At 45.5% G+C, this 144179-nt stretch overlaps 5 protein-coding genes and 1 long non-coding RNA gene across 11 annotated transcripts; 1 reads left to right on the top strand and 5 right to left on the bottom strand.

The window, feature by feature from the left end:
- Positions 1 to 45852: 45852 nt before the first annotated feature.
- LOC109759699 (uncharacterized) lies at positions 45853 to 46551 on the bottom strand. The gene is made up of 2 exons (XM_020318531.4): positions 46317 to 46551; positions 45853 to 46208 (listed from the first exon to the last, which is right to left on the bottom strand). The coding sequence occupies exons 1-2, from the start codon at positions 46396 to 46398 to the stop codon at positions 46090 to 46092; spliced, it is 201 nt and encodes a 66-aa protein (XP_020174120.1). The 5' UTR covers positions 46399 to 46551; the 3' UTR covers positions 45853 to 46089.
- A 1269-nt stretch (positions 46552 to 47820) lies between these two features.
- Positions 47821 to 50820, bottom strand: LOC109759700 (ultraviolet-B receptor UVR8). Its single transcript, XM_020318532.4, has 4 exons — positions 50335 to 50820; positions 49498 to 49714; positions 49105 to 49417; positions 47821 to 48584 (listed from the first exon to the last, which is right to left on the bottom strand). The coding sequence occupies exons 1-4, from the start codon at positions 50652 to 50654 to the stop codon at positions 48100 to 48102; spliced, it is 1335 nt and encodes a 444-aa protein (XP_020174121.1). The 5' UTR covers positions 50655 to 50820; the 3' UTR covers positions 47821 to 48099.
- A 287-nt stretch (positions 50821 to 51107) lies between these two features.
- On the bottom strand, positions 51108 to 53095 carry LOC109759697 (chlorophyll a-b binding protein 8, chloroplastic). Its single transcript, XM_020318528.4, has 3 exons — positions 52168 to 53095; positions 52011 to 52072; positions 51108 to 51924 (listed from the first exon to the last, which is right to left on the bottom strand). The coding sequence occupies exons 1-3, from the start codon at positions 52294 to 52296 to the stop codon at positions 51306 to 51308; spliced, it is 810 nt and encodes a 269-aa protein (XP_020174117.1). The 5' UTR covers positions 52297 to 53095; the 3' UTR covers positions 51108 to 51305.
- Positions 52831 to 60105, bottom strand: LOC109759695 (uncharacterized). Of its 5 annotated transcripts, none has more exons than XM_020318526.4 (7): positions 59676 to 60105; positions 58933 to 59260; positions 55148 to 55215; positions 54835 to 55015; positions 54620 to 54716; positions 54342 to 54441; positions 52831 to 53095 (listed from the first exon to the last, which is right to left on the bottom strand). In XM_020318526.4, exons 2-7 carry the CDS (start codon positions 59237 to 59239, stop codon positions 53018 to 53020), a joined length of 831 nt encoding a protein of 276 aa, XP_020174115.1. In that variant the 5' UTR covers positions 59240 to 59260; positions 59676 to 60105; the 3' UTR covers positions 52831 to 53017. The 5 variants fall into 5 exon arrangements, with proteins under 5 accessions (XP_020174115.1, XP_073356660.1, XP_020174116.1 ...); XM_073500559.1 differs by having other exon boundaries at positions 54359 to 54441; XM_020318527.4 differs by having other exon boundaries at positions 54359 to 54441; positions 55148 to 55250; positions 58959 to 59260; positions 59676 to 60082.
- A 237-nt stretch (positions 60106 to 60342) lies between these two features.
- Positions 60343 to 65966, top strand: LOC120966321 (uncharacterized). The gene is made up of 5 exons (XR_012186752.1): positions 60343 to 60469; positions 61839 to 61945; positions 63049 to 63147; positions 63309 to 63850; positions 64619 to 65966. It is a non-coding gene; the product is annotated as an uncharacterized lncRNA (long non-coding RNA).
- Positions 65967 to 82112: 16146 nt separating this feature from the next.
- On the bottom strand, positions 82113 to 113636 carry LOC109759698 (bifunctional dethiobiotin synthetase/7,8-diamino-pelargonic acid aminotransferase, mitochondrial). Of its 2 annotated transcripts, XR_012186751.1 has the most exons (15): positions 112905 to 113636; positions 111858 to 112028; positions 111504 to 111765; positions 111328 to 111411; positions 111059 to 111179; positions 105183 to 105331; positions 95513 to 95607; positions 95176 to 95291; positions 94944 to 95090; positions 89283 to 89416; positions 89062 to 89193; positions 88798 to 88932; positions 84709 to 84821; positions 82436 to 83243; positions 82113 to 82291 (listed from the first exon to the last, which is right to left on the bottom strand). XR_012186751.1 is itself a non-coding variant. In XM_020318530.4 (14 exons), exons 1-14 carry the CDS (start codon positions 113537 to 113539, stop codon positions 83063 to 83065), a joined length of 2475 nt encoding a protein of 824 aa, XP_020174119.1. In that variant the 5' UTR covers positions 113540 to 113636; the 3' UTR covers positions 82113 to 83062. The 2 variants fall into 2 exon arrangements, 1 of the variants encoding a protein (XP_020174119.1); XM_020318530.4 differs by having other exon boundaries at positions 82113 to 83243.
- Between the last annotated feature and the right edge of the window lie 30543 nt (positions 113637 to 144179).

The following is a 144179-nucleotide window of genomic DNA, read 5'->3' as shown; positions in this document are numbered from 1 at the left end:
CTACCGAGTGGGCCCAGAGATACCTCTCTGTTTACACGGAGTGACAAATCCCAGTCTCGATTCGTGCCAACCCAACAAACACTTTTCGGAGATACCTGTAGTGCACCTTTATAGCCACCCAGTTACGTTGTGACGTTTGGTACACCCAAAGCATTCCTACGGTATCCGGGAGTTGCACAATCTCATGGTCTAAGGAAATGATACTTGACATTAGAAAAGCTCTTAGCAAACGAACTACACGATCTTGTGCTAGGCTTAGGATTGGGTCTTGTCCATCACATCATTCTCCTAATGATGTGATCCCGTTATCAACGACATCCAATGTCCATGGTCAGGAAACCGTAACCATCTATTGATCAACGAGCTAGTCAACTAGAGGCTTACTAGGGACATGGTGTTGTCTATGTATCCACACATGTATCTGAGTTTCCTATCTATACTATTCTAGCATGGATAATAAACGATTATCATGAACAAGGAAATATAATAATACCAATTTATTATTGCCTCTAGGGCATATTTCCAACAGTCTCCTACTTGCACTAGAGTTAATAATCTAGTTCACATCACCATGTGATTAACACTCACAGGTCACATCACCATGTAACCAACATCCAAAGAGTTTACTAGAGTCAACAATCTAGTTCAGATCACTATGTGATTACCACTCAATGAGTTCTGGTTTGATCATGTTATGCTTGTGAGAGAGGTTATTAGTCAACGGGTCTGAACCTTTCAGATACGTGTGCTTTACGAATATCTATGTCATCTTGTGGATGCTACCACGCGCTACTTGGAGCCATTTCAAATAACTGCTCTACTATACGAATCCGGTTTACTACTCAGAGTCATCCGGATTAGTGTCAAAGTTTGCATCGATGTAACCCTTTACGACGAACTCCTTTTCACTTCCATAATCGAGAAAATTCCTTAGTCCATTAGATACTAAGGATAAGTTCGACCGTTGTCATGTGATCCATTCCCGGATCACTATTGTACCCCTTGACCAACTCATGGCAAGGCACACTTCAAGTGCGGTACACAACATAGCATACTGTAGAGCCTACGTCTAAAGCATAGGGGACGACCTTCGTCCTTTTTCTCTCTTCTGCCGTGGTCAGGTCTTGAGTCTTACTCAATACTCACACCTTGTAACACAGCCAAGAACTCCTTCTTTGCTGATCTATTTTGAACTCTTTCAAAATCATGTCAAGGTGTGCGTTCTTTGAAAGTATCATCAGGCGTCTTGATCTATCTCTATAGATCTTGATTCCCAATATGTAAGCAGCTTTATCCAGGTCTTCCTTTGAAAAACTCCTTTCAAACAACCCTTTATGCTTTCCAGAAATTTTACATCATTTCGGATCAACAATATGTCATTCACATATACTTATCAGAAATTTTGTAGCGCTCCCACTCACTTTATTGTAAATACAAGTTTCTAACAAACTTTGTATAAACCCAAAAACTTTGATCACTCCATCAAAGCGTATATTCTGACTCCGAGATGCTTGCTCTAGTCCATGGAAGGATCGCTGGAGCTAGCATACCTTTTAGCATCCTTAGGATCGACAAAACCGTTCTGATTGTATCACATACAACCTTTCCTTATGAAAACTGGTAAGGAAACTTGTTTTGACATCCATCTGCCAGATTTCATAAATGCAGCTAATGCTAACATGATTCTGACGGACTTAAGCATCGCTACGGATGAGAAAATCTCATCGTAGTCAATTCCTTGAACTTGTGAAAATACTCTTTGCCACAAGTCGAGCTTCATAGACGGTAACATTACCGTCCATGTCCGTCTTCTTCTTAAAGATCCATTTATCTCAATGGCTTGCCGATCATCGGGCAAGTTCACCAAAGTCCATGCTTTGTTCTGATACATGGATCCTATCTCGGATTTCATGGCTTCTAACCATTTGTCAGAATATGGGCCCACCATCGCTTCTCCATAGCTCGTAGGTTCATTGTTGTCTAGCAACATGACTTCCAAGACAGGATCACGTACTACTCTGAAGTAGCACGCATCCTCGTCGTCCTACGAGGTTTGGTAGTGACTTGATCTGAAGTTTTATGATCACTATCATAAGCTTCCACTTCAATTGGTGTAGGTGCCATAGGAACAACTTCCTGTGCCTTGCTACACACTAGTTGAAGTGACAGTTCAGTAACCTCATCAAGTCTCTACCATCCTCCCACTCAATTCTTTCGAGAGAAACTTTTCCTCGAGAAAGGAACTGTTTCTAGAAGCAATTACTTTTGCTTCCAGATCTGAAATAGGAGGTATACCCAGCTGTTTTGGGTATTCTATGAAGATGCATTTATCCGCTTTGGGTTCGAGCTTATCAGCCTGAAACTATTTCACATAAGCGTCGCAGCCCCAAACTTTTAAGAAACGACAACTTAGGTTTCTCTAAACGGTGTCGTATCAACGGAATTGCGTGGTGCCCTATTTAAAGTGAATGCGGTTGTCTCTAATGCCTAACCCATAAACGATAGTGGTAATTCGATAAGAGACATCATGGTATGCACCATATCCAATAGGGTGCAGTTATGATGTTCGGACACACCATCACACTGTGGTGTTCCAGGCGGTATTAATTGTGAAACACTTTCCACAATGTCTTAATTGTGTGCCAAACTCGTAACTCAGATATCTCTATGATCATATCATAGATATTTTATCCTCTTGTCACGACGATCTTCAACTTCACTCTGAAATTACTTGAACCTTTCAATAATTCAGACTTGTGATTCATCAAGTAAATATTCTCAGCATCTACTCAAATCATCTGTGAAGTAAGAACATATCGATATCCACTGCATGCCTCAGCACTCATTGGACTGCATACATCAAATGTGTTACTTCCAACAAGTTTCTCTCTTGTTCCATCTTACTGAAAACGAGGCCTTTCAGTCATCTTGCCCATATGGTATGATTTGCATGTCTCAAGTGATTCAAATCAAGTGAGTCCAAACAATCCATCTGCATGGAGTTTCTTCATGCATATATACCAATAGACATGGTTCGCATGTCTCAATCTTTTCAAAAACGAGTGAGTCCAAAGATCCATCTACATGGAGCTTCTTCATGCGTTTTATCCCAATATGACTCGAATAGCAGTGCCACAAGTATGTGGTACTATCATTGCTTTTGGCATGAACATGTGTATCACTGCAATCGAGATTCATTTTAGGTGCAAGACCATTGAAGGTATTATTCAAATAAACAGAGTAACCATTATTCTCCTTAAATGAATAACCGTATTGCGATAAACATAATCCAATTATGTTTATGCTCAACGCAAACACCAAATAACAATTATTTAGGTTTAACACCAATCTCGATGGTAGAGGGAGCATGCGATGCTTGATCACATCAACCTTGGAAACACTTCCAACACATATCGTCATCTCACCTTTAGCTAGTCTCCGTTTATTCCGCAGCTTTTATTTCGAGTTACTAACACTTAGCAACCGAACCGGTATCTAATACCCTGGTGCTGCTAGGATTACTAGTAAAGTACACATTCATATAATGTATATCCAATATACTTCTGTCGAGCTTGCCAGCCTTCTCATCTACCAAGTATCTAGGGTAGTTCTGCTTCAGTGACCGTTTCCCTCATTACAGAAGCACTTAGTCTCGGGTTTGGGTTCATCCTTGGGATTCTTCACTAGAGCAGCAAATGATTTGTTGTTTCATGAAGTATCCCTTTTGCCCTTGCCCTTCTAGAAACTAGTGGTTTTACTAACCATCAACAATTGATGCTCCTTCTTGATTTCTACTTTCGCGGTGTCAAACATCGCGAGTTGCTCAAGGATCATCATGTCTATCCCTGATATGTTATAGTTCATCACGAAGCTCTAATAGCTTGGTGGCAGTGACTATGGAGAACTATCTCATCTGGAAGATTAACTCCCACTCGATTCAAGCGAGCGTGGTACTCAGACAATCTGAGCACATGCTCAACGATTGAGCTTTTCTCCCTTAGTTTGCAGGCTTAAGAAACTTGTCAGAGGTCTCATACCTCTTGACGTGGGCACTAGTCTGAAATCCCAATTTCAGTCTTCGGAACATCTCATATGTTCTGCGACGTTTCAAAACGTTTTTGGTGCCACAATTCTAAACCGTTAAACATTACGCACTGAACTATCACGTAGTCATCAAAACGTGTATGTCGGATGTTTCGTAACATCTACAGACGACGCTCGAGGTTCAGCACACCGAGCGGTGCATTAAGGACATAAGCCTTCTGTGCAGCAATGAGGACAATCCTCAGTTTACGGACCCAGTCCGCATAATTGCTACTATCAACTTTCAACTAAATTTTCTCTAGGAACATATCTTAGTAGAACTAAAGCATAAGCTATGACATAATTTGCAAAGGCCTTTTGACTATGTTCATGATAATTGAGTTCATCTGATTAATGAACTCCCACTCAGATAGACATCCCTCTAGTCATCTAAGTGATACATGATCCGAGTCAAACTAGGCCGTGTACGATCATCACGTGAGACGGACTAGTCATCATCGGTGAACATCTCCATGTTGATCGCATCTACTATACGACCCATGTTCGATCTTTCGATCTCTTGTGTTCCGAGGCCATGTCTGTACATGCTAGGCTCGTCAAGTCAACCTAAGTGTTTGGCATGTGTTCCGAGGCCATGTCTGTACATGCTAGGCTCGTCAACACCCGTTGTATTCGAACGTTAGAGTCTATCACACCCGATCATCACGTGGTGCTTCGAAACAACGAACCTTCGCAACGGTGCACAGTTAGGGGGAACACTTCTCTTGAAATTTTAGTGAGGGATCATCTTATTTATGCTACCGTTGTTCTAAGCAAATAAGATGTAAACATGACAAACATCACATGCAAATCATAAAGTGACATGATATGGACAATATCATCTTGCGCCTTTTGATCTCCATCTTCGAGGCGCGGCATGATCACCTTTGTCACCGGCATGACACCATGATCTCCATCATCATGATCTCCATCATCGTGTCTTCTTGAAGTTGTCTCGCCAACTATTACTTCTACTACTATGGCTAACGGTTAGCAATAAAGTAAAGTAATTACATGGCGTTTTCATTGACACGCAGGTCATACAATAAATTAAGACAACTCCTATGGCTCCTGCCGGTTGTCATACTCATCGACATGCAAGTCATGATTCCTATTACAAGAATATGATCAATCTCATACATCACATATATCATGCATCACATCTTCTGGCCATATCACATCACAAGGCACATGCTGCAAAAACAAGTTAGACGTCCTCTAATTGTTGTTGCAAGTTTTTACGTGGCTTGTATAGGTTTCTAGCAAGAACGTTTCTTACCTACGTAAGACCACAACGTGATATGCCAATTTCTAATTACCCTTCATAAGGACCCTTTTCATCGAATCCGTTCCGACTAAAGTGGGAGAGACAGACACCCGCTAGCCACCTTATGCAACTAGTGCATGTCAGTCGGTGGAACCTGTCTCACGTAAGCGTACGTGTAAGGTCGGTCCGGGCCGCTTCATCCCACAATACCGCCGAAACAAGATAAGACTAGTAGCGGCAAGAAGAATTGGCAACATCTACGCCCACAACTGCTTTGTGTTCTACTCGTGCATAGAAACTACGCATAAACATGGCTCATGATGCCACTGTTGGGTAACATAGCAGAAATACAAAATTTTCTACGCATCACCAAGATCAATCTATGGAGTTTACTAGCAACGAGAGGGAAGGAGTGCATCTACATACCCTTGTAGATCGCGAGCGGAAGCGTTCAAGAGAACGGGGTTGATGGAGTCGTACTCGTCGTGATCCAAATCACCGATGATCCTAGCGCCGAACGGACGGCACCTCCGCGTTCAACACACGTACGGAGCAGCGACGTCTCCTCCTTCTTGATCCAGCAAGGGGGAGGAGAGGTTGATGGAGATCCAGCAGCACGACGGCGTGGTGGTCGAAGTAGCGGGATCCCGGCAGGGCTTCGCCAAGCGCAAGCGGGGAGGAAGAGGTGTCACGGGAGGGAGAGGGAGGCGCCAGGGCTTAGGTATTGCTGCCCTCCCTCCCCCCCCCCACTATATATAGGGCCAAGGGAGAGGGGGGCGCAGCCTTGGCCCTTCCTCCAAGGAAGGGTGCGGCCAGGGAGGAGTCCTTCCTCCCCAAGGCACCTCGGAGGTGCCTTCCCCCTTTAGGACTCTCCCTTTTCCTTATCTCTTGGCGCATGGGCCTCTTGGGGCTGGTGCCCTTGGCCCATATAGGCCAAGGCGCAACCCCTACAGCCCATGTGGCCCCCCGGGGCTGGTGAACCCCCTTGGTGGACCCCCGGACCCCTTTGGACACTCCCGGTACAATACCAATAAAGTGCGAAACTTTTCCGGCAACCAAAATAAGACTTCCCATATATAAATCTTTACCTCCGGACCATTCCAGAACTCCTCGTGACGTCCGGGATCTCATCCGGGACTCCGAACAACTTTCGGGTTACCGCATACTAATATCTCTATAACCCTAGCGTCACCGAACCTTAAGTGTGTAGACCCTACGGGTTCGGGAGACATGCAGACATGACCGAGACGACTCTCCGGTCAATAACCAACAGCGGGATCTGGATACCCATGTTGGCTCCCACATGCTCCTCGATGATCTCCTCGGATGAACCACGATGTCGAGGATTCAATCAATCCCGTATACAATTCCCTTTGTCTATCGGTATGTTACTTGCCCGAGATTCGATCGTCGGTATCCCCATACCTTGTTCAATCTCGTTACCGGCAAGTCTCTTTACTCGTTCCGTAACACATCATCCCGTGATCAACTCCTTGGTCACATTGTGCACATTATGATGATGTCCTACCGAGTGGGCCCAGAGATACCTCTCCGTTTACACGGAGTGACAAATCCCAGTCTCGATTCGTGCCAACCCAACAGACACTTTTTGGAGATACCTGTAGTGCACCTTTATAGCCACCCAGTTACGTTGTGACGTTTGGTACACCCAAAGCAATTCCTACGGTATCTGGGAGTTGCACAATCTCATGGTCTAAGGAAATGATACTTGACATTAGAAAAGCTCTTAGCAAACGAACTACACGATCTTGTGCTAGGCTTAGGATTGGGTCTTGTCCATCACATCATTCTCCTAATGATGTGATCCCGTTATCAACGACATCCAATGTCCATGGTCAGGAAACCGTAACCATCTATTGATCAACGAGCTAGTCAACTAGAGGCTTACTAGGGACATGGTGTTGTCTATGTATCCACACATGTATCTGAGTTTCCTATCAATACAATTCTAGCATGGATAATAAACGATTATCATGAACAAGGAAATATAATAATACCAATTTATTATTGCCTCTAGGGCATATTTCCAACATAAGTACCTTATCTTTGTGATTCTTTGAGTGCTACTTCTCTTCCTGACGATGGCTCTTCAGGATCCCTTCGCCAGGGCCGCTGAATCTCCTAAGAAGCGGCCTCCTCTCGCCCCGCCTCCCCCGCTGGACTTGAGTGTTGCGAGCCCGCCAGCGGGGTGCCTTGATCTCATGCCTTCGTCGCCTCCTCTTGTCGGCCTTGCTTCACACGCGGCCAGTGTTCCAAGGGCCCCTCCCCTGGTCTTGGACGGCGGTTGGCTGGCTTCGATCCTGGGGTCCTCTTCAGGCGGCAGATCTTCGCTCGTCTGGGCCCCTCACGCGGCTGGGCCGTCAACCAGGCAGGCGCCAGCCCCCAGCCCCCTACTGCTAGGGGGCGTGCCGCTTCGAGCCCCGTCCGCGTCCCACGCGGCGGAGGACGGAGTCAGCGGCATGCTCAAGTCTGCGCAAGAGAAGATCGTCGTCCGCCACGAGCTCTTTCAGGAGGCGATGGGCGCGATGAACCGGCTTGGTGAAGAGCTCATCGAGGTGGACGCGCGCCTTGTGGCCGAGGGTCTTCGGCTGGCGGAGGAGCAGCATAAGCTGAAGGTGGCTATCAACCTCGAGCGCCACCAGCGCGAGCTTGATAACGCGAAGGCCGATGGCTCTCTCGTAGCCTCGCGTGAGGCCTGCTTCCGAGCTCAAGAAGAGGCCCGAGAAGCTGACCGTCGTCGCGAGGCCGCGGAGAAGCGCGCGTGGGAGCTCCAAGCATGGAGCACCTCCTTGGAGCGGCAGGTGGAGGAGCGCAGGGCCGCCCTTGCGTCGCTGAGGGGGACGCCCGCCGAAGAAGAAGAGATCCGGAAGCGCGAGGAGGCGCTGGCACTGGAAGCCGTGGAGCGTAGCCTCGAGCTCGAGCGATTGGAGACGAGGGAGCGTCAAGTTGCTTAAGCAGAAGACGCCGTTGGCGCGCGCGGGCCAGGGCTCAGGAGGAGGTCGATCGCCGGGTGGCCGAGGCTCGCACGGATCTTGGGGGTAGGCACGACCTGAAGTTGAAGCTTGCAGAAGTTGAGGTTGCGGGTAGGAATGCTGCCCTTAGGCCCAGGTTAGCTGAGGTGGAGCAGCGCGAGGAGGCCACCGCAGCCGCCCTGGTCTCGGCGCAGGCGGAACTGGCATCCGCCCGCGCCGAGCTGCTCTCTCTTCAGCAGCGGGTCGATGACGCCGAGTGCGTTGCACGGCAGAATAGGGAGGAAGTGCTTGAGCGGCGGACACTGGAGCGCGTGCATGCCCCCATGCTTGAGGGCCTCAGGAACAGGGCCAACTCGGCGCTGGGCCACATCTGCGATGAGAACGCCCCTCATCCCCGCACGACCGATTACGCCAGCCATCTCCGCTTCTTCACCGACGTGGTGACGCGCCTGGAGAATCATTCTGAGATGGCTCGCCAGCTTGTTGAAGAGAGGAGCCGCGGTTTCCTGAGGCGCGCGTTCTCCCGAGTCTTCAGCCATCTCCAAAACACCTACCCCAACTTTGATTTTGACGCTGCCATTGCCCCCGTTCCGGGGGCCATCCGGGACGACCTGGCGTGGTGGGTGGAGGACAATGTGGACGCATTCTTCAAGGCCTTCGCTTCCGAGGATGACGCGGTGGTGGTCACGGCGGACGATGGCGATCTGGTTGACGACGGTGACGGTGGTGCTGGTGAAGGTGATGGTGAGGCTAGCGATGATGACAGCGACGCCAGCAACGCGCCTGAGGGCGACCCAGGGGACGCGGCGAGCGATTTGTCAGACTGATCCCGTGTTCCCCTGTTGTTTATCCTGCACGCAAAGCTCGGGCGCGGCCCTAGAGGTTGTAAGAGCATTTTGGGAGGGGGCCCCTCATGTAAACAGATTACTATCCCTATTTTTGAGCCAAGCTGAACGTGTGCCTTCGTATGCTCACGAGTCCCGTGGCGAGTTGGTTGTTGTAATTTACCTTGACCTGGGTCGGTTCCGAACTGACTCACTAGGTTGTGAGTTCCGGAGAAGCTCCTGAGGCGCCTATCGACCCGCCCGAGAGGGCTTCGCAAGGAGCAAGCGCCAGCCGTGATAGGGCATGCGCGTGGCGCGCTCGTGCCATGCCCAGCCCCGCTTGCGAGGGGCTCACGAAGGGAATGCAATAAGCGCGAACTCCGAATTAAGGCAAGAACTAGATAACAAGAAATCGAGAAAAGGCACCCCTCCCCCCCCCTGCATGCATCAATGAAAATTCAACTCCAACTTAAATTCAAACCCAGAAGGTAGGGCTACAGAAAAGGAATCCAAAGCAAATGGCCGCGTCCGGCGCCTAGTCTAGTCTTCATGTCTTCAAGTCTTCTCACAAGCGCGGAGCTAAGTGCTGCCACTAGGACGTGGGAGGGAGCCCCCGAGGCCCAAGGGCGGCACTCCTGAGGCTCCGGGGCGTGTACAGCCCCACTCATTATTATGTGAGAGTGTCACGAGCAGAGACCTTCACAGTCGTGAGCCTTACTTCATATCGCCAGACGAGGGCCCCGCCTTGCGCCACCCTCTACCACCGTTGGGACGACCAGAAACCAGGACGGCACCAAAGGGGGTAGAGGGGACGCCAGCGGCGCCCTCGGCGACCACGGGTCCTCTGCCAGGGGAAGGCTCGCCGGCGCCTCCCCGGCAGAGGGCCTACCTCCGGGCGATGCCTTGCTCCGTGCGACACGGAGAGGGACCTTGCTCCTGGCCCCTCCCGCGCAGCCCCCAGTGGGTCTCTCCTAGTGAGGCGGATGTCGCCATGCCGGAACCATCGCCGGGTGTTGTGACCTGATTCACTTGTGACTCAAGGTTAGGGTAAGCTTGCCCCTGAGAGATTAGTGGTACCCTGTATCTATTGTCGACGGTGCGGTTGGTGGGGCTCTCTGGCGGCTCCTGGAAGGCCTCAGCTCCTAACGCCTCCTCCTCCCAACCTGGTCCGAGGAACGAGCCGGGGTCGTCCTCCGGCGTGTACTCCTGGTCCATCATGCGGGGCACGTAGGCCCCCGAGGCCGCTGCCCCGAAGACCTCACCGAAGTGCCACACGCTCCATGTCGCCCGACCCGTCACGCCGTCCTCAGGATGGTAGGGCGGTGCTCCGATGGGGCCGTGTGCGGCAACGCTCGTGCCCGCACCCATCTGGGGTGGTGCAGGCGCGACGGGGCGCCCTCCGCCGGGGATCGCATTGATGCCAACAAGGCCCCAGGGTGCACTCGGGAGCACGCGGGCGCGGCGAGGCCCGCCGTGGGATCCGGCCGCTGCCTGAGGCATGAGCTGGAAGCAGAAGGGCGGCGCTCCCGTGGCCGATGCGTCCAGTAGCTCGGCGACGTGTTCCAGCAGCGCATCCCGGCCGCTCTCCATCAGTTGGCACGGCAGCAGCTCCCGCGCCATCATGAGTGCAGCCCGCATGTTCGCCTGCTCCCGCCGGGTGTGTGGCACTGTTGCGGCGGCGTGGCTTGCGGCCCTTGCAGCGGCTCGTGCCTGTCGTGGAGTAAGAGTGGACGGCACCTGGCCGTGCCGCCCGCGCCCAGAAGTGTTGGGTGGCGCTCGTGCCTCCTGGAGCGCGGGATTGAGGTTTTCTTGGGCAGGCGGCGCCGCCCGGGCTGGCCAAGCTGCCTAGCGGTCGGCGTCGGTCCTTGGGTCGCCGGACATCGGAACCGCGGAGCGTTGGTGGATCAACTGGCGGGGAAGAGGCTCCGGCGCACCCCTACCTGGCGCGCCAAATGTCGGATCTCGGGTTCCGGCAAAACACTTAAGGTTCGAACTCTGGGGTGCGCGCGAAGATCTCTCCCCCGCAGATCACGCCCTCATACGCTTCGAGATCTCTAGGCTAACTCGACGAACTCGCAACACAAGGGACACAAGATTTATACTGGTTCGGGCCATCGTTATGGTGTAATACCCTACTCCTATGTGGTGGTGGTGGATTGCCTCTTGGGCTGAGGATGAACAGTACAAAGGGAAGAACAGCCTCCCGAGGAGAGGTGTTCTTGTTCTTGGTGAACTCGAGGGTGTGTGAGGATTGCTCCAAATGGGGGATCCCCTCCTACTGTGGTGGTTAGTCCTATTTATAGAGGCCCCGGTCCTCTTCCCAAATATTGAGCGGGACGGGATCCCACAACGGCCAATTTGAAAGGGGACAGCTAGTACAGCTTATCCTGACAAAAGTAGTCTTCGCCTGCCAAAGGCTCTAGTGGTGATGCTGTCTTGGGCTCCATGGTGACCTCCTTCTTGCCGTCCTGCTGGTCTTGGTCTCGTTGCACTGATGGGGAAACCTCTGCTTGACGCCTCGGTACTCCTCGCCTGCGCTTACCCCCTTAGCACCAAAGGGGAAACAAGGACACTGTGCGCGCTGGCACCCGCCTGGCCTTGGTCATCATGGCTCACGTCACGAGAACCTCGCGAGGTTTGCCTTGCCTTGATCTCTCCGCCCCTCGCGAGCCAGCCTGGTGAGGCCGCTCCCGAGGAGGTCTTGTGTCGTCCTCCTCGCGAGGGTCTTGAAAGCTTGTTGGTGAAGATGGGTCGTACGGGCCCGCTCGCAGAGCCACGCCGTGGGCCATAGGCAGGCAAGTCTGGGGACCCCCGTTCCCAGAACACCGACACACGTGTGCTGAACTAGTGTTTTCCTATAGCATTGTTGTCAGGCGTGTTCTCGAGGTTGTACTTGACCACAACAATTTCCTTGTTGTGCCTTCGATTACGAAGGGTGTGGTTCTTGTAAACCTTCCCGACAAATCTGATGCGGCCTGTCTTCATCGTCATGTTTATGAGTGGAAAGACCACTCCGTTAGGTTCTCCAAGGTTGACGAGATGGTGATGGTGCCGGTAGACATCTCTCACGAAGTCCATGGCCTAGTCAGTTATGCGGGGTTCATCCCGTAGGTTGGTGGCAGGAAATAGTCTACAGAGTTTAATTAGTGCAACTTTGCTTGTCTGTAGTAAGTACTATTGTTCAGTACTTGATTTGTGTTTGTGAACCCTGTATTGTTTAGTACTGTCGCTTTTGCTGTGTGGTGAGTCCTGAGAATAGTCTATGTTAATGTCTGTCCACTCAATTCAGTCTGTATATTTTGAAGTATCCAGATCATCTTTTTTGTGAGGACGGTTTATCAATTATGGTTACACTCCAATATCAGTATGCATTGCAGGGTTTATCGCACCCACCAGGATTTCCAGTCCCATGGATGTTCGGTCCATACGATTTGTCACGACCTTTGGACTGTCCTGCTTGTGGGAGTAGGTGGGGGCCCTGCATGCCACGCGTAGTTGGACGATCAATCTTCCGTTTAGTACTTCAACATAGTGATTTCCTGGTAAGGATTCACTCGTGTCACATCAAGTAAATCTTATTGATTTACTGTCTAAATCTTATTGATTTAGTGTCATGTTTTCTTTATGTTGCTGCAATTTTACGATGCAGGTTTTGCCATGTGACATTCATCACAGAATAAACCGTTTGGTTTGCTCTATGATGGATATTTTTGCAGGTTTCACTTCTTATGTCGTGTCAGTAACGAAGGCACTGTCCATCACATATATTACTGGAAAAAATTGGATCAGTCTGTTGTCTGGGTACAAGCTGAATCCCTATGATGAACTGCAGTTTGGTTTAACAAACACGCCACAATTAGTCCTTCTCGCGTTTAAAAGAAATGAAGAAAAAGACTGGATCACGATCACGAAGCCTACTCAAGTTAGAAAGCTGATCATAGCAAACCAGACACGATCGCCGCTGTCTCGCACATCGGTACCACCTTCAGCAATGGATCAAGCACCGGCAGTTGCTCTAGCACTGACAGCGGCAGCAGCTCAGTCTGATCTAGCTGAGGATTGGGCACCGACCGTGTCAGCGGATCAGTCTGATCTACCAAAGGATCGGGCATCGACACTAGCACCTACTCCGACACCGGCACCAGCTCTACAAGGATCACCATCTCTGGCAGCAGCAGCGGCACTACCAGTCGCACCGGCACGGGCACCAGCAATGGCTTCAGCACCTGCACCAACACTTGCACTTGCATCTGCTCCGGCCCGTGCAGCGGCAACGGAACCAGCAGTTGCACCGGCAACAGACTGGGCTGCAGTTCGCACTTCATATACCAATGTCCTTACAAAAACCGACATGTCCACCTTCTTGGTAAGCATTGGCCGCCCAAGTGCTTCGTTCTTTTTTCTTTCCATGTTGTTTCACATGATTCACTGTGTTGATCTAACTGTTTGTGTATGTCTTCTTGTTTGCAAACAGAGAATTCCTAGAGCAACGAGGGAGTCGTTCAACAATCCGGGCGACCGTGGCCAAGTTTCTCTTACCATGCGCAGCCTTGGTGTGAATGAACCTGCTCAATATACCGTAAGTACAAAGGATGGTCGCATGATGATAGATGCTAAAGGATGGTCAAGGTTTAAATCTAAATCATATCTTGCGGTAGTGGATGATGTCAAAATCGAACTTTCTCGGCAAGGAGAGCTGGTCCAAATCAACTTTGAAATTCTTCAGTACCAGCACGCAACTGCCGAACTGATCTATCCTCCGAGAGATTTTGATGTAATAATCTGGCATGGTGAAACAAGTGTCCTGTGTGTATAAGTAGTACGACAGTATTATTTATCACATGGTATATCGTTGATAGAATTGCAACTCTGATTGCTGGTTAGGAACTGTCGTTCGATTTCATTCTAACAGCTGTCGTGCTTTACTCAATTTTGTGTATTCGCCTTGCGACCGCATCTAAAACTAGCGTCGTACCGATCGCTTGCAATATGAAAAGCGCTGAGGTAGAACACATGGACCCCCAAACATACAGGCCCACCGGCCTGTGGCCCAAAGTCCAGAACCGTGAGCATGTCTGAGTATTATATTCTCAGCTGAACCCCCATAATGCCCGTGCGTTGCACGTAACATCAAGATGCATTTGTATGAGTATTTTATCTTGTGAGAGAAAAGGATGAACGAGGGAAGGCCTTATTTGGAAGTGTGGAGAGGTGTGTGGGTACCTTTTTGCAAAATTGCCATAGTTTCCTTCCTATCCGTCAGATATAAATCGGACGGCCTATATTGCAGGATGGCAGGCACACCATCATCACCAACTCATCTATACTGTGTTAAAAAAAACTCTGTTTTTTATAATTATATATGTTATATATATTCCCCTTGATTTTTCTTATGTATAAAGTTGTGATATAAAAGATTTTTATATTTCTTTACAGAGGGAGTATCTCTCTGTCAAAAATATATTTATGTGTAACTACTTACTCCTGTCTTTCTACTTCCTTTCGCTGGTATGTGGGGCATCCGGCAACGGGGTCCACGTGCCATATGCACCAAATTAGAGTGCACAACTGCACGGTAGACACACCCCGGTCGTAGCGCCGCAGTAATGCCCAATGAGTCGTCAAATCACAAAAAACCCCACCTTTCCAGCTTTAGCAGTAAGCTGGACGGACGAAGCGGCAATATTTCACTAGGCTTGAATCCCCTTCTCCCTCGTCTGCTTGTTCAGAGAAAACCCGTGCTCGGCAATTGCATAGGGTTTTCTCATGGAGAACCTGGTACGAATTCTTCATCCATCCTCGATAAATCCAAGTCCCTTGGTCGCGGGTAATCCTAGGATGGCAGCCGCCGTTGATGCATTTTTCTTCCTACTGAATCTAGTGTGTTTCATTTGAAGTGCCCAAAGTGCGAGGACCCTACAGGTTTCTGCGCCCTCGGCGAGACGCCACACTTGTTCCTTCTCATCCTAACACAGGATTTTAAAACGCGCACAGTATGTTGTTAGAATCCTCTTTTCTATCTGGGAGGGTGGGGTTTTTTGAACATGTTGTCGACTAATTTGGAAATTTGGATTGCTATATTGGGATAAAAGGTACTAGTACCATGGTCAACACTGACGTGAAGGAGGAAAATATTTCTATATTTGGATAGGGAATACATTGTGTTCTCATATTATTTTTCCTGCAGTGCATTCCTTGCTCTGCTAGAACAGATGCATGTACTCAAGATGCTTGGCCTTGCCATAACTGAATACACCAGTTTAATGGTCACAGTGAAGACAAGCCATGGATATAAGTTCCGAGTTGGGTTCATGAACCAAGAAGACCACTGCTTTTTTTATGGCCGAACTTGGATAAACTTTCTCAAGTGTTACGGACTGAAAGTTGGCACACGAATCTTGATGGAAATAGCATAACCTGGTCTCATCTTCACTGCGATCTTCCACCCCGACGTCGTTCCAATTGTTCATCCATGTTAGTTTTGTATCTGGTTCTTGCTTGTTGCCTCGATTACTTCTTAATCCACCTATTCTGTCTAACTAATCACAATTTAACTTTAGAAGTAGCAACGAATCTCTCACAAAGATGCTACTGCTAACTAATATTTTCTTATAATTGGTGGCACGTGTAGGTTTTTTCAGAGTTAAGCAGGCTACTCGTTTGTTATTCTATAAGAACTCGGCTGTTACTGATGGCACTGAAGTTGACTGGGACGACATCCACAAGTTCCTACACTTTATTGATCGTCTTGAGGTCCTTGTGGGGCGTTTCAATGGTGGAAGGCCACGTGGGATATGTGTGCCACTGCTGCACTCGTTGAACATGTCCAACTATGTCGAGAAACTTATGGTATGAGCTGTTTTCTGTTATATATGTTGTTCATAAACTCTTGCTTATACACATTTTTATAGTTGTGATCTTCTTAAAACAGAAACTGCCCAGTTCTATTGTTCCTATACAGATGCCTGACCATGGTCGGGTCAGACTTGCGCTTGGTCACAACATGATGTTTATGTCGACCTACTCCATTCCCCTTGGAGGTGAAAAGATACTTATTCATGGGTGGTCTCAAATAATGAAGGCCCGTCCATCTTGGAGAATAGGACAGAAGATTATGTTCCTGCTTTTCCATGGCTCTAAAGAGAATATACTATTTATTGACTACATTGCGAGATGAAGCCACTTTCAGAAGGTTGTGGATGCGCGGGGTGGTGCCTGGGCCTTGTCCTGGGGCTTGGCGGCCTCACCCTTGGTTAACTGTAGGCAAAGTAGCACTGTTCGAGGCGTGTATTGTACGGTTGAACCTGTATAAGTAGTCATACTGCTTTCAGCTATGGTTGTTAAGTGCCCCTGCTGGCTTCAGTTAAGGTTGTTAAGTACTCCTGCTGCTTTTACAGTCTGTCGTGTTTCTTCAGTCCTGTCTTCCTCCAGCCGCCAAAACCAAACCAGCGCCGGCGGGGCCGCCTGCTTCCGCCTCCCACGGCTGGTTGTGCCTCAGCGCACGCATCGCCGCCCCACCGTCTCCTAAATCATTAACGCCGACGTCCGAGGTCTCGCAGTCGTCCTCCGTGCGCTTTGGTGCACTCGCCGCGACGCCGCCCTCTTGCATTGTCAACATGGTCAACAAACAACAGAAATCGGCAGACAGTACGTGGAGAGGATGACAGTAGGGGCCCACCATGTCCATGGCCGGACGCAAGGAAGTTCCTCATTTTTTGTTATATATACTCCATTGTCAGTGTATGGAAAATAAAATGCTTCCTCCTAGTGGTTTCCTGACATCTAGGACCCACAACATTGTCAGCGTATATAGTCAATAGACAAGAGAACAGCACCACAAGATCGGCTGACACCTGGGACGTAGCTGCTCGAGCAGCATTTTTTTGTTATTGTTGAGACGGAGCAGGGTTTCAACTATGTTGTGGCCCGTCTAGCCCAGGCTTATATTTTATGTTCACCATATGACCAGCCCAGCTATTTTTTCTTTGTGAAAATGAGCCCAGTTTATTTTTTCTGAAGAATACCCAATCCAGGCCTACTTATTTTTCTACGCCCTGATGGGCTGCAACTCTTTCAAGACGCCTGCAAATCTTGAAAGTAATATGAAATGGGTTGTAAATATAAAAACAGATGACAAATTGGCAATTACTTTATAATTTCTGAATTTTTTCACATTTTCAGATTCCTATTTCACTGGGCTTTAACCTAATTTAAATATATCTTCAAAGTACTTTAAATCTGGCTCGACATTTCGGTATTAAAATAGTTTGGAACCCACAGAAATATGCGAAATTTCGTTTAAATTTTTAACCCTGGCCCTAGCCAACAAAAAAACGGACTGCAATAAATTGCATAAGAAGTTGCAATGAGCTATATATAAATTATTAAAAAATATGGAATTGTCTGACTTGTGGGCCTATTAAGTTGACGTGTATGCAAGATTCTTTTACTTATTATATACGTCAACAAACGATTCTAGCGGACGTAACCATTGGATGTCAATCCAACGGCCGTCGTGTTTCTTCAATCTCTGATCTTCCTGCTCCAGCCTCCAAATCCAGCGCCGGCGGGGCCGCCTGCTCCCGCCTCTCGTGGCCGGCTGTGTTGCTGCGCAGGCCTCACACCCCCCTACTACTCCCACCACTGGCCAGGCCATCCCTCTACTCACCCACATCCCTGCACTGTTGTGGCTTCACCGCCTCCGGGTCATTCCCTTCCTGGGTCTTGCCGTCGTCCATCACGTTGGTGTTCTCGGCACGGCGTGGTCAACGTTGTCAACAAATGACAACATCGGAAGAGGGATGTACATGGGGAGGCTGACAGTTGGGACCCACATGGTCCATGGCCGCAGGCAAGCAAGTACCTCCTTATTACGCCAAAAAGAATGAATACTCCCGCTGACAGCTCGGACCCACCAGCTATATCTTCGCACACAAGGAAGTGCCTCCTTATTACGCACAAAAAAATGAATACTCCCCCTGCTAGCTGGGTCCCACCATAGTGGGAGCCTGACTTGTGGGCCTACTAAGTTGAGGCGGACGGAGGGCTTTGTCAACTTAGTCAACAACGATTCTATCACCAGTGACCGTTGGATTGTTAACATCCAACAGTCGTCCTACTTCTTCAACCTCCGATTTTCTTGCTCCAGCCGTTCAAACCACCTCATGCTCTTGCCTCCCGTGGCCGGATGTGCTGCCGCGGAGGCCTCACCGCCCCTACTACTCCCGCCGCTGGCTAGGCCATCCCTCTACTCACCCTCACCCCCTGTTATTTTGCGGCGACGGCAGGCTCACACCGCAGCCGAACCAGTGAACCCTCATACTCCTGTCTGCGTGGGCTTCCACTGCCGCGTCTTCCCCGGCTCCGCGTCGTCCCCTTCCTAGGCCTTGCCGTCGTCCACCGCCTTGTTGCTCTTGGCGCCGCGTGGTCAATGTGGTCAACGACCGACTTCCATCGGAAGAGTACTGTACGTGGACAGGCTGACAGCTGGGTCCATGGCCGCAGCAAGGAAGTGCCTCCTTATTACGTGGAAAAAATGATTCCTCCACCTGACAGCAGGGACCCACCGGACGGGCCACCGTATTTCGTGAAAAAAACGTTTCCCCCTGACTGCTGGGACCCACCAGCTACATCTTCGCATGCAAGGAAGTGCCTGACAGTAGGAACCCACCTGGTCGAAGCGTACGTAGCATTGTCATTCTGGTGGCGAACGTGTACGTACATACTGGTCGATCGGTCTGTCTGCAGGCTGCAGTGATGAACCATGGCCGAGTAAGGAAGGGCACGTGTTGTAGTAGAGGCGCGCACGTAGCATGTACACGTACGTACAGTGGCCAGGGTGCAAGAAAGTAGATACAGCCACATACGTACATACGGGTGGGGTCTCGAACGCCTACTTGCGCATACGTACGACCAAGGCTCGCGTACATGGCTGGGTCGGAACGGAGAAACTATGTCGTCATCGTGTTCATGGGGAGGCAACGGAATGCGTCGTGTTCATCGGGAGGCAACGGAATGTGTGCTGTTCATCGGGAGCCAACCGGCTTGGATGGAACAGCCTATGAAAACGAGGCCTGGCGTACCGCAGAACGGAGGAAACGGCCTTGTGTTCGACCGGACATGGTCGAAATGAGATCCTGTTCATCGGGAGGGGTCTAGCATACCGCAAAATGGAGGAAACGGACCTCCTATGGTCGAAACGGGGTCCTGTTGATCGGGAGGGGTGTGACGTACCGCAAAACGGAGGAAGCGGACTTGTGTTGGAGCGCTACGGTCGAAACGGGGGTCCTATTCATCGGGAGGGGTGTGGTGTACCACGAAACGGGACTCCACAGGATATTGTTCATCTCCACCATCGACCTCCTCCAGCCTCCACGGGCTACTGTTCATCCACCGTCGACCTCCTCCAGCCTCCACCTGCGACTGTTCATCCACGGGCTCTTGTTCATCCAGCCTCCACCGCGTGCTCCTCCACCGGCTACTGTTCAACCAGCAGTCCTCTCCACGGGGTCCTGTTCAACCACCCCTCCACGGGCTACTGTTCATCCAGCCCTCCACCGGCTACTGTTCATCCAGCCCTCCACGGGGTCGTCCTGTTCATCCAGCCCTCCACGGGGTCCTGTTCATCCAGCCCTCCACGGGGTCCTGTTCATCCACCGGCTCGATCGATCGGGGTACTGTTCATCCAGCGGCAACGGCCTCTACTACCACGGGGTCCTGTTCATCCAACCCCCCACCGGGAACTGTTCATTCAAACACCCCCCCCCCCCCAACGCTCACTAGTCATCCAGAGGCAGCATCGATCAGCTTCAGTTAGTAGTAGTAGCGAATGAATCACTCGGGTTTAGTTAACAACAAGGGATCGATCGCTCGGGTTCAGTAACGTAGCTAGTGCAATCGCTCGGGTTCAGTTAGAGCCCAACGCCTCGCTCGGGTTTAGTTAGAGCCCAACACCTCGCACACACGCGCGTACGTACGAGAGAAACGCGGATTGCTTGGCCCCCGACCACCCACCGTAACAGGGAACTCCCCAATATTTTCCTCGCCCTTGCTTCTACCATGGTTTTTTCCGTCATGGACGGCCCAAAGAATGTCATGCAGTTGCGTCTCCGGCCCGCCCAGGATGAAAAGCCCATTTTCTGTCATGATTTTTTGTCATAGAAGTAGGACCCCACCACATCTATGATGATACTGGGTTTTGTCACAATTATCGTCATAGAAGTGTCATAAGTATGACAGGAAAAAAAATTGTTCGGCCCAAAATGTCACGGATGTGTATTTTTTTTGTAGTGAGAGTTTGCCCTCGTCACTCGTTTTAAGTCCACGCAATCTACACAATGTTGGACTCTTGTCAATGTGTATGGTCCGTGTCAAGGAGAGCAACGTGATAACTTTGTTAATTGGCTTCTGCATCTCCACATTCCTAATGATGAAGATTGGCTTCTCCTTGGTGATTTTAACTTTATCCGTGCCCCCGAAAATCATAATAAACCGGGAGGGAACATCTCAGATATGATAACTTTCAATGATCTCATTCGTTCACTGAGTCTAATTGAATTGCCCATCAAAGGTAGATTGTATACTTGGAGTAATATGCAAACGGATCCACTCCTTGAACAGATTGGCTGGTTTTTTACTAGCACCAATTGGACCACAACATACCCGAAGACAGCTGTTAAACCCCTGGGCAAACCTGTCTCTGACCATACCCCGTGTGTGGTCAACATAGAGACGACTATTCCAAGATCAAAACTATTCCGCTTTGAATCATTTTGGGTTCAACACCCAGGGTTCCAAGAGGTGGTGAGAACCTCATGGTCTAAACAGGTCAACTCTAGAAATACTGCCACAATGCTATGTCGCAAGTTCAAGAACTTAAGAAGAGACCTTAAATATTGGAGCAAAGGAATATCTAAACTTTTTGTGGCAATTGAGAATTTCAATAAAACCCTTAATTAAATTGATGAGCTAGAGAACAAAAGGCACTTGCCTGTCCCTGAGACAAACTTTCGCAAAATTTTGAAAGCTCATATTCTATGTCTACTGTCCTATCAAAGACAATACTAGAAGAAAAAATGCACAATGAGATGGGTTAAATTCGGTGATGAAAACTCAAAGTAAATTCAAGTGATGGCTTCTGAAAGATACAGGAAAAATAACATTGCCTCCTTGACAACCGCTGATGGCACATGTGTAGAAGATCATGCTGGCAAGGAATCTATCATATTTCATACATATAAGGAAAGATTGGGTTCCTCCTCCACACATACCATGAAATTTGATCTCCCTGGGATAATCAAAAGATGTGTGGACTTGGATCAACTCACTGTCCCCTTCTCTAAGGACGAGATCGACATTGTCATAAGGAATATGCCTGCAGATAGAGCACCCGGTCCAGATGGGTTCACAGGGGTTTTCCTAAAAGCATGCTGGCCAATCATCAAGGATGATTTTTACAACTTGTGCAATCAACTTTTTGAGGGAGATTTGAACTTGGAAAGCATCAATGATGGATTCATAACTCTAATCCCCAAAATCAACTCTCCAGCCACGATAAATGACTTTCGGCCCATCACACTTCTGAACTGTTGTTTGAAGGTAATCGCCAAAATCCTTGCAAACATATTACAGCGAGTCATTCTAAAGATTGTTCATCGCAGCCAATATGGTTTTATCAAAGGTGTTCTATTCAAGATTGTCTCGCTTGGGCATTTGAGTATCTTCACCAATGTCAGACCTCCAATGAAGAAATTGTTCTATTGAAACTTGACTTTACAAAGGCATTCGATACTATTCAGCATGATACCATGATCGAAATAATGAGAAATATGGGCTTTAATGACAAGTGGCTTAATTGGATCAGATGCATCTTTACCTTTGGCAAGTCATCAGTACTCCTAAATGGCACTCCTGGACAGCAATTTCTTTGTAAGTGTGGGGTGAGGCAGGGAGATCCGCTCTCCCCACTGATTTTTGTACTAGCGGCTGACCTCCTTCAAGCGTCCATCAATGATGCTTTTGCCAGACCTAATTAAGCTCCCATTCCCTCATCCTCAACAAAGGGATTACCCTGTGATCCAGTATGCTGACGATACAATCTTGATCCTACATGCATGCCCTGACCAAGCATCTATCATCAAAAAATCTTGACTGATTTTGCATACTCAATTGGCCTGAAAATCAACTTTCACAAGTCAGCAATTGTGCCTATCAACTGTGAAATAGAGAAGTGTGAATGGCTTGCCAAAATCTTTGGTTGCGTCATCGGTAAAATGTCGTTTACTTATCTGGGTCTCCCGCTCAGCACCACCAGACCGACAATACAAGACGTGATGCCTCTAGTTTGCAGTGTTGAATGACGACTATCTGCCACACTCAACATGATATCTTATGGTGGAAAATTATCCTTACTCAACTCGATTATTACCTCACTCACTATCTTTTCTTTATGAACCCTGCGATTACCAGCAAAGATTATTGAGCTATTGGACAAGATTCGGAGGAAATGCCTATGGACTAAGAAAACAGACCAAGGAGACAAATGCAATTCTCTAGCTTCTTGGGACCTGGTCTGTAGACCCAAGGAGAGTGGTGGTTTGGGATTTCTTAATCTAAGAACACATGGAGACGCACTACTTCTAAAATATTTGCACAAGTTTTGCAACCACGGCGATCTACCCTGGGTTCATCTGATCTAGTCTACCTATTACACATCGAAAACCCCACATGCAGCTGACCCCTGTGGCTCCTTCTGGTGGTGGGATGTCATGAAGCTCATGCCAATTTTCAAAGGGATTGCCTATGCACAGGTCTCTAATGGGGAGGATGTACTAATTTGGAAGGACTCGTGGAGGAATAACATCCTAGCAGAATCTTACCCAAGAGCTTTCTCGTATGTTCTAAATGAAGATCTGTCGGTACAAAACTTTTTGACTGCCACGTCGCTCAATATGACGTTCCACCTTCCCCTCTCGGACCAGGCGCATGCTGAAGTGAGAGAACTGCAAAATGAAATGACAAACATCTCTCTCTCTCTCTCTGAATCCCATGACTGTTGGACATATGTGTGGGGATCTGTAGAATTCAGTGCACACAAATACTACACCTTCTACTTCCGAGATGTGCATGCACATGAGGCTTCCAAGTGGATTGGAAGTCCAAGGCTACCATGCATATAAAGGTTTTTGGATGGCTATTACTCTCGGATCGACTAAACACTCGGAATATGCTCAAAAGAAGACACTACAACATAGATGATGATCACAACTGTATCCTTTGTGGCCTCAAAATTGAAGAGACGTTGGAACACCTGTTCTTTGAATGCCAGTTCAGTTATGAATGCTGGAGTAGTCTTAATATAAACTGGATCCAAGGAACTACACGACTGCAAAATGTGTTGGCAGCTAGACAAAATTGGGATTGGCCTCTCTTTATGGAAACTTTTCTCCTGGCGGCTTGGAGTATCTGGAAAGAGTGCAATAACAAACACTTCAGAAAGATCATCCCCTCAAAGGAATCCTGGCTTCATAGATTCAAGGAAGATTTCTCTCTCCTTACTTATAGGGTAAAGGAGAAACATAAATATTTCATTCCCTCCTTCATTGCTTCCTGTGATGCCCCTGATTCAATCGTACACTAATCATACACGCAAACGTGTACGATCAAGATCAGGGACTCACGGGAAGATATCACAACACAACTCTAAAAACAAATAAGTCATACAAGCATCATATTACAAGCCAGGGGCCTTGAGGGCTCGAATACAAGTGCTCGATCATAAACGAGTCAGCGGAAGCAACAATATCTGAGTACATACATAAGTTAAACAAGGTGCCATAAGATGGCTAGCACAAACTGGGATACAGATCGAAAGAGACGCAGGCCTCCTGCCTGGGATCCTCGTAACTACTCCTAGTCGTCGATGGTCTGCACGTAGTAGTAGGCACCCTCGGTGCAGGAGTCGTTGTCAAGGGTGGCATCTGGCTCCTGGGCTCCAACATATGGTTGCGACATCCGAGAAGAATGGAAATGGGGGGAGAGGGAGCAAAGCAACCGTGAGTACTCATCCAAAGTACTCGCAAGCAAGGATCTACACTACATATGCATTAGTATCAATGAAATGGGTAGTATCTATGGACTGAACTGCAGAATGCCAAAATAAGAGGGGGATAGCTAGTCCTATCGGCGACTACGCTTTTGGCAGCCTCCATCTTGAAGCATGTAGAAGAGAGTAGCAAGTGTAGCATCAAGTAACAACGCATAGCATAATCCTACCCGGCGATCTCCCCTCGTCGCCCTGTGGGAAAGCGATCACCGGGTTGTATATGGAACTTGTAAGAGGTGTGTTTTATTAAGTATCCGATTCTAGTTGTCATAAGGTCGAAGTACAACTCTGGGTCGTCCTTTTACCGAGGGACGCGGCTATTCGAATAGATAAACTTCCCTGTAGGGGTGCACCACATTACCCAACATGCTCGATCCCTCTGGCCGGATACACTTTCCTGGGTCATGCCCGGCCTCAGAAGATCAACACGTCACAGCCCTACCTAGGCACAACAGAGAGGTCAGCACGCCGGTCTAAATCCTATGCGCACATGGGTCTGGGCCCATTGCCCGTTGCACACCTGCACGTTGCGAATGCGGCCGGAAGCAGACCTAGCCTCCCTAATACAAGAGCAGGCGTTCCAGTCCAATCCGGCGCGCACCGCTCAGTCGCTGACGTCAAGAAGGCTTCGGCTGATACCACGACGTCGAGTGCCCGTAACTGTTCCCGCGTAGTTGGTTAGTGCGTATAGGCTCGTAGCCAGACTCAGACCAAATGCCAAGATCTCATTAGGCGTGTTATTTTGAAGTAATCGCGGACGCCGACCAGGGACCAGGCCCACCTGTCTCCTAGGTGGTCGCAACCTGCCATGTCGCTCTGCCACAAAGTAACCATCAGGGGGCTGCCGGGAACCCAGGCCCACCACTACCTGGGTGGAACCACCTACCCCTTCAGCTCCCATCTCCGAATCATCAACATAAGTATGTAACAGTATAGTATATACCCGTGATCACCTCCTGAGTGATCACGGCCCAGTAATATAGCATGGCAGACGGTCAAGAGTGTAGGGCCATGGATGTAATACTAGCAACCTATTCTAAGCATTAGGATAGCAGGTAAAGGTATCGACAATTGTAGCAACAATGGCATGCTATGCAACAGAATAGGAGCTATCGAATCAACAACAGTAGCAAACCTAATGCAAGAATAAGAGAGAAGAGAGTGGGCGATATCTGGTTGATCAAAGGGGGTTGGCTTGCCTGGAAGCTCTGTTGTACAGGAAGAAGGGTCGTCGGTGATGTAGTCATACTCAGTGGCATCAGCGCCGGTCTCGGGGTCTATCGGAGAGAAGAGGGGGGGAAGAAACAGTAAATACGGAGCAAACAAAGCATCAGAAAACATAACGAGGCAATACGCGATGCTAGGTATGCCCTAACACGGTACTAGGCAATACTGGCGAAGGGGGAAAACATCCGGGAAAGTATTCCCGGTGTTTGGCATTTTTGGACATATGAACCAGGGGTGGATTGTTGCATGTTTGCTATGCTAGGGACGTGTGGCGGACGAACGGAATGCGTATTCGGATTCGTCTCATCGTTCTGAGCAACTTTCATGTACAAAGTTTCTTCATCCGAGTTACGGTTTATTTTATATTAATTTATAAGGATTTAATCATTTTCTTGGATTATTATTATTCAAAATTATATATTGCGTTAGCATGATGTCAGCGGTCAAAGTTGACCTTTGACCAGTCAACTGACGGGTGGGTCCCGTTGTCATCGACACAGACTAACTAAATTAGAGTTAATTAGATTAACTAAGTGATTAGGTTAATTCATTTTAATTAGATTGGTTAAACAAGATTAATTAACTTAATTAACTAATTAATTAATTACTGATTTATTTATTTTAAAAAATTCCTTTTTTCTTTGAATCGTTCTGGGGCAGGGGGCCCACTTGTCATAGGCCAGGGCCTTACCGGGTGTGGGGTTTACGGGCGTCGGGCGTAGCGCAGCCCGAATGGGTGCTACGGGCGTGACCGGCAGGGGGGCACCCGACTGGGCGCCAGCGACCACGACAGGGCGCTGGAGCAGAGGGAGGTCAGTGGCCTGGGCCGGCCTGGATGGGCGCGGGCCGGCGGTGAGGGGCGCCGCAGCGGGAGGCGCGGCTGGATGGGCGACCGCACGCGCAGCGGAATGCAGGGGGACGGCGCGGCGCGTGAGGAGACGCGGCGAGCGAGGCACGCGCACGGCAGAGCGATGCGGTGGGGATGCGTGGGCAGGGGCGCCGCGAGCTGGACGAGGGCGAGCGGGCGCTGGCAGGGACCAGGGTCACGGCGTCGCGCGCACACGGACGACGAGGGCAAGCGTGGGCGTGCGGCGTGCAGGCAGGAGCAGCGGCGCGGGGCAGGCGAGGGAGGGCGCCGGAATGAGGGGGACACGGTGACCGGGCGAATCGGGCACGGTATATAAGGAGAGACAGGGGAGGGTGAGGCCCTCATCGACAATGTAGAGACCAGGGGGGCGAGGCTTGGAGGCGACCCGTGGGGAGGAGATGAGGAGGCAATGGCGACAGCGGTGGGCGACGGGGACCGCGAGGTCGAGGCGTCAGGCGCGGCGATGAGGTGGCCGTTGATGGAGAGGGCGAGGAGGCGGCGCCGGCGGGGACCTCGGGCGACGGTGGACGGCGAAGGACGGGCGCAGGGCGTCGCGGGCGACGGGTTCGGGGTCGATCGCGATCCAGATCGGGGGAAGGGAGAGAGCGAGTGGGGGGAGTGGGGTGTCGGTGGTTAGGGTTTGGGTCGCCTCAGGGGATAAGGGAGTGGGGATGGGCTGCCCGGGCCAGTGGGTTGGCCGGCTGGGCCATTTGGCCCAGTTGGCCAGAGGGGTCCTTTTGAGTTTTTATCTGTTTTGTTTTATTTCCACTTTTCTTTTCTATTTTTTATTTCATGTTGATTCATTATAGTTTTATAAAACCTAAAAGCAAGTCCCAATTTAGCAATAATAAGTATGCTACTACCCCATTAATTTTGGGCAACTAAATAAGATAGTTTAATATTTTATAAAATAGAAAGGCATTTATTTAACTATTTTACCTACTACTTTAATTACCTAAGTGCATTTAAACCTTTTATAAAAATTTGGTTTCTCCAACATGATTACCTATGCATTATTTGGCATGACCCGAACATTATATTTTTAACATTTGAAAACTTTCATCGTTTGACTTTAATTCAAATTTGAATTTGGATTGGTTTTAAACTAACGCGAGTTTATCGACGGTAACCGAGGTGATGTGGCATCATTAGCAGAGGTTCACTGTAGCTTAATTATCTGGGCGTCACACTTCCATAGTGTAAAACCTCCCCTTCTCCCCTACCCCATTGAATGATGGGGTTGTAAATATCCTATGTAACATGCTACTATTCTTTAATTAATTTTGTTCTTGAGGACATGGGAGAAGTCTTGTTATAAGTAATCATGTGAAGTTGGTATTCGTTCAATATTTTGATGATATGTATGTTGTTGCTTCCGTTAGTGTTGTCATGTGAATGTCGATCAATAAGTAGATGATGGGTGGCTAGAGTGACGGAAGCTTAAACCCTAGTTTATGCGTTATTCTGTAAGGGGCTGATTTGGATCCATATGTTTCATGATATGGTTAGATTTATCTTAATTCTTCTCTCGTAGTTGCGGATGCTTGCGAGAGGGGGTAATAATAGGTGGGTTGCTTGTTCAAGTAAGAACAGCACCCAAGCACGGATCCACCCACATATCAAATTATCAAAATAACGAACGTAAATCAAGTAAACATGATGAACGTGACTAGATGGCAATTCCCATGTGTCCTCAAGAGCACTTTGCTTTATATAAGAGAACTTTCTGGCTTGTCCTTTGCTCCTTTGCTATAAAAAGGATTGGGCCACCCTGCTGCAACTTTGTTACTATTGCTACTTGCTACTTGTTATGAATTATCTTACTACAAAACTATCTATCACTACTACTTTCAGTACTTGCAGAGAATACCTTGCTGAAAACTACTTATCGTTTCCTTCTGCTCCTCGTTGGGTTCAACACTCTTACTTATCGAAAGGACTACAATTGATTCCTATACTTGTGGGTCATCATTGACCACCACCACCACCAACATTTCAAAAATAAAAATAAAAAGTCAGTTTTCCAGATGCTCAAAGGTTTCTTTTGGTTTAATTTGAGTCATAGTAAAACCACACTATTAAGATGGATTGAGGTGATTGCATAAGTTTGGGGATCATGCATGCCCTATATTCATTTCATCCCCAGTCAATCTTATCTGAAATTGGGTCAAACTCCCTTACATATCTTGTTGTGTCAACCACCTTGGGCCTCCATGGATCAAGCCCCAGGCCTCCAGTGTCCCATGGTTTTGAGAAAGGGATAATTAGATTTATGCCCCTAGTCGTGTCCCACTCGGCTGTTTTACCCCTAATTTCCAAAAGTCACCAGTTTTGTCCAAGTCACTTTGCTCCTCTTATGCTTTTGCCCTTTGATCGTTTGACTGTCAGTTTGAAAACTTCATAACTAATTCATACTAAATCAGAAAAATGCAAATAAGACTCCAAAATGTTCGGAAAAACATCACCTATATGTCAGTGTCATTTCCATTCATGACAAAAGTGTTGGAAAGTGCCCATCCGAGTTTTAGCTCTTATGATACTAATGTCTACTACGCAACTTTATTCTTATAGACACGTGCTGGGCCTCCAAGCGCAGAGTTTTGTAGAACAGTAGCAATTTTCCCTCAAGTGGATGACCTAAGGTTTATCAATCCGTGGGAGGTGTAGGATGAAGATGGTCTCTCTCAAACGACCCTCCAACCAAATACAAGAAATCTCTTGTATCCCCAACACACCTAATACAATGGCAAATTGTATAGGTGCACTAGTTCGGCGAAGAGATGGCGATAAAAGTGTAATATTGATGGTAGAAATATAATTTTATAATCTGAATAAATAAAAACAGCAAGGTAGCAAATAGTAAACGGGCACAGAAACGGTATTGCAATGCTTGAAACAAGGCCTAGGGTCCGTACTTTCACTAGTGCAATCTCTCAATAGTGCTAACATAGTTGGATCATATGATTATCCCTCAAAGTGCAATAAAGAATCACTCCCGAGTTCCTAATAGCGGAGAACAAAAGATAGAAAATGTTTGTAGGGTACGAAACCACCTCAAAGCTATTCTTTCCGTTCAATCTATTCAAGAGTTCGTACTAAAATAACACAAAGCTATTTTTTCCGTTCGATCTATCCTAGAGTTCGTACTAAAATAACACCAAAGAAAATTCATATTCATAATACTCAATCCAAGCAAAGAACTACGAAGAGACCCCAAAGTTTCTATCGGAGAAAAGATAATAAAAACGTGCATCAACCCCTATGCATAGATTACCCCAATATCACCTCGGGAATCCGCAAATTGAGTGCCATAACATACATCAAGTGAATTAATACGATACCTCATTGTCACCTCAAGTATTCATACCGCAAGACATACATCATGTGTTCTCATATCTGAATATTCAATTCGACAAGACAAAACTTCAAAGGGTAAAGATTAAATTCATCACAACAAGAGTATAGAGGGGAGAAACATCATATGATCCATCTATATTAGCAAAGCCCATGATATAGATCACGAGAGAGAGAGAGAGAGAGAGAGAGAGAGATTAAGCACATAGCTGCTGGTACAAACCCTCAGCCCCAAGGTGGACTACTCCCTCCTCATCGTGGTGGCCGTCGGGATGATGAAGATGGCCACCGGAGATGATTCCCCCCTCCGGTAGGGTGCTGGAATGGGTCTAGATTGGTTTCTCATGGATACAGAGCCTTGCGGCGGCATAACTTCTGATCTAGGTTAACCCCAATGGGTTTCGGAATATTTGGGAATTTGTAGTGCAAAGAGGGGGTGCGGGAGGCCACCGAGGTGGGCACAACCTACCTGGGCGCGCCAGGGGCTCCTGGCACGCCCTGGTGGGTTGTGCCCCCCTCGGGGCACCCCCCAGGTGCTTCTTTGGCCCACTATTGGTCTTCTGGCCCATAAAAAATCTCCGTGAAGTTTCGTTGCATTTGGACTCCGTTTGGTATTGATTTCCTGCGATGTAAAAACCAAGCAAAAAAAGAGCAACTGGCACTGGGCACTGGGTCAATAGGTTAGTCCCAAAAAATTATATAAAGTTGCTATAAAATGATAGTAAAACATCCAAGAATGATAAAATAACAGCATGAATACTTCATAAATTATAGATACGTTGGAGACGTATCAGCATCCCCAAGCTTAATTCCTACTCGTCCTCGAGTAGGTAAATGATAAAAGAAATAATTTATGAAGTGTGAATGCTAGCAAAGTGCACAAGTTTGATCAATGACAATTTCAATCACTTTTCCTAGCATCATAACATCAATTCTTTTTTATAAAACTTCTCATGTTATAGTGGCAACCAATTCACATGTTAAGGTTCAAACAATGAACTCTCTTGAAACTCAACAACCTATGTTCTTAGTCACCAAGCAATTGCAATTCAACTTATTCAGCAGAGTTTAAGTAAGAGCTCCACATACTCAACCATCATATAGTCTTCTATGATTGCTAACACTCACCGCATACACATGAGCAAAACGTTTCAACCAGACACATAGAAAGATAGGGGCTTATTGTTTTGCCACCCAACGTATTCACCTCAAGGGTGATGTCAACAATAATAACTCATGCTACCCATATTCAACTGGACATATGTGCCTAGATCTTTCCTCACCACATGATGCTTGCCAAAAGAGAAAAATAAAAAGGAATAGAGAGAAAAACTTTGACTCTTTGCATAAAAGTAAATACATAAAAGTAAAGGATAGGCCCTTCGCAGAGGGAAGCAGAGGTTGCAATGTGCTTATTTGTTTGTATGCCCAATCCCTTAGTGCAAAAGAACGTCAAGTTGTATTGCCCCTTAAGGTGACAACCTTTATTATGTAGTCTGTCGCTTTTATTCTTTGCCATCCAAGTTCGTACAACGCTCAATTTTCTCTTACACTAAATGATCTCACACTTTTAGAAGCAATTTTTATTGCCTTATTGCACCGATGACAACTTACTTGAAGAATCTTATTCAATCCTTAGGTAGGTATGGTGGAATCTTGAAAATAAGATTTGGGTTTAATGGTTTTTGGATGCACAAGTAGTATCTCTACTTAGTGCAGAATTTTTGGCTAGCAAAGATGGGGGGCAAGCACCGCATGTTGAAGGATCTATGACAATATAACTTCTATGTGAATATGAGCAAACACAAATCATTACGTTGTCTTCCTTGTCCAACGTCAACAATTTTGGCATATAATATTTAGATGGGGACTCACAATCACAAAAGATTTCCATGATAGTCTATTTGCATGTGAAAGTTCTCTTCCTTATACTAATTATTCGTGAATTGCTTGTATGACCAATATTGTGATTGTCAAGCCTCAAAAGATTTCACTTTCTAAACCTAATGTGAAGCTACCACTAGGCATGATATAACTTCAACTTCATGATATTCAATTCATTCAAAAATTTACTCATAGGATATAAGTGAAGCACAAGAGTAAATGACAAGCTACTCCAAAAAGATATAAGTGAAGCACTAGAGCAATTCCATAGAAAAGAGTTTCGTTGACGGGATGTGAATGCTGCTTACTTAGCCTCCTTGGCAACTATTTGAGAACTCTATTTTATTTAAAAACTTTCAGATCTAAGTACTTTATTAAAACAAAAAGCAAAACAAAATAAAATGACACTCCAAGGATAGCATATATATGTGAAGAAGCAAAAACTTAGGCTCAACCGATACTAACCGATAATTGTTGAAGAAGAAAGGTGGGATGCCTACCGGGGCATCCCCAAGCTTAGATGCTTGAGACTTCTTGAAATATTATCTTGGGATGCCTTGGGAATCCCCAAGCTTGAGCTCTTGTGTCTCCTTAATTCTTCTCATATCACAGTTTTCCCAAATCTCAAAAGCTTCATCCACACAAAACTCAACAAGAACTCATGAGATAAGTTCGTATAAAACAATGCAAAAACCTTATCATTCTCCACTGTAGAAAATCACTAACATTATTATTCAACATTGCATACTAAATGCCTCTGCATATTTAATGCTCCTATCCTCAAATAGAATCACTAAACAAGCAAACATATGCAAACAATGCAAACATAACAGCAATCTGCCAAAACAGTACAGTCTGTAAAGAATGCAAGAGTATCAATACTTCTCTAACTCCAAACATTATGAAATTTTACCACACTGTAGAAAATTTATCAGAGTTTATTATGCAAAAATATTCAACATTTTATCACATTCTGACTTTTCTAGGGAATTTTTGCAACAGCGGTAAACTTTCTGTTTTCAAACAGCAACATGTAGACTTGTAAAATAAGCATAGTAAAGGCTATCAATGCCACTTTTATTGAAATAAAAGATGCAAAACATTATTCTAAATAATAGCAAGCAAATCCTAATAAAATAAATTGAAGCTCCAAGCAAAACACATATCATGTGACGAATGAAAACATAGCTCCAAGTCAGGTTACCGATAATGTTGGAGACGAAAGAGGGGATGCCTTCCGGGGCAATCCCAAGCTTAGTTGCTTGGATATTCCTTGAATATTAACTTGGGGTACCTTGGGAATCCCCAAGCTTAGGGTCTTGTCACTCCTTATTCTCTTCATATCGACACCTCACCCAAAACTTGAAAACTTCAATCACACAAAACTTAACAGAACTTTGTGAGATAGGTTAGTATGATAAAGAGCAAACCATTTCCTTTGGTACTGTCAAAGACAAGATTCATAATTGTTTCCACACAATGTATATTGTAGCATATCATTTCCACAATTTATATTGAGCAATATAAGCCATAGTAACTAGAAAACAAGTAAACGATGCATTGAAAACAGAATCTGTCAAAAACAGAACAGTCTGTAGTAATCTGTACTCAAACCATACTTATGCTACTAAAAAAATTATGAAAAAATTAGGACCACGTGAGAAATTTGTATATTAAACTTCTTTAAAAATAATCAACTCAAAAGCACTCTTCTGTTAAAAATTACACTTATTTTCGTGAGCGCATAAGTTTCTGGTTTTCAGCAGGGTCAAATCAACTATCACCCAACATGATCCCAAAGGCTTTACTTGGCACTTTATTGAAACAAAAGCAATAAAACATGATAAATACAGTAGCATAATCATGTGAACATGCAAAAATAGTAAGTAAAAGTGTTGGGTTGTCTCCCAACAAGCGCTTTTCTTTAATGCCTTTTAGCTAGGCATGATGATTTCAATGATGCTCGCATAAAAGATAAGAATTGAAACATAAACAGAGCATCATGAGTCATAAGTTCCTCTCTCATAATAATTTTTCAGTAGCATCATGAATAGATTCATCAATATAACCATTACATAAAGCATTCTTTTCATGATCCACAAGCATAGAAAATTTATTACTCTCCACATAAGCAATTTTATTCTCATTCATAATAGTGGGAGTATCATAGGAAACTCGAATACTATAAATTGTTCCCACATTAAAAGAGTAATGTTCAGTAAAAGGATATTCAAAATTATGACAATAATTATCACTACTTTTTATAACATAAGTATCATCACAATAATCATCATAAGTAGCAACTTTGTTCTCATCATAGATAGGAGGCATGCAACCATCATAGAAAGTTTGATCATTCAAAGTAGGGGGGCTAAAAAGATCATCTTCATTAAACATAGCATCCCCAAGCTTGGGACAAACATTAGTTGCAGCAAATAAATTCTCAAACATGTCATTCTCATCAAGCATGGCATCCCCAAGCTTGTGGCTTGGCATATCATAAGCATAATCACTCTCATCATTAATAGTATGAATAGCACCAACAGTATAACAATTGTTATCATCATAATTTCTCAAGTTGGTGCCAAAAAGATTTCCAAGATTATAAGAAGTATCATTATCTTCCCAATCATAATCATCACAACAAGCAATAGGCATAACAAAATCATCATCAAGTGCATCATCTTCCACAATTATTTTTGATTCATTTTCATGAGGCACAACAATAAGAGGAGCAACATTATTTGGGAGAGATACTTTTTTACCTCTATTCTTTCTTCTTTTCTTCTTCTTCACCACATCATGTGTGGGTTTAATTAATCATTTCAAGCTTCTTATTGATGAGATTGGTTGGATAGGAAGCTCCTCCTCGTTACCTGATTCATCATAATAAACACTAGGAGGGTATCGGGAAATATTTTCCCTTTCATTAGTAATCTCTTCATATTCTATTTGTTTTCTTGTCTTTAGGTAGTTGGCAATATAAGGATTCTCAATGCAATTTACCGCACAAAACATATAAATTTCTTCTAGATCAAAATCAAGAAATCTCTCGGGATTTGGAAAACCATTAGTTATACGTTTCATTTCTTCATACCCCAAAAGAAGACTAAGCTCTTTATGATGCTCAAGGGTAATCAAGTTATCACAATTTTTGGACACAATTTGATCATGAAATAATTTGCATTGGAGATTTAAATGACCACGTTCATTGCAAAGTTCACAAGGATGGCGAAAAAAATTACATCTTTTAGCACAATCATCTAGCCTCTCTTGCAACTTTTTTGTTTCTAAATATTTATGCTTCTTACAAAATCTAGCTTCCCTTTTTGGTGTGAAAATGCACTCCCAATTCACTCCGCAAAAAGTGACATGTTTATAAGAAACATTTTTGTCATGACTTGTGCAATCATCATTAGCATTTTGGATATTCAAGGAATTCATACTAACAACATTGCAATCATGCTCATCATTCACATATTTTCTGCCAAACATTTTATTGACTTCTTCTTCTAACAATTGAGTACAATTTTTCGATCCATCATTTTCAAGAAAGATATTATAAAGATGATCAATAATATGATGCAACCTCAATTCCATTTTTTTATGTAGTTTTGTTTTATAAACTAAACTAGTGATAAAACACGAAACTAAAAGATTCAATTGCAAGATCTAAAGATATACCTTCAAGCACTCACCTCCCCGGCAACGGCACAAGAAAAGAGCTTGATGTCTACTACACAACTTTATTCTTGTAGACACGTGTTGGGCCTCCAAGCGCAGAGTTTGTAGGACAGTAGCAATTTTCCCTCAAGTGGATGACCTAAGGTTTATCAGTCAGTGGGAGGTGTAGGATGAAGATGGTCTCTCTCAAACAACCCTGCAACCAAATACAAGAAATCTCTTGTGTCCCCAACACACCTAATACAATGGCAAATTATATAGGTGCACTAGTTCGGCGAAGAGATGGCGATAAAAGCGTAATATTGATGGTAGAAATATATTTTTATAATCTGAATAAATAAAAACAGCAAGGTAGCAAATAGTAAACGGGCACAAAAACGGTATTGCAATGCTTGAAAACAAGGCCTAGGGTCCGTACTTTCGCTAGTGCAATCTCTCAACAGTGCTAACATAGTTGGATCATATGATTATCCCTCAAAGTGCAATAAAGAATCACTCCCGAGTTCCTAATAGCGGAGAACAAAAGATAGAAAATGTTTGTAGGGTACGAAACCACCTCAAAGCTATTCTTTCCGTTCGATCTATTCAAGAGTTCGTACTAAAATAACACAAAGCTATTTTTTTCCGTTCGATCTATCCTAGAGTTCGTACTAAAATAACACCAAAGCAAATTCATATTCATAATACTCAATCCACACAAAGAACTACGAAGAGACCCCAAAGTTTCTATCGGAGAAAAGATAATAAAAATGTGCATCAACCCCTATGCATAGATTACCCCAATATCACCTCAGGAATCCGCAAGTTGAGTGCCATAACATACATCAAGTGAATTAGTACGATACCTCATTGTCACCTCAAGTATTCATACCGCAAGACATACATCATGTGTTCTCATATCTGAATATTCGATCCGAAAACACAAAACTTCAAAGGGTAAAGATTCAATTCATCACAACAAGAGTATAGAGGGGAGAAACACCATATGATCCATCTATATTAACAAAACCCATGATATAGATCACGAGAGAGAGAGAGAGAGAGATTAAGCACATAGCTACTGGTACAAACCCTCAGCCCCGAGGGTGGACTACTCCCTCCTCATCGTGGTGGCCGCCAGGATGATGAAGATGGCAACCGGAGATGATTCCCCCCTCCGGCAGGGTGCCGGAACGGGTCTAGATTGGTTTCTCGTGGATACAGAGCCTTGTGGCGGCAGAACTTCTGATCTAGGTTAACCCCGATGGGTTTCGGAATATTTGGGAATTTATAGTGCAAAGAGGGTGTGCAGGAGGCCACCGAGGTGGGCACAACCCACCTGGGTGCGCCAGGGGGTCCTGGCGCGCCCTAGTGGGTTGTGCCCCCCTCTGGGAACCCCCCAGGTGCTTCTTTGCCCCACTGTTGGTCTTCTGGCCCATAAAATATCTCCGTGAAGTTTCGTTGCATTTGGACTCCGTTTGGTATTGATTTCTTGTGATGTAAAAAACAAGCAAAAAACAACAACTGGCACTGGGCACTGGGTCAATAGGTTAGTCCCAAAAAATGATATAAATTGCTATAAAATGATTGTAAAACATCCAAGAATGATAAAATAACAGCATGAATACTTCATAAATTATAGATACGTTGGAGACGTATCAGATACCACCATGAATAGTAAAATCAAAAAAAATCAAAAAATTGTAAAAAAATTGGTGGCAAAGAATGACAAATGTTTTAAGTGCTTGCCAAGTTTCATCAGGGAATCACGTTCGTTGATGTCGTGGCAAAAAAAACAATCAGCACTCCAAAATAGATTGTTTTTTGCCACGACTTCCACGAATGTCATTCCCTGATGAAACTTGGAAAGCACTTAAAACATTTGTCATTCTTTGCCACCAAATTTTTTTTAGAATTTTTAGAATTTTTTTATATTTTACTATCCATGGTGGTATCATAAGAGCTAAAACTCGGATGGGCACTTTCCAACACTTTTGTCATGAATACAAATGACACTGACATATAGGTGATGTTTTTCCGAACATTTGGGTATCTTGTTTGCATTTTTCTTATTTAGTATGAATTAGTTATGAAGTTTTCGAACTGACGGTCAAACGGTCAAAGGGCAAAAGCATAAGAACCGGTCACTTTTGGAAACTAGGGGTAAAACAGCCGAGTGGGACACAACTAGGGGCATAAATCTAATTATCCCTTTGAAAAAAGTATACTTTTCGTCCCTCAATTTTACGAGAGTCTAGATTTGGTCCCTTAACTCTAAAACTGGACAACTTGCACCCTTAACTTCTAAAACTGGACAAGATTCATCCCTGATCACGGTTTTGGCCGAATTTGGTGTTGTCCCACCCCAGTTTTGACCATGCTGACTTAAATTCACATACTTTTTTCAAGTCCGCATAATGTTTTCAAATTCTGGTACTTTTTCAATTGCGTTAAATTTTTTAAATTTTTATACTTTTTTCAAATCCATGTACTTTTTTGGAATGAGTTCATGAATTTGAAAAATTTATGCAAACTTGAGAGAAGTACGCGGATTTGGATATTTTTTACGCAACAATATGTAGATTTTAAAAAATCATGTCAACTTGAGACAAGTACGTGAATTTCAAACAAAGTTCCTGGATTGGAAAAGGAACACAGATTTGAGAAAAAATACGTGAACTTTAAAAAGTATCCGGATTTGAAACAAGTACGCGAATTTCAAAAACAGTTCATGGATTTGGAAAACATACTTGGATTTGATAAAATTACACAAACTTGGGAAAAATACGCGGATTTGAAAAAGGTATGCAAATTTGAAAACAAGTACGGAAATTTCAAAATAGTTCACTTATTTGAAAAAAGTATGTTTGTTTTTGAAAAAAATACATGACCTTGAAAAAACTACGCGGATTTGAAGAGTGTGTGTGTGAATTTCAAAAAAGTTCATGGATATTAAAAAATTCCGCGAATTTGAGTGAGCACCAGTCAAAACCGGGGTGACTCGGCACCAAAAAGGGTCAAAACTGAGACCAGGGATGAACCTTGTCCGGTTTCGATAGTTGGGGGTGCAAGTTGTCCGGTTTTGGAGTTGAGGGACCAAATCTAGACTCCACTAAGAGTTGAGGGGCGAAAAATATACTTTTCTCCATGGTTTTTCCTCTGGTTACCTCAGGCCTCTGGGGTCTCTAACCCCTGGAGCTCCTGGGTACCTCTAGCATGGGTCTCGGGACACCCTGAGCCTCCGGGGTGGAGGTGGTTTCCTCTCTGGATCCCTCGAGCCTCTAGGGTCTTTGACTCCTGGAACTCCGTGGTGTTGTAGGTGTCGCCTCTGTTGGGGCCCAGTCTCCAGGCCCTTTAGCCCGGGCCTTGGAGATATCCGGGGTTGCGACGATCAGGTTTCTGAGGTGAGTATAAATACTTTCCTTTCTTCCACCTCTAGCCCTAATCCTCCATTTTGAGCTTCACCATCATCGTCCAACCCTAAATGCTTACTCTTCACCCCTTTGCTCAAACTCCAACAAAGTTTTAGGATTAAAAGAGAATTACCCGCTCTACACTTTCACCAAACCAATTTGTGATCCCCATACTTGTTTATCACCAAACTTGTTACTCTTGAAGATTTAGGACTCCTAGGCGGTAGGAGTCAAGCCTGGAAGCTTCCTTGCGTGTGGTCTGCTCTGGGAAGTTTGTAAAGGTCCGGTGGTCACCTTCAAGACCAACCATGAGTGATTTGAGGCTCATTCGTTGGGGTGACTTAAAGGGAGACAAGGCGAACTTCGGGATGCATTCGCATCTTGGACTTGTGTGGTTTATCCATTCCCGCACCTTTACTTGTGTTTGCTTGCTAGCTAGCTTGTTACTCTTGCTTACCTAGTATACTAGCTTGTTTGCCATATAGGTTGTTCGCACCGTAGATTGCATATCTAGAGAACTTATTTTATCTGCACATCCCCTAAAATTGTAAGTAAAGCTAAAATTTTGTAGTATCCAATTCAATGCCCCGTCCCCCCTTCGCTAGTCGACCTCTTTGATCCTTTTAGACTTTTGGCTCAAGTATATTGACGACCTGAGAGAGTGATCTCCCTCAAGTCAAGATTGAACATAAAAGACCAACGAGCATCAAAGTTTGCATTATTCTTCTCGTCCTGTCTACAGGTAATGTTAAATTCAACCCCCACCCACACACACACACAACCAACATGGGTAAATTCTCGTCTCCACATATATGAACCAGTTCATCTAGGAAATCAACCAGGGCCCAATCAAAACGATCAAGTTTCGACCGCACGTGAAACTTGAGAGCATAGTCACTCACTTGCATTTTTCAAGCATCAAGCGAAGACTTATTCACACCAAGAATGATACCACCCGATCTCCCCTGAGGAGGTAGATAGTACCATGCATACACCATACCACCAGAAATATTATCTAAAAACTACGATCTGAAGTTGGGTCTACCGTTCTCCATGAGAGCTATAAAATCCGACTTATGCTCCCTCGCAATCTCCGGCAGAAATATACGCTTCACCAAGTCTAAAAGACTTTTGTTGTTAACTAAAATGACAACTCAAGAGGGTACAATACCAAATTACTATGGATCTGACGAATCAACCAGAAGCTGTGTAATTGAAGGTGAAGGGACAAACCTACACAATTGAATCTCCAGTCTACATTTAACAGACATTAGATATAAAATTCTCCCATGTGCAAGTCATGTCAAATCTGTAAACACAGTACTCTCTCTATTCTATATACAAGACCACAAACTCATATTTTTTATTTTGCGAGTGACCACAAACTCATATTACAGGTACGAAGGTAAAATTTAATGTCTGTTTTGCAAACCAATTTTTCTTTTCGTTACTGGAAAAATGAATACGCCTCATGCACGCAAGGAAGGAATAGGAAAATGAGTGGATGTTGAGCAAGGAAATAACTAAATGTCATTTTATATATATATATATATATATATATATATATATATATATATATATATATATATATACACACACACACATGTATATGTATGTATGTAAAATGTATATTTCATAGTGACCTTGTATAATGAAATGAGGGTAGTATTACAGAGAGCCCATGCATTTTGGTGGTACAATGTGGCCAGGTAGAGATGGCAACGATTCGATTGTTTGCCTCAACGTGTTGCAATTAGTGCATGTTTTTCCATGCGTATCTATGCCCATGTTCTTTCTCCTACCCTCCCTTCTCCCCATTTTTTGTTCTGTCACTGTGTGTAGGCCAGCTTTAGTCTTACCCTTGCTATTATTCAAATGTCACGAAATGAAAGCAAATCCAATGTACAATGGCTCATCCAATTTCGTTATGGAAACTCCCTCACAGATATAAATAAATTGATGAAAACATATACTCTGTAGTATTTATTAAGTATAATAAAAGGCCGTCAATGACCAAACGTACTCGTGTCAAGAGTAAAACCTGAAGACATTTATGGATGTGATTCATGTAACGTGAAAAAAACTTTGAAGGTTTCGAGTTCAGGTTTAAAAGGGCAAGAACGTAAAAATGGAAGAAAACTATGACGCCAAACATACATGTAAGGACCAAGGATGCGAAAGCGCTCTTTTGATCCCGAGCTCATATGCTCTCGCATGAACAGTAAAATCAAAAAATAGTAAGCACATTCAAAAAAATCTGAATTTTTTTATGACGAACATTGATGAATTTTCTAACTGCGTGCAAAATTTCAGATTGAAATGACATTTGTGGAGGTCTGGACAAAAATAACAAAATCAATGCTCCAAAATGCTTCCAACAATAGTCTTTTTGGAGCATCGATTTTATTCTTTTTGCTCAGACCTCCACGAATGTCATTTCAGCCTGAAAATTTTGCACGCAATTGGAAATTTTGTCAGACTATTTTTTTGATTCTACTGTTCATGCGGGAGCATGTGAGCTCGGGATAGGATGCGTCTCCTGACATTGGCATCCGTAACTTTCACCTCAGACATATAGAAAGAGCACAGAAAATATGCCACCGCCGCCTGAGACATCTAAACGATTTTGCAAAGACAGATTAGTGAACCAGCTTTTGCATTTTTTAACAGGGCTTCAGGAAGAAGCTAAGGAAACAAACTATTGTTCTCTCAACTAGATAAATATATAAATAAATACCCCATCAACAGTTATTTTCTCCTGAACTTGTCGGCCTGTTTTCCGCAAGACAGTCTGGATAGTTCTGAGATTATAACACTTGGCCACTCATGCATTTTCAATCATTCTCCAAAAGAGAGTACAGTTTTCCAACAAGAGGCTCCAACGCAGAGGGACGTCATAGTTATATATTCTCTCTTTGATCACAAGATGTGCCCCTTTTGAACACAAAGGAGAAGCAGCAGCTCAGCAAACCCTTCCAGAAAGGAACGATGTAAGATGAAGCTAGAGAACATTGCAAAATACTAGTACTACTAAATAGACACCTACAGAAATCAGCAGTGCAAATCAGGAAAAGATTTAAGATGCTGACAGAAGAAACGAACAATACAAATAACAGTAAGAGTGAGATAAGCAATTCGTCATTTCATAAAATAGCCCAGAAAACACATTATTTTATTAGGGGAAAAAAGGTTAAGATACCTCATGCCTCGAACAAAATTCCACTGGCTTTTTTTTGAGCTGGAAATTCCACTGGCTTTTGGACCAACAGTCAGCTATGCTGAGTTGCCAGATATTATACATTAAGGCTTAGGTGGAGCACCAAGGAACAACACAGTTGTGCAAGATTAGATTACAACCTTGACCACTAACTTGCGGCACCTACAGTAATCAACAAAATATGCTACTACATGGCTAAGGTCTGGCCATCCATCAACCTTAAAGGTGCAAGTTGGAATTTATGCAATAAATAAATGAGCTGGTAGACTACTAAAGCATCTCCCTACCAGTAGGCTTCATCTATCTAAACAGATATAGAAAATGTAAATTATCATAAATTACACTATCTACTTCGAATGGTCCCAGGAAAAAGAAGACCTATCTATGGCTACGAACTCAATCAAGCTACAGAATCTATCCTTTCCTGGAGCCCACGGGCAAAGGGCTGGATACACCGAATTCCCTGAAAAAGCACTAGGCTTTACACCTTCAATTTGTTATTTTCAAACCACTAAGCACATAAGTTATCACCCCCTACATGCTACAAGTGACCAAAGCAGAAACCCTAATAGATGCTAACTAGAAACCGGTTAGAACGTTGATAAGTTCCATAGATTATTCCCTTATCCCCCCTAACTTTTTTCTTAATTAGTTAAACTTTCCAGTCCTCGTCATAAACGTAACAATCATTCTTGCCCCTTTTTATTTATTATTTTCCTTGCCTGGTCTTGACATGTTCACCTTAGGTATAATTTACAGAAAAAGTTAAAAGTTTAAACGGGGTTTATTTGGTGGACCAATGCAAGGAAGATCATGCCAAAGATGCTCTGCATCAAGCTGATTGTGACATTAAAATTTGTGGGGTCAGTAGTGAGGAAGGGGGCAAAAGGAAAGGCCGGAAAGAACAGCACTAACTGCATCTGGAAGGCTGGAGTGCTCGTAACCACCATATCATCATGGATTTTATTACAAGGCATCTTGTGATTATGTGACCTGCGAGAGTGCACAATAAAAGCGGAATCAACTAAGGTGAACTGGGTCTAACACATGCTGAACTCCATTGCTCAGTCAAAAGTATGTTTCTTCAGTAAACTAATAGATTTTCATGTTAGGTATAAGAGTAAATAAACACGAAAAATAAATATAAGGCATAAGAAATGGTATTATCAAACTAATACTTTGGATTAGAAAATATATGTGTGTGTGTGTGTGTGTGTGTGTGTGATAGTCAACGAAACTTTGGACACTGATACAGGGTAGAATAATCTGAATAAACCAGCATCTTGTGAAAAAGTACTTTTCAAGATTATATGGATGAGAAGAGAAGAATGATGCGTTATTGCATCACAATCCTGCAACCCCCATTCATTAGTGGCCTCTGTGCATGGAAGATTCCTCACATTTTCGGGCTTTCATACCTACAAGAAGTGGGCACCTAAGTTGATCATTAGATCTATAATATAGCATATATTTAAATTAACACTTGCCATTAAGAAAATGGAAAAACTGAGGCATCACAGAAAGGGCCCATAAAGTAAAAGGCAATAAGAGTTCCAAGTCTTAGCACAGGGGCTAATAAAGGAAAAGTGCTATGTGACATTCCTATGCATTTTGCAGATAGATCAAACTGAACTACTATGGAATAAATAAATTAATTAAAGAAGCAGGTAATGTTAGTAACAGAGAAATCTCTGTCTAATCATGCCACTTCGTAATCACCTAACTTCATTCCTTTGTTTTGTACTTAGTGTGACTCCTGTATAGTAAAGAGATAGCTACAAATCTAGCTTTTGCAGATTACACAAATCATACTTTGCCTTGTCCCCAGCCATCTACAGGCCTTCTCGTTACTCAATGATGTACAGCCATAAAATCCTTCAAGATGTTGTTCAGTTTCAGCACAATCCAAACTCAGTCACTAACGCAAGAGTTGTGTGTGTATAATATTCTAAGAAAATTCGCAGGGAAAAGCAAAGATGTTAGAGCAATAAACTTTCAGGGTAGAGGTGCGATTAGATTTGTTCAATAGAAACAACGATCTGCTAACAAATACATATTTGAGTGCAAGACAAAATGAATCTGCTTTTGAGTCCTGCCGATGGTACAAAGCACTGCAACTTGATGGTGTGAGCTTTCATGTGAAAATCTGATGAAATAAAATGTATACACGAATCTCCGCGTAAGATCAATGATATAGGATTTAGATGTGCAATACTTGTGGCACATCTAGATGTGCTTTAGCAAAACTGATAATAGAAATCATTAAACAGACAAATGTTGACGGATATTCATTATTACGCATATTAATATATCTGAATAGGGGATTTCATTATGATGAGATTCAATCATCTATGTGCTCAGATATATTGAAATTATGAAATATGAGCATCAGTAATCAAGAATATACTGGAAAAAACGCCTTGGCAATAAGATAATGATCCTCTGCATTATCATTGGATTTAGTTCTGTTATGGTCAGAAAGAAACAAACAAACTGATATCATGATTGTTTCACTCCTTGTAGCTCTCATAATTATAGTCTTACTAGCTGAATATTCACGCATTGCTACGGAACTTATATAAATCTAATCATGTGGCCGTACAAATCCATGTCCAAAAAAACAACTTTCTACTTACATAAAGTAAGGCAACTTAGAAATAGCCACATGAAAAATCAATCATAATGCATATTTTGCAAACCCTAGAAAAAGAATGTGAAAATCATGGAGATGACACCACCAGTCACAGAGTTACTTTTGGTGGAGGGGAGGTGGATGGCAGACGGATTATCACAGCATGTTAAAAAAATTGCAGTCAAAGGTCAGGTAGTGTTTAATTGCCTTATGAACTGCCAAGTCTTTCACTATACAGCATGTACAAGAGACAAAACTATTAAACCAACTATCTGCTAAAATGAGCCTCATTTTCAGGCTCATGTTCAGATATATTGTTCTGTCAAAAGAATAAATAGCAGAAATCTCACTTAAAATATCCATTTCCAGTTAGTGATGCATTGAGGCTGTAGATGCCATTATTCTCTAAATTGGTAGGATGTAGAGGTGTCAACAATTATATAGAATTACTGCACCATGCACATACAATAAATCAGTAGATACCATGATGCACTAGCCAAATTATGACTGTCAGGAACTTATTCTTAAAGTAGTCGGTGGGCCTGCCTTGACTACAATGGACAGGAATTGGGGTCAATTTTTTCACTTAAACAAACATTTATGGCTGCTTTCTGCTTATCTTCTACTGGGCAAAAAAGTTACCAAACTTAAAAATCAAGAATCCAATCAGCACTATGTTGATTACCAACTATAGATAAATAAGAGACAATCTAATACAATCTAATACACTGGCACTGGATTATTCCATTTTACCCCTGCTAGAACTCTACAATGCAGACAGAAAAGGATTCAAGCATGCAAACCCTACTTGCAGTAGTTTATCATTCAGTAAGGGTAAAAGAGAAGCAGGGAAGAAGAAAAAACTGCCGGAAATCAACGTATGATGGGTTGGTGGACTATTCCATATTTGATAGACCTCATCAGTATTACTAGAGTCTGTGACCCAGTGCCCATTAGGATCAAAAGTAGTCAAGTAGCGAGGTGCAGCAAGTATTGGTACTGAGGCAGGAAAAGAATTTAGTGCTCACTGAGCAGCCATTATGTTCATTTTAAGTTGATCATCTCCTAGTTTACCTTTCGGTTTCCCAACCTAGGAATACACACACACAAATCCTAAAAGACAGTGGCTCATTTTAGATAAATGTAGAACAGAGTATCACAGTATGGAAAATACAGGAACTCAAGCCTATATCTATGAATTACCTAAACGAAAATTTCTCATTTGCTTATATACTCCATTGTTTTTCTTAGACTAAGTTCTAATTCTTAAGTTGCAACCCAACAAGCTCGATAAACTTACGAGCAACAGTCACGAAACGAAGCATAATCTGAATTTTCCAACTCATATTTCACACATAAAACCATCCAGGTCGTCAGATAACAATTCTTGCCCCCCAAGCATTGACATACCGCAACACAGGGGGCAATTAGCAGTACATTATTATTGCAACGATTCTGTGAATCTTGTGAACAAGCAGCAGATAAGAAAACTCTAACTTGTCTCAGGCTTCGAGCAGAAAGGCACATCTCTACACGCCCTTTCACCTCGGCGCCGCCAAAGTTACACGTCCTCCCCGCCACGGCTGCCGCCTCCGCCTGCGCCGTCCAGGCCCTTGAAGCCCTCGGACACCGCCCGCGCGCGGTTCTGCGCCTGCCTCTCCACCGCCACAAAGTACAGGCCTGCACAGCGGAAACCATCAGATCGGATCGCGGCACGGAACAACCAGGAGGACGCGGAGACGGAATGTAAGGGAGCGCCATAGTTTAGGGTTTGGTTCAGGCGCTTACTCACGGCGCTGCCGATGGCGCACATCCAGAGGACGCGCTGCGACCACCTGTCGCCAACCACACCTCGACCGCCCATCCCCATGCCGCCGCCGCCGCCGCCGGTGAGGAAGATGATGTGCTGCGCGCCCGCTCGGTTAGTCCTCGGTGCTCCGCTCGTGTCTACTGACCGACAAGCGGGTCCCACCTGGTGAGAACCAAAGTAGTGACTGGTTCTTTAGCTGGGTTGGGCCGGGCTGCGGAGTGTGTGTCTAAGTTAAGTTGACATATTCTTTCTTTCCTTTTTTATTTCTTCTCAACCTCAAGCGCTCAACAAAAATCTCTTCTCAACCTCTGCTAGAAAGAATAATCTCTTTTCAACCTTTGTTTTACTTCAGTTTTCAACCATGTGATTTTGGATCTTAAACGCCTTATTATTTTTTGCGGGAAAATCTCTTCTTATTATAAAAATGAAAAGGAGATAAGCTTTTTTTTGAGGGATTGAAAAGGAGATAAGTATTGTATCATTGGTGGTGATACTTACCTCCAACAACCAGCACACTTGGCAGGCAGTGGTGCCAACAGAAAGTTGGGGACGGCTGATGAGACTGCTTTGAAGTAGGGATCGCTACCCGGCTTGTTGGGCCTTATCGTTGCCAAGAACACCTATTTCCCTATGAGAAACTTAGGTTACTTTTTCCTCAAAAAAATAAACTTAGGTCACTTCTTTTTTAGAGCATACAGATTGCACTTTGTTTACTCCTTTGTTCAAAAGTACAAGCACATTTTCACTGGTCAAGTTTAAAGTTTGATCATGAATTTGTTTTTCAAATGCATTGCTAGTCGTCGCAAACAAGAAAAGTATACATTGCTAGCAGTTACAAATTGCAACTAGAAAAGAAAACACTATTGAAAACAAACGCAAATGTATTGATGTTTTGTCAAGTAGCATGCATATCATTTGCTTATTGTTTGTCAAAACTTAAGTTGGACAGTCAAAATTATGCAATATACTCCCTTTGTCTCAAAATGTAAGACATTTTTTGACACTACATTTTGAGACAGAGGAAGTATTTATTAATGGTGGGAGTACTATGCATGGCAAGTAGTAAATCTCCATGGTCTTTGAATTGAGCTAATGGCTATGCTCTCAAATTTTGATGGACATCACTAGCTATGGCAGTATGTTCAGAAATAATTACACAAACAACAACAATGTAAAAAAGATACCAAAGTTCAAAATTTATCACTATACAACACCACCTTGTAAAAAATGTTTTCTCATGGTAGGAAAGAGCTTATTACACAATTTTCTGGATATCAAAGAGTTTGCTTACTTAAAGCTTTTGAATGTAGAACAATTACATGATAAGATTTTTTTTTACAAACTAACGGTACTACTTTTACTAGTCCATTGGAGAGCCGAGATGTTAGCAATAGAACATTCGCAACAGGATTTAAAAGTATGTACATGTAAACAGACAAGCTACAGAATTGCACAGGAGGAAGCCTGGGAATGCACATGAACTATCTCAACATTTTTCCTTCAAGACCAAAAAAACCGTCAAACTCCAGTATCACCACCAGAGATGATGCCAACACAAATATTTACCATGATGGACGAGCATAAATACATGGGAAACATTACATGGAAGTGAAAGGTGACAGACACAATTCTGAAAGCGTGTGAGTAGTAGTTAGCATCATAAGTTCATAACTATGTTTGAAGATCGCATCCAGTTGATAGCAAAACTGTTCCAGTGACTACTGCAACAATCAATATCCTTCCCTAAAGAAGCAGCCCAGCCTATTCTTTAACCAATATGAGATTATGGTCCATGCCTGTGGCGACTTGTAAGACCTCTACTCCTTCCAAGGTATCGACGAGACAAGGCTCTGCCTCATCCATTGAACTGCCCAAACCTAGTCTGCCATTTCGTCCAGATCCCCAAGCCCAAACATCTCCGTTCGACATGAGAACAATGGAATGAACACGGCCAGCTGCAGCTGTTATTGGGTTCTCACCAACCAGATAGTTGACTAGTGCTGGGGCATCCTCTTGACCAGGTCGTCCAAGCTGGGAGCTGCAGTTCCATCCCCATGATAGGACACCAGTTTTAACATTGTCAGTGCCTTTGGTTGATATATGGCACAGAGCAAGTGAGTGGCCAGCACTCGCTGACACAGAGAATGGGATGTAGCTTATGTCGACGGGAAGCAATTTGGCCCAGCCTGACTTCCTACCAAGTTGTCCATAAGTGTTGTCTCCACCACTCAGTACAGTGCCATTAGCTGGTTAATACGTAAATCACATGAGAGGAATATAAATATAACGGAACTGAAAACTCCGACACCCCCCAAAAGGTACAGTTTTAGATGATTGTTGTTCATTTGTCCAAAGCTGTGCACTCCTAATATAATATCTCTGTTTTGGTGCTCATGCATTAAAAAAATCTCCGTCATACTACATGCACAAGACTTTATGCTTTCACAGCAGCCCAGCTCCTAGTTTTCTATGTTAACACAATGAACGAATCAAATAAGAATAGTCAGAAGGAATGCTGTTCCTTGAAAAACCTGATGCAAATTGGCAATATATATTTACTATTCATTTCTGAAAAATATAAATCTGCTATTTCCAAGTTTGAACTCATTATGAATACTAAAAAAACAAATATTGCAGATGCAACAATGCCCTACGTCTTATTAAACACTACTACCTTCAGAGAGAGATAAATAAGTACAGCAGAAACATTATGCATAGCAAGTGCGCATAAGAGCTTCAATTTTGTAGGTGAAAAGAAATACTCACAGCCGAGAATCAGGGAATGATCAAGCCCACAGGAAACATCAGACACGTCAAGATGAGTCACTTCATGAACAAGAGAAGGTTCCCAGATGATGGGCATATTGTCCTCGCTCCGAATTTTGTCCGCAACCATCTTTTCAACAGCCTCCAACATTGAACTTGAATAGTTATCCTTTGTTTTCCCAACGTATTCTTGTGGAGAAGGTGCTTCGGTACTTTGACCCATATCTCCTAACCTTCCATTTTCTGAAAAACCCCAACCGAACAGCCCTCCATCCTTTGTCAGTGCCATGGCATGCCCCCATCCAAATGATACCTACCATTTTCGCTTCATTAAAACATTGCCTCACTAGTAAGCAGCATCCAATTAGTTCATATCAGGGCAAAAGTTATCACCTTAACAACATCGTAACCAGCAAGGGCCTCCACTCTAGAAGGCATTGTGGCCTCCACAATGTCTTTGCCAAGCCCAAGTTGGCCACGCTTTGATCTCCCCCATACCCATAACGAGCCATCGCACCCAATTGCTGCAGAAACAACACCTGAAGCGGATACAGCTCGAACTTGAACATTCTCCAATCCTCTCACCTGTTCTGGATTGCTCCAAGTATTCCTGCCATTTAGCAGAATGGTAAAACATTGCACCTATACACTTGGTAAGTGTTAAATAACACCTATGAATAACACAAACAAACGGTTGAGGTTTTGAACTACAATTTTAACTCATGCCATTGGCTAGTATTTTATTTAAGGCTGGCATGGGCAAGAAAAATATGGGTGCATCATACCAGTTTGGTTGATGTATGCTTTCCATGTTAAGGTTTGAATTCTCTGGTCAGAATATACTCAATATGAAAACTGAAAGCAGTGCAAGGTGTGCGCGTGCGGCATACATCAGCAAGTGGCCACGTTATTATATTTCAATAAAGAAGTGACCACGTTATGTGAGCCATTCTTCAGCATCTTTGTTATGCTGGTAGTACTGAATAAGCACATCACTCTTGCTCATTATCTGGGCCAGAAAGAAATGATGCTGCATACTGGAATAAATAATTCATCGCTTTGGCATGAATTCATACTGGCATACATAACCCCTATCATGATACTCTGCAGACTTCAGTAAAATTGCAATGGGTAAAATTGATTTAGGTAAGTGAAACCGACTCATTTAGTTCAATTCATATACTGATTCGCCTCGAAGGGCAGAGGAAACGGGGAGGAGGGTTAGATCACCTCGGGGCCTGGAGCCCGCGGCCGAGCTGGCCCTCTTCGTTGCGCCCCCACGCCCAGACCTCCCCGGCAGAGGATACAGCGAGGGAGTGGTAGTGTCCGGCTGCGACCGCATCGACGGACGACGGGAGGGAGGGCACGGGCGTGGGGACGTAGACGTCCGCGGCCGGCGCAGGCTGGCCCACGGCCCCGTGGCTGTTGTCACCGAACCCGTACACTAGGCCGGACCGCGGCGGCGGAGGCGTCCCGCCCGCTGCAAGGGCGGAGAGGAAGCGGCAGCGGAGGCGGGAAGCGGAGGGGCGGAAGCGGAGGAGGGGAAGCATCTGGGCAAGGCATCCGTCGAAGAGAGACGAAAGAAGACGGCGACGGGTCGCCGCGGATGGATCTAACCGTGGACCGGTGAAAAGCTGGGCCTATTCCAACGCGTTTCTTGGCCCGGCCCGATTTAAGAACTTCGTCGCTGTAAGCATAGAAGAAACCGCAGCCGGATTCTCAAAAAAAAAAAACCACAGCCACTCAGATTTGCAGTTCTAAAAAAACACTCAGATTTGTTTGCATCCTGTGATAAACCTTTTCCCAAAATTCTGTGTTTTATACAGCAACAATTCACTTTATTTTGACAGAAAAATCACATGTAGCTTTAAAATTTCTCATTTGTAAATAACCATTTTATTCATGAGAATTATAAAGAAGATACGGCCACTATCGTCAAAACCTAGCCGCCTAATTGCACGTACGATAACCAGAAGAGGAGCGGGGAAAGAAAGACACAGATGTTGATGAAGATGACGAGAGATGCAATGCACTAATTTTCGTAGCACGATATAAATATTACAAGCATGCACGCAGCACGCGTACAAATTTACATTTTACACCCACCCTCGCATATATACCTCTCGCACGCTCACGTTTCCCACGACGACGGGTACCATGCACAGGACGACGATGCTCGGATCGGATCGGATCGATTTCGCCTAGTGGAACTTGAGGCTGGTGAGGATGTTGTTGTTGACGGGGTCTGAGAGGTGGTCGAGGAGGTTCTGGAAGGGCCCGACGCCGGTGAAGATGGCCTGCAGGGACATGCCGAGGAAGGCGAGCATGGCGAGGCGGCCGTTCTTGATCTCCTTGAGCTTGAGCTCCTTCATCTCCTTCTCGCTCTTGGTCCCGAACCCGAGCGGGTTGAAGATGGGCCCGCCGGGGTAGGCGGGGTCGCCGGAGCCGCCGAGGTACTTCTCAAGGCCCAGGAAGTACTGCTTCCCCATGGAGCCCGGGTTGTACCAGTCCTGGAGCCGCCGGTGCTCCGCGAAGCCGATGAGCGCCATCTCGAACACGAAGAGCGTGTATGGGTCGGCCCAGTACTGGTAGGTGCCCGCCGGCGGGATCGCGCCTGCCTGGAACCACGGGATCGCCGTCTCCGGGGGCACCAGGCCCACCTTGCCCAGGGCCTCCGGGGCGATCATGCCCACCACCCCCATCATCGCCGTCCGGCCGTTGAAGATCTCGCCGTAGGCCAGCCACCTGGGCTCGATGAACCCGCCGGTGCCCTCCGGGTCGGACAGCCCCAAGGGGTCGAAACCAAAGTCACCGGGCAGCCTGCAAAGCACAAAACCCAACACCTCCTAAATCAGATTCTCTTTGCCACACTGCCACCAGGTGTAATATGTTGCGCTGCGACTTACGTGCCGTCGAGGTAGGTGAGGGACTGCTTGGACGCGAACCACAGCTGCCTGTTGTCATTTTGCTGAAAGAGAAGAAGAAAAAGAAAGTTAGCAACAACTCCAGCTAGCTCTCATCAGATCAGAAGAAAACATGCGTCATGGCCAGAGTTGAACTGACCTTGGCAGGGGGGCTGGACGATGCCCTGACGACGAAGGGGGACTTCCGGGAGGAAGACGACCTGGAGATGGAGGACTGCAGAGGCCTCCCCAGCAGCTGCCTCCCAGAGAGAAGACCCTGGGCTGCCATTGTTCCTGCAAGCTCCTCCTCCTGCTCCGAGAGATGAGGCAGGCGTGGTGTGTGGTACAGACTGAGATGAAAGTGTTTGCTCCAAAACTCACCCACTGCTACAAAAGGAGAGAGGAACGTGCGCCTGAGGCTGGGCGGGGGTGGGACCAGGGAAATCTTATTCCGATGTGAGGTGGAGCCTCAGCGGATGAGGGCATCTGTGGACCCAGTAGAAGCCCGCCATGTGGCAGGTGCGCTGGGATAAGGGGGCTGCCACCTGGCCTCTCAGCAGCTGAGGCTGCTTAACTGCATTCCCTTGGCTCAGATTTTTCAGCAGCTTGTGGACAGCAGACAGTTGCAATTTTTGTGTCTGGCTAGAGAGTATGCATTCCGTGGGATATGAGATATCATGGTTGCCCATATGAGCCTATCATGTATCACCATCTGGATAAGGGGATCTTTCGGATTACTAAATCATCAAATTTCTTCAATATATTAATACAAATATATCTTTGGCGGTTACTATTGTGTGCGGTAACACGAGACCAAAGTAAATTTTCACAAGGTAAAGACAATTGGATCTTTAATTCTCCACAAAACAATCACTGTGCTGCCAGTCTGTTACATTCTGATGAAAAGATAAATATGTTGGATGAGGTTTGTACCTGTATGTTCTACAGGTAACCCATTTGATCCAAACAAAAAGGAAGCACAGTGTATCCGCCAAGACTATATATTGTAGTTAATAAACTTCAGCTCGCTCCAGAAGTACACATTTTACATAACAAAATGGGTGGCTTTCTTGTCTCCTCTCATTTACCTGATAGACAAAAGGTTATGGTTAGTTAAGGTGATGATACAATTTACTAAAAACGAACCAGATTCTGATACTTATGCATAGCACTGTTGTTTAATCAGATATGAAGACCACTAATACAAGAAATTCCCATGAAAAACTATGGCAGTGCAATGCCTCCAAAAAAAGAGATATCAGAACTTGGTATGGAGTGTCTTTGCAAATTAGAGGCACAAACACTTTGGTGTGTTTGCTTCATGCCTAAGGTTGCCCTGCCAAACATTGGCTGGCTAGCCAATTTTATTTTTATTTTGAGATTTTGCTTCCCCATGTGTTGGCCAACATTGGCTAAAAATTGAACTGGAATTGGCAAAGGAGCATTGGCATGCCAAAATGTTGGTAACTGTCCAAAAATAGATTTAAAAAAATCATGGGCAAACAATGTATACGGTACACTTTGGTCACAAAATCCAAACATTACCCTTTGGGACATGTAATCAACCATTCAGACTGTGACAGGTTGATGGATTTTGTTGGAAATTGGCGGCACGGGAGGATGTCAAGATCATTTGGTCTATCTGTAGTATGTACGGAGTTATGGAGGATGAGAAATTGTATGATTTTTTGGAGGAAGATTTTGTCGGATTTTATAACTCTAGTATATATAGGATTAAGTCAATGATGTGGTGATGGGAAAAATTACTGAAGAATACAAAGACAATGTTGGTGGCAGTGGTAAGCTAAAATACTAGTACAACCTGAATCATCTGAACAGACTTCATTGAGGCATGTTGCCTTGGAAGTGTGGATTTGCGGCTTGATATGTTCTAGTAGTTTTCCTTTTCTTGTCATCTTTGTTTCTGCCGAGGGGTTTCTTGATACAAACTATTTGGTTATTTTAGTCATCGAACTTGAGTTCTGCCTGATGTAGCTTCTAGTTTCTCCTGTTTAAGCTTGATGGCTAAGCTGATGTCCACAGTTTCTAATTACACTTGTGCGTTTGTGTATTTCCAAACCACTGGAAATGACACTAAACATTTCTATGTATATTTGTTTGACAGGGCTGGCAGAAATATAACAAAAAAAAGTATGGAGCATTGATCAATTTCGCCAGTTCCTATTATGTAAGCATCTTATGGAACATGTACAAAATGTTACAAACTGAATCTTGCTAACATGCCTGTACACTTCAAGTACAGAACATTTTGTGTAACCTACGGTAAAGGTAAAAACTAAAGAGTTTTGCTGCAGTACAGTCGAAATTGCCAACCTGAAATATGGGGTTACCATAATTTTGATATTTGTGTGAGAATCGATGCAAAGCTTTCACAATAGAACCGTATTTCATTGATTTCAGCGAGCCCATATGCCTGCACACACAATAAAAATAATATTTCAGTAGTAAAATAAAATAAGTAACTTCAGTAATGTACAATAAGCATAAACCAGTGAGCGCACATGATCCCCTCACCCTCAGGTGGAATGAATTTTGAATGTGATTTGAGCATGGAAACTAGTGAGAATTGTATAAATGGAAGAAAAACTTACATAATCTTTGTGAAACGTAATCTCCATGCAGGAAATCCTAAATGACATCTAACAGGACCATACACAAGAAGAAGATCAGGTTCTGGCCCACCACTACCTAACGAAAAGATTGGAACAGTAAGTGTTCTTCCAGAATTGCAATGTACAAATTCCTAATTGAGAAATGAATATGGTAAAATGCAATAACTGGGAGGAGATAATTTTTCCAAACTTACCTACTGCTCTCAGTGCACAAACCATGTCAGCTTCTGTAAATGCATTGTCACCTTTATTATGCCCATGAGTGTTGCGATTGCAGAAGTCTGAGCACAGTAAGTTTGCTGCTTTAGCAATGCCTTCCTTGCTATCAGAACCAGAAAGACACTCTATGGCCATCCCCCCATGTGCACTAAGATCCTACAGGCTCACATGAATGACATAATAGTTATAAGAGTGATAAATATACTAATCAAAGAACAGACAAAGATTACCATAGTCCATATCTTAGACAGCAAATGGGCCAACAGAATTCTGCATTAAGCAACTTACTAAATTAGTTCTTGAGTTCTCATCTCTTGGGGTTTCGATACCAGGTTTAAGCCATTCCTTCAGTACTCCTGTAGAGCATTGTCGAATGGTCAGACATACCTCTCTGCACCGTTGATTGTGCAATAGTCAGTGCGAGGAAACTGAGAAGTAACAGGAAACATGGCACTCATCTTGGCTTATTTAGTTATACCAAAAGGATCTGATATGTTTGGAGACATGTTCCCTTTCCTTTTTAGTTGGATGTTAAAAAGGTTCAGGTTTAGTTATTTTCTCCTTTCAGTATCTGATGCACAACTCAAATTGTCCAAAGTAGTTCATGCACAACAACAACAACAAAGCCTTTCAATTTCAAAAAAGTTGGGGTAGGCTAGAGTTGAAACCCATAAGATCTCGAAACCTAGTCATGGTTCTGGCACGTGGATAGCTAACTTTCACGCACCCCTGTCCATAACTAATTATTTGGTGATATTTCAGCCCTTCAAGTCTCTCTTAACGGACTCCTCCATGTCAAGTTTGGTCTACCCCAACCTCTCTTGACATTATCAGCATGCTTTATCCTTCCGCTATGTGGCGGTGCTTCTGGAGGCCTACGTTGTATATACCCAAACCATCTCATACGATGTTGGACAAGTTTCTCTTCGATTGGTGCTACCCCAACTCTATGACGTATATCAACATTCTGGACCCAATCCTTTCTTGTGTGGCCAAACATCCATCTCAGCATGCACATCTCTGCTACACCTAACTGTTGGTCATGCCGCCTTTTAGTTGGCCAACAGTTTGCGCCGTACAACACCACGGGTCGAATCGCCGTCCTATAGAACCTGCCTTTTAGTTTTTGTAGCACTCTCTTGTCACATAGGACGCCTGAAGCTTGGCGTCACTTCATCCATCCAGGTTTGATTCGATGGCTCACATCTTCATCAATATCACCATCCTTCTGTAGCATGGACCCCGATAATGGAAAGGTGTCCTTCTAACGTACCATGTGCCCATCAAGGCTAACCTCCTCCTCCTCGTGCCTAGTAGTACTGAAACTGCACCTCATGTACTCAGTTTTAGTTCTACTAAGCCTAATATTCAGTTCCAAAGCCTGTCTCTACAACTCTAACTGTCTATTAATCCTCGTCCCACTATCATCGACTAGCACCACATCATCCACAAAGAGCATACACCATGGGATATCTCCTTGTATATCCCTTGTGACCTCACCAAAGCAAAAAAGATACGGGCTCAAAGCTGACCCTTGGTGCAGTCATGTTTTAATTGGAAAGTCATCAGTGTCTCCATCACTTGTTCGAGCACTTGTCACAACATTATCGTACATGTCCTTGATGAGGAAAGTAATTTGTGTTTCTCCAAGGCCCACCAGATGGCATTCCGTGGTATCTTATCACAGGCCTTCTCCAAGTCAATGAACACCATATGAGGTCCTTCTTTTGCTACCTCTATCTCTCCATAAATTGTCGTACCAAGAAAATAACTTCCATGGTCAACCTCCCAGGCATGAAACAAAACTGATTTTTGGTCACGCTTGTTATTCTTCTTAAACGTTGCTCAATGACACTCTCTCCCATAGCTTCATTGTATGGCTCATTAGCTTAATTCCACAATAATTAGTACAACTTTGAACTTTTCTCTTATTCTTGAAGATTGGTACTAATGTACTCTTCATCATTCTTCGGCCATCTTGTTTGTCCGAAAATGAGGTTGAAAAGCTTAGTTAGTCATACTGTCACTATGTCTCCAAGGCATCTCCACACCTCAATTGGGCAATTAGGACCCGTTGCCTCACCTTACTTCTCCTTTTTAAAGCCTCCCTAACCTCAGACTCTTGCATTCATTGCACAAAATGTCTGTTGGTATGATCAAAGGAGTTGCCCAGCTCAATGACAAAGTTCTCATTCTCTCCATTGAACAATTTGTTAAAGTACTCTCATCATTTATTCTTGATCTCCTCGTCCTTCACCAGGAGTCAATTTGCTCCATCCTTGATGCATTTGACTTGGTTGACATCTCTCATCTTCCTCTCTGGCCATCTTATAGATTTCCCTTTCGCCTTCCCTCATGTTTAAACGCTGGTAGAGGTCCTCATACGCTCCACCCCTTGCTTCGCTCACAGCTTGCTTTGCAGTTTTCTTTGCCACCTTATACTTCTCTATGTTGTCTGGACTCCTATCCAGGTATAGGCGTCTGAAACAGTCTTTCTTCTCCTTGATAGCCTTCCGGAAATCATCGTTCCACCATCAAGTGTCTTTAGCTTCGCTTTGACTTCACATATTATTTGCATCATCTCCTTTCTCCCAAGAGCCCTCCTTAATAAACTTCTCCTTGAAAGCCTGAGCTGCCTCCCTCTTGAGCTTCCATCACTTCGTTCTAGCGATTTTGGCATGCTTATCTTGCTGGACACGTATCTGGAAGCGAAAGGCCGCTACCAGAAGTTTATGTTGAGGGCCTTACAATCTAGGCAAGCATGTTTGTCTTCTCTGCTCGAGAGGACAAAATCAATATGGCTAGTGTTAACCACTACTAAAAGTCAGTAGAAGGGATTCTCTCTTTTTAAAGAGGGTCTTGCTACGATCATGTCGTAGGCTAAAACAAAGTTTAAGACATTCTCTCCTTGATTCCTGCTACCATAACCAAAGCCCCCGTGCACCCCTTCAAAACCTGTGTTAGATGTACCCACATGGCCATTGAGGTCTCCTCATATTAAGAGCTTCTCGCCAATAGACCCACTCCTAACCATGTCCTCCAGGCCTTCCCAGAACTCCCTCTTGGTGCTCATTGCTCTGGGGCATACACTCTGATAACATTGAGAACTAAGTCCCCAACGACCAGCATGACCAAGATAACCCAGTCCCCTTGCCTCTTGACATCTACCACTCCAGACTTGAGGCCCTTGTTGTCATGTTGATCAAGATGCCTACTCCATACTTGTTTGTAGTTGTCCCCGTGTACCACAGCTTGAAGCCGATATCCTCCACCTCCTTCGTCTTATGTCCCTTCCATTCGGTTTCTTGGACAAAAAGGATAACAATGCCTCTCCCCACCGTTGTATCAACAAACTCCTGTAACTTACCGGTCAGAGGCCCTACGTTCCAGCGACCTAAGTGGATCCTAGTTGGCTCGGCTAGCTTTCTTACCCTTCACACTCGTTGAATCAAATGCGAAGACCCTTGCTCATTTTTCACTACACCCGAGCATCGATGTAGAGCGCCACTAGGGATGCAACAACCTGTCCTTGCTCACTTATCACAGTATCCAGATCAAGGTACGGCGCGCCACCAAGGGAGTGACGGCCTGGCCCTTACCCATTTAACACCACACCCGGGTCCCGATATGGCACGTCGCTAAGAGAGTTATGCCCCAAAGATGTTCTTTTGGGTTTCATCTCCATCAGAATGGTTGAGTTTTTATGTTGGCTCGCCAAGCCTATCACAACCCTCCTCCTTTACCTGGGCAACATAGGCGGAGTTTCAAAGTAGTTTCATGCAAAATACATAAAATTTGAAGGCTGTTTTTCCCACGGCACAGATTTATGGAAGATGACTTGAAGGGCAAACCGTTAAAATACAGCAGGACTCACAGTTATTAATACCGCATATTGCTAGTACTCTCGTTTTTTCTTGTTCTTTTCTCACCGTCAAAGGCAAGCACTCTGCCACATTATATTGAGAAAGAAAGAGTTCTATGCTCAGGTAAGGATAGGCCAAGAAGACTTGAAAAGAATAAGATCATGTGTACTCAAACAAGTAAGCATGTAAAGCAAATGTTCATAAGCACACCTTCAATATCATAGAGAACTACATACTTAACGCCGATAGTTGATAACCACCGTAAAAGTTGCTTGATCTTCAAAACATCATTTGCTTCTCTGCTATCTACTACAACGCCCACGTAATTAAGTCTCTCAAAATGAAGATCTCGGTACTTGGGCAGCAACTCAGACGAAATAAGATAGCATTCTAGATTATCACTCAGATGCGACCACAAATCAAAGAGGCTGACCAACAGGTGGACAAGGTGCCATAGCAGGCCCAAGATGAGCTCTACAATCGTGGATGGCCAAGATATCTGCATTTGGCCAACCATAAAAGTACCACACACACTTCCCTGAAAATTCAACACGAAATTACTGACATCAGTAGCTGCCTCCTGTAACTTTACCAGATGAAGGTTATGGAATAGCATGATATTAACATATCCGATGCATTCAATGCTAGAAAAAAAAAAACACATGGCTGATGCACTCAGAATGACAATGGACCTGCCATGTTCCAGAGAGAGCCAAGACTCCTTAACGGGAGCCACGCAAATTATGACGCCTAAGAATGGCATGGCAGCACAGCTACGATTAGACAAGTAAACAAGTTTTAAAGCTTATTATCATCCCCGTGCCCTTAAATGGTGCCACAATGCAATGGCGTGATGTGACAGGGGCAGATCTAGAGTGTGCGCCTGCACGCCCCCGAATTTGTGGAGGTCAATGGGGTTTAACTAAAATCACTGGATGAGAAAAGGCTCATACCTCAGCCAATATCCAAGATCACGGACCGGGTGAAGACAGCGGGGAATCGATGTAAGAGGCTTGGGGTGGTCAGGTACTCAGGGGTGCCCTAGATTGGGGTATCAGTCCCGGAAGGAGAGATTGGGAACACAGTGCTCACAGCGAAGAAAAGAAGTAGGGTCCGTAACCAGATCAATCCGAGCCCGGGGCCGGGCAAAGGCAAACCTCCACCCCAAGCCAGTCCTGTAGAGCGGATGAGAAGGAGGAGAACTGAGAGAGAAGGTGCCGTCAGAGCCTAGTTGCCGGCGGCGGCGCGAGGAGAGGTGGGAGAAAGAAAGAAAGAAAGAAAAGAGGGAAAGTCAGTTCAATTTCGCCTGCCTGAGTTCAGAGTTCAGACTCCGAGCTCGTTGATAGCTTGACAAAGCTCGATAATGACTACACGGTGTTAAAGAAACGGAAATCTTAACTGGCCTACGTCAGCCAGGAGCCAACAGCCAGCGAACACCCATCAAACCACAAGTTTCGTGCGCACGAATCTTCAAGCATAGGCAGGTGCCACATTAGACTGCCTGAGCTGTTCGCTCCAACATGGCCACGAGCGAACTAAAAAGTGCAGTTAACCCCTCACCCCCCCCCCCCAATTCACTCCATTAGTCAGTTTCATCCCACCCCCCACCCATCTTCTCCCTTCCTCATCGCCCCCTCTCACCGCAGCGATTTCCGGTGAACGGACGACGCTTTTCCCACCAAGCCCAGCCGCTCGTCGACGGCGAGGGCTTCATCCACCACGGGCGGCATTATTGGTAGCCATTGAGGTACGTGTTCTAGATCACTGGTCGTCGCGCGCGAGTGTTTCGTGCCCTATGGTTGTTTGCTTGAGGTAGTCGCGAGGAGGCGACTGGAGTAGTTAGAGCTGTCGATGGGCAATGGTGGGAAGGGATGGAGAAGGTGGTGTGGTGGGCTTGCTATCAGGGCTAGGGTTTGAGCACGCGCATCCCACGTGGTCTGCCGGGTTGCGCCAAACGTGTGTGGTGCGGCAGCAACGGCCGCAGTTGCCATTACTTCGACATCGGCGACGGACGGTGTTCTGTGGCGCCGTATTTGCCTTCGTTTTTTTGGGTGGCAGTTTTGGGTGATTTTTCGTCGTAGATCTGTTTTGGTTGACCAGTTTGGTGCCTTTTGTGTAGTTTAGTGTAGGGATTTGATGGTGGAAACTGCCATGTGTGTTAGTTGAGGATATGTGGGGGGTTGAAGGGGAAATGCCATATGATTATGTTTATAATTGGATTTTTATAGTTTGGTGAAAAATGTCATGTATGTCCTTTTTTTGTGTAGTTTAGTGTTGGGATTTGATGATGGAAACTTCCATATGTGTTAGTGGAGGATATGTGTGGGGTTGAGGGGAAAATGCCATGTGATTTTATAGTTTGGTGAAAAATGTCATGTACGTCCTTATAGTGGGTCTTTTTAAGGTGGTTAGGTGCATGTGTGTAGAGAGGTTTTTGTTGTTGGTGGGGAGGTGAGGGGGAACTGCCATGTGTGTGTTTTGTAGATGATGTTTTTTGGGATGAAAATTGTCATGTGGTTTACAAGAGGGATTGTTTGGGGGGGGGGGGGTCATCTGTGTTGTAGATGGTTGTTGGGTAGAGAGAAACTGTCATGTGTGCTTTTGTAGATGGTAGTTTTTTGTATTATAATTGCTTTGTGGTTGATTTGGGGTGTTGTTTTTGACGAGAAATGACATGCGTGTAATTAGAGTGTGTTTGTTTTTCGGGGGGTCATAGTTGTTTCTGATCTTTTTATGGGAACTGCCATTTTTGTTTCTAGATGGTGGCAATTTTGGATTAAAACTGCCATGTGGTTTATTTTGGGATTGTTCTTTTGGGGGAAAATGTCATGTGTGTCCTTAGAGTAGGTCTTTTAGGGGGGATATGCATGCATAGAGTTTTTCTATATTTGAGGGAAACTATCATGCGTGTGTAGATGGTGGTTCTTTTTGGATGCAAAGTGCCATGTGGTTAAGATTTTATTTGGGGGAATGCCATGTGTATCCTTAGATTGGTTCTTTTTAGGGGGGGGGGGGTAGGTGACATGTGCGTACCCATCTTGTTTAAATTATTTTTTCTGTATGCGTTCACCTGCCTGACGTGGTCATGTGTTGTTGTTGTCCATATTTTATTTCAGGTTTTCGATTTTGTAAGATGGCCAAAGAGGATTTGAACAATGGCGTTGATGATTTCATGAATATCTCAGGCAGGGGGTGTCATGGCGTCAATAATCCCCCAAACGAGGTATTCCTTATTTCCAAACAACGGTGATCATCAAATCTTTTGTCGTCCGTTAACACTATATTTCTCACTTTGTCGCCACTAAATGTCTTTTTTCTGTATGTGTTACATTTTGATGGCATTTATGCCCCTTCTTGAGTGGCATTTTTCACACCTTAATGGCATTGGTAGTTTTACATGGTTGTTTGCATGTTTTATGCTAGGATCATTTTTTATATTTTGATGGTAGTTTTTGGCTGTAGTTTGTATGGCATTTGAACCTTTTGTTGATGTGGCATCTGTAATGGTAGTTAAATGGCAGTGTATATGTTTTAATCATGTACTAGTTGGCATTTTCACATCATAGTGGCATATGTAGCTTTTTTTATGGCATTCTTAAAACGTTATTGCTACCATCACAATTCTTGACGGTGGTTTACGATTATACTCTGGATGGCATTTTTGCATTATAACTGCAATGCCAGTCTTTCTTGGCATTTTTGTAATACTCTCATGATCGTATCATAATTTTTTATGGCGGTTGTAGTTGCATGGTCTGACCAGACCATCAAAGCCGTTCTCATGACAGACAAGAAGTCAGATGGATCCTTTGGAAAGTTAGGTGTTACTTCATTTTTGGTTGTGCCATTTTTTCACTTACCGCCTTGGGGGCATTTTTCTGGCATACCCACCCTCTCCTGGATGGCATCTTTCATATTTGTTTGATGGCATTTTTTCATACCTTGAGTGGCATTTTTTATGTAGATTAAATGACATTTTTATTTTTGTCAGCATGACAAATATATATGTGTTTAGATGGCATTTTTGGTTTTCTTACACATGTTGGGTTGCTTTTTTCATTTTTTTGATGGATGGCTTTGTGTTCACACCTTGGATGGCATTTTTTGTTACACATTAGTTGGCATTTTTTTATTTTTGTCATCATGGCAATGTTTTCATGCTTAGATGGCATTTTCATATATGCTAGATGGCATTTTTTTTATATGTTGGATGGCATTTTTCATATATGTTGGGTGGCATTCTTTAATCTACATGGCATTTTTTCAATAGATGGCATTTCTGTTTATGCAATGTTTTGGTGTTAGTTACGTGTCATTTTGTTGCAGTTTGCCTCAAAGCATGCTATCAACCTCAGTCTTTTTGGCGGTGCAGCAAATTTCAACAAGTGGATGGATGTGAATGTGAGCCCATCTTGCCCTCCTCGGGTAAGTTTCTTAGTGTTTTTTCTATTGCCATGATTTTTTTCTATCGGTGTTGTCATGACCAGCATGTTTTTTCGACGTACGAAATTGTGAGCTATATGGAACTAGATGCGTCGTGCTATGCTGAGTGGCATCCTTCTTTTTTTCCTTGGTTGTTTTTGCAGACCAGGAGTAAAGTCAAAAATCTCATTGGTGAGTTTGCGTCTGGCATGACCAACATTCTTGGGAAACTAGTTCAGGGTTGGACAGGCTTGTCTGAGGGTGAAAGTGATGAGGTTGGCCGGCTTTTCCGTAATGTTGCTGCAGCTGGTGCGTCAATACCGATTGGTGTCCATGGCCGATTCGAGTACAATAGCTCACAGGCGACTAGCGACACCTAGGAGAATCTATTTGATGGCGACTCTGACTCGGGGCACGGTGAGGATCATGATGAGGCTGTTGAGGCCGGTGCTGGCGTAGATGTAGATATGGACAAGCCAAGTGAGGAAGATGGTGGTGGGCAGGATGGAACTGAAGTAGGCGCCGATGGGCAAGACACTGGAATTGACAAGGTAGGAGATAAGCATGAGGCAAAGGTCATTGGTGGTGCTGGTGGAAGCGGAGGCAGTGTTGTTGCTCTTTCGAAGAGGGCCATGGAGGGTGTTGGTGATGGCGTTGATGTCATGCTTAAGAAGGCGAGGGTTGATCCCATTGTAGCCAGGAGGAGGTGTGTGCTTTTTTTTCTTTATGAGTAAACCTTTTTTTTCATAACATCGTTATCTTCCGCCGTTCTGTACAAGTAGAGGTTGATGCTCAGCCATCTCTGTTTGTATGTTTTGTTATTGTGTGGTTGTTTCTGTCCTAGTGAGGCTACTGCTGTTAGTAAAGCCACCAAATCCAAGGTTGTGTCAACACCTACCCGCTCATCTCCCCAATTATTAAGTTTTCAACCTACTGAGTTGTTGCCTGCCCATGAGCCTATTGGTACCGCTACTCGTACTTCTCCTCATCTAGTAGAGTCAAAAAGGGGGACCCTGTTATTCTCCAAGATAGGAGGGGTGTTTTGAAGAGGTACGAAATTTAGTCATCCAGTCATGGCATTTTTATTTGCAGTGTCATGGCAGTTTTATCTATTCATACATGGCATTTTTATTCACAGTGTCATGGCATTTTTCATGTCATCGAGACTTTTTTCATCTATCCATACTTGACACTGCACTTTTTTGTAGTAGCTTTTGTCAGGGCTTTTTCTATAGTTCATGGTTTTGGCTCTTTTATTAATGCTTTATCCTAGCATTTTTAATATGCTTTGTCAGATTGACAGATTTAATAATCCCTACATGGAACTTTTAATAGGAAGGTCATGGCATTTAAAAATTATTATTGTCATGTTGGCATCTTTTTTAAGGTCTCATGGCAGTCCGTTGTTTTTTGCCAGGTCTTTTCTGTACCTTTTCTTTTATTAACTTTCTTTTTTGGTGTGTGTGTAACTCAGGCAATACAAGAAGACTGCGGGTAGGAAAAAGTGTCCACCCAAAGCCACAATGATCAAGATAAAGCCCAGGCCCGCATCATCGATGGAAGTTGTAGTTGTAGCCCTTGCACAAAATTCCAATACGGCAACCGTCAATACAGCTATTATGAGCAGTTCAGCTACGTCAGTCAGTTTCCTATCCTCGCCGACAAATGTGCTTTCTACAGATGAAGACATCCAAGACGCTCCTAGGGATGATCTCATATCACCTAGGATTGAAGAGGTTGTTCCAACACTATTATCTTTAAGAACATGCGGTGCCCCCATGTTTGGTTTTGGTAATTGATGACAATCTCTATGGACTAATGGTTGCCTTGAGTTATATTTGAAGGATTTGTCCATAGGCATTTCTTGAAGTCCATGTGTTGGTTTCAAGGAGTTTATGTGGTGACCAAGGTGTTATTAAGGAATTATCCAAAGATTGGTCATGTGAGAGTAGAGCTTATTGCAAGCATGTCTTGAAGAAGAAGATTGTGTGATCATTCATGTTTACCTTCAAGACATCATCCAAATGAAGAGAGTTGGAAAGAGTCAAGGTTGATCAAGACTAAGTCAAGAGTGAATCAAGTTGATCAACACACAAAGCGCACAAGACGTACCGAGAGGGATCAAGCGATCCCATGGTGTGGTAAGCATTGTCAATTACGCTTTGTGTACTAACCCATGATCTTCGTGAGAGTTCTTTGTGGGGTTAGGTTGCGGTGTGCAAGTTCAAGTGAAGCATCATGAAGAGATCAAATGCTTGAAGCTTGCCGTCCATTGTGGCGACAATGGACTTGTGAAGATGTTGCGGTGTGCAAGTTCAAGTGAAGCATCATGAAGAGATCAAATGCTTGAAGCTTGCCGTCCATTGTGGTGACAATGGACTTGTGAAGATGTGCGGAAGAGTGGCTCACCCATAGTGGAGTATGGGGGAGCAATCAACTAGTCTTCATCGAGCCAACACAACCAAGAAAGGTGGTCCAACTTGAGGGAGTCAAGATCGTCATCATCTAGCTCAAGTGGACCATGTGCAAGGCAAATGTTTGCTCTTGATAGGTTTTCTATTTTACCGGTCTCATGATGGTAGTTGGGAGACCGGGTTATAGGATCGATTGCCGTACTATCAAGGGGGGCTCTCGATGAGTAGCTTGATCGTATCATTCATAGAGAGCTCAAACCATTGCATCCTTGCATCATCTTTGTTGGTTCTTGTTTGGTTCTTCTCTTTGTGAGTTTTGGAGCTTATGGTCATCTTGATGACAAGCTCGAGTTCATCGAAAACGGAGTTCACTCGCATCTTCTATGATGTTTTCGATGTTGGAGGTTATGCCGGTTCTTCTCGGTTGGAGGTTTCACTCCTCTATTTGTTGGCATACCTCCCCTGCCTCTTCTTACTATAACCAGTCGTTGTTTTGATGCTACTCGTCGTCTTGTATCCAACAAGCTTGAGTTTGCTCAATTCGGAGCTCGTATGCAGAAGTTATGGCAGTTTTGGTTTCCTAGCGGTAGTACCGCGGGCCGGAGTGGTAGTACCGCTTGGGTGCTACAAGCGGTAGTACCGCTCTAGAGCGGTAGTACCGCTCCAGAGCGGTAGTACCGCTGGTGGCCCCAGCCGTAGTACCGCTACGGTCTCGTACTAGTACCGCCTCGATTCGAGGGGTCTTTTTCGTGTCGGGTTTTACGGTACTAGCCGCGGCAGTGGGGGCCGTAGTACCGCTCGTATGCGGTAGTACCGCCCTGCCACCGCGGTAGTACCGCTCTGGGCCCAGCGGCAGTACCGCGAGGGGGAGCGGTAGTACCGCTTATAGGGGCAAGTGGTAGTACCGCTGGCCAAGCGGTAGTACCGCTCTCTGCGGGGCTGAAGTGGGGGTAACGGTTGGATTGTTCCCCCCACTATATAAGGAGGTCTTCTTCCCCAACGAATCTAATATTTTGAGCTCGTGTTCTTCCCCCATTGTTGACCTTCTTCGAGCTTGCTAACTCTCAATCCCTCCATGGATTCTTGCTAGTTTTTGAGGGAAAAGAGAGAGGAGATCTAGATCCACATTTCCACCAATCACTTTCTCCTCTTTGTGAGGGGAACCCCTTGGATCTAGATCTTGGAGTTCTTGGTGTTCTCCTTCTTGTTCTTCCTCTCTTTTTCCTCCCTAGCATTAGTTGCTTCGGTGGGATTTGAGAGAGAAGGACTTGGGCACTCCGTGTGCCCTTGCCATTGCATTTGGTGCATCGGTTTGAGTTCTCCACGGTGATACGTGGAAGTTACAAGTTGAGAAGCTTATTACTCTTGGGTGCTTGGTGCCCTTGAGCTTGTTCCTCTTGGGTGCTTGGGCGCCCTAGACGGTTGGTGGTGTTCGGAGCTCAATCATTGTGGTGTAAAGCTCCGGGCAAGCGTCGGGGTCTCCAATTAGGTTGTGGAGATCGCCCCGAGCAATTTGACGGGTACCGGTGACCGCCCCCAAGGGTTGCCAAAGTGTACGGGTTCGGTGACCGCCCCCAAGGGTTGCCATTTGTACGGGTTCGGTGACCGCCCTCAAGGGTCCCTTAGTGGAATCACGACATCTTGCATTGTGCGAGGGCGTGAGGAGATTATGGTGGCCCTAGTGGCTTCTTGGGGAGCATTGTGCCTCCACACCGCTCCAAACGGAGATTAGCATCCGCAAGGGTGTGAACTTCGGGATACATCGTCGTCTCCGCGTGCCTCGGTTATCTCTTACCTGAACCCTTACTTATGCACTTTACTTTGTGATAGCCATATTGTTTCTTGTCATATATCTTGCTATCACTTAGTTGTTTATCTTGCTTAGCATAAGTTGTTGGTGCACATAGGTGAGCCTAGTTGTTGTAGGTTTTGTGCTTGTCAAATTAACCGCTAGGTTTATTTCGCATTTGTTCAAGCCTAAACCGTAATTATTTTAAAGCGCCTATTCACCCCCCCTCTAGGCGACATCCACGATCTTTCACTCTCAAAATAACATGGCCAAAGAAAGTTCATCCCTACAAAATCATATAGTTTAGTCATGCTCCATTTTCGTCACACAAGAATGCTCTCATCATGCACAACCCCGATGACAAGCCAAGCAATTGTTTCGTACTTTAGTAATCTCAAACTTTATAAACCTTCACGCAATACATGAGCGTGAGCCATGGATATAGCACTATGGATGGAATAGAATATGATGATGGGGGTTATGTGGAGAAGACAAAAAAGGAGAAAGTCTCACATCAACGAGGCTAATCAATGAGCTATGGAGATGCCCATCGATTGATGTTAATGCAAGGAGTAGGGATTGCCATGCAACGGATGCACTAGAGCTATAAATATATGAAAGCTCAACAAAAAAAACTAAGTGGGTGTGCATCCAACTTGCTTGCTCACGAAGACCTAGGGCACTTGAGGAGGCCCATTGTTGGAATATACAAGCCAAGTTCTATAATGAAAAATTCCCACTAGTATATGAAAGTGACAAAACAAGAGACTCTCTATCATGAAGATTATGGTGCTACTTTAAAGCGCAAGTGTGGTAAAAGGATAGTAACATTGTCCCTTCTCTCTTTTTCTCTCATTTTTTTGGGCCTTCTCTTTTTTATGGCCTTTCTCTTTTTTTTTATTCCTCACTTGGGACAATGCTCTAGAAAATGATGATCATCACACTTCTATTTATTTACAACTCAATGATTACAACTCGATACTAGAACAAAGTATGAATCTATATGAATGCCTCTGGCGGTGTACCGGGATATGCAATGAACCAAGAGTGACATGTATGAAAGAATTATGAACGGTGGCTTTGCCACAAATACTATGTCAACTACATGATCATGCTAAGCAATATTACAATGATGAACGTGTCATGAAAAATGGAATGGTGGAAAGTTGCATGGCAATATATCTCGGAATGGCTATGGAAATGCCATAATAGGTAGGTATGGTGGCTGTTTTGAGGAAGATATAAGGAGGTTTATGTGTGAAAGAGCGTATCATATCACGGGGTTTGGATGCACCGGCGAAGTTTGCACCAACTCTCAATGTGAGAAAGGGCAATGCACGGTACCTAAGAGGCTAGCAATGGTGGAAAGATGAGAGTCCGTATAATCCATGGACTCAACATTAGTCATAAAGAACTCACATACTTATTGCAAAAATCTACAAGTCATCAAAAACCAAGCACTACGCGCATGCTCCTAGGGGGATAGATTGGTAGGAAAATACCATCGCTCGTCCCCGACCGCCACTCATAAGGAGGACAATCAAAGAACACCTCATGTTTCAAATTTGTTACATAACGCTTACCATACGTGCATGCTACGGGACTTGCAAACTTTAACACAAGTATTTCTCAAATTCACAACTACTCAACTAGCACAACTTTAATATCACTACCTCCATATCTCAAAACAATTATCAAGCATCAAACTTCTCTTAGTATTCAACACACTCATAAGATTTTTTTACTAATCTTGAATACCTAGCATATTAGGATTAAGCAAATTACCATGCTGTTTAAGACTCTCAAAATAATCTAAGTGAAGCATGAGAGATCAATAGTTTCTTCAAAATAAAACCACCATTGTGCTCTAAAAGATATAACTGAAGCATTAGAGCAAACAACAAACTACTCTGAAAGATATAAGTGAAGATCAATGAGTAGTCGAATAATTATGCAACTATGTGAAGACTCTCTAACATTTAAGGATTTCAGATCTTGGTACTTTATTCAAACAGCAAGCAAAGCTAAAGAAAATAAAACGACGCTCCAAGCAAAACACATATCATGTGGTGAATAAAAATATAGCTCCAAGTAAAGTTACCGATGAATGAAGACGAAAGAGGGGATGCCTTCCGGGGCATCCCAAGCTTAGGCTATTGGTTGTCCTTGAATATTAACTTGGGGTGCCTTGGGCATCCCCAAGCTTAGGCTCTTGCCACTCCTTATTCCATAGTCCATCGAATCTTTACCCAAAACTTGAAAACTTCACAACACAAAACTTAACAGAAAATCTCGTGAGCTCCGTTAGCGAAAGAAAAGAAAACACCACTTCATGGTACTGTAATGAACTCATTCTTTATTTATATTGGTGTTAAACCTACTGTATTCCAACTTCTCTATGGTTTATAAACTATTTTACTAGCCATAGATTCATCAAAATAAGCGAGCAACACAATGAAAACAGAATATGTCAAAAACAGAACAGTCTGTAGTAATTTGTATCAAACGTATACTGTCTAGTTGGCACAAATAAAATGGTGGACCTGAGGAATATGTCTAGTAATCATCTGCAAAAATAATCAACTAAATATCACTCTCCAGTAAAAATTTGAAGCTAATCTCGTGAGCGCTAAAGTTTCTGTTTTTTACAGCATGATCATAAAGACTTCACCCAAGTCTTCCCAAAGGTTCTACTTGGCACAAACACTAATTAAAACATAAAATCATATCTAACCAGAAGCTAGATGGAATATTTATTACTAAACAGAACCAAAAAGCAAGAAACTAAAATAAAATTGGGTTGCCTCCCAACAAGCGCTATCGTTTAACGCCCCTAGCTAGGCATGATGATTTCAATGATGCTCACATAAAAGATAAGAATTGAAACATAAAGAGAGCATCATGAAGAATATGACTAGCACATTTAAGTCTAACCCACTTCCTATGCATAGGGATTTTGTGAGAAAACAACTTATGGGAACAATAATCAACTAGCATAGGAAGGCAAAACAAGCATAACTTCAAAACTTTAAGCACATAGAGAGGAAACTTGATATTATTGCCATTCCTACAAGCATATATTCCTCCCTCATAATAATTTTCAGTAGCATCATGAATAAATTTAACAATATAACCACCACCTAAAGTATTATTTTCATGATCTACTTGCATAGAAATTTTACTACTCTCCACGTAAGCAAATTTGTTCTCATCAATAGTAGTGGGAGCAAACTCAACAAAATAACTATCATGTGATTGCAAATTAAGATCAAGATGACAAGTTTCATGGTTATCATTATTCTTTATAGCATACGTGTCATCACAATAATCATCATAGATAGGAGGCATGCTTTCATCATAATAAATTTGCTCATCAAAACTTAGGGGACAAAAAATATCATCTTCATCAAACATAGCTTCCCCAAGCTTGTGGCTTTGCATATCATTAGCATCATGGATATTCAAGGAATTCATACTAACAACATTGCAATCATGCTCATTATTCAAAGATTTAGTGCCAAACATTTTATAGACTTCTTCTTCTAGCACTTGAGCACAATTTTCGTTTCCATCATTCTATTGAAAGATATTAAAAAGATGAAGCGTATGAGGCAAACTCAATTCCATTTTTGGTAGTTTTCTTTTACAAACTAAACTAGTGCTAAAACAAGAAACAAAAAGATTCGATTGCAAGATCTAAAGATATACCTTCAAGCACTCACCTCCCCGGCAACGGCGCCAGAAACTGCTTGATGTCTACTATGCAACCTTCTTCTTGTAGACGTTGTTGGGCCTCCAAGTGCAGAGGTTTGTAGGACAGTAACAAATTTCCCTCAAGTGGATGACCTAAGGTTTATCAATCCGTGGGAGGCGTAGGATGAAGATGGTCTCTCTCAAGCAACCCTGCAACCAAATAACAAAGAGTCTCTTGTGTCCCCAACACACCCAATACAATGGTAAATTGTATAGGTGCACTAGTTCGGCGAAGAGATGGTGATACAAGTTCAATATGGATGGTAGATATAGGTTTTTGTAATCTGAAAATATAAAAACAGCAAGGTAACTAATGATAAAAGTGAGCGTAAACGGTATTGCAATGCTAGGAAACAAGGCCTAGGGTTCATACTTTCACTAGTGCAAGTTCTCTCAACAATAATAACATAATTGGATCATATAACTATCCCTCAACATGCAACAAAGAGTCACTCCAAAGTCACTAATAGCGGAGAACAAACAAAGAGATTATGGTAGGGTACGAAACCACCTCAAAGTTATTCTTTCCAATCAATCCGTTGGGCTATTCCTATAAGTGTCACAAACAGCCCTAGAGTTCGTACTAGAATAACACCTTAAGACACAAATCAACCAAAACCCTAATGTCACCTAGATACTCCAATGTCACCTCAAGTATTCGTGGGTATGATTATACGATATGCATCACACAATCTCAACACATAGAACCTCAAAGAGTGCCCCAAAGTTTCTACCGGAGAATCATGACGAAAACATGTGCCAACCCCTATGCATAGGTTCATGGGCGGAACCCGCAAGTTGATCACCAAAACATACATCAAGTGGATCAATAGAATACCCCATTGTCACCACGGGTATCCCACGCAAGACATACATCAAGTGTTCTCAAATCATTAAAGACTCAATCCGATAAGATTACTTCAAAGGGAAAACTCAATCCATTACAAGAGAGTAGAGGGGGAGAAGCAACATAAGATCCAACTATAATAGCAAAGCTCGCGATACATCAAGATCATGCCAAATCAAGAACACGAGAGAGAGAGATCAAACACATAGCTACTGGTACATACCCTCAGCCCCGAGGGTGAACTACTACCTCCTCGTCATGGAGAGCGTCGGGATGATGAAGATGGCCACCGGTGAGGGATCCCCCCACCGGCAGGGTGTCGGAACGGGCTCGCGAGAGGTTTTTGGTGGCTACAGAGGCTTGCGACGGCGGAACTCCAGATCTATTCTGTTCCCTGATCGTTTTAGGGTATATGGATATATATAGGAGGAAGAAATATGTCAGGGGAGCCACGAGGGGCCCACGAGGGTGGAGGGCGCGCCCTGGGGGGGTGGGCGCGCGCCCCTGCCTCGTGGCTTCCTCGTTTCTTTCTTGACGTGGACTCCAAGTCTCCCGGGTTGCTTTCCTTCCAAAAATAACTTCTCCAGAAGGTTTCATTCCGTTTCGACTCCGTTTGATATTCCTTTTCTTCAAAACACTGAAACAAGGGAAAAAACAGAAACTGGCACTGGGCTCTGGGTTAATAGGTTAGTCCCAAAAGTAATATAAAAGTGCATAGTAAAGCCCAATAAACATCCAAGATGGATATATAATAGCATGGAACAATCAAAAATTATAGATACGTTGGAGACGTATCAATTGCCAGGCTTTGGAGGGATCCTGTTGGGGATCAATTACCATTTTGTGAACAATTCCCCAGATTGTTCTCTATATGTAACTATCCTGACTGTACTGTCAATGCCTGCCTAGCGGCTGACCCTTTGTCTTTCTTCCGAAGAAGACTAAATCACGGAATGGGGGAGCAGTGGCATCAGATGGTAGATACAGTTAGTAAGACTTGCACTTCTAGTGAGGGTGACAAAATCAAATGGGGGCTGGGTCCTAAAACCTACTTCACCACTCGCTCGGTTTATGCATTTCTGGAGAGTCAAATTGCGGGATGTAACTATAATTGGATTTGGAGAGCTAGTATACCTTTGAAGATCCAAATCTTTATGTGGCAATTGTCACAAAATGCAATCTTAACCAGAGATGTGATGAAGCACAGGGGGTGGGAAAAAGATCCTAAATGCTCCTTTTGTGCTACAAATGAAACATCTCAACATCTCTTTTTTACTTGCCCAGTGGCCAAGGTAACTTGGAGAGCGGTGGCGTGTATGTTTGGGACTGATTTATGTCCAAATAACATATCAAGCATATTCGTGGTGCTATTCGTTCTTCCCAAAAGGGGAAGTGTTCTACACAATGGGCATTGCTGCCATATGCTGGGCGATCTGGACGTGTCGCAACAGAGCTACTTTTGAGTTTATTCCTCTCAGAAACCCATTTGAATGCACTTTCTCTACTTGTGCTCTTCTTTGTTACTGGGCAGGGCTGATGAAACAACAAAAGGATGCGGAGGACCTGAGGACTGGAGCGAACATGCTGAAGAGCAATGCCTCAAGACTGATGCAGATCTGTGCCGTGGCGCACCAGGAGGATGGGACTTACTGAAGATCAACCAGGCCAGAACAAAAAATAAGAAAGCTAAAGGGTGAAGTTTGCTGCTATGCAGGAAGGGATGTTGTTCTGCTGGTTGTGTGTGGGTTGGGTGCTTAGGCCTTTTGTCCCTTGGCTAGTTAACTCGACTGTCTGTTGGTTTTGGCTGATATTGTGATGTAATGGTGTCGTCGGGTTTTCGCCCCACAGTAAGTAATCTCGATGGCGAGTGCTTACAGTGGGTTTCCCGACGATGCCTGAACTCGCTTTCCCCTTTCCCACCCCCTTTTTGGACATTTGATGTATTTCCGTTATCTCGCAGTAATGGAAAGGGGTAAGAGCAACTCCAATGGGGCGACCCATTTCGTCCGCTCGCGTCCGTTTGGGTCGGCGCGGGAAAGTGGCGGCCCAACGCGCCGACCCAAACGGACGCGCGTTCGTTTTTCGTCCGCGGGCGGCCCATTCCAGGCCCAATTTTGAGCCGGATTTGCGTCGGCGCAGACACGAGACGGACGCGCGCGCGCCTACTCCTCTCCCCGGGCCAGCCCAACTAGCCATGGAGGACGCCATCAACCTCGACCTCGACGCCGCCGCCGGCCTCGCCTCCCTCGCCTCGTTCGGTGCCGTCGCCCCCTCCGGGAAAGGCAAGCCTCGTGCCCCGCGCAAGACCACCGCGGCGACCAAGCCGAAGAAGGCGCTGACGCCCGAACATCGGGCAAGGGAGTCGGCCAAGAGGAAGGCCCGGAGGCACGCCGAGGACGCGAGGGATGAGGCCGCTGCGCAGGCCGCCGCCGTCGCCGCCTCGCAGCAGGAGTTCACCAACGCCCGCGTCGCCGCGGCAACGAGGGAGGCGCTCTACATGCTTGGGGTAAACCCTAGCCAGCACAGCCTCGTCCAAGCCGCCGTCGCCGCGGCCAGCACCGGCTCGTCGGCGTTTCCTCGGATGGTGATGCCCGACTCACCCCGCGCATCGGCTTGCAACCCGGTCCCCGGCTTCCACGTCTACCCGCAGGCCTCCCGCCTCTCCGGGGAGTGCTCACCCGACGTGAGCGTGGTCGCGCCTTCCACGCCCGCGCCCGCGCCCATCGACCTCAATTCCACCCCGGTGGTCGGTGGCTCGTCGTCCGACGGCACGAGGAAACGCGCGCGACAGACGCCGGCCGGCGGTCTCCCGGACGCCCGTAACCTGTTCGAGGAAATGACGTCCGCCGTCGACGAGGACTACATGCAACACCTCATCTTCGAGGGTGGTGCGCCGGGCGCTGGCTATGATCCCGAGGAAACGCAAAGCTAGGACGGCCGCGGGGCGTTCACGCCGGCCGCTGGCTATGATCCCGATCAGGCGGCCTTCATGCGTGATCAGGTCGGCATCGACCTGGACGGCTTCCCCCTCGAACACGAGTTCCCGGAGGACTGTAGGCTAGAGGAAGAGGACGAGTGCGACATCGAAGTGGAGCCTTTGTTCAAGGACGAGCTCGCCGACCAAACCGCCGGTCCTAAGCCGAAGCGCAAGAGCAAGCGCACGAAGGCGTACACAGCTGCCGAGGACAAGCTTCTTTGCGAGTGTTGGCGAGACATTGGATAAGACCCAAAGACGGGCGCCGAGCAAAAGCATTCGACCTTTTGGACTCGTGTGCACCGCGAGTTTCATGAGCGCAAGAAGTTTTCACCTTACCAATTTGTGAGCACGCGCGGGTGGGTCTTCATTTCCAAGCGGTGGAGGGTGATCGAACAAGAGTGCAACAAGTTTTGTGCCACCCTTGAAAGCGTCAAGGCCCGCCCCGTGAGCGGCATCGGCGTGCAAGACATGGTATGCTAGCAAGCCGCCCTCTTTTGTGCCATCAAGATCACTTGCTCATATGCTTGCATGGAAACATTTTGTAGGCATTTCATGCTTTGAAGGCATTCAAGGTTCAACACAATGACAAGTGCTTCAACCTCTCCCATTGCTATCGGGTCATCAAGGACGAAGAGAAGTTCAAGGCACAATATGCCGCGCTCAAGGCACGTGGGGGGAAGGGCGCCGTGGAGGATGTTGGGGAGGGCGAGCCGGCACGGCCGCGGGGGAAGACCAACTCCAAGAAGGAGGACAAGCGAGATGCGGCCACCAACGCCTTGATCGCAAGCGTGGACGGCATGATGAATAAGAAGGACTCAAGGGAGGAGGAGCGCCGGCGTTTCAAGGTGGAGCAAATGGATGCTTTCATGGAGATCCAAAGGAGGAGGTTTGATCTTGACGCCGAGAAGCAAGCCAAGATGTTCGAGCTCGAGGCGGAAAAGCAAGCCAAGATGCTAGAGATCGAGGCCACCAACGCCAAGACAAAGGCGAAAGAAGTGGCTCTTGCAAGCATGATGACCGAGGTGGAGATCATGAAGATGGATCTCAATGCCTTGTCGCCAAGGAAGAGGCCGTGGTTTGAGAAGATGCAGGCCGACATGCTCAAGTTCGACGACGAGTGATCTATGGCGTCGAGGGGCCATCTTTTTTTATGCCGGCATGACCATGGAAGCCGCGATGGCGTGGTCGAACTCAAGTCCCACCATTTTTGTATGCTGGCATGTGTGCAGGCCGGCTAGCGAGTGCGCCAGCATGAACTGTGGTGTTTTCTGAAGCCAGCATTGTATGCCGGTGCTGGCATGGTGCCGGCATGAGACATGGCCATTGGCATAATCGGCCTCGAGCCTTTTTTATTTAAAAGTTGAATGCGGACATGAAATGGGTCGGCGCGTTGGGTGCATTGCCGACCCAAATGCAAAACTGGGCGGACGGCGGGCGGGCGGCCGACCCAAACGAACAAAAAGCGGACAAATACGCCGTCCGTTTGGCATTGAAGTTGCTCTAATGCCCGGTTCAAAAAAAAGACGACGTTTTCCCCGTTGTAGGAGGGCGTCGCCTATCGTGGGCCGCATCGTGATCTCGTTTCCAGGAAAACAGATTTTCCCCTTTCCCGCGAACCAGCTTTCCCTTCTCCCGCGAACTCTGTTCTCGCGCGCGAACGAAATCAGATCGAGCGCGCCTTCTTCTCCACGATTTGTTCATCCTCCACTTCTCCTTCTCCACGACGCCCTCTCAATCGAACCAGGATGTGTTCAATCTCTCTCCTGGTGTAGCCTTTTTTCTGCTGTTGAGAGGATGGGGCGCCAATCCACGAGGGTCCCTACGCCGCCGCCGCCGCCGCCGGCACGGGAGCCTCACCAGGTCACCACCACCGAGCAAGCAGCCGCTGTTCCCCACTTCAGAGCGGCCTCTTCATCAACGCAAGCACCGCCGATGGACAAGCAGGCATGGAACGCTGCGGCCGCTGCCTCCGAGTTCTTCTCCCCAACATTACATTGGTACGATTCATTCTGTTCTTAAGTTCCCAGTTTAGACATCAACAAGATCTTGTGGGAAACCTGTGGGTGTCATCCCTGTTTCTAACTCTCTGCCTTTTCACAGTCATCATATATACCATCAAATCTCTCGTGCTCTGCAAGGAGCGAGCGCGGCCGTGGTTAATTAAACTAAGATGTTGAAAGATGTACTAACTTAGGTTTAGTGGTATTTCAACTCGTATAGTTTGTCCTTGTGTTGAAAGGTGTGAGCTTGTCTCTACTTCTTTCTGGTCAGATTGCGTAGGAAGTAGATCTATGAAAGTTGATTTTTTTAATGATCTGAGAACTATGTACATATAATTTCAGATTGTGTGCTTTCTGATAATGTTTTCTAACTGACTACACAACCTCATGATAGCTTTGTATGGTGTCAACCTTTTCAGTGTTGCTATAACATACCTTGTTATTTTTCAGGGGGGTGGATCCCCGTCCGCCGGGTGGTTTCGTAAGCTATTTGGGAAATCCATCAAGTTACCCGCTTCCACAACAGCCGCCTAATCAGCAGGCCATGTTGCAGCATCTCCATTACTCTGGTGGTCCTTCACACTATGTTCCATGTCCAGCACCACAACCATCACCCTCACTTCGCAAGTCAAGAACTCCAGTTACACCTTCTGGTTCACAACAAACCATCAATGTTGACGGTGAGGAGGATGGAGATAAGAGGACTGAGAAGCGACTTGCTTGGACATCACAGGAGGATGTAAGATTGGTAAGGTTTCTGTGTACACATATTTGATAATCTAAATTATTATGTCAGCAAGAACACTCATGTATTTTGTTCACATTGTAGATGAGCGCCTGGTTACGTTGCTCGACTGACCCAATTAATGGCAACAACAAGAAGAGTGATCAGTATTGGGGAGATGTCACTAACGTGTACAACAGCACCACTCCAAAAAATAGGACAAGACAAGTGAAGCAAGCAAAAGACCATTGGCATACTCTTAATAAGCTAGTCTTCCAGTTCCATTGCTGTTACGTGCATGCATCCATTTTCTTCTATGGCCGACTCAACTAAAACATGATCTAATTAATCATCGACACTTAACACTAATAACAAGATTAGTTCCAACGGAACCCATCGCGCCGGCGGTCGGCGGCCGGCGCCGCGGGGAGGGCGCAGATGCTGTTACGAACCTGGCTACTTCTCAATCAGACAAAAATGCTGCCCTCTCGGTTTCATAGTAGTGGTGCCCCCGATCCATTGATCATGCCATATCTCAGTGGTCCCTCGATCACTCACTCAACGAACCAGCCCTTGCTGAAGAGCTTTTCTCCCATGAATTATCGCACGCCACATTGTAGATGAACTCGTCGGGCACTCGGCCAGGAGAAAATCATCTTGTGGGCGCAGATGCTGTTGCAGCAGCGGCGACGCGCAACACAGATGCAGCCAAGCAGCAAACCTTGCCGGTGAGCTCCGTCGCCATCAGGGCACCGACGTGGGCAGCAGCGCATGAGCGCGGGATGGCCGGCGGCAGAGTACAGCCGAGCTGGGTATGGCAAGGGCCTAATTGCATTTTTGTTTTCTGATTGAAGGGTGCATCTACAAGAATATCAGGGACTAACAGTTATGCCATATCAGCTCTTGTGGGGCCCACTTGTCATAATCGCGGTTAAAATGCCCAAATGGACCGATCAGTGTTTTTGTAAAAGATTAAGCGAAGAATCGGTGGTTTTTGACCCAAATTCGTAAACCAGTGTTTTCTGCCAAACTATGTGATAATGTGGTGGTTTCATGCATTTCACGCGCAATCCTGGAGCAAGAAGACTTGTGGCGGCGCGCGTCACCGGAGCAAGCAGCAGCACGTCGACGGGCAGCACGGGCGCAAGCAGCAACGGCGGCGAGCAAGCAGCAGCGGCGACGCGCAACACAGATGCAGCCAAGCAGCAAACCTTGCCGGTGAGCTCCGTCGCCATCAGGGCACCGACGTGGGCAGCAGCGCATGAGCGCGGGATGGCCGGCGGCAGAGTACAGCCGAGCTGGGTATGGCAAGGGCCTAATTGCATTTTTGTTTTCTGATTGAAGGGTGCATCTACAAGAATACCAGGGACTAACAGTTATGCCATATCAGCTCTTGTGGGGCCCACTTGTCATAATCGCGGTTAAAATGCCCAAATGGACCGATCAGTCTTTTTGTAAAAGATTAAGCGAAGAATCGGTGGTTTTTGACCCAAATTCGTAAACCAGTGTTTTCTGCCAAACTATGTGATAATGTGGTGGTTTCATGCATTTCACGCGCAATCCCGGAGCAAGAAGACTTGTGGCGGCGCGCGTCACCGGAGCAAGCAGCAGCACGTCGACGGGCAGCACGGGCGCAAGCAGCAACGGCGGCGAGCAAGCAGCAGCGGCGACGCGCAACACAGATGCAGCCAAGCAGCAAACCTTGCCGGTGAGCTCCGTCGCCATCAGGGCACCGACGTGGGCAGCAGCGCATGAGCGCGGGATGGCCGGCGGCAGAGTACAGCCGAGCTGGGTATGGCAAGGGCCTAATTGCATTTTTGTTTTCTGATTGAAGGGTGCATCTACAAGAATACCAGGGACTAACAGTTATGCCATATCAGCTCTTGTGGGGCCCACTTGTCATAATCGCGGTTAAAATGCCCAAATGGACCGATCAGTCTTTTTGTAAAAGATTAAGCGAAGAATCGGTGGTTTTTGACCCAAATTCGTAAACCAGTGTTTTCTGCCAAACTATGTGATAATGTGGTGGTTTCATGCATTTCTCGGAGGGAGGGTTCTTTTTGAAAAAGACCGGTTTGACATTGTCTATGACGTCATCAAATGCAGGCCCCACATATCATAATCACCTATCAGTGCTTTCTGCAAATGATTAAGCCCAAAATCAGTGTTTTCTGCCACAAATTTATAGAACAGTGTTTTCTGCAACCCTTCGCTTCAATGTGGTGGTTTTCTGCAATTCACTCTATAATATAAGAACATTTTTCAAGCTTGAAAACCGTTCTTATATTATAGGACGGAGGGAGTACCTTTTAACACGTGCGCACAAGCTGTCTGGATTGACTAACAACTTCCAAGCTTGCTTAGAGCATCTCCAGCCGTTGGCCCTCAAGGAGCTCGAAAAATCACCGCCTGGGAGCGACACGGTGAAAAAATCGGCTTGGGGCCGATCTGGTTCCCAGCCGCCGGCCCCAGGGTCGCCCCAGAAGGCTTTTTTATTTTTTTTAAAAGACATTCGGTTAAATTTCGGCAAACGGGCATAAACTTCGGCGATTAAAGAGTTTTTTACGTAGCAAACTTAAAAAATAAAGGAAGAACGGCCCCTAGTCTACAGGAAGAACGCGCTGAGCGCGGCGAAGTCGTCGCCGTCGCCATTGTCCTCGTCGTCGTCCTTCTCCTCCTTGACGCGGCCGCCCCTGCTGGACCCCTGCTCGGGGTCGCCCTGACGGACCGGTGGCGGCGCGTCGTCGTCGCTGTCGTCGTCGAGAACGACAACGCCTCCCTCGTTGCTGCCACGGCGACGAGCGGTGAACTGCTCTAGGGTGCGGCACTGGCGCTCTAGCTCAGTCCGCTCCCAGTCTTCGCGCGCCCACTTCAAGGCCGCCTCGTCGGAGAGCCCCGGCTCCGTCTTCACCGCGGCGAGTCCTGGCTCCGTCTTGACGGCAGCGAGCCCCGACTCCGTCTTCGGCCTGACGAAGCGGGGAGGAGGCGCGCCGGTCGAGCGGCATCTCGGCGGGCTCGGCCTTGACGCTGAGCAGCGCCGGCGACCCGGAGGAGGAGCAGCGGGAGGAGGAGGAAGAAGAGGACGCCGTCCTCCTCGGCATCCACTGGCCGCCGATCCGAGTCGGGGCGGCAGGGTACATCAAGGGCGGGTCGTTGCCACCCTCGAGGTGTCGGAGAACTTCGTGAAGCGAGCGGCCGGGGAGGGTGCCCCTCGCTGTTTTTGGTGCCCCGCACCACCGGCGCTGCGTTGGTGGAGGCGAGCCGCCGCGCCTGGCGGTGCTGGAAGTACACCGCCCACGCCTCGTGTTTGTCGGCGGCGTACTGTGGGAGGGCCCGTTGCTCGTCCATCAGCGACGCCCGCACGCGGTCGACCTCGGCGGCGAAGAGGTCGGGGCGCATGTCAACGTCAGGCACCGGGGGAATGGGGACGCCACCGGCGCTGAGCCTCCACCCTCCCGGCCTTGTGCGCATGTCGGGAGGCGCCGGGATGTTGGCCTTGAAGAGCAGGTATGCCTCCCACTCGTGCAGCGAGCGGCGGCCGAAGCCGTTGGCCGCCGCCCCATCGCCGGGGAATCGCTCGCCCATCGTCGCGGTGGGGAAGAGGGAGCAGGCTTGGGGGAGAGGGGAGGAACGTCGGCGGCGGCTGCACACGGGGAGAGAGGCAGAGCTCGACGGCAGCTGTGGGCGAGTGTGGCCAGAGGCGAGGGGGAGGCGTCGCTTTTTATAGCCGGCGCCGTGTGTATGCGTGGCGGGAAGGGGGGCGTCGCCGCACCGCCCGTGAGGAATCAATGAAAGGCTGACCGGCGGCAGCCTTGGCATTGATCCCCGCAGGAAACCGAGGCATTGTGAGGACGACGAGGCGAGTGTCGCTGACTCGGCGGGCCCGCAGTTCGTTCGCGCCAAAATCGCTTGCCCCGGCGCCCCCGGGCACCCCCCAGCGCGCCGGGTTCGGCCTGGGTCTGCCGGCGCCAGTTTCGATCCAAACCGGCGAAAAAACAGGCTCCTGGGGCATGACTGAGCCGATTTTTGAGCGCCGGTACGAAAAAATCGCCCGAGCAGGGCCTGTTGGGGGCGCGGCTGGAGATGCTCTTAGCAACCATTGCATAATTCAAGATCTCTAGGTATCGAAAGCCTGGACCACCTTTAGATTTCGGAATAGACATCTTTGACAAGATTGCCAATGCATACCCCTCTTGTCAAGTGACCCAGCCCACCAATACTTGGACATGGCTGTCATGACTTTGCGGCATAAACCTTTTGTGAACGTAAGACAACTCATAGAGTAGGCCAGTAGTGCTTGGACCACTGCTTTGAGGTGAACCTCCCTTCCTGCACAAGACGCATTCCTGTGACTCCATCCCTGGACTCTTGATCTTGCAGACTCAACAATATGTTCAAAGTTCTGTTTTGTGATCCTCCCTGTTGCAGTCGGTAGACCAAGATATTTCTCTGCTAGGGCCTCTCTAAATTTGCAAACAGTTTCGAACAACCTTCTAATAGATGCTCAACAATTCGGGATGAAGAAAATCGAGTTTTTTGTTTGTTTGTTGCACTCTGACCTGAGCCAATGCTATAGGCATTGAGAATATCATTCAAGCGGTTTGCACTTCACCCATCTGCCTTCATGAACACCAGACAGTCATCTGCAAACAAAAGATGTGACACCCATGGAGATCAAAGCCCCGCTTTAATTCCTCTCTCCACCTAGCCTCCATAATTCTTAAGCATACATGATAATCCTTCTCCATAAGAGTAGAAACAAGTAGGGAGATATGGGATCCCCTTGCCTGGTCCCTCTTGAAGGACGAAAAGAGGGTAACAATTCACCATTAACCTTCACTTGGAAGCTAACTGAGCTGACACACTTCATCACAAGAGATAACCAATCTTCAGAGAAGCCCAGGCAGCGCATCATTGCCTGCAAATACTCCCACTCAACGCGGTCGTATTCTTTCATCATATCAATCTTGATTGCACACCAACCTTGCTTCCCCTTCTTTCTTTTCATGGCATCGATGCATTTGTAAGCCGTCAAAAAATTATCAGTTATGAGCCTCCCCGGCACGAAGGCACTTTGCTCTTCTGCAAATATTTCATCTAAAATCTCGCGGAGATGATTAGCCAAAACTTTGGAACAAATCTTATATATGACACTACAAAGAGAAATAGGCCTATACTGGGTAATATTACTATGATTACGTGGAAGTGGGAAATGCAGAGTAGACCTATTTCTCTTTGTAATGTCATCCCACTTCCACGTAATCATAGGAGAACATTGTAACTGAACTTACATCCAGCCTGAACTACATATTCAAAAAGCTCCATAAGCTTTCACCTTAGAGGCGGGGCACATTGTCTGCTGGCCGGAAACTAAAGCTAGCATAGATTTTCTGACTTTCTGCTCATAACTATCCTCAGTGAATTGGATTGAAGTGGCTGATTCTATGGTACACTTTGGAGAGTTGTTCCGTGCAGACATCTCTGGTCGTGCAAGGACCACACATTAGGTATATCACGTTGCCCAGGGGCCTCACATAGATATCATCCTCTTCTCGAAGTTGCTGGATCAGGGATCTCGCATACAACGACGCATACCTGCCAGAAATGATGATTAAGGGAATATTACATAAGAGCAAGAGCAGTGCAGTCATAGTACACTTAGTGTTTCATAGTTAAATAAAGTAGTGAATTCGTCCCTAACTGAATTGTTTAGCATCTTGTACTTCACTAGGTATTTACTGTAGTTTTTTTCTTCTCTTGTTCCCTTGTACAATTTTGATATTTTTGGCTTTAACTGATAGAGTTCCAGCTAGTTCTTTGGGTTCTTATAATTTGAAACCGAATTTGTAAGAAATCCAGACATGGCTTCACCAGAATAGAGGACAAGGTATCATGGCGAATCAAAAAACAATCAAGTTTTCATCCAATGAGTGGAGAGAATGATGCGTGCTTATGACATCATTGTTGTCTCATATCCTCGTTCAACTGGGGGTACAAATTGCTAGAAAAAAGTAAGTAATATAGATATGAAGCATTTAATGGACTGGGAACTGAATGATCGCAGTTGTTCTCTTGTGCTACAAGTACAACTATGCAATGCCCAAGATTGGACGAAGGAAGGGGCTGAGCAGGACTGTCCACTGTCCAGGTTTCAGTATTTTGGGCCAAAAAGAAGAATGGTGTATTATATACGCCGTGGCACAACGGCTGGATCAGGTAGGTACAACAGAAACTCCTATCTATATAGGGCGCCATGCGTGGTGACCAGGTGCTGGGCGCAGGACTTGATCGATTGGGTGGAGCTGGCGACGTGGGCAAGGATGAGGCATTCCTACACACAAAAAGCATACATATCCCTTGTATACTTGGGCTGGGCCAGGGCTAGAGCCCTCCTAGCCCTGGGCCTAGGCATGTCCATGCAATATGATTTGCTTAAATTCACTAATCTTTACAACACTGGCTATCATTCAACTAAAGTTAGCTGAGGATCCAGGACACACAGCGTTCACATATCAATACAATTCGGTCAATGAAAAAAATCAGGACATCAATACATCTACACATACTAGAGTGTTTGACATTTCAGTTACATGTAAACGCTCTTATTATACTGCACTTTGAGTCATACAGCACCTTATTATAGATACTCTACAGCAAAGAGCAAAAACGGGATGCTCTAGAGAAAATTGGATTCCATAGCAACTAAGCAGGTCCTAATATGAAAGGCGGCACCAGGGGCAGAACAGGAGGGCGAGTGACATGTCATGCATGGCAACCATATGTTTGTGAGTAGGATCGTGAGGATGGGGTGGCCCAGTGAGTGTCTTCTTTTTGTCAAACAGATCCAAGCTATGTGCATATCATTTTGGGAGTGCTTCGCAAACAAGTCCATGTTCTTGTTAATGAAAAATGCCATATTTTGTTTTGTGCGTGTGTCTATGGGCGTGCATGCAAGAGTCTTTAAGAAAAGTGTTTTTTCCTCTTCACTGAAGAAGTTTAAGGTAAAATTTTCCAAGATACCATCAATGAAACAAATTAATGACTATCAAGAGTATCATACCCGGCATCAGATCCCTCGGCCTGCAGCTCAATTGCACACAGAGTTCCCAAGGAGACTACTCTCTTTACATTTGGTAGTGACGATAACTGGTTCACAAGTGTGCCATCCCATAGCTGCAAATTTTGGTAGACATTAGAACTGTAAAACTACATGTACGAATTGACAGAACATAGCATTAGCAAAGAAACTTCTTACATTAACAAAGATACTTCATATAAATATATTGTTAATGCATATTATTACGTTAGAGATATATGCCCAAAGCACATGAACCTGTGAACCCACCATTAATTTTATAACAAAAAGGAGTAAGATAATAATATCACATGTTATGGTGGAATAGATTGAAGGACATATACGCCCGTTAAGGAGTTTTTGTGTTAGTGACAAGGTGATTATAGGACTAATCATCTTCTTGAGTATATACTAAATGATTTAGTCCATTCGGACAGAAGCACACATAGCTGCAGACCCCCCACTCAAAAAGGTTAAAATAAGATGGTCGTCTATTTCTGGCTATGATTTCTTTATTTTGAGTCATAGGAAAAGCCACACTATTAAGATGGGGTACACTTTGGCTGACGTGTTGGAATCAACTATATTTAAATAAACAATATACAGCCACAATCCCATTAAGAAACTTCGGAGAGCGCCTTTAAAAGGCTGCTGGTTGAGCCACTGGAGTGGCCCGGAGTCTGGACTCGCCCAGAAATTGCCTGGGACCGGACTGGAACTCCGAGCACTCAGAGGGTCCGGACAGGTCCAGTACCTTCTGGGCTCACCCGAAAGTCACCCAGAGCCTGGCCTAGAGCCCCTGGGCAGTTCTGTACGTGGCCCAATGAGTAGGTATTAGAGGGACCCTGTTTAAAAACCCTTCCCCACAAGGAAGGGAACGACTCCACTACCTCTCCACCATTGTTGTGACCTTCCAAAAGCTTGAGATCTCCTTCCATGGCGCTCCACCCTTGCCACAAATTTAGGGGAAGATAGATGAGATCTCGATCTACAGTTCTACAACAACAACAGCATCGCCTTTAGTCCCAAACAAGCTGGGGTAGGCTAGAGGTGAAACCCATAAGATCTCGCTACCAACTCATGGTTCTGGCACATGGATAGCAAGCTTCCACGCACCCCTGTCCATGGCTAGTTCATTGGTGATACTCCATCCTTCGGATCTCTCTCTACGGACTCCTCACATGTCAAGTTCAGCCTACCCCGACCTCTCTTGACATTATCAGCACGCTTTAGCCGTCCACTATGCACCGGAGCTTCTGGAGGCCTGCACGGAATATGCCCAAACCATCTCAGACAATGTTGGACAAGCTTCTCTTCAATCAGTGCTACCCCAACTCTATCTCGTATATCATCATTCCGAACTCGGTCTTTCCTCGTGTGACCACACATCCATCTCAACATGCGCATCGCCGTCACACCTAACTGTTGAACGTGTCGCCTTTTAGTTCTAACAAACCAATTTGAGAAAGTTGATTCCTTGCTAAGCTTCATGCACTAGCCAACGCAACCAAAAGTCCGAACTTATGGAAAGGGCTAGGCAATCCACATATGCACTGCAACAATTCCCACTGAATCCCTTGTGGATCTTGTTACTCTTGGAATTGTGGGGACTCCTAGAAGGATACTTGGTATTCCAACGCCTCTCCAGCGAAGATTAGCACTCCCCCAAAGTGTGAACTTGGGATAAATCATTCATCTCCGACTTAAGGTAACTTCATATTACTGTGATGCACATTTAGTTGAATGGCCAACTGTTATGACCGGCATATACTACAGCCCAGGCAGTTAGGGACCTGGCCCAGTTATCTTATCGTTATTAGGGGCTTAGCCCAGTTATCGTATTTGGAGATTATATAAACTCATGTAAGGACCCATTTGAAGTTAAGCAGAAGCAATCATATTTGCTCGGCTTCCTGAAGGGAGCCGGGAGACATAACCCTAGCCGCCGCCTCCAGCCCTCTCTCTCTCGCGACCGCGCCCCAGCGCCGACGACCTTGCCTTCCTCCACGCCAAGCCCCCTTCCACCCCTACAACCTACGGTCTAGGCCTGGTAGGACCATAGTTCCTATCAATCTGGTATCAGGTGTCTTAGGCGCGATCATGTCCGCGCCACCGCCCACCCCCTCCCTTCCGCTGCCGATCGCCTCTTCGTCGCCGATGACCACCACGGTCAGCACGCCGTCCCTGACCGGGCCGGTCTCCTCCGCCGCCTGGACACCACCCACGCCCACCCTCGCCATGCTCACCCCGGAGGAGATGATGGCGGCGCTCCGGGACCTGACTCAGGCGGTCCAGGGCATCCGCACCTTCCTCACGGGGCACTATGGGCTGCAGCCGCCCGCCCCCGTCACCACCATCACGGGGCCGCAGCAGCTCCCGAGGCAGCCGCCACCACCGGCGACCTTCGTCTCATCCATCATGCCGCTGCTGCCGCCACCGGCGATCTCGGGGCCGGGCCTTCCGTCGACGGCGCACGGGGTGCCCATCCACCAGGTCCGTTTTCCCCCGTCGCCATCTCCACTACCGGCCTAGCTCGCCGGGTCCATCGAGCCGGTCTACACGTTGGCCTCAAGACAGCCGCACGTGCTGTCACCGCCGGCGCCACCCCCGCCCATGCAGTTCGGCGGGTCCTCGGGTGCCGCGGGTCCCTACAATGGTGTGGACGGGCCCCTTTTCCATGGCGGTACTCTGCAGCCCGCACACTCGGCGCTGTCGCCCTCGCTGTTGCGCGCGGATGACACATACCCACCCGTCGTCCACGCCCAGCCACCGCCGCGATTCTCCAAGCTGGAGTTCGCGACCTACGACGGCACCGTCGACCCCCTGAATTGGCTCAACCAATGCGACCAATTTTTCAGGGGGCAGTGCACGCTCGCGTCCGACCGCACCTTGTTCGCCTCCTATCATCTACGAGGCGCCGCCCAGACGTGGTATTACGCCCTCGAGCAGGACGAGGGCGGCATGCCACCATGGGAGCGTTTCCGTGATCTGTGCCTCTTGCGCTTCGGTCCGCCTATAAGTGGGAGCCGTTTGGCGGAGCTTGGGCGCCTTCCGTTCCTCACCATAGTGCAAGACTTCGCCGACCGCTTCCAGGCACTGGCTTGCCACGCCCCCGGCGTTTCGGCTCGTCAGCGGGCTGAGCTCTTCGTCGGCGGCCTACCGGACCACATCCGCGTGGATGTGGAGATGCGCGGGCCATAGGACCTCCAGACGGCCATGTACTACGCCCGCGTGTTCGAGCGTTGTGAGGTGGCCATCCAGCAGGCGTCACCGCCCCGGGCCGCTGAGCCGCCACCCTGGCCGGAAGTTCCCGTGCAGGGTCGGCCTACTCAGGCTTCCGCAGCGCCCCTCGCCGCGACCGCGGCGCGCCCGTTCCGCCGGCTCACCCCGGCCGAGCAACTCGAGCGTCGCTGCCAAGGGTTGTGCTTCAACTGCGACGAGCCCTACGTGCCCGGCCACGTCTGCCCACGACTCTTCTACCTGGAGGCTGCGGACTCATTGAGGACACCGTCGCCGCTGGGCTCGGCGACCTGCCTGCCCCAGCTGATGCGGAGGTGTTTGGCGCTCGTTGATCACCTCGAGGAATTCCGCAAGCGCTTCCCCGCCTTCCAGCTCGAGGACGAGCTGTTTGTGCAGGCGGGGAGAGATGTTATGACCGGCATATACTACAGCCAGGCAGTTAGGGGCCTGGCCCAGTTATCTTATCGTTATTAGGAGCTTAGCCCAGTTATCGTATTTGGAGATTATATAAACTCATGTAAGGACTCGTTTGAAGTTAAGCAGAAGCAATCATATTTGCTCGGCTTCCTGAAAGGAGCCGGGAGACCTAACCCTAGCCGCCGCCTCCTGCCCTCTCTCACGCGCAACGGCACCCCAGCGTCGGCGAACTCGCCTTCCTCCACGCCAAGCCCCCTTCCACCCCTACAACCTACGGTCTAGGCCTGGTAGGACCCTAGTTCCTATCACCAACATGCTAATAATGGAGAGAGTACCGACGCTTCTAAGACACACAGACACATTGCTGACCATTTCCTCCATCAATCTATACAAGTTCAACCAATTAAAATTCATTACCTCCTTGAGCTTCATACGATCAAAATCGAGATTTGAATTTGTGGACGGATCTCTAAACCATTGGATAGCTTTTACTGCCGCAGAACAGCCCATGGCATGAGCAGTGTAGGAATGGCCATGTAAAAGCGCTGTAAGCTGGACCATTATAAAAACTTATCAGTGCCTCCAGCCCCGTATTTACTGTAATCCTTTTTCACATAACATAAAAAATGATGTTCTTAGTTTATTGAAGCCTGAGCACACAGAAACACATTCAAAATATACCTTAGAGTCACTTTTGAAGGCCTCAAAAACTGCTTCTGTTGTTACCGTTGCAGCTAATGGTACTATCCCACCAGTCATCAATTTAGCATAGCATGCAACATCAGGTAAGCAGCCGAGCAACTCTGAAGCAGACTGAGAAAGAAAGAAGTTGTCATGATTTCTGAAAGGTGTGAGCTAACTTTTATCATGTATTATCCGCGAAGATTGTTGCGATCTGTTACCTCCACACCAAGACGCCAGAACCCTGTAAAGACCTCATCGAATATGACAGGTATTTTTCGGTCTCTACACTCATGGACAAGTACTCGCTGGAAAAGTGGATCTATCATGTGCATTCCCCCAGCACCTTGTATCACTGCATGAATAGGAGTTAAAGAGGATCAAACATTACAGCAACATACGAAACAGAAATAACAAAAACAAGCAATTATACAGTTCTTACATGTACATACCAACAAACGGGAGAACAAAAACTTGTGTGGAGTGAGCACATACTCTCACCTCTGTTAGAGTTATAATATAAGTCATGTATACCCCTTTGTATTTATCCCGTAGTATAAGGGGTTTCCTGCATATGTACCACACCTGTACATGTATATATATCGGCCTATGGCCTCATGGGAATATAAGTTGCTTATTCCTAACATGGTATTAGAGCTAGGTCAATTTTTTGCACGCTGCAACTCGTGCTATTGATCTGTCCATATCGAGTTCGGCTCATCCTCCTCCCGCTCGAAGCCGCCGTCGCCGCGGCTGCTCCCGCTCGCAGTCAGCCGTCACCGAAGCTCCCTCCCGCTCCCGCAGCTGCTGACGCCGTCGAAGCTCTCTCCCGCCGACGCTCCCTCCCGCTCGAAGTCGGCCGCCGCCGATTCCCGCCGAAGCTCTTCCCGTGCTCGGCCACCGCGACCCGCGGGACTCCCTCGCGCGCCCCCGTACTGCGCTCCCCGTGCTCGGCCACCGCGACCCGCCCGTGGTCGTCCGCCCCTCCCGCCCGGACTCGTGGTCACGCATCCCCTTCTGCGGCCGCCGTTCGTGCGTGGTCTCCCGTCGTCTTCCCCTGATTACGGGTCTCTCCTAAAAAAAAAATGTCTGCTGCATCAGGCTATGTTTCGGTCCCTCGCTGTCCGGTGATCTTCGATGGTACTAACTACACCGAGTTCGCTGGCTTCATGCGCATTCACATGCGTGGCATCCGTCTCTGGGGTGTTCTTTCTGGCGAGGTCTGCTGTCCGCCACGTCCGGTTCCTCCGGTGGCCCCTACTCCGCCGACTCCACTGGTTCTTCCTACGGATGCTAATCAGGCCGCCAAGGATGCGGCTAAGATTGCTGATGAGGCTGCTGATCGTGCCTATGATGAGAGGGCTTTGGCTTATGAGGAGGCTCTTCAGACGTATCATGGTGCTTTGTCTGTTTACACTCAGTGGCTTGATGATGATGCTCGTGCTGCAGCTGTTCTCACTGCTAGTGTTCTGCCTCAGTTTGCTTCTGAGTTTCTGGGTCTTCCTACTGTCTTCCAGATGTGGACCTGTCTTCGTCAGCGCTATGAGCCCTCTGGTGATGCCTTATATCTTTGGTGGTTCGTCAGGAGCATGCTCTTCAGCAGGGTGACTCTACTGTTGATGACTTTTATGCACAGAGTTCTGCTATCTGGCGCCAGCTTGATTCTCTCCGCCGTGCTGGTTGTCGTACTTGCCCCTGCTGCCAGGCTGTCCAAGCCGATTTGGAGTTTCATCGCGTCTATGAGTTCCTGTCTCGGCTCCGTAAGGAGTTTGAGCCCCGGCGTGCTCAGTTGTTTGCTCGTGGCCGTATTTCTCTCATGGAGGCGCTTTCAGAGATTCGTGCTGAGGAGACTCGCCTACGTGGTGCTGGTTTGCTGGAGGTTCCCTCTGTGCTCGCTACTCGGGTTTCTTCCACTCCACCTGCTGCACCGCCCCATTCTCGCTCGAGTGCTCCGCCGCTCTTGCCCACTCCTTCTGGAGGCTCAGGTCGGCCCCGTTCACATTGTGACTACTGCAACAATGATGGTCATATTGAGTCCCAGTGCTACACAAAGCGGAAACACCTGCGCAAGGCGCGATCATCCTCCTCAGGGACTTCGTCATCTCCCTCGCCAGCTTCAGCCATTGCTTTGACCGAGCAGGATATTCTGAGACTTAAGCGTCTGCTCGCGGCTTCAGGTTCTTCCTCGACGGGTACTGCTGGTTCTGTGACTGATGCTTCCCGCACTGAGCACCCGCCTTCTACACAGTCAAGTACATCCCCATGGGTTCTGGATTCTGGAGCTTCTTTTCATATGTCTTCTCATTCTTCCGCTTTGTCTTCTCTTCGCTCGCTGGATTCTCCTGTTCATGTCTTCACTGCTGATGGTACTCCACTTTCTGTTGCTAGTAGAGGCCATCTTTCTACTCCTTATTCTGTTCCTGATGTTGCTCATGTTCCTCGACTTACCATGAATCTGTTTTCTGCCGGTCAACTTACTGATTCCGGTTGTCGGTTGTCGTGTCATCCTTGATGTTGACTCTTGTTCTGTCCAGGATCGTCGCACGCACACTCTGGTTGGGGCTGGCCCTCGCCGCCGTGATTCTCAGGGTCTTTGGGAGTTGGACTGGCTTCATGTTCCTTCCGCTGCAACCACCATCGCCAGTTCCTCCGCTGCTGTCGCTTCTGTTACTGGTTCCTTCAAGCAGTGGCATCATCGACTTGGTCATCTGTGTGGTTCTCGATTATCGTCTTTAGTTCGTCGAGGTCTTCTGGGGTCTGTCTCAGGAGATGTCTCTTTAGAGTGTCAGGGTTGTCGTCTTGGCAAGCAGATTCAGCTACCATATTCTCATAGTGAGTCAGTGTCTCAGCGTCCTTTCGATTTAGTCCACTCTGATGTATGGGGTCCGGCTCCTTTCACTTCGAAAGGTGGTCATAAATACTATATTATTTTCATCGATGATTTTTCTCGTTACACATGGCTTTATTTTATGACTTCACGTAGTGAGGTGTTGTCTATTTATAAGCGTCTTGCTGCCATGGTTCATACTCAGTTCTCTTCACCCATTCGTGTTTTTCGTGCTGACTCCGCTGGTGAGTATATCTCTAAGATGTTGCGTGGTGTCCTTGCTGAGCAGGGTACTCTTGCCCAGTTCTCTTGTCCTGGTGCTCATGCTCAGAATGGTGTGTCTGAGCGCAAGCATCGTCACCTTCTTGAGACGGCTCGTGCTATGATGATCGCCGCCTCTCTTCCGCCTCATTTTTGGGCCGAGGCTATCTCCACTTCTGTCTATCTCATCAACCTTCAGCCATCTGCTGCTTTGCAGGGTGGTGTTCCTTTTGAGCGTCTGTTTGATCGCTCTCCCGATTATTCGATGCTTCGCTTGTTTGGTTGTGTTTGCTATGTTCTTCTTGCCCCTCGCGAACGCACCAAACTGACCGCTCAGTCTGTTGAGTGTGTCTTCTTAGGCTACAGTGATGAGCATAAGGGCTATCGTTGTTGGGATCCTGTCGGTCGTCGGATGCGTATCTCTCGAGATGTGACTTTTGATGAGTCTCGTCCTTTTTACCCACGCCCATCTTCCTCGGTCTTTTCAGTGGAGGATATCTCTTTTCTCACTTTTCCTGACTCCCCTATCACTCCCGTCGCGCCTGTGCCTATTCGTCCCACTCCCTCTGCTTCTCCACCCCTCGTCGATTCACCGCCACCATCTTCCCCGGTCTCCTCACCTAGCATGTCACCGGATTCTACACCTTCATCTCCGGTGACTTCTTCGTCGCCACCCCCTGATTCTACCTTGGCGATTCCTCCTTCTCTTGTTCCATCTCTTCCTCAGCATTACACTCGTCGTTCACGACCTGTGGATGCTTCCTTCGATGAGTCGTCCTCTTCCTCTCAGCCTACTTATGGCTTGCGTTCTTGTCCTCGTCCGCCTATTGATCGCTTTGGATTTCCCACCGCTGGTGCTGCTGTTCTTGAGCCGACTTCTTACCGTCAGGCTGTTGTTCATCCTGAATGGCAGTTTGCGATGGCGGAGGAGATTGCTGCTCTTGAACGCACTGGTACCTAGGATCTTGTTTCTCTTCCTCCCGGCGTCCGTCCCATCACTTGTAAGTGGGTCTACAAGGTTAAGACTCGCTCCGATGGTTCTCTTGAGCGTCACAAAGCTCGTCTCGTGGCTCGTGGTTTTCAGCAGGAGCATGGTCGTGATTATGACGAGACTTTTGCTCCTGTGGCCCATATGACCACTATTCGTACACTTCTTGCCGTTGCCTCTGCACGCCACTGGTCTATATCTCAGCTTGATGTTAAGAATGCCTTTCTTAATGGTGAGCTGCGTGAGGAGGTGTACATGCAGCCACCACCTGGGTATTCTGTTCCTGATGGCATGGTGTGTCGTCTTCGTCGCTCTCTCTATGGCCTTAAGCAAGCCCCTCGCGCCTGGTTTGAGCGTTTTGCTTCTGTGGTCACTACTGCTGGTTTTTCAGCAAGTGCTCATGATCCCGCATTGTTTATTCACCTTTCTCCTCGTGGCCGGACTCTTCTTCTCTATGTTGATGATATGGTCATCACTGGGGATGACCCCGAGTATATTGCCTTTGTAAAGGCCCGTCTTAGTGAGCAGTTTCTTATGTCTGATCTTGGACCTCTTCGCTATTTTCTTGGGATTGAAGTCTCTTCTACCACTGATGGCTTTTTTATATCCCAGGAAAAGTATATCCAGGATCTTCTTGCTCGTGCTGCTCTTTCTGACGAGCGCACTGTTGAGACTCCTATGGAGCTCAATGTTCACCTTCGTGCTACTGATGGTGATCCTCTCCCTGACCCGACGCGTTATCGTCATCTCGTTGGCAGTCTTGTCTATCTAGCTGTCACTCGTCCGGACATCTCATATTCTGAGTCAGTTTGTTTCTGCTCCCACATCGGTTCATTATAGTCATCTCCTTCGTGTTCTCCGATATCTTCGGGGCACGATCTCTCACCGTCTCTTCTTTCCTAGCTCCAGTTCTTTACAGCTTCAGGCCTATGCGGATGCTACGTGGGCTAGTGATCCTTCTGATCGCCGTTCGCTTTCTGCCTACTGTGTTTTTCTTGGCGGTTCTCTCATTGCCTGGAAGACGAAGAAACAGATTGCAGTTTCCCGTTCGAGTGCTGAGGCTGAGTTGCGAGCTATGGCTCTTTTGACGGCAGAGGTGACTTGGTTACGGTGGTTACTTCAGGACTTTGGTGTTTCTGTCACTACACCGACTATGCTCTTATCTGACAGTACAGGTGCTATTAGCATTGCGCGTGATCCTGTGAAGCATGAGCTCACCAAGCATATTGGTGTTGATGCTTTCTATGTGCGCGCTGCTGTGCAGGATCAGGTCGTTGCTCTTCAGTATGTGCCTTCCGAGTTACAGTTGGCGGATTTCCTGACGAAGGCCCAGACTAGAGCACAACATGGCTTTTATCTCTCCAAACTCAGTGTTGTTCCTCCACCATGAGTTTGAGGGGGGGTGTTAGAGTTATAATATAAGTCATGTATACCCCTTTGTATTTATCCCGTAGTATAAGGGGTTTCCTGCATATGTACCACACCTGTACATGTATATATATCGGCCTATGGCCTCATGGGAATATAAGTTGCTTATTCCTAACAACCTCTAGCCGACTGTGTGACGCAAGGTTTTCAGAATCTCAATTGTGGCATATGATTCTGCGTTTCTGCAACCCTAGATTGGCACAGCGACCCTAACAGTTCTGCATTGTTTCTACGATTTGTGACCCTAGATTCTAAATCGATTATATGATGTGTGATCTTACCATGGAACCTCCAATTCAACTCAATATAAATCAAGGCATATGTCAAACAGTTAATATCCAAGCAGTTCACTCGGCTGATGGAGAACAATGTACTTGCCTGGTTCTATAATAAGTGCTGCAATATGCTCTATGTTACTTGACACGGAATATTCTGAAAGTTGTTGGGATATGTAGGTTGAGTATAAATCAGCTGCAGCTGATGAGTCCCTACTCTTGCAAAAGACATCAGCTAATGAAGGAAAACCTGCAATTTCAGTTGTCAGTCCAAATATATAAGTTAAGTTAAAATTACAGATATATAATCTGACATATCAAAACGAGTTACCGACATTTATCACCAGGACTCAGATGACAGTTCTGTATCGACTGGGGCAAAGAAAGTGCGCATGTCCCATTTCTTATGAACACTGTTGGAGGATCTAGAAAAAGTCCCCGCCCAGAATACCTGCAGAAAAACCCTTAAATGAGAGATTCCACAATTACTTATTTTGAAACTGATAGCAAGAAAGGGGCTTAGAGGAACAGCAGTTCTATGTCTTGATAGAAATATGTACTGGGCTACAGTAGTGCAAAAAAATGGCAATAGTTGGGAAAGACAGTCATCAGAAAAAGGTGTGAATATTTCTAAGCATGCAGCATATGAGTGAAACTGAACTTGATGCATACCATGGCTGCTGAAGGAACGATGTATAGGCTGATGGAGCTTGAGCTTCCATAGCACCCAGGGTATCACCATGATATGAACCTTTTAGAGCAAGGACCTAGAGATCAAAGAATTCAATTAATATGTCAACAGATAAGAAGGGACGAAAATGAGGATTTAGATATTTCTGGTCCAGACTACCTTGTTTGCCTCTAGATATAGTTATGAATTACTGACCAATGAGAACAAACAAATTGGACATTGTGAGGAACTAAATTATACAGTGGTAAATAATGAAACAAGGCAAAAACATCATTGATTCTTCGTAATACTATGAATATTGGAGTTGTTTTTATGGAGTGTTTGAATCTAGTCCAAACTGAAATTAATTTTAACGATCCAGATCCCAGGCCTCTCGTATATAAAAGGACCTTTAGAGTTATGAGTTTTATTACCCTATTCATGAATTTGGAGTTCTATTCACCTAATTTTCCAAATTCCGCATGTTAACAACTGTAGATGACCACAGCATCCACCATGCAGTGTGTAAGCCCTACATCATTCACCAGTGCCATCAGCAGAACTGAAGGTTCCTAGATGTGACAGAAGTTTTGGAAGATGGTGAGGACAGAAGTATAGATGTGACATTTGACAATGACTTAAGAAGGAAATGGGGGTCAGTAAGCCAAGTAAAAGAGTTCGAGGGGTATGTTTGCCAGTGTTGATAGCATACGTGGGGTCCTCGCAAGCGGCTGATTCCAGAAATTGGCTGGAATCCCTAAATGGCTATGGGTCTGCAGCATAAGTTTCCAATCACATACCACACCTCTCCAAATCTGCCATGCTCACTAAGGTGTTAGTAAATCTATATTTCTCAGAGATATCCCAATGTCTAGTTGATATGTGCAATGAGCGAGGTTAATGCTCTAATGGTTCAAAAGGAATATTGGACTAATGAGATTAGTTTTACGCCACTGTCCAATTTGAGAATAAGACCACAAGATCTTTCTCATGGATGTGAACAACAGGATCAAGTACATCTCAAATATGGGAGAATTTGCCCAAGCGCTTGGATTGGAAGGATCTAACAATCCTAGATACAAGTCTATCCATAAGAGGCCAAAGTTATCCACTAAAGATATGAAGTGTCTCTACAAGGAGAAAATACCTGCAAAGAACTATTGGAAAACCACAGGTCTTCTTCCCAGACTTTACACTCCGAACTACCTGCTAAGATTGACTCTTGATCCAAACGTAGATGACACAACCAACATTAGAGGGTACCCAATGAATCTAATGGCCAACCTTGATAAGGTTACTCCATTCAATCCCATGGAATACATATGTGAGTGCATAAGAGAGGCTTCACAAGATCAATCAAGAAGTTGCCCCTTTGCTCCTTATAGTCAAAAGCTTATAGATCATGTGGTGCAAGATCGAAAGTTCAAGACGGATCGTGTGCCCACGTTGAAGACGAGGAAACTCCACCTTCTAAAGAAATTCCTCAAGTGAAGATTCAAGGTGAAGGAGAAGGAACTTCATCTGCTGCTCCTAAGCCACCACTCTTTTCACAATCTACCAACTTGACCGTTCAAATCCCCCTTAGGGTACCGAATTAGGGTGTTTAGCGTTTGCTACTCTTTGCCATAGACACGAGAATCAGTGAGACCTCAGACTTGTACGCGTCATCGAAACCTGACTGCGTTAATCAAGAATTTCGATTTAAACCTGCAATTTAGATTGCATATCTCCAATTCTCACTTGTTCTTCGGTTGCATGTAGGGATTGATCCTCATGATCAGGTGCGGACTGTGTTTCCAACACTGTCAATAACCATAGCATAGTTGGTTTAGTGATTGCTAAGGCACACCACTGAGTGTTCAGTGTAGTCGGGTCGTCAAAGTCTCTAACAAAATCGATACTATCTCATTGAAAGATCAGGACACCATGTACCTATCACGTGGTATCAGATTTCCAGGTTGCTCGCTGAGATTTTAAAAAAAAATTGTACTCTAGATTAATTTTTGTTCTTTATACCTATAGTCCATGAAAAAGTCAAGAAAATTAGGGTTAGATCATCCTGTCCAAGCCAATCTGAGCCGTCACAATTTTTCTTTTCAGTGCATTCCACCGTTGAGTTTACGTCTACATCGTCATGTAGAGTTGTAGGTTTTAGGTTCTAGTCCTTTATAGTTTTGAGTTCTGTTCACACTGGTCACGCCGCCGCAACCGCACCATCTGCCCCTCCACTGCCGACCACCGACATCCATCAAATTCCAGTACGTCCCCACCACCGCCCTCAGTCATAATCATGCTTCCGGTTGCTTGCATCTTCACTCCGCCCAATTGGATTTTTTTTGGATCCGACTAGACTAGAACTAGTCTCTAAGTTCGGGTCAGAATCAGTTTTGCGCAGTATTTAATAAAACGGTCATAATTTTCTCATACGGAGTCTGTTTTGGCTGTTCGACCACTCAAAACGAGCGTAGCCATCCTATCTTAGCCAACACTCACATAGAGTAATGCAATCGACCATAGAGTAATATTAAACACGATAATGGTGAAGTGCAGAGAGAGTTCGAAGAAACTAGTACAACCATATCTAGCGAGTAAGAAACTAGAGTCCTACAACAACAACAACAACAAAGCCTTTAGTCCCAAACAAATTGGGGTAGGCTAGAGGTGAAACAAGAGTCCTAACTAATAAAAACTGGGTCAACTGTAAACTGAGTGAGTCCAAAAGAAACTGATGAGGAACACTAGACGAGGAAAGAGAAAAAAAGAGAAAATTGTATGTCAGATTTGTTTGGCTACTTCTATATGCTTCCACGCTAGTGTAGTATTTCTTTTCTTTTCTACCCTACCTACTGTTTTCTAGAGTCCTCTAGTTGTGAGTGGCTATGAGTAGAATGGTGAATCTTAAGTAATGTTTTCTGGAGTATTCTAGCCATAAGTAGAAGTATGTGAAGGCATCCCAAAGCCCTATAAATAGAGGTCCTCATCTCTAGTTTGTACCCAGACTATGTACCCCCCACTACCTATAATAGAACTTGGTGTTCTTATCTAAGATCTTGGACTAGATCTTGCATTCTAGAGGTCCTCATCTCTAGTTTGTACCCAGACTATGTACCCCCCCCCCCACTACCTATAATAGAACTTGGTGTTCTTATCTAAGATCTTGGACTAGATCTTGCGTTCTAGGAGTTTTGGATTGAACTCCTGCTGCCATATCGGCCCTATCTCCGTCTCTAGAGCGATATAGTTCTTGTTGTTCTCTTTGAAAGCGAGCTGCAGCAAGCAATGGAGCAATTGGAGAAGAGAATGGATGCTGCAGAATGACAAATCAAAGAGCTGCGTGAAGATCTTAATCGGAGATTTGATCAGCTGGTTGAGATGATAAGAAAGGGTGTACCCCCTGCTGCCAATGAATAAGATGTTCAACGACGAAGAAGGGGAGGTAATCTTGGAGCAAGACCACCACAACAATGTGCAGTCCAGCGTAGTTCAAGAAGGCCAATTTATGTTGAAGCTTCTGAAGGTGAAGAATAAGATGATGCCCTTGAAGAACCTGATCTCTATGCATATCGGAGAGTACCCAACCCTACATATGCAAGGGATACATACAAGGTGGAAGCTGAGATCCCAACTTTTAATGGAAAAGTTGATATTGAAGGCTGCCTGGATTGGTTATATGAAGTGGAGACTTTTTTTGAGGTCATGGAGGTTCCGGAAGATCGTAGTGTTCCTTTGGTCGCGTACAAGCTGAAAGGAGGAGCTGGTGCATGGTGGCACCGCATTCAAGAAGAGCGCAGGCTGAGAGGAGAATCTCATGTGAGAACTAGGCGGCAAATGAAGAGCCTTTTGAAAGGGAGATTTTTGCCTGCTGATTATGACCAGATCATTTATCCAATTTCAAAATTGAGGGAATAGGACTGTTTCAGATTACACAGAGGAGTTTCTAAGGCTAGAAGTGAGGTGCAACCTTACCGAAACTGAGGATCAGCAAGTTGCAAGGTATATCAATGATCTTAATGATGCTATTCAAGATCGATTGATGATGCAACAAATCTGGTCCATTGATCAAGCACAAACTCTAGCCTTGAAGGCCGAGAGGTTTGTGAAGACAAGAAAGACAACTAAGCCTCCATATCCTCATATTGAAGGCTCGTCTAGGAGTCACACTAATAGAGTGGAAGAAAAGACCGCTCCACCAAAGGCAAAACGACCCATCTCGAAGCAAACTAGAGGCAAGGGTAAGGCAAATGAAGGCCCAAAGTGCTATAAATGTGGTGAAGAGGGACACATATCCAGCGGCTGCCACTAAAATTTGTTAGCACAACTATCCATGATGGTGAAGATGATGAGGAAGAATACGAATCGAAAGATGTAGAGGGACAAGAGGTTTCAAGAAGAAGGTGAAGAGGTGGTATGTGTGATTTAGCGTCTCCTATGTTCCACACCACAACCTGACGACACACAACAAAAGAAAATATTTGAAAGCAAATGCACGGTGAATGGCAAGGTATGCAAATTAGTGATTGATAGTTGCAGCTGCAAGAATCTTATCTCCCAGAATTTGGTGAACCACTTAAAGCTTGGAACTCATGATCACCCAAATCCCTACACTATTGGGTGGATCAAGAAAGGAGTGAATATGAGGATCACCAAACAATGCAACCTGCCACTTTCTTTGGGCAAACATTATCGCTCAAATGTGTTGTGTCATGTGGTTGACATGGATGCCAGCCATGTTCTTGGGAGACCTTAGCAATTTGATGTGGATACTACACACAAAGGCAAGGAAAATTCTTACTCTTTCATTTGGAACAAGAGAAAGATCATTATTCTCCGAAACAAAACTAATGGTAATATCTTTAAGGACGAAGGGAGAAGTATGTTAACTATCACCAACACCTCTAATGAGTTTATGGAACACTTGAAGGAGGCAGATTTGTCTGATGCACTTATTGTAAAAGGAGAAGAGCAACCGGTTGTTAAATTCCAGCAAAGGTATGTGGCTTATTAGCAGAATTTCATAACATACTTGGGGAGCCACAAGGCCTACCACCGATGAGGGCGATTCAACATAGAATCGACTTAATTCCGGGCGGAAGTCTCCCTAATCTTTCACACTATCGAATGAGCCCAAAAGAGCATGATATATTGAAGGAGAAAGTGGACGAATTGCTGCAAAAGGGGCACATTCGAGAAGGTATTAGCTCATGTGTTGTACCAGCCCTGCTCATGCCCAAGAAAGATGGATCTTGGCGAATGTGTACGGATAGTAGAGCCATTAACAAGATCACCATAAGGTATAGATTCCCTATTCCCCGTCTGGATGATATGTTGGATCAACTTAGTGGAGCAAGAGTGTTCACAAAGCTAGATTTAAGAAGCGGATATTATCAAATTCGTATCAGACCTGGGGATGAATGGAAAACAGCCTTCAAAACAAAGTAAGGGTTGTTTGAATGACTAGTCATGCCATTTGGACTCTCAAATGCACCAAGTACCTTTATCCACCTGATGAATCAAGTCCTTCGACCCTTCTTATCCCACTTTGTTGTGGTCTATTTCGATGACATCTTGATCTATAGCAAGGACGAGGATGAACACTTTGATCACATTCGAAAGGTGCTAAAAGTACCAAGGGAAAATGAGCTCTACGTCAACTTGAAGAAATGTGTTTTCCTGCAAACACAACTTCTTTTCCTAGGATTCGTCATAACATGTGACGGTATTCGTGTTGATGATGCTAAGGTTGAAGCAATTCGAGAATGGCCAACTCCAAAGACCATTTCTGAAGTAAGAAGTTTTCATGGCCTTGCAACTTTCTATAGGCTGTTTGTGAAGAATTTCAGCACTATCATGGCACCAATTACCGAGTGCCTGAAAAAAGGAAAGTTCCAATGGACAAAAGCGGCTGAAGTTAGTTTCGATGAGATCAAGCAAAAACTCTCACAAGCTCCTGTCTTGGTGCTACCTGATTTCAACAAGGTTTTTGAGTCGGAGTGTGACGCAAGTGGAGTAGGCATTGGAGCTGTTCTATCTCAAGAAAGGAAGCCCATTGCTTTCTTTAGTAAGAAGTTAAACGAGGCTAGAAAGAAATGGAATACTTATCAGCAAGAATTGTATGCCATTTTCAAAGCTTTGAAAACTTGGGAAGTCTATTTGCTGCCTAAAGAGTTTGTCGTTTACATTGACCATCAATTCTTGATGCATTTTAGAAATCAAAAGCATGTTGATCGCATGCTAGCAAGATGGGCAGTATACCTGGAGAGGTTTAACTATCTCATTGTGCATAAATCTGGAACGACTAACCGAGTGGCTGATGCCGAGTCGTTGTGCATGGCTCTTGACTTCTTTTGAGGCTGAACTTTCAGGCATGGATCAAATAAAGGAGTTGTATGAGGATGACGAAGACTTTGGCCATGTTTGGGTAAAACAAATCAGGGCTAGCCATTAGGTGATGACTATTTGATGCAAGATGGCTCTCTCTTCAAAAATGATCGTTTGTGCATTCCAAGAAGTACAGAGAGCCCCTACTCCCCTCCGCGTCGCACCCGCGGGCGACCGAAGGGGCAACCCTTGCCACCGCGCCCTCCCCTCCCTCCCCACCCTCTCTCCTCCTCGCCGCCGCCTTGGCACGCTGCCAGCGGGCCCCTCTTCCCCCGTTCGTGGTGGCTCGGCGCGGGCCGTGGCCGTCGGGCGGCGGCACAGGGCGCGGCAGCATTCACCCAGGAGCTGGCGGCGGGGTCGCGTCCTCCTGGCGGTGGCGTGGAAGGCTGTGGGCGGCGGTGGTGCGCGTCGTGCCGGCGGCGGCGGCTTCCCCCATGCGCCCCAGATCCAGATGTCGGCTGGGTCTGGCTGCGGGTGGGGCCTCGTCGGCGGGGTCTGGGCGCTTGCAGCGGCGCCTAGGCTGGTGATGGTCGGCTGCGGGAGGCTCTAGAGGTGCGTGCTGCCGGTTTCGGTCCCTCTTGCCGGCGGTGGTGGTCGCGGGGTGTTGGCAGAGGTCTTCGGGCTGAAGCATGGAGTGGACCACGACGACGTGGTGGCGGCTCGATGCGCGGGCCGTGTGCAGCGGCGGCTGGACGTGCTCCGGCGTCCGCTCGTCTGTGGGCGATCCTTGTGGATGCTTCTAGATCTCTCCCATGGTTGTTGTTGGTGGTTGGTTCGGCTTCTCGCGTCGTTGAGCGGGTGACAGGTTTGGGCTGGGTGCGGATCCAGGCAGGGAGCTCCGGTTGGGCATCAAGGGTGATGTTTGGAGAGGGGGTGGGAGAGATGGGTGGCGCCGATGCGGTCGGGCCACCCGTCACCGGCAGGGGTGCCGGACGTCGACGTAGTCCGCTCCCACCCGACCTCTTCTCCAACCTGGTGGCTCCCCGGTAGATCCGGTCGTTCCGGTCGCTGGCGGCTCTGTCGGCGGTCGGAGTTTGCCGGTTGGTCATCATTCACAGTCATGATGGGTCTTTGGGGCATCTTGTTTCCCGGGCGGCGGCCCGGGAGGTGGGAGCCGCTGTGCTTGTGGGCTGAGCCCGCAGCTCAAGTGCGGGCGGCTAGTGGCCATGGCTGCGTCGGCGATGTGGTGGCTGCCATCTCGATGTTCTCGTCGGAGGTGGAGTTTGCGAGCCAGGGTGGAAACCATGTATGGTTTGGCCATACCGGAGACGACGCCTGTGGGTGTCGCCATCTTCTGAAGCCTCCGTTCTGATTGCTCCCTCCCTTCGTCGCGCTTCAGATGAAAATCTGATCTTTTGATCGGGCGGTGGCGGCGCTGTTGTGTCATTGTCCTTCCCGAAGGCACCGTCTCAGAGCGCTCGGTTTCGTCGAGCCTCAACTTCACCTCTTCGCGATATCTTCATCAGAAGGGCGCCGGCGGCTCTGTAGTGATGCTTAATGTCTTCTCCTGCAGTCTACTTCGAGTCGTGCGGCATGTTGTTGTTGTAGCCCTTTGGCACCTATGTATCTGGCCTTGGGTGTGTGTGAGTGTGGTGTGGGGTGTTGTGTTTGTATCGGTTTCGGATGTCGGTTGGTTGTTGCTTTATATATAAAGCGAGGCGAAAGCCCTTTTCGGTAACTCCATTCAAGTGATCTTAGTGGCCATGTTGGACGTGACAAGACTACCGCTAACCTGGAAGCTCGTTACTTTTGGCCACAACTAAAGAGAGATGGTGGAAAGTTTGTTCAGCGATGCCCGATATGTCAAACTTGCAAAGGCCAAGTCCAAAACACAGGGTTATACATGCCTTTGCCTGTTCCTGTTGCTCCATGGGAGGACATCTCTATGGACTTCGTCTTGGGTTTGCCAAGAACAAGACGAGGGAGTGATGTCGTGTTTGTGGTCGTGGATAGATTCTCTCAGATGGCTCATTTCATCCCGTGCCACAAGACAACGGATGCTCATCATGTGGCAAACCTATTCTTTGGGAAGTGGTCAGACTTCATGGAGTTCCAAGGTCCATCGTCTCAGACCATGATAGCAATTTCTTGTTGCATTTTGGCTCACTTTTTGGAAGCAATTCAACACTGAATTGAAATTTTCTAGCACTGCCCATCCACAAATAGATGGACAAACTGAAGTGGTGAACAAATTTTTGGGTAATCTGGTCCGGTGCATTTGTGGAGAAAGAAAGGGACAATGGGATTTGACTTTATCTCTTGCAGAGTTCTCCTACAATAACTCCAAGCATAGATCCACAGGAACGAGTCCTTTTTCCGTTGTCTACACTAAAGTTCCAACACATGTGGTGGACCTGGTGAAGCTACCATCAAGGGGAAACTCAAAATCAGCATTGTCCGTTGCTGATAATTACACTGAGTTATTTGAAGAAATTCGTGGTGTTTTGGAAGCACAAAATCAGAAATATAAACAACTTGCTGACTGCAAAAGGAGGCCGAAATCATTCCAAATTGGTGATAAGGTGATGGTCTACCTTCGAAAAGAGAGGCTGCCTTTAGGTGTTAAAGGGAAGCTTAGGCAGCAAAGGTATGGGCCCTTCTCTATTGTGAGGAAGATAAATGATAATGCTTATGTGATAGATCTTCCAAGTGACATGGGTATATCCAACACTTTCAATGTTGCGGACTTGACTATCTACCATCCAAAAGAAGCGCTCTATGAAGATAACTCGAGGCGAGTTTCAAACAACCAGGGAAGAATGATGAGGAAAAAGAAAATAAAACAAAATCACATGTCAAATTTGTTTGGCTACTTCTAGATGCTTCCACAATAGTGTAGTGTTTCCTTTTCTTTTCTACCCTACCTACTGATTTCTAGAGTCCTCTAGTTGTGAGTAGCTATGAGTAGAATGGTGAATCTTAAGTAATGTTTTCTAGAGTGTTCAAGCCATAAGTAGAAGTATGTGAAGGCTTCCCAAAGCCCTATAAATAGAGGTCCTCACCTCTAGTTTGTACCCAGACTATGTACCCCCACTACCTATAATAGAACTTGGTGTTGTTATCTAAGATCTTGGATCTTGCGTTCTAGGAGTTTTGGATTGAACTCCTGCTGCCATTTCGGCCCTGTCTCCGCCTCTAGAGCGATATCTAGCGCAGCACGTTGAAGTTGTTCCTTCAACACTTGTGTTGTACACATTGTAGCAGCAAGGTGGAGTTACTCCTCCACAACCTTATGCTGCTCCAGAAAACCTAAAAACAATGAGGATAAGTATGTCTAGTATAAGAGCAGCAAACCTTTAACTGAATATTTCTTTCGTTGGTGATACTCTTGTCACTATCGAGTAGAATTCCACGATCAAGTGAAAACTTGCGAAATGCCATCTTTAGAGCTATTTCAATTGCCGTTGATCCATTGTCCGAATAATAAACTCTGGAAGCCCAATCTGACCAACAAATTACAAGGAAGCTATGTGCAATGAATAAAATGTTCTTGAGCAATGTGACTTGAATAACAGGACACTAATAATGAAACAAGAACAACTGAAACATCATTATCTCAGCAAACCAGAAATAATGTTTTTGTGTGGAAAATTTATAAGATCAATATGAATCAGATAAGCACATATCATTTGTTCACAAATGTGCCCGTTTTGCTGTCTCCTTTCTTCAGGTAAGCACAATTATCTACCAATCTACTCCCTCCGTTCCTAAATATGTCTTTTCAGAGATTTCAATATAGACTACATACGAATGTATATAGACATATTTTAGAGTGTAGATTCACTCATTTTGCTCCGTATGTAGTCCATACAGTGAAATATCCACTTGCATATGGATTTGTGGGATTGCAGATGCAAGTGGATATTTCACTGTTTTATCCATCAGCAATTAACTCACAATATGCAAGTCTACCATTAAACACATCAACGGATGGGAGAACAGGCCATGCTACTGCTAGTTATTCTGCTAATTACCTTCAACTGTCATGTGATACCCCTCATGTTACTAAGTTTCAGCACCATATGCAAATGTTAATATCCATAATTCGGCACCACACCTTCACAATGATCATAACCGAATGAATAAAAGTTCTGCAGGAGTGCATATGCCTTCACCTAGTACCATAGCATATTATACGTCCCCTACACAATTGCAAAGTCTCGGCATCACACATATCTCATTGCCTAACTATGGGTGAACAGCTTTACCGCTGCACCAAGGTATAATAATGCTCTTTGCCTTGAACAAATAAAAAGGGGGCAGATTCAGATTATGTTGCAATACGGGTAGAATTAAGCAAGAAAAAAAAGCTATGCCAATTGATAAGAGTTGATGAGGAGTCATTCAAATGATAAGGGTAGTTCGGTTATTGGAGGGCCAAATCAAGTTGTACATGTTTCGGATCTATCAAATCAAAAGAGGCAAGCTTGGTTGAGCAAGGACATGGCAAGACGATCGTGCTTGATTTCTCTGGAGTTAAGGGAGCTTTCATTCTGCACCATGAGTTTCGTGCCAAAGAAATTGACGAGCATCAACAACAAACATATGTAGCCGAACAAAGTTCGGTTGACATGAAGCATTAGAGTGATGAGGCACAGGATCCAGAAGAAGATGACAAGGTGTTGGAGAGCCATCAGAAAGCGGAGCAAGATATCATTCAAATCACGCAATCATCGTGCTTCCCCAACATATTTGAACAGGTACATCTGACAAGTAATTTACCTATTTGCAAATTTGGTCGTATATTTTTCAAGAATTGCTATGAGAGAGGTACATGAAGACATTTGTGTTGTTAGAGTTATATTAGTGATGACTTTTGGTCTTTTGCATTCTAGCCTTTTGGCATCCTCATGTACTTGTATATATGCTGCCTTTGGCCTCCTAATAAGATTAAGTTGCTATTCTAACATGGTATTAGAGCTGTAGGGTTTTTTTTCGCACGCCGCAACTCGTGCTCTTCCGATCCAGTTCCGTAGGTCGCCGCTGCTACCGGTCTCCGCCTAGTTCGCCAGCCGATCAGGTCCTGCCGAAGTCTATCGCCACCAAATCGCCACCACCACGTTGCTCCCTCTCTGTACGCCTCGTCGCAGATCAGGATCGAGCCCTTATGCCTCATTCTGATTGCACGGAGCAGCGTGCGCTCGCTCGTAGGCCGCGGCCCTGCGACTTCTCCGCTAGTCGCCGCCGCCTCCCGGCCGCGCCCCACGACTTCTCCACCGGCCGCCGCCTCCAGGCCGCTCCCCGCGACTTCCGCCGGCCGCCGCCGCCTCCCTGCCGCGGTCCCGTGATTTCTCCGCCGCCGCCGACTTCGATTCCCACCTCCCGCCGGCGCCCTCCGGTCGGCTGCTGCTCGCCCGCTCGAATTCTAGATCAAGTCGTCTGTGGATTGACTCGGAATGAGTCGATCCAGTTGCAGATCATTGGCACCTTCAGCCCTTTTGGCTGCTTCGTTTTGGGCCTCGCTGCTGCCTTGGGCCTTGTTTCGGACTCTGCTATGTTGACTGACACTCCAAAAAAAGAGAGAGAAAAAAGAGTAAAAAAAAGGTGCAATGCTTTCGCCGGGTACGCCTCTCCCGCGTTGCCAGTGTTTCTCGACGGTATTCCGTACAGACCCCGTCTCGCACATGCGCTTTTCCTCGGTGCTTCATGCTCGCTCGCTTGGAGGTGGTGGTTGTCGCCCTACTTCGATCTTATGTGACATCCACGGGTGTTGCTGACCGTTCTACATCGACTCCTTCGGCAGCTGCACCGCCTCGTCTAGCCGCTTCACTTGATGGTGTTGGTCGTTCTTCAGCGACTCTTCCCACGGCTTCCGCACCTGGTGATTGTCGCCCTACGTCGACTCATGACGAGGCTTCCACATTCGGCGGTGACCGATCTACCTCGAATCCCCCAGTGGCTTTCACATGCGGCTCTACGTCGACTCGCTACTCTCGGTCGACTCTGCACGCGGCTTCCATGGGTGGAGGCGACTGCTCATCGTCAGCAGGTGTTTCTACCTCGACCTCTTCGACCGTGTCCCTGTCTGCGCATGAGATTGCACAGTTGAAATGCCTGCTTGATGCTTGGGATTCTTCACCGACGGTTTCTGCAGGTTCTGTGGCTGACTCTTCTGGCACTGAGAAACCACCTTCTACTTATTCAGGTACATCCCCATGGATTCTTGATACTGGAGCGTCTTCTCACATGACTTATGATTCTTCCACTTCGACCTCCATTCAACCTGTCGAGTCTCATGTACGTGTTCTTACGGCTGATGGCACTCCCCTCCCTGTAGCTAGTCAAGGCACTCTTAGCACTTCTTCATTCCCCTCTGTCGCTCATGTTCCTCGACTTACCATGCAGCTCATATCTGGTGGTCAGATTGTCGACTCTAGTTGTAGGGTCATTCTCGACTTCGATTCATGTTCTGTTCAGGATCGTCACACGGGCACTTTGCTTGGTGCTGGCCCTCGACGCTTTGATGGTCTTTGGGAGCTTGACTGGCTTTGTCTTCACTCCGCTGCCACCACCGCCAGTCTCGCGGCCCCTATAGCTGCATCTACTAGCTCTTTTCAGCAGTGGCATCATCGTCTTGGCCATTTATGTGGTTCTCGTCTCTCGTCTTTGGTTCATCGCGGTGTTCTGGGGTCTGTCTCCGGTAACGCTTCGTTGGATTGTCTGGGTTGTAGACTTGGTAAGCAGATTCAGCTACCCTACCCTCACAGTGAGTCAGTGTCCGAGCGTCCTTTTGATCTCGTTCACTCTGATGTTTGGGGTCCGGCTCCCTTCGCTTCGAAAGGGGGTCATCGCAACTATATTATCTTTATAGACGTTTTTTCTCGATACACTTGGATCTATTTCATGTCTTCTCGTAGTGAGGTCTTACCTATATACAAAAAGTTTGCTCCCATGGTTCATACCCAGTATTCCACTCCTATTCATGTTTTCCGCGCAGATTCAGCTGGTGAGTATATCTCCCATGCACTGCGAGGATTTCTTGCTGAGCAGGGTACTCTTACTGGGTTCTCTTGCCCTGGTGCTCATGCTCAGAATGGTGTGGCTGAGCGCAAGCATCGTCACCTTCTTGAGACGACGCATGCAATGATGATTGCCGCCTCTCTTCCGCCTCACTTTTGGGCTGAGGCTGTTACCACTTCCACCTACCTCATCAACATTCAGCCTTCTGCTGCTCTACAGGGTGGTATTCCTCTCGAGCGTCTTTCTAGTCGTTCTCCTGATTATTCGACGCTCCGTTTGTTTGGTTGCGTTTGCTATGTTTTGCTTGCCTCTCGTGAACGCACCAAACTGACCGCTCAGTCTGTTGAGTGTGTCTTCCTTGGATACAGTGATGAGCATAAGGGCTATCGGTGTTGGGATCCTGTCGATCGCCGGATGCGTATTTCCCGGGATGTGACCTTTGATGAATCTCGTCCCTTCTACTCGCGTCTGTCCTCCTCGGCTTTTTCTACGGAGGACATCTCATTCCTTACATTTCCGGATACACCACCCTTTGTGCCCGGTATTCTTACTCCTCGTCCCGCTGTTACAGAACCGACCCCGTCCTCTCCTACGGTTTCTTCTCCTCCCTCATCGCATAACTTCCCACCTTCATCACCGATACCTTCCACTTCTCCACCTTCATCACCGATACATTCCCCGTCTCCACCTCCAGTGATTCCACCTCTTCCCTCCTTTCCTTTCCATTATACTCGTCGTTCACGTGTTGTGGATAAGTCTACAGATGTGCCTTCTACTTCTGGTGTGTCGTCTTCCTCCTCTCACCCGACTTATGGTCTTCGTCCTCGGCCTTGTCCGCCCCTGACCGATATTCTCCTTCTCACTATGGTCTTTCGACTGTTCTTGAGCTGACTACTTATCGAGATGCTATTGTTCATCCTGAATGGCAGTTTGCGATGGCAGAGGAGATTGCTGCCCTTGAGCGCAATGGCACATGGGACCTGGTTTCTCTTCCTCCCTATGTTCGTCCCATCACTTGTAAGTGGGCCTATAAGATTAAGACTCGCTCTGATGGTTCTCTTGAGCGTTATAAAGCTCGTCTTGTGGCTCGTGGCTTTCAGCAGGAGCATGGTCGTGATTATGATGAGTGCTCCTATGGCCCATATGACCACTGTCCGCACACTTCTTGTCGTGGCCTCTGTTCGCCACTGGTCTGTGTCTCAACTTGATGTTAAGAATGCCTTTCTTAATGGTGAGTTGCGTGAGGAAGTTTATATGCAGCCACCACCTCGGTATTCAGTTCCTGACGGCATGGCTTGTCGTCTTCGTCGCTCTCTATATGGCCTTAAGCAAGTCCCCCGTGCTTGGTTTGAGCGTTTTGCCTCTATGGTAACTGCAGCTCATGATTCGGCGTTGTTTGTCCACCTTTCTACTCGTGGTCGCACTCGTCTTCTTCTATATGTTGATGACATGATCATCACTGGTGATGATTCTGAGTACATTGCCTTTGTCAAGGCCCGTCTCAATGAGCAGTTTCTTATGTCTAATCTTGGTCCTCTTCGTTACTTTCTTGGGATTGAGGTTTCCTCCACCTCTGATGGCTTTTCTATTTCCCAAGAAAAGTATATCCAGGATCTTCTTGCTCGTGCGGCTCTTAGTGATGAGCGCACTATCGAGACTCCTATGGAGCTCAATGTTAACCTTCGCGCTTCTGATGGCGAGCTCTTGTCTGATCCGACGCGTTATCGTCATCTTGTTGGGAGTCTTGTCTATCTTGCTGTCACTTTTATGTCCTATCTACGTCTCCTTTGCCCTGGTTTTTTGCTTCTTGTTCTTCGTGTTCAATGTCAGCGAACCTCAACGCTCTAGGGGCGACCAAGCCGAACTAGGGCAGCCCATTGCCGCCACGCACCTTGAAGGGGTCCCTCCCGGGCGTGTGGGGTTTCGGGTCTCAAGGGATCCGTCGGCGTGTCTTGCCTATCACGCTCCCGGTGAGGCTCCTCTGACGACGTGTCTAGCATATCATGCTCGATGTCGGAGGCACACAATGACGTGTTCAGGTGCGAACAATAAGCTCTAAGCTGCAGAATTTGGTAGCTAAAGGGTGCTTTAAACAAGTCATTTTTCATACTAATACACCATTTTATTCGTTAAGGGGTGACTTATACTCGTACAGTTTGGTTCTGCTGCACATACATTATTATAGATGAAAAACAAGTAAAAGTACCAACCTTTACCAATTCCCCCAAGCAAAAGTTCAGCACAACGAAGAGCAGGCTCATGAGCATTCTCTGGAAACATCACATGGCCATACCTAGCAGCAGCGTAGCCCATATCTCTTGCAAGTTCAATCTGATGATGAAAGAGAAATTTAGGCCACAAAAATTGCATGTCATTAGTTCAACATACAGAACTTTAGCCATAGAACACCTGCAATAAGAGTTCCCTTAGCAAACCAAGGTAAAGGAGATTTTGAAAATACAGGAAGTGCAAGAATAACCTGCAACTTAGAATCAGGTCCTTGAGTCCACCAACTTGCACATGCATCAAACTGAGGGATCATCATCATCTTGTTGTCTTTCACCTACATCAAAAGATTCCATAACAACGCCGCTGATGTTTCAAAGCTTCATTTTAAATTTCTTTTCAAAAGCTTGGAATATACATTGGACAAACCTTGTATGCTGAAAAACTCTCACCACAACGCGAATCAATTACTGTAACACAATCTACAGGTACAAGATTGTGCTGAGTGAAGGGCCACCACAGTAAATCCTTTGATTTTCTTTGCATACTGTTTAACCTCTGAATTCTTTTCAAATGAAAAGATCGCAGGGCATCTTCAAGCAAACCAAAAACTGAAGATGATTCGGAAAACCAATCAGTTAGGTCATCTGATGGATCTTCTGGAATAGGTGGCAAAACAAGCACTGGTACCCTAAATAATACAAACATTGTGAAGCTGTCGTATCAATGAAATCGAGCTGCTAAAACATTTATAAAAATAACAATAAGACTGAAGCATGTTACCTATTTCTCAAGTAAGAAAGCAAGAACTTGTCGTTTGACAAACCACAATCTTCCAAAATTACTGCGCTAACATCATACCCCCTGAGCAACAGAGTTTCATATGCCGATAAAGTGCCTGAAATACCACCAAGACGGCCATCTCCAACAAGAATAGTAGGCAACCTAAAGTGCCTGTCAATAGTCACAGAACCAAGAAGTGTGTTGATGTAAATCAATCTAATACGCCGAGCAGTAATGAAGTTTGTGTGAACAATTAAATAGGCAACAGGGTTCTTTAAAAATAGATGCAATCATGTAACCAATTCGAACGTGGTTTAAAGGATTTTGAAGTATGCTCTATGTCTGGTAAGATCACCATAATTTCCCAAGAAATAAAACATGTTAGAAAAATAGTGTGCAGACATACATCGGAAATATTTCACAAATGGTCACCAAATATGTGATTACTTTCAGCACTTGTAGAATCAAAAACATAAACTGCTCCAGTAAATGAAAAGTTGAGAACACAACAAATCAACAGGATATCCAACATACAACCTCAAGAAAACTTCAAAGCAGCAGATCGTTCACCGCAATTATCATGCTCACTAACCATCATTGTTATCTCCAGCTTGCATGATATCTTCTTACAAACTACACCAATGTGATAGTGATTTCGATGGAATAGGCTAACGATTTTTTTTAGGTATTGAGATCCCTTGTGAACAGACAGAACGAAAATCAGACTATATCACTGGACTAAACACGGGAAACGGGTATATATAGCAGAAACGTCAATTGCATCATACTCCCTCTGTTCCAAAATAGATGACTCAACTTTATACTAACTTTAGTACAAAGTTAGTACAAAGTTGGGTCATCTATTTTGGAACGGCGGGAGTACTAAATTGCGCACCATTTCATTTCCTCAATTGATTCAAACTTCTTCTTTTTGAGAAATCAATTAATTCAAACTGAACACCCCGGAGAACATGTGTACTTGTACGCGTTTGGTAACATTAACAAATAAAACAGCATATTTACGGCTGAAGAGGCATCAGAACGCACCGGTAGAGATCGCACTGCAGCGTGCCAGACGGGCCCGGGCTGGCCACGCCGCCGGCGGTCTCGACCAGCTTCCACACATCCCCCTCCCCCTTCCCCAAATTTTCCCCCTCGGAGAGGCACGCCGCCAGGAGCGACCTCACATGCGCGTCTTCTACCGTCATCCCCTCCCTCTCCGCCGCAAGGTGCGGCGACACCGCCTCCCGCCATGCGTACAGCGTCCTGCAAGCCAGAAGCTTCCTCACCGCCTTACCCTCCCCATCGTAGGAGAAGGCCGCCTCCTCGCGGGAAGAGGATGGGGTTTCCACTGACGGGGCAGGGGAGAGGGTGTCGATGGAGGCGACGAGGTGCGCGGCGTGGGAGGGGCGGACAAGCGCGGGGACCCTGCGGTAGAGGAACCCCGCGTCGGAATCGGCGGGGAAGCCGGTCTGGAGCGGTTTGAGGTAGAGGACGGCGGAGGGGGAGGCGGCGTGGGAACGGAGGAGGGAGGCAGCGAGGCCCGCGGAGACGAGGGTCTTGCCGACGCCGGTGTTGGCGCCGAAGACGGCAAAGGTCGGCGAAGAGAGGGGCAAGGCGGAGGAGAATGAGGAGGAGCAATGGCGCCGACGAGCTTGGCGGAGTAGGAGGCGACGGAGCATGGCTGCTGGCTTGGGTTCTATACGGGGGTTGGCACTACCCGAATGATTTGGATGTCAAAACAACTTTTTCGAACAAAAATCAATCTATCCCCCAAACCCTATTTCCCACTAAGTTTCTTGTTTGAGGTTTTTATTTGAGTTTTGTTTTGCAGCGTAAATCGATCAATCAGAAGAGAACACTGTATTTATTTAGGATATGGCGTGGTACGGATCTGTGTGCATCTTGCCAATGACAAAAGGGATAACCCCTCATGGCTTCGTCTTTCTCCCCTTTTTCTAGAAAACTTTCTCCAATCCCTTGCACGAGTCACCCACTGCAACCACCGTTTCATCGTCGGATAGACCTATAAAAGGGCTCCCGCCTCGCCCCTGCATCCCGCGTGCGGCCACTGAATACCATCGACGCCCACACCCATCCTCACTGATCTTTCTGCTGGTGACCGTCTCGTCGAAGACCCCAACGCCGGTCTTCATATCCCTTCCTGGCGCCAGCCCCCTATCTCCTCTCCATGAAGCAAAGGTGGTGCACACGCGAGAACGGCGGAACGATGCGTCCTAACCTCCCTGCCACATTTGCCGACCACCACGGGCCACCTTCGTCGGCGCCCGGTCGCCTCGGCCGTGACCTAGACGGCCGCGAGCTTGCTATCTCGCACAGCGACAGCCCATTAGCAGCGGAGCAACAGCGGCCACAACGGGGGGCGTGGCGGTGTCCTGGACTAGGGGTGCTAACCACGTCGGCCTGCCAGTCAATGGGCCCGCCCGAGGACCCATAGGCAACCGAAGAATGGGTCATGTTTGCCATGACCCATTTGTGTACTTAAGATGGAATTCTCCGAATACTTGGTGCATACTTCAATGCATGTGTTTCATCGGCATGTTTATCCCTAGATGTAACCGACCTACATGTAACCCTAAGCATCCCCGGTGCCTATATAAGCCAAGAGGTTTAGTCCGTAGGGTAGAGTTAGAGACCTACACGTACGATCTCGAGGTGGATCATCATGTACTTTGTACCCCATCACATTAATACAATCAAAGCATGACATGGGGTTTTACCTCTTCGAGAGGGCCCGAATCTGGGTAAACACCATGTCCCTCTTCTGTCTTGTTACCATCAAGCTAAGATCGACAGCTCGGAACCCCCTACCCGAGATCCGCCGGATTCAACCCCGATATTGGTGGCCCATGCAGTTCCCGTTGTGTGGCCAAAGCAGCTTGATGGCTCATCTTCGGAGCGATGACAACATTGGCTATGGGAAGACCTTCTTCCCCGGTCAGCTTTTTGTCTTCGGCAGCGTCACACTCAACGCCAATTCGACTGGCCACCTCGGCTAGATAGAAAAGTTCGCTCCTGGCCAGACCATCAAGTTTGGAAATCTGGAATACGCTGCGGGTGCCCGTGACGAGCTTGCATTTTTGGACTGGGTGTCAGACCAATCCGATGACTCCTCTAATGCCTTTATATGATCTCAGATTCAATCTTGGACCAGGACCATGGCACGGACCACACCTTGGATCTAGCTTCAAGCATAGAGCCGAGAATTACCCCAGTGGTTCAGACGTCAAGTTTGGCCGGCGAAAATCCTGAGGCCACACTAGATGGGATCTCGAGCAGACTGCAGCTAAGCCCAACTTTCAATCAAGATATGGGCAAGGCCAACAAGGCACTTCTGAACAAGATGTTAGACCAGATTCAGGGCCTCACAATCTCAAACAATCAAACATCGGTTTACGATCGAATCTGGGGGAAATATAGAGAGGTTGGAATTTTAAACCCACCTAGTCGCTACCGTCGAAGATTTAACCGACGTCCTAGCATACGCCTCCAAGGAGGCAACCGACGTGGAGGAAGACTCGATGAGATGTCAGACACTACCTCGCCGCCTGCCGTCACTCTGTTGGGGAACGTAGCATGCAATTTCAAAAAAATTCCTACGATCACGCAAGATCTATCTAGGAGATGCATAGCAACGAGAGGGGGAGAGTGTGTCCACGTACCCTCGTAGACCGAAAGCGGAAGCGTTAGTTTAACGCGGTTGATGTAGTCGAACGTCTTCGTGATCCAACCGATCAAGTACCGAACGTACAACACCTCCGAGTTCAGCACACGTTCAGCTCGATGACGTCCCTCGAACTTTTGATCCAGCAAAGTGTCGAGGGAGAGTTTCGTCAACACGGCGGCATGGTGACGGTGATGGTGATGTGATCCGCGCAAGGCTTCGCCTAAGCACTACGACAATATGATCAGAGGAGTAAACGGCGGAGGGGGGCACCGCACATGGCTAAGAAACAATTGATATGCTTTGGGGTGCCCCCCTGCCCCCGTATATAAAGGAGGGAGAGGGAGAGGGCCGGCCTAGGCGCGCCCCCAAGGGGGGAGTCCTACTAGGACTCCAAGTCCTGTTCGGCCTCCCCCTTCCTTCTTTCAGAGGGGGAAAGGGGGAAGGAGAGGGAGAGAGAGAAGGAAAGGGGGGTTGTGCCCCCTCCCCTTGTCCAATTCGGACTCCCCATGGGGGGCACGCGCCACCCCTTGTGGGCTGCCCTCTCTCTCCCCTATGGCCCATTGTGGCCCATTACTTTTCCCGGGGGGTTCCGGTAACCCCTCGGTACTCCGATAAATATCTGAAACACTCTGAAACCATTCCAGTGTTCGAACACTATCGTCCAATATATCAATCTTTACCTCTCGACCATTTCGAGACTCCTCGTCATGTCCGTGATCTCATCGGGGACTCTGAACAATCTTCGGTCACCAAAACACATAACTCATAATACAAATCGTCATCAAACGTTAAGCGTGCGGACCCTACGGGTTCGAGAACTATGTAGACATGATCGAGACACATCTCCGGTCAATAACCAACAACGGAACCTGGATACTCATATTGGTTCCTACATATTCTACGAAGATCTTTATCGGTCAAACCGTAATGACAACATACGTCATTCCCTTTGTCATCGGTATGTTACTTGCCCAAGATTCAATCGTCGGTATCTTCATACCTAGTTCAATCTCATTACCGGCAAGTATCTTTATTCGTTCCGTAATGCATCATCCCGCAACTAACTCATTAGTCACATTGCTTGCAAGGCTTATTATGACGTGCATTATCGGGGAAAGCAATAGCAATAAAACTTAACGATCATTATGCTAAGCTAACGGGTGGGTCTTGTCCATCACATCATTCTCCTAATGATGTAATCCCATTCATCAAATGACAACATATGTCTATGGTCAGGAAACTTAACCATCTTTTATTAACGAGCTAGTCAAGTAGAGGCATACTAGGGACACTTTGTTTTGTCTATGTATTGCACACATGTATCAAGTTTCCGGTTAATACAATTCTAGCATGAATAAAAAACATTTATCATGATATAAGGAAATATAAATAACAACTCTATTATTGCCTCTAGGGCATATTTACTTCAGTCTCCCACTTGCACTAGAGTCAATAATCTAGTTCACATCGCCATGTGATTTAACACCAATAGTTCACATCACCATGTGATTAACACCCATAGTTCACATCGCCATGTGGCCAACACCCAAAGGGTTTACTAGAGTCAAAATTCTAGTTCACATCGCCATTTTATTAACACCCAAAGAGCACTAAGGTGTGATCTGATACGTCTCCAACGTATCTATAATTTTTGTGTTCCATGCTATTATATTATCCGTTTTGGATGTTTAATGGGCTTTAATATGCTCTTTTATATTATTTTTAGGACTAACCTATTAACCGGAGGCCCAGTGACAGTTGCTATTTTTTGCCTATTTCAGTGTCGCAGAAAAGGAATATCAAACGGAATCCAAACGGAATGAAACATTCGCGAGGATCTTTCCTGGAACAAACGCAATCCAGGAGACTTGGAGTGGAAATCAGAGACGCAACGAGGAGGCCACGAGGCAGGAGGGCGCGCCCCCCACCCTCGTGGGCCCCTCGTAGCTCCACTGACCTATTTCTTTCACCTATATATACTCTTATACCCTGAAAACATCCAGGAGAGCCACGAAACCACTTTTCCACCACGACAACCTTCTGTACCCGTGAAATCCCATCTTGGGGCCTTTTCCGGCGATCTGCCGGAGGGGGATTCGATCACGGAGGGCTTCTACATCAACACCATAGCCTCTCCAATGATGTGTGAGTAGTTTACCACAGACCTTCGGGTCCATAGTTATTAGCTAGATGGCTTCTTCTCTCTCTTTGGTTCTCAATACAAAGTTCTCCTCGATGTTCTTGGAGATCTATTCGATGTAATACTTTTTGCAGTGTGTTTGCCGAGATTCGATGAATTGTGGGTTTATGATCAAGATTATCTATGAACAATATTTGATTCTTCTCTAAATTCTTATATGCATGATTTGATATCTTTGCAAGTCTCTTCGAATCATCAGTTTAGTTTGGCCTACTAGATTGATCTTTCTTGCAATGGGAGAAGTGCTTAGTTTTGGGTTCAATCTTGTGGTGTCCTTTCCGAGTGACAACAGGGGCAGCAAGGCACGTATTGTATTGTTGCCATCGAGGATAAAAAGATGGGGTTTATATCATATTGCTTGAGTTTATCCCTCTACATCATGTCATCTTGCTTAATGCGTTACTCCGTTCTTATGAACTTAATACTCTAGATGCATGATGGATCACTACTGCAGGATGGTCCAAATGCGACACTACGATCAGAGAGCCTTCGACGAAACTGTGTGCGATGCCATAATCGCAAACGATGGTGTAAAAAAACTGTCAAAAAAGGTGCAAAACGTTTGCGATGACAGATGCATCAAACACGGTTCAGAATTTAGTTGCATGTGCGATGCAGGGCATACGGTTCAGCTCAATGAACTATTTGTGATGAGGAGGCACAAAAGAAACGGGCAGCCAGATGAAGGCGTGTGCGATATACAGCATACGGTTCACTGGGATGAACTGTGTGTGATTAGGCAACACAATGGAAACGGTTCAACTGAACAAGATGGGTGTGATACGCGGCAAACAGGTCCGTAATCTGAAATGTGTGCGAAGACTAGTAATAACACAGACGATTGCTGCTAATAAGCCGTGTGAATTGCTCTGTCTACAGTAGAATAACATGTATATATATAACTGAAATAAACATCCAATTACATAAGTGACTATACAGATCATTCGCACACACCTCAATAAACAATCGCATGCATTCTAAAGTAGGAGAAACGATCGTCTAGTCATCTACTTCTTGTGACGCTCCCGCCACTGCTATGTGGCTCGATCCCTCGTCTGGGTCAGGAAGAAGACAGTTCCTCATGTCAACGATCCGCTTGTACATCTCGTAGCTTGTGTACGCGTCCATGGCCGTGTACTTGACATGTTGTTCATCCAATCTCTTATGCCACACACTGTGCCAGGCGTTCTTGTCCTTATTGCTCTCTTGCTTCATCTTCGCGTAGTAGGGGTCGATGATGGCCGAGGCGAGGTCAACCAGGGAGTTCAGTTTGCTTTTGTCGGTGCCCCAGACCTTGTATTGGTGCTGGATGTTGACAAGATTCGGACATTTCAAGTCCGAAACCTTGAGCGCTTTTAGATCGTTGGTGGTGTCCACCGTAGCGAAACTGTAGTCGGAGCTCTTGATAAACCTGGAGAAACGCTCGCAAGGCCTTGTGGCAAGGTGGAAGTGGTAAACGAGGACGTCATGTCGCACGCACAACTGGGCGACGACAACCTTCTGATCGTGCCCGGCACGACCGATGGTGTACTCGAGGTCGAAGCCGACCACTCGGTACTTGTCCTCGGCAAGGAACTGCTCCATAGTTTGGATGGAGCTCTCCACCGAGACCGGATCGTTCGTGTACACCACCAAGAGGGCCTTCCCCCTCACGTGGGTGTCCACTACGTGATGCGTGGTGAACTGCCCGCCGTTGTCGTCGTCGGTCGCTGGGAGCGCTATTGGAGCCACGGGGAGCGCCAATGGAACCGCTGGATGTCCTCTCTGTATGTGTCCTCGTGGGTGTGCTTATTGTGACGTGTGAGACGAGATATGAAGGTAAATGGCCGTAGGAATAAAAGGGGGCCGGGCGGCGTGGATTCTCGGCGCGTCCACATGGCAGTTTTTGCAGCGGGTAACTGCATCGTCGCGCCGCGCCTGGCGCAACCGCTTGCACACGAACGTGCGTGATCGTGCGCCGGCCCAAAACACTGGTAGCGCGCGTGGAGGGACAAGGGCAGAGCACCCGGAGGGACGCGAGAGCAGAGCGCGCCGCGGCCGCCTGAACCGCAAGCAACCACATGCATGGAGCAGTTGAACACACAGCAAATGGTCGCCTACAAGCCGGCCGACAGTTGCGTCGCTGCGTAGAGAGCGGTCGTGTGGTACCACCTCCGTCTAGTCTATAGTCTCCTTTATATTCCGTGCCATACTTTGCCCTCAAATTTAACCAACAAAATGTTAATGCATGTTTTAAAAATTATATAATTGGAAACTATGTTCAAATACAAATCCAACTATATAATCTTTGGCAACATGCATTCGTATTTTATTAGTTAACTCATACGTATAAACCAGGACGGTGGTATAGTAGGTAATTAAATCACAAACGTTTTTTTATTAACCGTATGTGTACGTGGCCTTTCGTCCTCCTCTCGCACGTCTTGTCACCCCGCTGCCGCAGACGGCTTACAGCGCAAGCTTGCGCAGCGCGCGGGGGCGTTCTTTTTGCCAAACGGTGGCGCCAATGAATCATCGGTGAGCCCATTCCCGCGCAAGCTTCCCGCCCGACTCGGTGAAATCCCCCAAAATCCTAATGCTTACCGGCCTGCTATAAAAACCCTCACGGCCGACGAGTCCTGCGTCGTGATGACCCACAAGTATAGGGGATCTATCGTAGTCCTTTCGATAAGTAAGAGTGTCGAACCCAACGAGGAGCAGAAGGAAATGATAAGCGGTTTTCAGCAAGGTATTCTCTGCAAGCACTGAAATTATAGGTAACAGATAGTTTTGTGATAGGATAATTTGTAACGAGCAACAAGTAACAAAAGTAAATAAAGTGCAGCAAGGTGGCCCAATCCTTTTTGTAGCAAAGGACAAGCCTGGACAAACTCTTATATAGAGAAAAGCGCTCCCGAGGACACATGGGAATTATCGTCAAGCTAGTTTTCATCACGTTCATATGATTCGCGTTCGGTACTTTGATAATTTGTTATGTGGGTGGACCGGTGCTTGGGTGCTGCCCTTACTTGGACAAGCATCCCACTTATGATTAACCTCTATTGCAAGCATCCGCAACTACAACAAAAGTATTAAGGTAAACCTAACCATAGCATGAAACATATGGATCCAAATCAGCCCCTTACGAAGCAACGCATAAACTAGGGTTTAAGCTTTTGTCACTCTAGCAACCCATCATCTACTTATTACTTCCCAATGCCTTCCCCTAGGCCCAAATAATGGTGAAGTGTTATGTAGTCGACGTTCACATAACACCACTAGAGGATAGACAACATACATCTCATCAAAATATCGAACGAATAGCAAATTCACATGACTACTAATAGCAAGACTTCTCCCATGTCCTCAGGAACAAGCGTAACTACTCACAAAGCATATTCATGTTCATAATCAGAGGAGTATTAATATGCATATAGGATCTGAACATATGATCTTCCACCAAATAAACCAACTAGCATCAACTACAAGGAGTAATCAACACTAATAGCAACCTACAGGTACCAATCCCAGACTATGAGACAAGAATTGGATACAAGAGATGAACTAGGGTTTGAGAGGAGATGGTGCTGGTGAAGATGTTGATGGAGATTGCCCTCTCCCGGTGAAAGGAGCGTTGGTGATGACGATGGCGATGATTTCCCCCTCCCGAAGGGAAGTGTCCCCGACAGAACAGCTCTGTCGGAGCCCTAGATTGGTTCTGCCAAGGTTCCGCCTCGTGGCGGTGGAGTCTCGTCCCGAAAGCTTGCTTATGATTTTTCTTAGGACGAAAGACTTCATATAGCAGAAGATGGGCACCGGAGGGCCAACAGGGGGCTCACAAGGCAGGGGGGCGCGCCCCCACCCTCGTGGACAGGTGGAGGCCCCCCTGACGTATTTCTTCCGCTCATTATTTTTAATTATTTCCAAAAATAACTTTCGTGGAGTTTTAGGTCTCTAATATTTGCTCCTTTTCCAGCCCAGAATTCCAGCTGCCGGCATTCTCCCTCCTTATGTAAACCTTGTAAAATAAGAGAGAATAGGCATAAGTATTGTGACATAATGTGTAATAACATCCCATAATGCAATAAATATTGACATAAAAGCATGATGCAAAATGGACGTATCACGTCGCATTTTCCCCTCCATCCCTGTACCTTATCTCGTCTGCTTCTCCCACATTCGCCAATGGCACCGGTCTGTCGTCGTCGCTCAGCCACTCCGCCGTCATCAGAGGACAGCTCCAACTGGGAGGCTACACCGCGGCGGCGGCGCAGTCCCTGGCGTAATGTAGTGCGTGTGGCGTCCCTATTGGGTGTGCGTGGAACACCCATCACACGCTCCGCCGCCGGTGCCCGTCGGCAGCTGTTGCCGGCCGCCGTTGCCGCCACACCACCGTCGAAAGCCAGGGCCATCGCCCGCTCCGCCGTCGCGGCCTGAAGGCGGGAGATGGCCGTCGTGGCCGCCACCCCACTGCCGGCCACTGCCGGCCACTGTGGCCATCACCCACGCCACCACCGTGGCCCGAAGGCGGGAGGTGTTTGTCGTGGCCGCCACCCCGTCGTCGGCTGCCGTGGCCGCCAGCCCACCGTCGACCGCCGGGGTCATCACCCGCTCCGCCACCGCCGCCCGAAGGCGGGAGGCGGAGGTGGATGCCCGCACGTGCGACAGCGACCTTGTGCGCTACACCGAGTTCCTGCGGGAGGAGGAGTAGCGCCTCGTCGAGCACGCAAAGAGCCTTACCGCCGCAGTGGCAGTGGCACACGCCGCCTCAGAGGCGAGGAATCAGGAGATCTACAAGGAGAACCACCACTTCGAAAGGGGTCGTCTGGAGCGGCAAAGGGCGTTCGAGGCAAGCGTCGCTGAAGCTGCATTAGTGGCAGGCACTGCATTGCGGTTGCCCAGCTCGTCGGTAGGCTCCTCCTTCTCCGCCTCTTACTGAGCGCGCTCGGCAGAGGAGAGGCAACCGAAGTAGTACAAAGCCCCTCCGCAGTAGTAGTAGTATTTAGGGGCTATTTTGTTAAGTTCATCTGACTATAGATGTGGTGGAACTGTACAACATACTTAAAATTAGCTAGTATATATAGTTGAACTAGCTATTTCAGTACGTGGTTGGCAACAATTGGGAAAAAGTTTGGTCGGTTCAGCTGTCGAGTTGAACTGCTTGTTTAAATTAAGAACGACTGCTTAATCTATGAATGAAATCTATGCTTAATTACTGAATTTTAGTTGCAAAAATTAGATACTGCTAGTGATTTTTAGCTTCATATTTTGACAAATCGCAGTGTTACAAGGATAGACAAATCTTACCAAATTGTTTGTACGTGGTTCCACACGGGTCATCTAAAACAACCATTTGGGTTGAAGGGATGCACAAATCCTGCGCTGCTCTCACTTTGCATACGGGTGTTCTATCTAAAACGTTTGCAATCAAGAGCTGCAGAAATCCTGCTCAGCACATTTTCTCTCGGCTTCCTGGGGAAGCTGTCGGTTTGCATACGGTTGTTCTAACTAAAACGTTTGCGATGAGTGTTTTATATTTAAAAAGCAAATTAAACCGCGGCTTGGGCGCCATTAATGGAGAGGATGCGAGCAAGACGGGCGGCCATGGAAGTCAAAGGGCTTGCTTCCCAGTGAGCCTGCGCAGCATACAGCTCGCACGCTTCCCGGTGAGCCTGTGCACTCAAGGACAACTTGCACGCCTCTCGGTCAGCCTGCGCACCGGACGGCGCTCGCACGCCTCCCGTTCAGTCAAGGTCAAGCAGCTATCCGCACAGCACCTCCAATAGCCAATAAAACCAAGACACGTGGCGTCACGTGAATGGTTAACAGAGTTTTGGATTTACTAGAATTTAAAAACCAGGCATCTCAATGTTTTGCCGGCAATCAACAATGCCCTGGTGTTTGAAATTCATTCCCATTTGTTGCATGGGACCTAAGCATGCACCCAAGGACACATATTTGATTTTTCAACCAATTTATATGCACTGGAGCATGTGCATGTAGTTCAAATTTGAATTATGCACATAAAATGCATTGAAAACTCAGTTAATGCATAAAAATGTCCAAACGACCCCCGAAAAATCACACAACGGTCCAGTTGTTCAATGTTGACACGAGAAAAAAAATTGAAAGCAATAAGAGGCAATGGATATCGTTTCGTCCCCAAAGGTGGCGCGTTCCCTACCGAAAACCATCATGCTTGTTGTGAGAAGCTCCGGTTTGTGAGAAGCATATACCCAAACCTGCCCCAAATGGGACAAAATTTGTACCATGGCATGTTGATGCCGCTCCATGATAGCATGCCAAGTTTCATGAATTACAGACGAGTTTTGGATTTACTAGAATTTAAAAACCAGGCATCTCAATGTTTTGCTGGCCATCAACGGTGCCCCGGTGTTTGAAATTCATTCCCATTTCTTGCATGGGACCAAAGCATGCACCCAAGGACATAGATTTGATTTTTCAACCAATTTATATGCACTGGAGCATGTGCATGTAGTTCAAATTTGAATTATGCACATAAAATGCATTGAAAACTCAGTTAATGCATAAAAATGTCCAAACGGACCCCGAAAAATCACAAAAAAATCACATAATACCCCTGTTGTTCTATGTTGACACGAGAAAAAAAATTGAAAGCAATAAGAGGCAATGGATATCGTTTCGTCCACAAAGGTGGGACGTTCCCTACCGAAAACCATCATGCTTGTTGTGAGAAGCTCCGGTTTGTGAGAAGCATATACCCAAACCCGCCCCAAATGGGACAAAATTGGTACCACGGCATGTTGATGCCGCTCCATGATTGCATGCCAAGTTTCATAAATTTCAGACGAGTTTTGGATTTACAATAATTTAAAAATCAGGCATCTCAATGTTTTGCCGGCAATCAACGGTGCCCCGGTGTTTGAAATTCATTCCCATTTCTTGCATGGGACCTAAGCATGCACCAAAGGACACATGATTTTTCAACCAACTTCCATGCACTAGAGCATGTGCATGTAGTTCAAATTTGAACTATGCACATAAAATGCATTGAAAACTCGGTTAATGCATAAAAATGTCCAAACGAACCCCGAAAAATCACAAAAAATCACACAACACTCCTGTTGTTCTATGTTGACACGAGAAAAAAATGAAAGCAATAAGAGGCAATGGATATCATTTCGTCCACAAAGATGGGACGTTCCCTACCGAAAACCATCATGCTTGTTGTGAGAAGCTCCGGTTTGTGAGAAGCATATACCCAAACCTGCCCCAAATGGGACAAAATTTGTACCACGGCATGTTGATGCCGCTCCATGATAGCATGCCAAGTTTCATGAATTTCAGACGAGTTTTGGATTTACTAGAATTTAAAAACCAGCCATCTCAATGTTTTGCCGGCAATCAACGATGCCCCGGTGTTTGAAATTCATTCCCATTTCTTGCATGGGACTAAGCATGCATCCAAGGACACATATTTGATTTTTCAACCAATTTATATGCACTAGAGCATGTGCATGTAGTTTAAATTTGAATTATGCACATAAAATGCATTGAAAACTCAGTTAATTCACAAAAATGTCCAAACGAACCCCGAAAAATCACACAACAGTCCTATTGTTCTATGTTGACACGAGAAAAAAATTTGAAAGCAATAAGAGGCAATAGATATCGTTTCGTCCCCAAAGGTGGCACGTTCCCTACCCAAAACCATCAAGCTTGTTGTGAGAAGCTCCGGTTTGTGAGAAGCATATACCCGAACCTGCCCCAAATGGGACAAAATTTGTACCACGGCATGTTGATGCCGCTCCATGATAGCATGCCAAGTTTCATGAATTTCAGACGAGTATTGGATTTACTAGAATTTAAAAACCAGCCATCTCAATGTTTTGCCAGCAATCAACGGTGCCCCGGAGTTTGAAATTCATTCCCATTTCTTGCATGGGACCTAAGCATGCACACAAGGACACAGATTTGATTTTTCAACCAATTTATATGCACTGGAGCATGTGCATGTAGTTCAAATTTGAATTATGCACATAAAATGCATTGAAAACTCAGTTCATGCATAAAAATGTCCAAACGAACCCCGAAAAATCACAAAAAATCACACAATACTCCTGTTGTTCTATGTTGACACGAGAAAAAAATTTGAAAGCAATAAGAGGCAATGGATATCGTTTCGTCCACAAAGGTGGGACGTTCCCTACCGAAAACCATCATGCTTGTTGTGAGAAGCTCCGGTTTGTGAGAAGCATATACCCGAACCTGCCCCAAATGGGAGAAAATTTGTACCACGGCATGTTGATGCCGCTCCATGATAGCATGCCAAGTTTCATGAATTACAGACGAGTTTTGGATTTACTAGAATTTAAAAACCAGCCATCTCAATGTTTTGCCGGCACTCAACGATGCCCCGGTGTTTGAATTTCATTCCCATTTCTTGCATGGGACCTAAGCATGCACCCAAGGACACATATTTGATTTTTCAACCAATTTATATGCACTAGAGCATGTACATGTAGTTCAAATTTGAATTATGCACAGAAAATGCATTGAAAACTCAGTTCATGCATAAAAATGTCCAAACAAACCCCGAAAAATCACACAACACTCCAGTTGTTCTATGTTGATACGAGAAAAAAATTTGAAAGCAATAAGAGGCAATGGATATCGTTTCGTCCCCAAAGGTGGCACGTTCCCTACCGAAAACCATCATGCTTGTTGTGAGAAGCTCCGGTTTGTGGGAAGCATATACCCAAACCTGCCCCAAATGGGACAAAATTTGTACCACGGCATGTTGATGCCGCTCCATGATAGCATGCCAAGTTTCATGAATTTCAGACGAGTATTGGATTTACTAGAATTTAAAAACCAGGCATCTCAATGTTTTGCGGGCAATCAACGGTGCCCCGATGTTTGAAATTCATTCCCATTTCTTGCATGGGACCTAAGCATGCACCCAAGGACACAGATTTGATTTTTCAACCAATTTATATGCACTAGAGCATGTACATGTAGTTCAAATTTGAATTATGCACAGAAAATGAATTGAAAACTCAGTTAATGCATTAAAATGTCCAAACAAACCCCGAAAAATCACAAAACACACCAGTTGTTCTATGTTGACACGAGAAAAAAATTTGAAAGCAATAAGAGGCAATGGATATCGTTTCGTCCCCAAAGGTGCCACGTTCCCTACCGAAAACCATCATGCTTGTTGTGAGAAGCTCCGGTTTGTGAGAAGCATATACCCAAACCTGCCCCAAATGGGACAAAATTTGTACCACGACATGTTGATGCCGCTCCATGATAGCATGCCAAGTTTCATGAATTCCAGACGAGTATTGGATTTACTAGAATTTAAAAACCAGGCATCTCAATGTTTTGCCGGCAATCATCGGTGCCCCGGTGTTTTAAATTCATTCCCATTTCTTGCATGGGACCTAAGCATGCACCCAAGGACACATATTTGATTTTTCAACCAATTTATATGCACTAGAGCATGTGCATGTAGTTCAAATTTGAATTATGCACATAAAATGCATTGAAAACTCAGTTAATGCATAAAAATGTCCAAACGAACCCCGAAAAATCACAAAATACTCCTGTCGTTCTATGTTGACACGAGAAAAAAATTGAAAGCAATAAGAGGCAATGGATATCGTGTCGTCCACAAAGGTGGGACGTTCCCTACCGAAAACCATCATGCTTGTTGTGAGAAGCTCCGGTTTGTGAGAAGCATATACCCAAACCTGCCCCAAATGGGACAAAATTGGTACCACGGCATGTTGATGCTGCCACATGATAGCATGCCAAGTTTCATGAATTACAGACGAGTTTTGGATTTACTAGAATTTAAAAACCAGCCATCTCAATGTTTTGCCGGCAATCAACGATGCCCCGGTGTTTGAATTTCATTCCCATTTCTTGCATGGGACCTAAGCATGCACCCAAGGACACATGATTTTTCAACCAACTTATATGCACTGGAGCATGTGCATGTCGTTCAAATTTGAATTGTGCACATAAATGCATTGAAAACTCAGTTAATGCATAAAAATGTCCAAACGAACCCCGAAAAATCACACAACACTCCTGTTGTTCTATGTTGACACGAGAAAAAAAATTGAAAGCAATAAGAGGTAATGGATATCGTTTCGTCCACAAAGGTGGGACGTTCCCTACCGAAAACCATCATGCTTGTTATGAGAAGCTCCGGTTTGTGAGAAGCATATACCCAAACCTGCCCCAAATGGGACAAATTTTGTACCACGGCATGTTGATGCCGCTCCATGATAGCATGCCAAGTTTCATGAATTTCAGACAAGATTTGGATTTACTAGAATTTAAAAACCAGCCATCTCAATGTTTTGCCGGCAATCAACGATGCCCCGGTGTTTGAAATTCATTCCCATTTCTTGCATGGGACCTAAGCATGCACCCAAGGACACATATTTGATTTTTCAACCATTTTTTCTGCACTCGAGCATGTACATGTAGTTCAAATTTGAATTATGCACATAAATGCATTGAAAACTCAGTTAATGCATAAAAATGTCCAAACGAACCCCGAAAAATCACACAACACTCCAGTTGTTCTATGTTGACACGAGAAAAACATTTGAAAGCAATAAGAGGCAATGGATACCATTTCGTCCAGAAAGGTGGGACGTTCGCTACCGAAAACCATCATGCTTGTTGTGAGAAGCTACGGTTTGTGAGAAGCATATACCCAAACCTGCCCAAATGGGACAAAATTTGTACCACGGCATGTTGATGCCGCTCCATGATAGCATGCCAAGTTTCATGAATTTCAGACGAGTTTTGGATTTACTAGAATTTAAAAACCAGCCATCTCAATGTTTTGCCGGCAATCAACGATGCCCCGGTTTTTGAAATTCATTCCCATTTCTTGCATGGGACTAAGCATGCATCCAAGAACACATATTTGATTTTTCAACCAATTTATATGCACTGGAGCATGTGCATGTAGTTTAAATTTGAATTATGCACATAAAATGCATTGAAAACTCAGTTAATTCATAAAAATGTCCAGACGAACCCCGAAAAATCACACAACAGTCCTGTTGTTCTATGTTGACACGAGAAAAAAAATTGAAAGCAATAAGAGGCAATGGATATCGTTTCGTCCCCAAAGGTGGCACGTTCCCTACCGAAACCATCAAGCTTGTTGTGAGAAGCTCCGGTTTGTGAGAAGCATATACCCGAACCTGCCCCAAATGGGACAAAATTTGTACCACGGCATGTTGATGCCGCTCCATGATAGCATGCCAAGTTTCATGAATTTCAAACGAGTATTGGATTTAATAGAATTTAAAAACCAGGCATCTCAATGTTTGACAGCAATCAACGGTGCCCCGGTGTTTGAAATTCATTCCCATTTCTTGCATGGGACCTAAGCATGCACCCAAGGACACAGATTTGATTTTTCAACCAATTTATATGCACTGGAGCATGTGCATGTAGTTCAAATTTTAATTATGCACATAAAATGCATTGAAAACTCAGTTAATGCATAAAAATGTCCAAACGAACCCCGAAAAATCACAAAATACTCCTGTTGTTCTATGTTGACACGAGAAAAATACTTGAAAGCAATAAGAGGCAATGGATATCGTTTCGTCCACAAAGGTGGGACGTTCCCTACCGAAAACCATCATGCTTGTTGTGAGAAGCTCCGGTTTGTGAGAAGCATATACCCAAACCTGCCCCAAATGGGACAAAATTTGTACCACGGCATGTTGATGCCGCTCCATGGTAGCATGCCAAGTTTGATGAATTACAGACGAGTTTTGGATTTACTAGAATTTAAAAACCAGCCATCTCAATGTTTTGCCGGCAATCAACGATGCCCCGGTGTTTGAATTTCATTCCCATTTCTTGCATGGGACCTAAGCATGCACCCAAGTACATATTTGATTTTTCAACCAATTTATATGCACTAGAGCATGTACATGTAGTTCTAATTTGAATTATGCACAGAAAATGCATTGAAAACTCAGTTAATGCATAAAAATGTCCAAACAAACCCCGAAAAATCACACAACACTCCAGTTGTTCTATGTTGATACGAGAAAAAAATTTGAAAGCAATAAGAAGCAATGGATATCGTTTCGTCCCCAAAGGTGGCACGTTCCCTACCGAAAACCATCATGCTTGTTGTGAGAAGCTCCGGTTTGTGGGAAGCATATACCCAAACCTGCCCCAATTGGGACAAAATTTGTACCACGGCATGTTGATGCCGCTCCATGATAGCATGCCAAGTTTCATGAATTTCAGACGAGTATTGGATTTACTAGAATTTAAAAACCAGGCATCTCAATGTTTTGCCGGCAATCAACGGTGCCCCGATGTTTTAAATTCATTCCCATTTCTTGCATGGGACCTAAGCATGCACCCAAGGACACAGATTTGATTTTTCAACCAATTTATATGCACTAGAGCATGTACATGTAGTTCAAATTTGAATTATGCACAGAAAATGCAATGAAAACTCAGTTAATGCATAAAAATGTCCAAACAAACCCCGAAAAATCACACAACACTCCTGTTGTTCTATGTTGACACGAGAAAAAAATTTGAAAGCAATAAGAGGCAATGGATATCGTTTCGTCCCCAAAGGTGGCACGTTCCCTACCGAAAACCATCATGCTTGTTGTGAGAAGCTCCGGTTTGTGGGAAGATATACCCAAACCTGCCCCAAATGGGACAAAATTTGTACCACGGCATGTTCATGCCGCTCCATGATAGCATGCCAAGTTTCATGAATTTCAAACGAGTTTTGGATTTACTAGATTTTAAAAACCAGGCATCTCAATGTTTTGCCGGCAATCAACGGTGGCCCGGTGTTTGAAATTCATTCCCATTTCTTGCATGGGACCTAAGCATGCACCCAAGGACACAAATTTGATTTTTCAACCAATGTATATGCACTGGAGCATGTGCATGTAGTTCAGATTTGAATTATGCACATAAAATGCATTGAAAACTCAGTTAATGCATAAAAATGTCCAAACAAACCCCGAAAAATCACACAACGGTCCAGTTGTTCTATGTTGACATGAGAAAAAAATTTGAAAGCAATAAGAGGCAATGGATATCGTTTCGTCCCCAAAGGTGGCACGTTCCCTACCGGAAACCATCATGCTTGTTGTGAGAAGCATATACCCAAACCTACCCCAAATGGGACAAAATTTGTACCACGACATGTTGATGCCGCCACATGATAGCATGCCAAGTTTCATGAATTTCAGACGAGTTTTGGATTTACTATAATTTAAAAACCACGCATCTCAATGTTTTGCCGGCAATCAACGGTGCCCGAATGTTTGAAATTCATTCCCATTTCTTGCATGGGACCTAAGCATGCACCCGAGGACACATGATTTTTCAACCAACTTATATGCAGTGGAGCATATGCATGTCGTTCAAATTTGAATTATGCACATAAATGCATTGAAAACTCAGTTAATGCATAAAAATGTCCAAACGAACCCCGAAAAATCACACAACACTCCAGTTGTTCTATGTTGATACGAGAAAAAAATTTGAAAGCAATGAGAGGTAATGGATATCATTTCGTCCACAAAGGTGGGACGTTCCCTACCGAAAACCATCATGCTTGTTATGAGAAGCTCCGGTTTGTGAGAAGCATATACCCAAACCTGCCCCAAATGGGACAAAATTTGTACCACGGCATGTTGATGCCGCTCCATGATAGCATGCCAAGTTTCATGAATTTCAGACGAGATTTGGATTTACTATAATTTAAAAACCAGCCATCTCAATGTTTTGCCGGCAATCAACGATGCCCCCGGTGTTTGAAATTCATTCCCATTTCTTGCATGGGACCTAAGCATGCACCCAAGGACACATATTTGATTTTCCAACCATTTTATATGCACTCGAGCATGTACATGTAGTTCAAATTTGAATTATGCACATAAATGCATTGAAAACTCAGTTAATGCATAAAAATGTCCAAACGAACCCCGAAAAATCACACAACACTCCTGTTGTTCTATGTTGACACGAGAAAAACATTTGAAAGCAATAAGAGGCAATGGATATCATTTCGTCCACAAAGCTGGGACGTTCCCTACCGAAAACCATCATGGTTGTTGTGAGAAGCTCCGGTTTGTGAGAAGCATATACCCAAACCTGCCCCAAATGGGACAAAATTTGTACCCCGGCATGTTGATGCCGCTCCATGATAGCATGCCAAGTTTCATGAATTTCAGACGAGTTTTGGATTTACTAGAATCTAAAAACCAGGCATCTCAATGTTTCGCCGGAAATCAACGGTGCCCCGGTGTTTGAAATTCATTCCCATTTCTTGCATGGGACCTAAGCATGCACCCAAGGACACAAATTTGATTTTTCAACCAATGTATATGCACTGGAGCATGTGCATGTAGTTCAAATTTGAATTATGCACATAAAATGCATTGAAAACTCAGTTAATGCATAAAAATGTCCAAACGAACCCCGAAAAATCACAAAAAATCACACAACACTCCTGTTGTTCTATGTTGACACGAGAAAAACATTTGAAAGCAATAAGAGGCAATGGATGTCATTTCGTCCACAAAGGTGGGACGTTCCCTACTGAAAACCATCATGCTTGTTGTGAGAAGCTCCGGTTTGTGAGAAGCATATACCCAAACCTACCCCAAATGGGACAAAATTTGTACCACGACATGTCGATGCCGCCACATGATAGCATGCCAAGTTTCATGAATTTCAGACGTGTTTTGGATTTACTATAATTTAAAAACCACGCATCTCAATGTTTTGCCTACAATCAACGGTGCCCGAGTGTTTGAAATTCATTCCCATTTCTTGCACGGGACATAAGCATGCACCCAAGGACACAAATTTGATTTTTCAACCAATTTATATGCACTTGAGCATGTGCATGTATTTCGAATTAGAATTATGCACATAAAATGCATTGAAAACTCAGTTAATGCATAAAAATGTCCAAACGAACCCCGAAAAATCACAAAAAATCACACAACACTCCTGTTGTTCTATGTTGACACGAGAAAAAATTTGAAAGCAATAAGAGGTAATGGATATCGTTTCGTCCACAAAGGTGGGACGTTCCCTACCGAAAACCATCATGCTTGTTATGAGAAGCTCCGGTTTGTGAGAAGCATATACCCAAACCTACCCCAAATGGGACAAAATTTGTACCACGACATGTTGATGCCGCCACATGATAACATGCAAAGTTTCATGAATTTCAGACAAGTTTTGGATTTACTAGAATTTAGAAACCAGGCATCTCAATGTTTTGTCGGCAATCAATGGTGCCCCGGTGTTTGAAATTCATTCCCATTTCTTGCATGGGACCTAAGCATGCACCCAAGGACACATATTTGATTTTTCAACCAATTTATATGCACTGGAGCATGTGCACGTAGTTCAAATTTGAATTATGCACATAAAATGCATTGAAAACTCAGTTAATGCATAAAAATGTCCAAACGAACCCCGAAAAATCACAAAAAATCACGCAACACTCCTGTTGTTCTATGTTGACACGAGAAAAAAAATTGAAAGCAATAAGAGGCAATGGATATCGTTTCGTCCACAAAGGTGGGACGTTCCCTACCGAAAACCATCATGCTTGTTGTGAGAAGCTCCGGTTTGTGAGAAGCATATACCCAAACCTGCCCCAAATGGGACAAAATTTGTACCACGGCATGTTGATGCCGCTCCATGATAGCATGCCAAGTTTCATGAATTTCAGACGAGTTTTGGATTTACTAGAATTTAAAAACCAGGCATCTCAATGTTTTGCCGGCAATCATCGGTGGCCCGGTGTTTTAAATTCATTCCCATTTCTTGCATGGGACCTAAGCATGCACCCAAGGACACAGATTTGATTTTTCAACCAATTTATATGAACTGGAGCATGTGCATGTAGTTCAAATTCGAATTATGCACATAAAATGCATTGAAAACTCAGTTAATGCATAAAAACATCACCACGAACCCCGAAAAATCACAAAAATCACACAACACTCCTGTTGTTCTATGTTGACACGAGAAAAAAATTTGAAAGCAATAAGAGGAAATGGATATCGTTTCGTCCACAAAGGTGGGACGTTCCCTACCGAAAACCATCATGCTTGTTGTGAGAAGCTCCGGTTTGTGAGAAGCATATACCCAAACCTGCCCCAAATGGGACAAAATTTGTACCACGGCATGTTGATGCCGCTCCATGATAGCATGCCAAGTTTCATGAATTTCAGACGAGTTTTGGATTTATTAGAATTTAAAAACCAGGCATCTCAATGTTTTGCCGGCAATCATCGGTGGCCCGGTGTTTGAAATTCATTCCCATTTCTTGCATGGGACCTAAGCATGCACCCAAGGACACAGATTTGATTTTTCAACCAATTTATATGAACTGGAGCATGTGCATGTAGTTCAAATTTGAATTATGCACATAAAATGCATTGAAAACTCAGTTAATGCATAAAAATGTCCAAACGAACCCCGAAAAATCACAAAAAAATCACACAACACTCCTGTTGTTCTATGTTGACACGAGAAAAACATTTGAAAGCAATAAGAGGCAATGGATGTCATTTCGTCCACAAAGGTGGGACGTTCCCTACTGAAAACCATCATGCTTGTTGTGAGAAGCTCCGGTTTGTGAGAAGCATATACCCAAACCTACCCCAAATGGGACAAAATTTGTACCACGACATGTTGATGCCGCCACATGATAACATGCAAAGTTTCATGAATTTCAGACAAGTTTTGGATTTACTATAATTTAAAAACCACGCATCTCAATGTTTTGCCTGCAATCAACGGTGCCCGAGTGTTTGAAATTCATTCCCATTTCTTGCATGGGACATAAGCATGCACCCAAGGACACAAATTTGATTTTTCAACCAATTTATATGCACTTGAGCATGTGCATGTAGTTCGAATTTGAATTATGCACATAAAATGCATTGAAAACTCAGTTAATGCATAAAAATGTCCAAACGAACCCCGAAAAATCACAAAAAATCACACAACACTCCTGTTGTTCTATGTTGACACGAGAAAATTTTTAAAAGCAATAAGAGGTAATGGATATCGTTTCGTCCACAAAGGTGGGACGTTCCCTACCGAAAACCATCATGCTTGTTATGAGAAGCTCCGGTTTGTGAGAAGCATATACCCAAACCTGCCCAAAATGGGACAAAATTTGTACCACGGCATGTTGATGCCGCTCCATGATAGCATGCCAAGTTTCATGAATTTCAGACGAGATTTGGATTTACTAGAATTTAAAAACCAGCCATCTCAATGTTTTGCCGGCAATCAACGATGCCCCGGTGTTTGAAATTCATTCCCATTTCTTGCATGGGACCTAAGCATGCACCCAAGGACACATATTTGATTTTTCAACCATTTTATATGCACTCGAGCATGTACATGTAGTTCAAATTTGAATTATGCACATAAATGCATTGAAAACTCAGTTAATGCATAAAAATGTCCAAACGAACCCCAAAAAATAACACAACACTCCTGTTGTTCTATGTTGACACGAGAAAAACTTTTGAAAGCAATAAGAGGCAATGGATATCATTTCGTCCACAAAGGTGGGACGTTCCCTACCGAAAACCATCATGCTTGTTGTGAGAAGCTCGGTTTGTGAGAAGCATATACCCAAACCTGCCCCAAATGGGACAAAATTTGTACCACGGCATGTTGATGCCGCTCCATGATAGCATGCCAAGTTTCATGAATTTCAGACGAGTTTTGGATTTACTAGAATTTAAAAACCAGGCATCTCAATGTTTTGCCGGCAATCATCGGTGGCCCGGTGTTTTAAATTCATTCCCATTTCTTGCATGGGACCTAAGCATGCACCCAAGGACACAGATTTGATTTTTCAACCAATTTATATGAACTGGAGCATGTGCATGTAGTTCAAATTTGAATTATGCACATAAAATGCATTGAAAACTCAGTTAATGCATAAAAATGTCCAAACGAACCCCGAAAAATCACAAAAAAATCACACAACACTCCTGTTGTTCTATGTTGACACGAGAAAAACATTTGAAAGCAATAAGAGGCAATGGATGTCATTTTGTCCACAAAGGTGGGACGTTCCCTACCGAAAACCATCATGCTTGTTGTGAGAAGCTCCGGTTTGTGAGAAGCATATACCCAAACCTGCCCCAAATGGGACAAAATTTGTACCCCGGCATGTTGATGCCGCTCCATGATAGCATGCCAAGTTTCATGAATTTCAGACGAGTTTTGGATTTACTAGAATCTAAAAACCATGCATCTCAATGTTTTGCCGGCAATCAACGGTGCCCCGGTGTTTGAAATTCATTCCCATTTCTTGCATGGGACCTAAGCATGCACCCAAGGACACATATTTGATTTTTCAACCAATGTATATGCACTGGAGCATGTGCATGTAGTTCAAATTTGAATTATGCACATAAAATGCATTGAAAACTGAGTTAATGCATAAAAATGTCCAAACGAACCCTGAAAAATCACAAAAAATCACACAACACTCCTGTTGTTCTATGTTGACACGAGAAAAACATTTGAAAGCAATAAGAGGCAATGGATGTCATTTCGTCCACAAAGGTGGAACGTTCCCTACTAAAAACCATCATGCTTGTTGTGAGAAGCTCCGGTTTGTGAGAAGCATATACCCAAACCTACCCCAAATGGGACAAAATTTGTACCACGACATGTTGATGCCGCCCCTGATAGCATGCCAAGTTTCATGAATTTCAGACGAGTTTAGGATTTACTAGAATTTAAAAACCAGGCATCTCAATGTTTTGCCGACAATCATCGGTGGCCCGGTGTTTGAAATTCATTCCCATTTCTTGCATGGGACCTAAGCATGCACCCAAGGACACATATTTGATTTTTCAACCAATTTATATGAACTGGAGCATGTGCATGTAGTTCAAATTTGAATTATGCAGATAAAATGCATTGAAAACTCAGTTAATGCATAAAAATGTCCAAACGAACCCCGAAAAATCACAAAAAGTCACACAACACTCCTGTTGTTCTATGTTGACACGAGAAAAAAATATGAAAGCAATAAGAGGCAATGGATATCGTTTCGTCCACAAAGGTGAGACGTTCCCTACCCAAAACCATCATGCTTGTTGTGAGAAGCTCCGGTTTGTGAGAAGCCTATACCCAAACCTGCCCCAAATGGGAGAAAATTTGTACCACGGCATGTTGATGCCGCTCCATGGTAGCATGCCAAGTTTCATGAATTACAGACGAGTTTTGGATTTACTAGAATTTAAAAACCAGCCATCTCAATGTTTTGCCGGCAATCAACGATGCCCCGGTGTTAGAATTTCATTCCCATTTCTTGCATGGGACCTAAGCATGCACCCAAGTACATATTTGATTTTTCAACCAATTTATATGCACTAGAGCATGTACATGTAGTTCAAATTTGATTTATGCACAGAAAATGCATTGAAAACTCAGTTAATGCATAAAAATGTCCAAACAAACCCCGAAAAATCACACAACACTCCAGTTGTTCTATGTTGATACGAGAAAAAAATTTGAAAGCAATAAGAAGCAATGGATATCGTTTCGTCCCCAAAGGTGGCACGTTCCCTACCGAAAACCATCATGCTTGTTGTGAGAAGCTCCGGTTTGTGGGAAGCATATACCCAAACCTGCCCCAATTGGGACAAAATTTGTACCACGGCATGTTGATGCCGCTCCATGATAGCATGCCAAGTTTCATGAATTACAGACGAGTTTTGGATTTACTAGAATTTAAAAACCAGCCATCTCAATGTTTTGCCGGCAATCAACGATGCCCCGGTGTTAGAATTTCATTCCCATTTCTTGCATGGGACCTAAGCATGCACCCAAGTACATATTTGATTTTTCAACCAATTTATATGCACTAGAGCATGTACATGTAGTTCAAATTTGATTTATGCACAGAAAATGCATTGAAAACTCAGTTAATGCATAAAAATGTCCAAACAAACCCCGAAAAATCACACAACACTCCAGTTGTTCTATGTTGATACGAGAAAAAATTTTGAAAGCAATAAGAAGCAATGGATATCGTTTCGTCCCCAAAGGTGGCACGTTCCCTACCGAAAACCATCATGCTTGTTGTGAGAAGCTCCGGTTTGTGGGAAGCATATACCCAAACCTGCCCCAATTGGGACAAAATTTGTACCACGGCATGTTGATGCCGCTCCATGATAGCATGCCAAGTTTCATGAATTTCAGACGAGTATTGGATTTACTAGAATTTAAAAACCAGGCATCTCAATGTTTTGCCGGTAATCAACGGTGCCCCGATGTTTTAAATTCATTCCCATTTCTTGCATGGGACCTAAGCATGCACCCAAGGACACAGATTTGATTTTTCAACCAATTTATATGCACTAGAGCATGTACATGTAGTTCAAATTTGAATTATGCACAGAAAATGCAATGAAAACTCAGTTAATGCATAAAAATGTCCAAACAAACCCCGAAAAATCACACAACACTCCTGTTGTTCTATGTTGACACGAGAAAAAAATTTGAAAGCAATAAGAGGCAATGGATATCGTTTCGTCCCCAAAGGTGGCACGTTCCCTACCGAAAACCATCATGCTTGTTGTGAGAAGCTCCGGTTTGTGGGAAGATATACCCAAACCTGCCCCAAATGGGACAAAATTTGTACCACGGCATGTTCATGCCGCTCCATGATAGCATGCCAAGTTTCATGAATTTCAAACGAGTTTTGGATTTACTAGATTTTAAAAACCAGGCATCTCAATGTTTTGCCGGCAATCAACGGTGGCCCGGTGTTTGAAATTCATTCCCATTTCTTGCATGGGACCTAAGCATGCACCCAAGGACACAAATTTGATTTTTCAACCAATGTATATGCACTGGAGCATGTGCATGTAGTTCAGATTTGAATTATGCACATAAAATGCATTGAAAACTCAGTTAATGCATAAAAATGTCCAAACAAACCCCGAAAAATCACACAACGGTCCAGTTGTTCTATGTTGACACGAGAAAAAAATTTGAAAGCAATAAGAGGCAATGGATATCGTTTCGTCCCCAAAGGTGGCACGCTCCCTACCGGAAACCATCATGCTTGTTGTGAGAAGCTCTGGTTTGTGAGAAGCATATACCCAAACCTACCCCAAATGGGACAAAATTTGTACCACGACATGTTGATGCCGCCACATGATAGCATGCCAAGTTTCATGAATTTCAGACGAGTTTTGGATTTACTATAATTTAAAAACCACGCATCTCAATGTTTTGCCGGCAATCAACGGTGCCCGAGTGTTTGAAATTCATTCCCATTTCTTGCATGGGACCTAAGCATGCACCCGAGGACACATGATTTTTCAACCAACTTATATGCAGTGGAGCATGTGCATGTCGTTCAAATTTGAATTGTGCACATAAATGCATTGAAAACTCAGTTAATGCATAAAAATGTCCAAACGAACCCCGAAAAATCACACAACACTCTTGTTGTTCTATGTTGACACGAGAAAAAAATTTGAAAGCAATAAGAGGTAATGGATATCATTTCGTCCACAAAGGTGGGACGTTCCCTACCGAAAACCATCATGCTTGTTATGAGAAGCATATACCCAAACCTGCCCCAAATGGGACAAAATTTGTACCACGACATGTTGATGCCGCTCCATGATAGCATGCCAAGTTTCATGAATTTCAGACGAGATTTGGATTTAATATAATTTAAAAACCAGCCATCTCAATGTTTTGCCGGCAATCAACGATGCCCCGGTGTTTGAAATTCATTCCCATTTCTTGCATGGGACCTAAGCATGCACCCAAGGACACATATTTGATTTTCCAACCATTTTATATGCACTCGAGCATGTACATGTAGTTCAAATTTGAATTATGCACATAAATGCATTGAAAACTCAGTTAATGCATAAAAATGTCCAAACGAACCCCGAAAAATCACACAACACTCCTGTTGTTCTATGTTGACACGAGAAAAACATTTGAAAGCAATAAGAGGCAATGGATATCATTTCGTCCACAAAGCTGGGACGTTCCCTACCGAAAACCATCATGGTTGTTGTGAGAAGCTCCGGTTTGTGAGAAGCATATACCCAAACCTGCCCAAATGGGACAAAATTTGTACCCCGGCATGTTGATGCCGCTCCATGATAGCATGCCAAGTTTCATGAATTTCAGACGTGTTTTGGATTTACTAGAATCTAAAAACCAGGCATCTCAATGTTTCGCCGGAAATCAACGGTGCCCCGGTGTTTGAAATTCATTCCCATTTCTTGCATGGGACCTAAGCATGCACCCAAGGACACATATTTGATTTTTCAACCAATGTATATGCACTGGAGCATGTGCATGTAGTTCAAATTTGAATTATGCACATAAAATGCATTGAAAACTCAGTTAATGCATAAAAATGTCCAAACGAACCCCGAAAAATCACAAAAAATCACACAACACTCCTGTTGTTCTATGTTGACACGAGAAAAACATTTGAAAGCAATAAGAGGCAATGGATGTCATTTCGTCCACAAAGGTGGGACGTTCCCTACTGAAAACCATCATGCTTGTTGTGAGAAGCTCCGGTTTGTGAGAAGCATATACCCAAACCTACCCCAAATGGGACAAAATTTGTACCACGACATGTCGATGCCGCCACATGATAGCATGCCAAGTTTCATGAATTTTAGACGTGTTTTGGATTTACTATAATTTAAAAACCACGCATCTCAATGTTTTGCCTGCAATCAACGGTGCCCGAGTGTTTGAAATTCATTCCCATTTCTTGCACGGGATATAAGCATGCACCCAAGGACACAAATTTGATTTTTCAACCAATTTATATGCACTTGAGCATGTGCATGTAGTTCGAATTTGAATTATGCACATAAAATGCATTGAAAACTCAGTTAATGCATAAAAATGTCCAAACGAACCCCGAAAAATCACAAAAAATCACACAACACTCCTGTTGTTCTATGTTGACACGAGAAAAAATTTGAAAGCAATAAGAGGTAATGGATATCGTTTCGTCCACAAAGGTGGGACGTTCCCTACCGAAAACCATCATGCTTGTTATGAGAAGCTCCGGTTTGTGAGAAGCATATACCCAAACCTGCCCCAAATGGGACAAAATTTGTACCACGGCATGTTGATGCCGCTCCATGATAGCATGCCAAGTTTCATGAATTTCAAACGAGTTTTGGATTTACTAGAATTTAGAAACCAGGCATCTCAATGTTTTGTCGGCAATCAATGGTGCCCCGGTGTTTGAAATTCATTCCCATTTCTTGCATGGGACCTAAGCATGCACCCAAGGACACATATTTGATTTTTCAACCAATTTATATGCACTGGAGCATGTAAACGTAGTTCAAATTTGAATTATGCACATAAAATGCATTGAAAACTCAGTTAATGCATAAAAATGTCCAAACGAACCCCGAAAAATCACAAAAAATCACACAACACTCCTGTTGTTCTATGTTGACACGAGAAAAAAAATTGAAAGCAATAAGAGGCAATGGATATCGTTTCGTCCACAAAGGTGGGACGTTCCCTACCGAAAACCATCATGCTTGTTGTGAGAAGCTCCGGTTTGTGACAAGCATATACCCAAACCTGCCCCAAATGGGACAAAATTTGTACCACGACATGTTGATGCCGCTCCATGATAGCATGCCAAGTTTCATGAATTTCAGACGAGTTTTGGATTTACTAGATTTTAAAAACCAGGCATCTCAATGTTTTGCCGGCAATCATCGGTGGCCCGGTGTTTTAAATTCATTCCCATTTCTTGCATGGGACCTAAGCATGCACCCAAGGACACAGATTTGATTTTTCAACCAATTTATATGAACTGGAGCATGTGCATGTAGTTCAAATTCGAATTATGCACATAAAATGCATTGAAAACTCAGTTAATGCATAAAAACGTCACCACGAACCCCGAAAAATCACAAAAATCACACAACACTCCTGTTGTTCTATGTTGACACGAGAAAAAAATTTGAAAGCAATAAGAGGAAATGGATATCGTTTCGTCCACAAAGGTGGGACGTTCCCTACCGAAAACCATCATGCTTGTTGTGAGAAGCTCCGGTTTGTGAGAAGCATATACCCAAACCTGCCCCAAATGGGACAAAATTTGTACCACGGCATGTTGATGCCGCTCCATGATAGCATGCCAAGTTTCATGAATTTCAGACGAGTTTTGGATTTACTAGAATTTAAAAACCAGGCATCTCAATGTTTTGCCGGCAATCATCGGTGGCCCGGTGTTTGAAATTCATTCCCATTTCTTGCATGGGACCTAAGCATGCACCCAAGGACACAGATTTGATTTTTCAACCAATTTATATCAACTGGAGCATGTGCATGTAGTTCAAATTTGAATTATGCACATAAAATGCATTGAAAACTCAGTTAATGCATAAAAATGTCCAAACGAACCCCGAAAAATCACAAAAAAATCACACAACACTCCTGTTGTTCTATGTTGACACGAGAAAAACATTTGAAAGCAATAAGAGGCAATGGATGTCATTTCGTCCACAAAGGTGGGACGTTCCCTACTGAAAACCATCATGCTTGTTGTGAGAAGCTCCGGTTTGTGAGAAGCATATACCCAAACCTACCCCAAATGGGACAAAATTTGTACCACGACATGTTGATGCCGCCACATGATAACATGCAAAGTTTCATGAATTTCAGACAAGTTTTGGATTTACTATAATTTAAAAACCACGCATCTCAATGTTTTGCCTGCAATCAACGGTGCCCGAGTGTTTGAAATTCATTCCCATTTCTTGCATGGGACATAAGCATGCACCCAAGGACACAAATTTGATTTTTCAACCAATTTATATGCACTTTAGCATGTGCATGTAGTTCGAATTAGAATTATGCACATAAAATGCATTGAAAACTCAGTTAATGCATAAAAATGTCCAAACGAACCCCGAAAAATCACAAAAAATCACACAACACTCCTGTTGTTCTATGTTGACACGAGAAAATTTTTGAAAGCAATAAGAGGTAATGGATATCGTTTCGTCCACAAAGGTGGGACGTTCCCTACCGAAAACCATCATGCTTGTTATGAGAAGCTCCGGTTTGTGAGAAGCATATACCCAAACCTGCCCAAAATGGGACAAAATTTGTACCACGGCATGTTGATGCCGCTCCATGATAGCATGCCAAGTTTCATGAATTTCAGACGAGATTTGGATTTACTAGAATTTAAAAACCAGGCATCTCAATGTTTTGCCGGCAATCAACGATGCCCCGGTGTTTGAAATTCATTCCCATTTCTTGCATGGGACCTAAGCATGCACCCAAGGACACATATTTGATTTTTCAACCATTTTATATGCACTCGAGCATGTACATGTAGTTCAAATTTGAATTATGCACATAAATGCATTGAAAACTCAGTTAATGCATAAAAATGTCCAAACGAACCCCAAAAAATAACACAACACTCCTGTTGTTCTATGTTGACACGAGAAAAACATTTGAAAGCAATAAGAGGCAATGGATATCATTTCGTCCACAAAGGTGGGACGTTCCCTACCGAAAACCATAATGCTTGTTGTGAGAAGCTCCGGTTTGTGAGAAGCATATACCCATACCTGCCCCAAATGGGACAAAATTTGTACCACGACATGTTGATGCCGCTCCATGATAGCATGCCAAGTTTCATGAATTTCAGACGAGTTTTGGATTTATTAGAATTTAGAAACCAGGCATCTCAATGTTTTGTCGGCAATCGATGGTGCCCCGGTGTTTGAAATTCATTCCCATTTCTTGCATGGGACCTAAGCATGCACCCAAGGACACATATTTGATTTTTCAACCAATTTATATGCACTGGAGCATGTGCATGTAGTTCAAATTTGAATTATGCACATAAAATGCATTGAAAACACAGTTAATGCATAAAAATGTCCAAACGAACCCCGAAAAATCACAAAAAAATCACATAACACTCCTGTTGTTCTATGTTGACACGAGAAAAAAATTTAAAAGCAATAAGAGGCAATGGATATCGTTTCGTCCACAAAGGTGGGACGTTCCTTACCGAAAACCATCATGCTTGTTGTGAGAAGCTCCGGTTTGTGAGAAGCATATACCCAAACCTGCCCCAAATGGGACAAAATTTGTACCACGGCATGTTGATGCCGCTCCATGATAGCATGCCAAGTTTCATGAATTTCAGACGAGTTTTGGATTTACTAGAATTTAAAACCAGGCATCTCAATGTTTTGCCGGCAATCATCGGTGGCCGGTGTTTTAAATTCATTCCCATTTCTTGCATGGGACCTAAGCATGCACCCAAGGACACAGATTTGATTTTTCAACCAATTTATATGAACTGGAGCATGTGCATGTAGTTCAA

This window comes from Aegilops tauschii, chromosome 6 (genome assembly GCF_002575655.3).
Source record: "Aegilops tauschii subsp. strangulata cultivar AL8/78 chromosome 6, Aet v6.0, whole genome shotgun sequence".
Taxonomy (NCBI): domain Eukaryota; kingdom Viridiplantae; phylum Streptophyta; class Magnoliopsida; order Poales; family Poaceae; genus Aegilops; species Aegilops tauschii.
Note: the sequence above shows the minus strand (reverse complement) of the source record. Positions and strands in the feature narration are given on the sequence as shown.

Bases quoted from the DNA above. Each gene is read 5' to 3' on its own strand.
- LOC109759699 (XM_020318531.4), bottom strand. From the start codon at position 46,398: ATGGGGATGGGCGGTCGAGGTGTGGTTGGCGACAGGTGGTCGCAGCGC. The intron at 46,209-46,316 runs GTAAGCGCCTGA...TCCGCTGTGCAG, and splicing joins CGCCATCGGCAGCGCCGTGA to GCCTGTACTTTGTGGCGGTG.
- LOC109759700 (XM_020318532.4), bottom strand. From the start codon at position 50,654: ATGCTTCCCCTCCTCCGCTTCCGCCCCTCCGCTTCCCGCCTCCGCTGC. The intron at 49,715-50,334 runs GTGATCTAACCC...GCTAAATGGCAG, and splicing joins CGCGGGCTCCAGGCCCCGAG to GAATACTTGGAGCAATCCAG. The intron at 49,418-49,497 runs GTGATAACTTTT...CGAAAATGGTAG, and splicing joins CTGGTTACGATGTTGTTAAG to GTATCATTTGGATGGGGGCA.
- LOC109759697 (XM_020318528.4), bottom strand. From the start codon at position 52,296: ATGGCAGCCCAGGGTCTTCTCTCTGGGAGGCAGCTGCTGGGGAGGCCT. The intron at 52,073-52,167 runs GTCAGTTCAACT...CTTCTCTTTCAG, and splicing joins CGTCCAGCCCCCCTGCCAAG to CAAAATGACAACAGGCAGCT. The intron at 51,925-52,010 runs GTAAGTCGCAGC...TGTGCTTTGCAG, and splicing joins CTCACCTACCTCGACGGCAC to GCTGCCCGGTGACTTTGGTT.
- LOC109759695 (XM_020318525.4), bottom strand. From the start codon at position 59,239: ATGGTTGGCCAAATGCAGATATCTTGGCCATCCACGATTGTAGAGCTC. The intron at 55,251-58,958 runs GTATGTAGTTCT...TCAACGGTGCAG, and splicing joins TTATCAACTATCGGCGTTAA to AGAGGTATGTCTGACCATTC. The intron at 54,717-54,834 runs GTAAGTTTGGAA...TCTTTTCGTTAG, and splicing joins TTGTGCACTGAGAGCAGTAG to GTAGTGGTGGGCCAGAACCT.
- LOC109759698 (XM_020318530.4), bottom strand. From the start codon at position 113,539: ATGCTCCGTCGCCTCCTACTCCGCCAAGCTCGTCGGCGCCATTGCTCC. The intron at 95,292-95,512 runs GTATGCATCAAG...GTTTTTCTGCAG, and splicing joins TCGTTCCTTCAGCAGCCATG to GTATTCTGGGCGGGGACTTT. The intron at 83,244-84,708 runs GTATGATACTCT...CATTTCTGGCAG, and splicing joins GCCGAGGGATCTGATGCCGG to GTATGCGTCGTTGTATGCGA.